Below are 144179 nucleotides of genomic sequence, written 5' to 3'. Positions count from 1 at the left end.
CATCCTACTTAAAAGAAGTAGTTTTGGAAGGAGTAAGATAACATATTTACTCCGCAGAGTTATCCTCAGCAGTGTTATCCCCAGCAGGGTTACTCAGCGGTCACAGTGTTATCTTCAGTGGATCATCGAGATGTAGAAGCATCCTCGACAAAGTTTCGACCAAGTTTCACGAAGGTCGGACAACCCAGAACGGGTAAGGAAGAAAAGGAAAATTCATCCCCAGCAAAATAATCCCCAGCAAGTTTTGAGGATATGTTGGGTCCATCCGCCCTCGAATAGGATATGTCGGGTTCATCCGCCCTCGAATAGGATATGTCGGGTTCATCCGCCCTCGAATAGGATATGTCGGGTTCATCCGCCCTCGAATAGGATATGTCGGGTTCATCCGCCCTCGAATAGGATATGTCGGGTTCATCCGCCCTCAAATAGGATATGTCGGGTTCATCCGCCCTCGAATAGGATATGTCGGGTTCATCCGCCCTCGAATAGGATATGCCGGGTTCATCCGCCCTCAAATAGGATATGCCGGGTTCATCCGCCCTCGAATAGGATATGCCGGGTTCATCCGCCCTCGAATAGGATATGTAGGGTTCATCCGCCCTCGAATAGGATATGTAGGGTTCATCCGCCCTCGAATAGGATATGTCGGGTTTATCCGCCCTCGAATAGGATATGTAGGGTTCATCCGCCCTCGAATAGGATATGTCGGGTTCATCCGCCCTCGAATAGGATATGTCGGGTTCATCCGCCCTCGAATAGGATATGTCGGGTTCATCCGCCCTCGAATAGGATATGTCGGGTTCATCCGCCCTCGAATAGGATATGTCGGGTTCATCCGCCCTCGAATAGGATATGTCGGGTTCATCCGCCCTCGAATAGGATATGTCGGGTTCATCCGCCCTCGAATAGGATATGTCGGGTTCATCCGCCCTCGAATAGGATATGTCGGGTTCATCCGCCCTCGAATAGGATATGTCGGGTTCATCCGCCCTCGAATAGGATATGTCGGGTTCATCCGCCCTCGAATAGGATATGTCGGGTTCATCCGCCCTCGAATAGGATATGTCGGGTTCATCCGCCCTCGAATAGGATATGTCGGGTTCATCCGCCCTCCAATAGGATATGTCGGGTTCATCCGCCCTCAAATAGGATATGTCGGGTTCATCCGCCCTCAAATAGGATTTTATTTTCAAAGTTGTTGAAAACAGGCACCCACCTGTATAACGAGAGGAACACTTTTCTGTCTTTACATTTCTGTTCTAGGTCGCCCACCAGTATAATGCGGGAATACATTTTTGTGCTAGGTCGCCCACCAGAATAATATGGGAATACATTTCTGTCTTTTCATTTCTGTTCTAGGTCGCCCACCAGTATAATGCGGGAATACATTTCATGTTCTAGGTCGCCCACCAGTATAATGCGGGAATACATTTCATGTTCTAGGTCGCCCACCAGTATAATGCGGGAATACATTTCATGTTCTAGGTCGCCCACCAGTATAATGCGGGAATACATTTCATGTTCTAGGTCGCCCACCAGTATAATGCGGGAATACATTTCATGTTCTAGGTCGCCCACCAGTATAATGCGGGAATACATTTTTGTTCTAGGTCTCCCACAAGTATAATGCGGGAATACATTTTTGTTCTAGGTCGCCCACCAGTATAATGCGGGAATACATTTTTGTTCTCGGTCGCCCACCAGTATAATGCGGGAATACATTTCATGTTCTAGGTCGCCCACTAGTATAATGCGGAAATACATTTCTGTCTTTTCATTTCTATTCTAGGTCGCCCACCAGTATAATGCGGGAATACATTTCTGTTCTAGGTCGCCCACCAGTATAATACGGGAATACATTTCTGTTCTAGGTCGCCCACCAGTATAATGCGGGAATACATTTTTGTTCTAGGTCGCCCACCAGTATAATGCGGGAATACATTTCTGTCTTTTCATTTCTGTTCTAGGTCGCCCACCAGTATAATGCGGGAATACATTTCTGTTCTAGGTCGCCCACCAGTATAATGCGGGAATACATTTTTGTCCTAGGTCGCCCACCAGTATAATGCGGGAATACATTTTTGTTCTAGGTCGCCCACCAGTATAATGCGGGAATACATTTTTGTTCTAGGTCGCCCACCAGTATAATGCTGGAATACATTTTTGTTCTAGGTCGCCCACCAGTATAATGTTGGAATACATTTTTGTTCTAGGTCGCCCACCAGTATAATGCGGGAATACATTTCTGTTCTAGGTCGCCCACCAGTATAATGCGGGAATACATTTCTGTTCTAGGTCACCCACCAGTATAATGCGGGAATACATTTCTGTTCTAGGTCGCCCACCAGTATAATGCGGGAATACATTTCTGTTCTAGGTCGCCCACCAGTATAATGCGGGAATACATTTCTGTCTTTTCATTTCATGTTCTAGGTCGCCCACCAGTATAATGCGGGAATACATTTCTGTCTTTTCATTTCATGTTCTAGGTCGCCCACCAGTATAATGCGGGAATACATTTCTGTCTTTTCATTTCATGTTCTAGGTCGCCCACCAGTATAATGCGGGAATACATTTCTGTCTTTTCATTTCATGTTCTAGGTCGCCCACCAGTATAATGCGGGAATACATTTCTGTCTTTTCATTTCATGTTCTAGGTCGCCCACCAGTATAATGCGGGAATACATTTCTGTCTTTTCATTTCATGTTCTAGGTCGCCCACCAGTATAATGCGGGAATACATTTCTGTCTTTTCATTTCATGTTCTAGGTCGCCCACCAGTATAATGCGGGAATACATTTCTGTCTTTTCATTTCATGTTCTAGGTCGCCCACCAGTATAATGCGGGAATACATTTCTGTCTTTTCATTTCATGTTCTAGGTCGCCCACCAGTATAATGCGGGAATACATTTCTGTCTTTTCATTTCATGTTCTAGGTCGCCCACCAGTATAATGCGGGAATACATTTCTGTCTTTTCATTTCATGTTCTAGGTCGCCCACCAGTATAATGCGGGAATACATTTCTGTCTTTTCATTTCATGTTCTAGGTCGCCCACCAGTATAATGCGGGAATACATTTCTGTCTTTTCATTTCATGTTCTAGGTCGCCCACCAGTATAATGCGGGAATACATTTCTGTCTTTTCATTTCATGTTCTAGGTCGCCCACCAGTATAATGCGGGAATACATTTCTGTCTTTTCATTTCATGTTCTAGGTCGCCCACCAGTATAATGCGGGAATACATTTCTGTCTTTTCATTTCATGTTCTAGGTCGCCCACCAGTATAATGCGGGAATACATTTCTGTCTTTTCATTTCATGTTCTAGGTCGCCCACCAGTATAATGCGGGAATACATTTCTGTCTTTTCATTTCATGTTCTAGGTCGCCCACCAGTATAATGCGGGAATACATTTCTGTCTTTTCATTTCATGTTCTAGGTCGCCCACCAGTATAATGCGGGAATACATTTCTGTCTTTTCATTTCATGTTCTAGGTCGCCCACCAGTATAATGCGGGAATACATTTCTGTCTTTTCATTTCATGTTCTAGGTCGCCCACCAGTATAAAATGATTTTTCTTGGTGTGCAATTTTGTGGTATTTTTGTGTAATTATTTGTATGTTTATCTGTGCATGTTTATTTGTTAAATTATTAAAAATACAAAAATATGTCGCATTTTGCATGTAGGATTTAATTACACAATTGTTAGTAATTAAGTTTGTTTTACAAAAATTAAAAATTACAAAAATAAGCATCTTTTGCATTTTTAGCATTTAATGTCCAAATATACAATTTTATGCTTAATTATTACTTAATTGTGCGTTAATTGTTATTGGGAGTTAATTTGCGCTTTTATAACTTAATTTAGTTCTTAATAGTAAGTTAAGTATTTTTATAATTTAGTTTTAGAAAAATAAAAGAAGAAAAGAGAGCAAAAAATGAAGAAAGTCGGAATTGGGCCTCTTCTTCAAATTCAAGCCACAAGCCCAAAAAATACTCAATCTTCCAAAAACGACCCAGTCCATTTCGAACTGGGTCGACCCAGTCCATAACCCAACATCCTTTTATCTTACATTTTACAAAACAAAACAAAAAAAAATACCCTAAAAACTAATCCCATCCGCCCCCCTCCTCTCTCTCTCGTCTTCTCCCCAAACGACCCCCAACCTCAAGCAGCCATGGCTGCCCCCCCACACAGCCGGCCAGCTTCCAAGCAAACCCCACCCCACGTTCGAACCAAACAGCTTCCCCCTTCGCTGCGTTCCCTCCTCCACGACGCTACAACAGCCTCGTCGACCACTCGCTTCCATGGCCAAGCTGGTTCTGCGTCTGCCATTGCTGCATCGCCACTGCTTCGTCAACCAGCTTCACGTCGCCATGGACGCCGTTGTTTCTTCTTCATCGAAGCCAACTCTATCGCGCTACTGCTGCTCCGTTCCAGCTGCTTCTTCCACGTTCGACGCATCCAAACTAACTCCTCCGAGTTGCTGCTTCCCTTCCTCCTTCCAGCTGCGTCGACCAGCTGCTACTGATTCATGCTGCTTCTTCTTCCTTACTCGACGGACTGTTGCTGCTGCAGTTGCTTTTGCTTCACGTTGCTTCATCTTCTTCGTCTCGTCAAAGTTCGAAGGTCTTTCGTGAGTCGAGGCCCGGACAGATTTGTTTACAATCGAGTTCGTCGTTGATTCATCTCCGGTTAGTTGGTTTTGAGTTTATTTCGTTTTTATATTTTTCGAAGTAAAAATCGATAAATGTTCGATCCTTGTTTTGTTCATGTCTATCGTTTGAATTAATTTTTAGTTTGTTCATGTGTTTTGATTGAATTAATTTTCAGATTTCAAATGGAAAGTTAATTAGTGGTTTTTCATGTTTATTTCATGTTTGTTTTATTGTTTAGGTAAGAATTTGTTAGTTTAATGTTTGTTAGATTCAAATTGAAATTTAATTGATTATTTCTTCAATTTGTTTCATGTTGTTATGTATTTTCCAGAAATTATTAATGTTGTTTGAGTCATTTAATCCGTCATGTTTGTTGTGTTAAAATAGACTCATTCATGTTCATACTTTGTTTGATTGTTCTTGAATCCGAAATTTGTATAGTTTGATTTTCTTGTTTATTGTTTATCATTTATGATTATTTCTTGAATATGTCTCATAATCTTGTTTAAGTTTAATATAGGAATTGTTGGTTGTAATGTTGTTAGAGTTAATTTGAAGTTCAATATAAATGAATTTAGAAATCTAAATATACTTATTTGTTGTTGCTATTGTTGAATCTGAAAATAGGTTTGTTTGTTGCTAAAAATATTGTTCAATCAAATTTTAGTTGTTCTTTGTTGTTCAATTTGTGTTCATGTGATTTGTTGTTGAAATGTTGAAGAAATCATGTTCATGTGATTTGTTGTGTGAATTTGTGTAGAAATTGGTCATATTGGCTATATTTTGGTTGAGTGTGATTAATTGATTTGTTATAGCTGATTGGGGGTAGTTTGGTAATTTGCAGTACGTTCAGGGATAGTTTGGTAATTTCAGTAAGGTCGGAGGGGTAGTTTAGGAATTGTACATTTTGTAATTTTTTATGTTAAGCATGGATGACAAAAAATAATGGGGTGGGTTTTGATATTATTGTTTAATTGAATGGGGGACAAGACAAAATGTAGTGGAGGGGAATATGATAATTATTTATGTTAGGCATGGGGGACAAAATATGATGGGTTGGTTTGATATGTTAGTTTAATATAGTGGGGGATGAGTGGGAAGATAATGGGTTTGGTAGGAGAATATGGGTTGATTTGAATTGATTAAAGGATTCTGGGATGGATATATATAGAGGTCTTGAATCAGAATAAGAGGGGGGGAACGAATCTGAAATAAGAGAATAAAAAGAGACAGAACAGAAAACACAAAGGCAGAGAAAAAAAAAGCTGAATATTTAAGAGAGAGAAAAATTCCGAAAAATATTCAAACTTTCAAATAAAAAAAACTAAAAAATCTTCTGCTTTCTTTCATTGTTTGAAATCAGCATTAATTGTTGTTGTTTCATAAAAGTTGGAAGCATTTGTTTTGGGATTACTACTCCACCGGTCTGTTACTGGGTTGTTACTGTTGCTGGGCTGTTGTTGCTGTGTTGTACTGTTATTACTGCTGCTGATTCTCATCTTCATTTTCTTTTGCTTCCAATATCAGGTACACATCTGACACGCTGGTTATTGTAATCCGAAATATGAAGCATGAATACGAAAAATGAAGAGTTGAAATTCTAAATTTGCTTTAATTATATTCTGAATTTTATTTGTATGTACAAATTATTTAGCTTGCAAAAAATCAGAATCATGTAGCTATTTAATATATACAGTGGAACATCCGACGATAGCTTAACGGATGAACTATCTATATATTGCCTAATAAATAAATAAATGGTGTAGTAACTCCGCCTAGTCAAAAAAAAATCAAACGAATAGGCCATTTAGGAACTTGGTAGGAATATTGTTTAGTTAAATAATATTGGTTAATTTTAGCATGTAAATGGTCTAGGGTTAAAATTAGATTGCTAAGTTTTTTTTTTTTTTTTTAATTTGACAAACTGAGAACATACCTAGTATAATGTAACTAGGTAGTATCATGTAAATAAATTAAGACATTTTCTCTTTTATTTTGTAGAAACAAATTTAATAAGAGAAAAATATAGGCATTTTAGGACTGTCCTTAAAAAAATAAAATGAGATGAGCCTCGCCCAGTAAAATGCACCAATTGCGGGGCCCTTAATAAATGTTTAATTGAATATTTAGAATTCGGGATGGACTGTTTAGTGAATTCCACGGTCTTACCCAGAAATAATAATACGCTAATTGCTTCAGGCGCGCATTTTAATAAGCTTACCTTCTTAAACTCGGGTGTGCATTTCATGCGACCCAAATCCAAATCCCAAAACATTGAATAAAAATGTGTTTCGGATTGCGGGTGCATTACATGTGATGTAATCCAAAGACATGTTTTAAGCAATGTTCACATTCTTTTAAAATAATAATAATAAAGCGGTAAAAAGTTAAAATTGACACATAAGTTCATATTTGTATTAAAATCAGATAAATAAGCCGAATATGACAGTTGAGCGACCGTGCTAGAACCACGGAACTCGGGAATGCCTAACACCTTCTCCCGGGTTAACAGAATTCCTTATCCGGATTTCTGGTTCGCAGACTGTAATACAGAGTCATTCTTTTCCTCGATTCGGGATTAAAATTGGTGACTTGGGACACCCTAAATCTCCCAAGTGGCGACTCTGAAATAAATAAATAAATCCCGTTTCGATTGTCCTTTAATTGGAAAAACTCCTACGCCCCTCGCGGGGGCGGAAAAAGGAGGTGTGACATATATTTCATGTTACTTATTAAAAAATTTATGTAAGATAGTTTACCAACAATTAATTTTTTTTTATCTTTACTCATGTTACGGTACTGCTAAAGCTGTAACCTTATTCTATTGATAACTTAATAATCTATAGGAATCCGAACTCGATTATTATTAACAAGTTTTATATTATTTTTTTTTGCTCAATTATTATCTTATTTTACCTATAATTTTTTTCTAAAGTACTTTTACTCGCGACCAATTACATATATATGTTCTTTTTCTATTCCTATTTTTGTGTACAAAATATATATTGATCAACTTATTCTACCATTTAAAATAAGGTCACATTTAAAAACGATTATCATTTGATTATTTCTTAATATTTAGACAATAAAAATGGACAAAACTTGTAAGTATATTTCAAATTCTACGTCCTTATTGTTAAAAGAAAATAGAAATGTCACAATTGTTTTTTAAAGTCTAAATTCATACCACCTTAATATGAATTATCATTAATGATTTCATTTTTAAAAAATCAAAACTATGACTTAAATGCACTATTTCTTACGTGCCTTTTTAAATATTAGGCATAAAATTGATGGATCAATTATTTACTTTAATTTTATTTAAACCACATGCTATTTACTTTTTTTCACATAATATATATCCATCAAAATCTCCTTGGTCATGTTCTGCCTTTTATGTTAATAATGCGGCAGAAAAGGAACGAGGTATTCCTCGCTTAGTTATAAATTATAAACCATTAAATAAACATCTAAAATGGATTAGGTATCCTATCCCTAATAAAAGGGACTTGCTATCTAGGTTATATGACGCCAATATATTTTCAAAATTTGATTTAAAATCTGGTTATTGGCAAATTCAAATATTTAAAGAGCATACTTATAGAACTGCTTTCAATGTTCCATTTGGGCAATATGAATGGAATGTTATGCCATTTGGTTTAAAAAATGCCCCTTCTGAATTTCAAAAAATTATGAATGATATTTTTAACCCTTATTTAGATTTTGTCATCGTTTATATTGACGACATATTAGTATTTTCTAAAACTTTGGAAATGCATATTAAGCATCTTGATATTTTCAAAAAAATTGTTATACAAAACGGTTTAGTAATTTCTAAACCAAAGATGAGTCTATTCCAAACAAATGTTCGTTTTTTAGGTCATAATATTTGCCAGGGAAAAATTACCCCAATACAGAGATCAATAGATTTTGCCTCAAAATTTCCTGATGTTATTACTGACAGGACGCAATTACAAAGATTTTTGGGAAGTTTGAATTATATATCCCCTTTCTATTTACAAGAAAGTGCCTTACATAATTTTTTTTTTAAAAAATAGCCTATATATATATATGTGTGTGTGTGTGTATGTATATATATATATACATACACATATATATAAGGCACTATATATATCTCTAATACATATAAATTATATATATATCTAATACATATAAACTATATATATATATATACATACATACATACATATACATATATATATATATATATATATATATATATATATATAAGGCAATATATAATTATATATACACATAATACACCCTTATATATACATACTATACATACTATACATACTATATATACTATATATATTTATATAGCTATATATAAGCAATTTATACTAGTATATACATATATAGTTTACAAGAAAGTGCCTTACATAATTTTTTTTTTAAAAAATAGCCTATATATATATATGTGTGTGAAAAAATAGCCTATATATGTGTGTGTGTGTGTATATATATATATACACATATATATAAGGCACTATATATATCTCTAATACATATAAACTATATATATATATATATATAAGGCAATATATAATTATATATACACATAATACACCCTTATATATACATACTATATATACTAATATTTATATAGCTATATATAAGCAATTTATACTAGTATATATATATATATATATAGTTTACACATAATACCAGTATATACATATATAGTTTACAAGAAAGTGCCTTAGATAAAAATTTTTTTTAAAAAAAATAGCCCGAAACAGAAAAAGCCCGTTAGGCCCGATCCATTTAGCCCGGGACCATGTGGGTTTAGGAACGTCGTGGGTCGGTTTCACACATTGGGACCTTTTGGCCCGGGACCGCCTCAGCCAGCCCGCCTTAAGCCTAGGCTCGTTTAGCCCGGACCAGGACCACAATACAGCATTAAAGTAACGAGGAAGCCATTTTGCCTTAGTTTAATTAACCCAAGAAACACAAATATAAAATTAAGTCCCGATTTGTGAAAATTGGCAAACTCCGGTATATCCGACAGAAGCTCCATCATATCTTCGAGCGCCATTCCTCTTCGTGCCAAAGGTATGCTTTCTATTTTGAATATAAACACCTATTTATCCAGTCTGATAGTGGCCTACTTGTACGAGAATTGCTACAATAATGCAGTTTTAGATCGGAGAAAGAAATTAGGGCTTTCACTTCTCAATCTTCAACAATTTCCGCTAAACCTATTACAGGTGGAAACTTTAAAACTAAATTGTGATCCCAGCAATTTCCGGTAGCTAAAAATTGAATATTGCTTGTGGTGGAGCAGTTTTATGTACTTGATGGAATATGGTTCAGACGCTAAGTCAGTTAAGATGGTTTTGGTATTTTATCTGTTTCAAAAGAATTAATTTCCTAGTTTCTCTTGCTATATATGAGAGTAATTGTCGGTTTAGGTGAATGTGCCTATTATAGGTAGGCGGATCTAGGATTTAGAATCAGTGAATTTGAAGTGGTTGCTGTTTATTTTGTATATGTTTTCTTTAAGCATATAGATGTAATCTGTGCCAAAACAGTCGCACCCGCTGCAGAAGGCTTGTTAAAGCGCAATGGCAGAACGAGGAATTTTCAAAGAGATCCAAATATGTGACAATTGGGATTTAAATCTATATTTCTCTTATTTTTAGGGTTTCTCTATTAAAAATTCTAGATATGTATAGAAACTTTGTTTTTACCATATTTATACAATATAACTTTCGAGAGAAGGGGATTCAATTGAATCCCCCTTAATTACATGTGGCTCCACCATTGACTCAGGGCCAAGTTTAGAAAGCTAGATCAGGCTCTGCTTCTACACTTGATTTGTTATTGTCAAACCACTGAACCCTCTTTCATACATTTCTACAATTTATTAGTGCCTGCAGCAAGTTTCTACTCTTTGTAGTGACATTTGCACTTTCTTTTACCAGTGACAGCTATTCCAGCACTATGTGTATATCATTGCTAATTCAAAAGAGGGTTCAATGTACTAGCTGAAGGAAACTCGTTTCATGTTTCAAGTTAGTTCTAGTGACGCTTTGCAGGATGTTTGACTTATTTGAGATAATTAGCTTGAACACTTTCTTGAAGATAGGCAACTCTTTGAGCACATTACATCTTTTGTTGCTGGACATGTGGGGAAATGTATTTATCATGCTGATGAAATGTTAAAGCTGTGTGTATTCTGGCACGGTGCAGTGTTGGTTTCTTGTGTTCCATAAGAGCTTGATTTTGCTGCGAGACATGTTTTTGGAGTGTAGACCATAAGTTGTAACTAGACATACGTGAATGCATTGGCATATGAATTGTAATATTTTTTGAGTGCTCTGTTCTTGTGATCCAGTGTTTAAGCTCTGGTAATGGCACCTGAGGTAGATCCAGATCATGTTCTGATGATTGAAGATAATTTTGCGGATACCATGCTAATTGATCCAAAAAGAGATCGCTTTCCATGCTGCATCGTATGGTCACCACTTCCTGTCCTGTCATGGTTTATCCCCTTTATTGGGCATATAGGGATTTGTAGGGAGGATGGCATAATCTTGGACTTTGCAGGGCCAAACTTCGTTTCTGTAGACAATTTCACATTTGGGGCACCAACTCGCTATTTCCAAGTAAGCAGAGAACAGGTATGTTTGCTTGCTCTAATGTGCTCTGTCCTTCATGGATCTCCTTAATCTTATCAAGCTGTCACTGGGTTGTTGTGCCCTTGTTCTAGGTGCTACCTGCAGCTTTTCCATCCAAGCAGATCTATTAACTTTATGATGTGATTGAGTAGGATTCATTGATTTTTCTTTTTGGCGGGTTGGTTGCGACATATATTCACTTTCTTTTCGTCCCTTTTATGGCCTACAGTGCTGCTGCATATCTCCTTATTCAGCTGAACATACAAGTGAGTATGTCCAGAACGATGATGAATCTGCAAGCCATGTGGACACGTGGGATGCTGCCTTGAGGAAGAGCATTCAAGAATTCCAACACCTGTCTTACAGCATTTTCACTTGCAACTGCCACTCTTTTGTAGCTAATGGCTTAAACAGGCTGGGGTTTCAGGCTGGTGGATGGAATGTAGTCAACCTGGCCATTTTCATTTTCCTCAAGGGACGTTGGGTAAATAAAACATCTATAGTTAAAACCTATTTACCGCCTCTTGTTGTGCTTGGTTTAGGACTCATCTTTGGAGGAGGGACTTTCCTTGCTTACCTGGTAATTTTCATGTTTGTTCTTATTGGTTGGTTTCTCCTCGGCACATACTGTTTCAAGATGTTGATCCATGTGTAGTCAGTCACTTGGAATTATTTGATTCCTACAACCCGTATCGAATCTGTATGTTAGCCGACACTTGTAATTTTGGATATGATACAAGTAACTTCGTCAGTTGATATACTCTAATATCTTAGAGCTGGTAACTTCAAGTTCTGTATATGTCGAGATACTCAGTTGGGAAAGCTGGCTTCTGTTTCACCTGCAAGATTTTTGTAAGTGTAGCTGTTTCTTGTTCCACAGAGACGTGATGTAGGAGAGGCTTGAACTTATGGGATGTCCCAGCAGGGTCAAGAGGCTTGAATATTTGTCCAGGGAAATGAAAACGAAATGTCAAACTTGTATTTATTGGGGGATTTTAATCTAGAATTCTATTTTTTACTTATTCGTTATCATATTATCATATTGTTATAGTGGCATCAGAGTGAGCTTCCGAGAAGCATTCTCTATGAATTCACATGGAAATAGCTTGATAAGATATGAAGAGATTGTTTGAGCAATATTACTGCTTATGGTTCATCCAAATACTTGAACAGTCTTCATTTGGTATTTTGCGAAGAAACAAATCAAGCTAACACCTTTAGTTTCAAGGTGAAGAATGTGAGTGGAGTTAAAAAAAGAAAAAGAAAAAAGGGCTAAAGTTAAAAAGTCTAACTTGTGATCGTTTTAAACCGTAGCATTAAAGTGGCTATTTATGCAAATGGCACATGAAAATAAAGTGTTTTTCAATGGGGAAGTTTGGCAAATATCCAGGCGGGAGAAACTATTTACCAGCCCCTGCCCATGTGGTTTGCCCCCTACCCAATTTATTTTTAATACTCAGTCGAAGTCAATCAAATAAAGTCAAACTAAGATACTAAATCAAATCAAGCTAAGCAAAGTCAAACCAAGTTAAACTAAGCCTAATGAGTAATGAGTACCCAAATAGGGGTAATTAATTTTAATTGGGTAGGTATATATTGTAAATAATTTTTAAATAGGTAAAAAAGGATAATTATTTTCAGATGAATGGGTATTTTGTATAATTGTTTTTTTTTTTTCAATTGGGATCCTTTCTGATTAACAGATGAAAGGTTCGATTGACCAGTAGTGATTGGATAAGTATCACATAGAGCTACGTGCACAAATAGATATCTTCATCCTACTTGACACATTTGGTTACACATGCGGAAAATTTATATTCATAACGGAACTATAAATTAAAAAGAGTAGAGTATGATACCAAAACTTTATCATAAAATTTTTATCAATTTATATTTGATTTTCTAAATAATTAAAATTGTGTTAGAAAATATGTTATTTCTCAAAAATGTTGAGGTCAACGGGTACTATCAATTGTTAACAAAATGATTACTCTTTTCTCGGCGATTTTATGAGTTATTATCCCGTATATTTCGTAGAAAAACAAATTTTCACTAATTAGTATAATTGAAATAATTTACTACTTGTTATAAAATAAAGACTGTAAAGCAAAGACAAGCATAGAGAGAAATTGATATATTATTCGAATTCAAACTGATGTACATAATGAACTGAAATCTCTTCTATTTATAGAAGAAAGGAAGTTGTCGTGTAAGCTGCTACTAGGGGTGTCAATGGATATCCGAAAACTGACTAAACCGATCGAACCGTACTGCACCGAACCGATTTATAGGTTTCTTTTTAAGAAACCGTAGGTTTTTATATAAATATATAACCGCACCGATAATTAGGGTAGGTTTTTTATTTTATAAAAATAAACCGAAAAAATACCGAACCGTACCGAATAAATTTTACATGTAGAAAATATATTTATTTAGTAAGTTTAAAAATAATAATGCATTAAATTTTCTTTGAGCCTTGAAATTATGAAAACTATTACAGGCCAACAAGTAATTAAACTCAAAATACTAATTCCTAAAACCTATTATGCTACTTCTACTTAAACTAACTTATTTCAAGTATCTTTATTAGAAAGACACAAAGTGTTCTAGCGATTATGAGTAACAAACTACAATGTATTGAATATGTTTCCTTTCATATAATTTAGATTTATCTTTTTGAATATTTAATCTTCTATAGACTTTATTCTTGAGTCCCAGCTTGGTATATCTTTCAACTCGTGTGATTAATATTTTCTTTGCCTTTGTTTGATTTCTTTTACGCTGTTGTAGAATAGTTGATGGATCTATACTCTAGCCATTTTTTTAATTCATCACCCTTTTAAACAGTAAAAATGTCTAGAGAGTTTTACTAAGTCCTATAAAAGAACGTATGTTATTGCAATTCTACTTCTACTGGTGAATTTTACATGATATTAAAAAAAATACCGAAAATTAACCGAACCGTACCGATACCGAAGAGAAACCGACATGATTGAGACGTTTCAAAAAGTCTAATTTTGGTTATACATAATAGAATAACCGAAAAATTGATATGGTACAAATTTTATAAAATAACCGGCCGAACTGAGCCATTGACACCCCTAGCTGCTACTGCAAGCTCCTGTGTAAGCTGTTATTATACTAGATATGGATAATCTTCTACTGAGAGCAATGTTTATCCATAACGGAGTACTGAAAGGATAAGTGTATTATACCCGGTATGGATAATCTTCTATCGGGGGTAATGTTTATCCATAACCGGGTACTGAAATGATAAGCTTATTATACCCGGTATGAATAATCTTCTACTAGAGTTAATGTTTATCTATAACGGAGTATCGAAAGGATAAACTTCATATATCCGATATGGATAATCTTCTACCGGGAGTAATGTTTATCCATAACTGAGTACCGAAGCGATAAGCTTCTTCAGGAGGCTTATTTTCAATAGAGTACTTGTGACGACCCGACCCGTCGTCGCGTGAGTTACCGCCCCGTTTCCCCCATTTTATGCTTCTTCATGTTTCGTTATCGGTATTCGGTGTGTTAGAGTTAAATCGGATTGGTTTTGATAGGAAATGAGACACTTAGTCTCTTTTAAGGAGGTTTAACCGTTTAAGTTGGAAAAGTCAACCGAACATTGACTTATGTGTTAGAGGGCTCGGATTTGAATTCCGATGATTTGGTTAGCTTCGGGGGATGATTTGTGACTTAGGAGTGTGATCGGAAGTAATTTTGGAGGTCCGGTGTAGAATTAGGCTTGAATTGGCGAAGTTAGTATTTTGGCGATTTCTGGTTGATAGGTGATATTTTGATCCGAGAGTCGGAATGGAATTCCGAGAGTTGCTGTAGCTTCGTTATGTCATTTTGGACTTGTCTGAAAAATTTGAGGTCATTCGGACGTGGTTTGGTTGGGTTTTGATCAAAAATGGAATTTGGAAGTTCTTGAGATTCATAGGCTCGAATCCGATGATGATTTGATGTTTTGATGTTATTTTGGGTGTTCCAAAGGTTGGGACAAGTTTGAATGATATTGTGGGACATGTTGATATAATTGGTTAAGGTCCCGAGGGCCTCGGGTGGATTTCGGAAGGTTAACGGAATGGAATTCGGACCCAAAAAGAAAAGAAAAAGCTGCTGCAATTTCTGCTGCTAAGCTGTCTTTGGACAGCAAATGTGCAGTCGTGGAGCGTACTTCGGAAGCCTATATCTTTTGATCTACAAGGAATTTTGAGATAATTCAAAAACGAAAGTTATAGCCCTTCGCGTCTAGTTTCCAGAATGATAAAGAAATTGTAATTTGGACATATGTAGAGAAAGTTATGATCGATTGAAGATGACTGGTGGAGCAGTTTCTCCAGAATTTTCTGATTACGTGGAACCAACTTTAGAAGCTCATATCTCGGGATATATAAAGAGTTATATGGTGTACAACCTATCAAATTAAAGAAGTTCGAGTCTAGTTTCTAAATACTCAAACCGTTTGTAATTTGGATATTTATACAAGATGTTATGGGTGTTTAAACAGAAGGTGTCCGACAAGGAAAATTTTTAATAGGATGTACAACTTGTATAGCACAAGTGCAAGGTACAACTCGACGAAACACGGACAGATTCTTTAAACACGGATTTAGCTTATTTCTTTCATTTCTTTCATTTGGCTTGGATGATTTTGGAGAGAATTTCAAGGGGGATTTTATCAAGCATCAAAGGTGAGTTGTTTCTACTTATTTCCAAGTTAAATACAAGATTATATGTGAATTAGAACATGAAAATTAGTAGAAAAGTGGGGTTTTAGGGCTTGTGCTTTTGAGATTTTCTAGGGTCGATTTGAAGGGTCAAACGAGCTCCGATTTTTGTGTTCTTTATATGTACGGACTCGTGAGAGGACGAAGAACATTTTTGTATAAAAATTCCGAGTTTTGAGACGTGGTCCCGGGGCTCGGGTTTCACCAAATTCGTTAATTTTGATATTGTTTGAGTGTTTTCTATTAGGTATTGTCTCTTTAGCATAATGCGACATATTCGTTGTGATTTTGAGCAGATTCGTCGCACGAGGAGGCTAATTTGAGAGGCAAGGGTATAGCGAGCTAGAGCTTTGGCCGGTTTGAGGTGAGTAATTGATGTAAATGATGTCCTGAGAGTTTGAAACCCCGGAATTTCACATCGTAACGCTATATTGAGGTGACTTGCACGCCGGATAACGGGCGTGGGGTAGAGCACCATTGGGGATTGTGACTTGGTCCGTCCCGAGAGATGTTTTTACCGTGTTTTCTACTTGAACTAAATTGAGAATCATCCTTACTTGGATTTAACTGTTACATTTGGGCTTCTTGCCAATTATTTGAATCCTTCAGGGATTGACATCACTGTTTTCGCATACATGCATATCATTTTATCTCAGTACAGGGTTTTTAAATACTGTTTTGCAAACTCAGCCATCTTTCTAAGATTTGAAAACTTAAATGGTATTTTTAAATGATATTTCGGGCTGAGAACTACTGTTTTACAAATGCCCAAGGGGCTTATGATGGTTTCTGGACTGAGCATGGATCGGGCTGTGCGCCGCAGCAGTATTACATTGATATTGAGGCCGAGAGCTTGGTTGAGTTCATTGATATTGGGGCCGAGAGCCTGGTTGATTATACTGAGATTGATATGAGGCCGAGGGCCTAGATTTGATGCCACGAGATGGCTTGATATTGCGCTTGGGCTGTAGGAGCCCCTCCGGAGTCTGCACACACCCCCAGTGAGCACCGTCGACAATAAATCAATGGATGGCTCGGGCTGCACTCCGCAGTGGGTACTAGAGTGTACCATCATATGCATTGCATTGCACTCATGCATTTGTTTTTATCGGTTATACCTGTCTCAGTATTTGGTACTCTGATTTAATTGACTTGTTGCTTCACTATTTGTTGTTCTAAACTGCCAGTTATAGTTTACTTTGTATTTTTCCATGATTTCTTATTCTCAGCCTTTATTTATGTTTATTACTCACTGGGTCGGAGTACTCACATTACTCCCTGCACCTTGCGTGCAGATCCAGGTACACCACAGGCTGAGTGAGGATTTGTTTAGCTGAGCAGCAGTATTCGGGAGTATCGAGGTAGCTGCATGGCGTTCGCAGCCTTGATCTCTCCCATCTATCTCTATCTTTTATTCCGTGTTTTTCCTAGACAGACTTGTAATAGGTGGATATTCTGTATTAGAGGCTCATATTCATGACACCGGGTTCTGTTGGGCTATGGTGTGGTATTTTAGTTGAATTTCCGCAGATTTTATTATTAATTATACACTTGAAAGTGATGACTTAGTAAATTCTCTGTCATATTTATCTATAATCTGAATAAGAATTTGGGATAATGTTGTTGAATGGTCGGGCTTGCCTAGTAGTGTGTTGGGCACCATCACGACCGGGTTTGGGGTCGTGACAAGTTGGTATCAGTGCCTAGGTTAATTAGTCTCACGAGTTATGAGCCAGTTTAGTAAAGTCTCGCGGATCGATACGGAGACGTCTGTATTTATCCTCGAGAGGCTGCAGAACCTTTAGGAAAACTTTACATTCTTGAATTCTTATCGTGCGTCCTTGATTCATCTTGAAAAGAAACTTTTGAAATTCCTTCCACGCGTTCGTATGCGCGCATGAACGTTTAGTATCAGATGTGCCTCGATGGCTTGTGATTCCCCGATCAAGGGGCAATGTGTTATCTTTGTGAGTTTATGGTAGGCAAGTCTGGAGGACTTGAGGTTGGATCTTTGCCTATGGCTGGAGTGTCGAGGTGCTGATTATGTGAACAAGTGTTTTTGAACTTATATGTTCGGTAGTGTCCCTGTTAGTGGAAATGATGGTTGTGGCTATGTGATGAGTATGTTAGTACTGCGAGGCGTATCTATATGATTTGGAAGCGATGAGAAGGGTCTGCTGAATGATGGAAGAACTAATAGATGCTTGAAGTCCATTGTGATTCAAGTTATAGCCCGACTTATGGGCGTGTGAAGAATCTTTTCATGTCTCCTAGTTGGGAGTGAAGTAAATTTCATGTTGCGGTATGAGTATAGACTCAGGAATATCAAGTGACTGCGTAATACTTATGGCGGTGGAAAGTATACGAAAATGTTATATTGAGGCGAAGCAGGTGGGTTATCTCCCGTGAAGTGTGCTAAGGCGGTATGATCCTCATGTGAATGACAGAAGATCTCATGTGCAAATGAATTGTAAGTGTTGAAGTTTGAAATTTTTTGGTTCACTTAAGAGAGTAAGTTTAACTGTTGCGAGATTGCCAAAGAGTTGAAGTACTAGATGAAATGTGTTTTCACAAGCTTACAGAGGATTTGAGTTTAACCTCACTAAGGTATTGAGGCAACAATGGAGTATATGCGTTATGAGTATAGTGTGTTGTGATCTATGGCTTCGAGCCAAGTTGGGGAGCTTGCTATTGGTTAGCGGATTGTGCGGTTATGTACTATGTTAGTTCCGATTTGATGCATGCTGGTGAATCAGTTCTGGTTGTGGAAATTGGGCGGAGAATGACACGAGTGAAGGAAAATTTTGACAAGATGTCATGAGCTCGGATGAGCAAGAGATAAGTTTCGATATTTACGGTAAGTTGGTATTGTCTTCAGCGTCACCTAAGATCGGTGTTTTGTAAAAAGGGTTTTGCGTCCGGTTAATAATTCTTGATCGCTCTTTAGCGTTAGTGTGACCGGTGGTTTGGAGGTACGTTCCAGATATTGTTGTGGTAGGTTGTGGGAGTATGTCCCACAGGAAGATTATATAAGTGTGGCATGTGATCACTTGATTGATTAAAGGTGTAAACCAAGTATGAAGTTTGTGATGGTGTCGTTAAATTGAAGATTCATGCCTGGAGGGCACTTGGCTTATTGGGTTGTGAACTAGGGAGGATTACTCCGATTGTGATGGTTGTTCTTGTGTGTTATGAGAAAAATGGGAGTTATTATGGACATTTAAAAGGTTATCAGACTAGTTCAGTGTGATCAGAATCAGCTTGCAGTTGGTGGATAGATTTAATGTGAATAATGGCTCTATATTAGGCCAGATGTGTGCATTTTAGTAACGCGGTCCTCATGGAGGAGTAGTTAGGTTGATGTTTCATTGTTAGATATTTCGCGTAGTGATGCATTGTGCCGTGTGAGTTGTGAGACGACTTGAGAAATTGCTATGTTTTGAGAATCCGCGTAGGAATGACGTTATATGGGCATCTTGGCTCTTGAAATTCAGACTGTACATCGCACCTCAGTTGTGCTTGAGTTTTGTAGCTTATAATGCTATATGTCCCTCAGAGATATTATTATGCACTTAGCATGCTTACGACCGATACTCGGTATTTTGTTGTAATGAGCAAATTTGGCTCGATGTGCATCTCCTTATGTGAGATCTATGTGTGGATCGGGTGGCACGCCGCCATGGGTATGTTATCTGGATCGGGTTGCACGCCGCAACAGTGTGATGTTGAGTATAGTTTTCTATATGCTATTTTGTATGCCTTGTTTCTTGTTTTCTAAGGAATGTCCGTATTAGTGCTTGGGATTGGTAATTCCTTCTAGAGTTCTTTTTCTTTTTTTTTTTGTATCGCGTTCGAATTGGTAGCCTATTGGCAAATTATGGCATCATATGCGGCTTTTGATTATGTCTGGGGTGGCTTATTTCCTGAGCAGTTCGTAATGGGTGAGACGAGATCATTGAATTCGAGATCAGTGCAATCTGAGTATATGAAGTAAATTAAGGGGCTAAGACCATTGTTTGGTTCATAATGAGGTCATAGTTCTTGCCAGAAGTATAGACCCAATGAATTGTTGATTCGGCGGTGTTATGAATTTATACAGATCTCATCCGTCGTATCGGTATTGTAAGAATTTGAACAAGACCTATGTATGTCATGCAGAGCATGGGATGTGTAATGATTTTTCTTCTAGATGGGATCAATGGAAGTTCTGGACTAGTTGAGTACGTAAACGTTCATGGTTCGGAAAGGAGGTAAAGTCCTCATGTTACCTTAGGATGGTATGGTATATGCGATAAGTTGTAAGAAGGGTTGAGATTTGCGTGTGTAAGGTTACAATTCAGTTATGAATGAAAATTCATAACATTCTTAGGCGGTACGGGCAACTTTAGGTGATTAGAGAAATGAGCTTCAGATGATTAGGGTGAATGATCTTCAGATGATTAAGGAAATTGTATTTCTAATCATAGTGATTTGTAGAGGGTATATGTTTCAGAAAAAAAGGCCAATGTGATTAAGTTGATGACACTTCAATAGTATTGCGGTACTTTAAGGCTGGATCGACTCCTGATATTCGAGTTGCTTGTATGACACATGGAAATTTTAGAGTATTTATCGTGGAATGATTGGGTATCAAAGGTGTGCATGTATTCGCACGGTGGAAACTGGAATCAGGTATGATGATTTGTGTGCCATATGGAGTTGGAGACTGGGAGTTCTCATGTACAGGCTAGGTTGTGGTGGTGGATCGTGTGTATTCGGCACCGTTTAGCGGCAATCGGGATTTGGAGGCTCGAGTGGATCTTTGTTTGCTGGTATGTCAGATTTTTGATGTGATGTCGGAATTCAGACTGGTTGTCTTAGTGTTGAGTGATTCTGAACTATTGTGCTACGGGCAATACCGAAAATGCCACGGGTTGAGTGATGAAGTGCATTGGATTATGTTCTAGCAGAGTGGTTTATATTTCAAAGGACCAGCGGACGGTTGGGAAGGATTGCTTTCTTAATTGGGCATTCGTGATGGATGTCAGTGCAAAGGTTGCTATCATTAATTCAGTTCCGGTGTTGGGGGACTTTTCAGATGAGTTTCATATGGCTAGGCATGTCTCCAGGCGAGGTTGTTGATTTTGGTATTAATTTGGTGCCAGGCACCAGATCGTTTGGCTCCGATAAGAGTTGTAGTAGTGGAAGTCGAGTGGGATGAGTAATTGGGTGTTGCTCGGTGAATAACGTACCAGTTATGTTCTATCAGGTTTACGTGGTGTGTGTTATTTGTTTCACCATGGGTGTAATGATTTGCTTTGGCTCCAGACATCAATTGAGCATGGTTGTCGATTTCAAGCATAGTGACTTGAGGTGTTTCCTGTGGAGTAGTATTTGGATAGGAACGCGCGTTGCAGCAAAGCTGTGTGGAAACATGACATTGCGGGTCAAATTTGTGTGTCATGTTTCTATGATGTGAGACAGGGTCTCAGCCTTGTGTTGTGGCAGTACTGGTGAGTTTGAGGTACAGCTCTCTCAGTTGATTCATTTTCATGAATTGAGTATGTTCGGACCGTTTCTTATTGGTGCACGCATTATGCAAGTTATGGCTTAGGCATGTATTGATGTGTCATGTCACCAGAGTAGTGTGTTTGGTCAGAAGAGATCATTGAAATCATTAATGAATGTGAATGGTTTCGATTTCAGTATGTGTGATGGGTAAATATCGAGGTTCGGTTCAAAAATTTGTTATGGTAATTGCCAGAGGAGAAATGGCCTCATGAATGGTTGATCTGAGCAATAATTATGGTTTATTGCGTGTTTCAATTACCGTTGGCAGTATATGAAAGTGTTGGAATGAGACCTTGGCTAATAAGAGATTTTTATCGGTATTTGGTTGTTGTGGGCAATTTCTATGAATGGAAGTAATCGATGCATGTGTTTGAGTTATTGGTATATCATATAATTGCACCCGAGGTTGCAGGCATGGTCTATTACAGCTGGTTCAGACTTATTCTGAATATAGGTGTGAGGTTTTGATCTTGTGTATGATTCCGAAAAGTGAAATGTGGTTCTATGATTTATGAGCTAGACTGGATTGTGTGATTTTAGTTAAAACGTGTTATCGGACCCATGTGAGATAGGGTGATGTGGGATTATCCCCGGGTTTATGGTTGATAAGGTCATTCAGCTTTCGGTTGGCTTCTAGGACAACTCTGGGTACGCTCGAGGATGAGCATTTGTTTAAGTTGGGGAGAATGTGACGACCCGACCCGTCGTCGCATGAGTTACTGCCCCGTTTCCCCCATTTTATGCTTCTTCATGTTTCGTTATCGGTATTCGGTGTGTTAGAGTTAAATCGGATTGGTTTTGATAGGAAATGAGACACTTAGTCTCTTTTAAGGAGGTTTAAGTTGGAAAAGTCAACCAAACGTTGACTTATGTGTTAGAGGGCTCGAATTTGAATTCTGAAGATTTGGTTAGCTTCGGGGGATGATTTATGACTTAGGAGTATGATCGGAAGTAATTTTGGAGGTCCGGTGTAGAATTAGGCTTGAATTGGCGAAGTTAGTATTTTGGCGATTTCCGGTTGATAGGTGATATTTTGATCCGAGAGTCGAAATGGAATTCCGAGAGTTGCTGTAGCTTCTTTATGTCATTTTGGACTTGTCTGAAAAATTTGAGGTCATTCGGACGTGGTTTGGTTGGGTTTTTGATCAAAAATGGAATTTGGAAGTTCTTGAGATTCATAGGCTTGAATCCGATGATGATTTGATGTTTTGATGTTATTTTGGGTGTTCCGAAGGTTGGGACAAGTTTGAATGATATTGTGGGACATGTTGATATAATTGGCTAAGGTCCCGAGGGCCTCGAGGGGATTTCGGAAGGTGAACGGAATGGAATTCGGACCCAAAAACAAAAGAAAAAGCTGCTGCAATTTCTGCTGCTAAGCTGTCTTTGGACAGCAAATGTGCAGTCGTGGAGCGTACTTCGGAGGCCTATATCTTTTGATCTACAAGGAATTTTGAGATGATCCAAAAATGGAAGTTGTATCTCTTCACGTCTAGTTTCCAGAAAACTAAGGAAATCGTAATTTGGACATCTGTAAAGAAAGTTATGATCGATTGAAGATGACTGGTGGAGCAATTTCTCTAGAATTTTCTGATTTCGTGGAATCGACTTTAGAAGCTCACATCTCGGGATCTATAAAGAGTTATATGGTGTAAAACCTATCAAATTAAAGATCTTCGAATGTAGTTTCTATATCTTCAAACCGTTTGTAATTTGGATATTTATACAAGACGTTATGGGTGTTTAAATAGAAGGTGTCCGACAAGGGAAAATTTTAATAAGATGTACAACTTGTATAGAACAAGTGCATGGTACAACTCGACGAAGCACGGACAGATTCTTTAAACACGGATTTGGCTTATTTCTTTCATTTCTTTCATTTGGCTTGGATGATTTTGGAGAGAATTTCAAGGGGGATTTTATCAAGCATCAAAGGTGAGTTGTTTCTACTTATTTCCAAGTTAAATACAAGATTATATGTGAATTAGAACATGAAAATCAGTAGAAAAGTGGGGTTTTAGGGCTTGTGCTTTTGAGATTTTCTAGGGTCGATTTGAAGGGTCAAACGAGCTCCGATTTTTGTGTTCTTTATATGTACGGACTCGTGAGAGGCCGAAGAACATTTTTGTATAAAAATTTCTGAGTTTTGAGATGTGGGCCCAGGGCTCGGGTTTCGCCAAATTCGTTAATTTTGATATTTTTCGAGTGTTTTCGATTGGGTATTGTCCCTTTAGAATAATGCGACATATTCGTTGTGATTTTGAGCAGATTCGTCGCACGAGGAGGCTAATTTGAGAGGCAAGAGTATAGCGAGCTAGAGCTTTGGCCGGTTTGAGGTAAGTAATTGATGTAAATGATGTCCTGAGGGTTTGAAACCCCGGAATTTCACATCGTAACGCTATATTGAGGTGACTTGCACGCCGGATAATGGGCGTGGGGTAGATCACCATTGGGGATTGTGACTTGGTCCGTCCCGAGAGATGTTTTTACCGTGTTTTCTACTTGAACTAAATTGAGAATCATCCTTACTTGGATTTAACTGTTATATTTGGGCTTCTTGCCATTTATTTGAATCCTTCAGGGATTGACATCACTGTTTTCGCATACATGCATATCATTTGATCTCAGTCCAAGGTTTTAAAATACTGTTTTGCAAATTCAGTCATCTTTCTAAGATTTGAAAACTTAAATGGTATTTTTAAATGATATTTCGGGCTGAGAACTACTGTTTTACAAATGACCAAGGGGCTTATGATGGTTTCTGAACTGAGCATGGATCGGGCTGCGCGCCGCAGCAGTATTACATTGATATTGAGGCCGAGAGCCTGGTTGAGTACATTGATATTGAGGCCGAGAGCCTGGTTTATTATACTGAGATTGATATGAGGCCGATGCCCTAGATTTGATGCCACGAGATCGCTTGATATTGCGCTTGGGCTGTAGGAGCCCCTCCGGAGTCTGCACACACCCCCAGTGAGCGCCGTCGACGATAAATAAATGGATGGCTCGGGCTGCACGCAGTAGTGGGTACTAGAGTGTACCATAATATGCATTGCATTGCACTCATGCATTTATTTTTATTGGTTATACCTGTCTCAGTATTTGGTACTCTGATTTAATTGACTTGTTGCTTCACTATTTGTTGTTCTAAACTGCCAGTTATAGTTTACTTCGTATTTTTCCATGATTTCTTATTCTCAGACTTTATTTATGTTTATTACTCACTGGGTCGGAGTACTCACATTACTCCCTGCACCTTGCGTGCAGATCCAGGTACACCACAGGCTGAGTGAGGATTTGTTTAGCTGAGCAGCAGTATCCGGGAGTATCGAGGTAGCTGCATGGCGTTCGCAGCCTTGATCTCTCCCATCTATCTCTATCTTTTATTCCGTATTTTTCCTAGACAGACTTATAATAGGTGGATATTCTGTATTAGAGGCTCATATTCGTGACACCGGATTCTGTTGGGCTATGGTGTGGTATTTTAGTTGAATTTCCGTAGATTTTATTATTAATTATACACTTGAAAGTGATGACTTAGTAAATTCTCTGTGATATTTATCTATAATATGGATAAACTTATACTGGGGGTAATGTTTATCCATAACCGGGTACCGAAGTGATAAGCTTCTTCAGGAAGCTTATTTCCAATATAGTACTAAATAGATAAACATATTTACGGTGGAGTCCCATATGGATAAGCTTCTTCAGGAAGCTTATTTACAACGGAGTACTAAATGAACATCCATAATATAATATATTTATAACACTCCCCCTTGGATGTTCATTAAAAGATAATGTGCCTCATTAAAACCTTACTAGGAAAAACCACGTGGGAAAAAATCCTAGTGAAGGAAAAAGAGTACACATATTTAGTAATACGCATTGCTGGCTGCCTCATTAAAAACCTTATAAGGAAAATACCATGGGAAAAAACCTTAGTAAGGGAAAAAGAGTGCATCGTGTATTTTACTCCCCCTGATGAAAACCCTGTTTCAAATATTTGAGTCTCCACATTCCAATCTTGTATACCATCTTCTCAAAAGTTGAAGTTGCCAAAGATTTAGTGAATAAATCTGCTGGATTATCACTTGAACGGATTTGTTGCACATCAATGTCACCATTTTTCTGAAGGTCGTGTATGTAGAATAATTTTGGTGAAATGTGTTTCGTTCTATCTCCTTTTATAAATCCTCCCTTCAATTGAGCTATGCATGCAGCATTGTCTTCGTATAAACTTGTGAGTCTTTTCTCACATTCCAAACCACATTTTTCTCGAATAAAATGAATTATTGATCTCAACCATACGCATTCCCTACTTGCTTCATGAATAACTATTATCTCAGCATGATTTGAAGAAGTAGCAACAATAGATTGCTTTGTGGAGTGCCATAATATGACAGTACCTCCATATGTAAATACATACCCGGTTTGAGATCGAGCTTTATGGGGATCAGATAAATAACCTGCATCTACATAACCAACAATATCTACACTATCTTTGTTAGCATAAAACAAACTCATATCAAGAGTTCCCTTTAAATATCGCAATATATGCTTAATCTCGTTCCAATGTCTTCGTGTAGGAGAAGAACTATATCTTGCTAGTAAATTAACAGAAAATGCTATGTCAGGCCTTGTAGCATTAGCAAGATACATTAGTGCACCAATTGCACTGAGATAGGGTACTTCGGGACCAAGGAGTTCCTCGTCCTCTTCTGGAGGTCGGAACAAATCCTTATTCACTTCAAGTGATCGAACAACCATTGGTGTACTCAATGGGTGCGCTTTGTCCATGTAAAAGCGTTTTAAGACCCTTTCTGTATAGGCAGATTGATGGATAAAGATCCCGTCTGCTAAATGTTCAATTTGCAGACCAAGACAAAGTTTTGTCTTTCCAAGATCTTTCATCTCAAATTCTTTCTTAAGATATTCAATTGCCTTTTGGAGCTCTTCTGGAGTTCCAACAAGATTTATGTCATCAACATAAACAGCAAGTATAACAAATTCTGATGCCATTTTCTTTATAAAAATACATGGACAAATAACATCATTTATGTAACCTTCTTTCAGCAAATATTCACTAAGGCGATTATACCACATGCGCCCAGATTGCTTTAAACCGTACAAAGATCTTTGTAATCTGATTGAATACATTTCCTGAGATTTTGCTTCAGGCATTTTAAATCCTTCAGGGATTTTCATATAAATTTCATTATCAAGTGAACCGTACAGATAAGCTGTAACTACATCCATTAGATGTATTTCAAGCTTTTCATGTAGTGCTAAACTGATGAGATATCGAAAATGTTATGGCATCTATAACAAGTGAATATGTTTTATCAAAATCGACTCCAGGTCGTTGTGAGAATCCTTGTGCAACAAGGCGAGCTTTGTATCTTTCAACTTCATTTTTATCATTCCTTTTTTGCACAAAAACCCATTTATGACCAACTGGTTTTATACCAGCAGGTGTTTGGACTACTGATCCAAAGACCTCTCTTTTAGCAAGTGACTTTAATTCCGATTGAATTGCCTCTTGCCATTTTGGCCAATCAGATATTTGTCGACATTCTTCGACAAATCGAGGTTCAAGATCCTCATTATCTTGCATAATATTAAGTGCAACATTATATGCAAAAATATTATCCACCACTATTTCAGATCGATTTAAATTAATCCTATCATCGATCGAACTTATTTAAAGTTCTTCACTCACATGAGCTCCGGGTTCATTGATTTCTTCAGGAATCTCAGAACTAATCAGATCTTAGGTCTCTTCAAGAGATCCCTTCATAGTATCGTTTTGATCATTTGTCGATTTTCTTTTTCGAGGATTTCGATCCCTTCATAGGCCTACCACGCTTCAGGCGTGCTTTAGGTTCACTAGCTCTCATGCTAGCAGATGGTCCTACTGGGACATCAATTCGGGTAGGCACATTCTCTGCTGGGATATGTGACTTAGTTATCCTTTTAAAATCAGTAAATGCGTCTGGCATTTGATTTGCTATATTCTGTAAATGGATGATCTTCTGGATCTCCTGATTACATATAGGGGTACATGGATCAAAGTGAGATAATGATGAAACTTTTCATATAATTTCTCTTTTAATTTCCTTTTTCTCTCCCCCTAAATGTGGGAAATTTATTTCATCAAACCGACAATCTACAAATCGAGCAGTAAATAAATCTCCTGTCAATGGTTCAAGATAGCGAATAATAGAGGGTGATTCAAACCCAACATATATTCCTATTCTTCTCTTTGATCCCATCTTACTGCGCTGTAGTGATGCTACTGGCACATATACAACACATCCGAAAATTCAATAGATGGGCAATATTTGGTTCATGACCAAAAACTAATTGTGACGGAGAGTATTTATTATAATGTGTCGGTCTGAGACGGATAAGTGATGTTGCATGCAAGATAGCATGGTTCCAAGCAGTAGTGGGCAATTTTGTTTTCATAAGTAGTGGTCTTGCTATCAATTGCAGACGTTTAATAAATGACTCTACAAGGCCATTTTGAGTATGAACATAAGCTACAGGATGTTCAACTTTTATCCCAAGTGATAGACAATAATCATCAAAAGCTTGAGATGAAAATTCTCCAGCATTATCAAGGCGGATAGCCTTTATAGGATAATCTGAGAATTGTGCCCTTAATCGAATTATTTGGGCTAATAGCTTTGCAAATGCCAGGTTGTGAGATGATAGTAGGCACACATGAGACCATCTTGAATATGCATCTATTAGGACCATAATATCTAAACAAACCACTTGGTGGGTGAATAAGTCCACATATATCCCCATGTATACGCTCTAAAAAGGCAGGGGATTCAATGTCAACCTGCATTAGTGATGGTCTAGTGATCATTTTGCCTTGATAACAAGCATCACAACAAAATTCGTCATTTGTAAGAATCTTCAGGTTCTTTAATGGATGCCCACTCGAATTTTTAGTAGTTCGTCTCATCATTATTGATCCAGGATGGCCAAAACGGCCATGCCAAAGCACAAAAGTGTTTGAATCTGTAAACTTCTGGTTTACGATAGAGTGTGCTTCAATTGTACTAATTTTTGGCCAGAAATATTCTTTGTAATACAAAAATATTCCATGTTCATTTCATCTATTGTCTCAACATGATACCCATTTCGGCGGATATCTATAAAACTCAACAAGTTTCTTCGGGACTTGGAGGAGAACAATGCATTGTCTATAATAAGTTTTGTCCCCTTAGACAGAAATATAATGGCTCTTCCGGAGCCTTCAATCAAACTTATATTACCAGAAATTGTTGAAACATTTGCTTTTTCCTTATGCAAATAAGAAAAGTATTTCTGATCCTTGAATATGGCATGAGTTGTTCCACTATCAATAACACAAATATCTTCATGATTTGTCTTTGATCCAAACATAATTTGAGGATTATCCATATTCTTCAAAATGACATAAATAAAATATATTATAGTAAACATCATTATCAAAGCATAACTTTTATTTATGTACAATAATTACATAACTATACTATCTATTACAAACAACAAAAATTAAAATATTTATATTTCTACAGATTCACTACCGATTACATGACTTGTTTCTCCTTTTGGGAGTGCAAAGTAATCAGCTACATCCAAATGCAAGAAGTCTAAATTATCTTCAGAAATAAAATTTGTTTCAGCATTTTTCTCTGTCTTCTTCAGAGAGGCTTGATAAATGTCAACCGGGTGCTTTGGCATACGACAGGTACGTGACCAATATCCTTTTCCTCAACATCTGTAGCATGTATTTTCTGCATTTGGTGCTTGCATCGCTTCATGCTTTTGTTCCTTCCTTTTCCACTGCTGGTGGTGAGGAGGCTTCTTTGGTGCATTATTATTACCATGATTGGGGTTTCTTCCCCGACCACGGCCATGACCACGACTGGGGCCACGACCTCTTCCACGTTTAGCTTGGTGGAAGTTCGTCTCATTCACTTCAGGGAATGGACAAGAACCAATAGGTCGGCTTTCATGATTTTTCATTAATAGCCCATTATGTTGCTCTGCTATAAGAAGATGTGAGATAAGTTCAGAATACTTTTTAAATCCCATCTCTCGATATTGCTGCTGCAGGAGCATATTCGAGGCATGAAAAGTGGTGAAAGTTTTCTCCAACATATCATGATCAGTAATATTATCACCACATAATTTCAATTGGGAAATAATTCTGAACATAGCAGAATTATACTCACTGATAGATTTAAAATCTTGTAGCCTTAGATGAGTCCAATCATAACGTGCCTGTGGAAGAACGACCATCTTCAGGTGGTCATATCTATCTTTTAAATTATTCCACAGTATGACTGGACCTTTAATAGTAAGATATTCCATTTTTAGGCCCTCATCAAAGTGATGGTGTAGGAATATCATTGCTTTGGCATGGTCTTGGTTTAATGCATGTGAGCATGTGTTTTTTGCCGTATATGAGAATTACTCCCAAAATTCAAAATAAAATAGTTTTGTGTTGTTTGCAATTTTTGTGAATTTTGTGTTATTTTTCTTGTATTGTTTGCATTTGTCTGAGCATGTTTTATCCGTTAAATTAATAAAAAATACAAAAATATGTCACATTTGCATTTAGGATTTAATTTTACAATTAGAAGTAATCAAGTTTGTTTTACAAAAATAAACAAATCACAAAAAATAATTTACTTTGCATTTTTAGCATTTAATGTCAAATTGTGTAATTTTATCTTTAATTGATATTTAATTTTGTGTGATAATTATTATTAAAGGTTAATTAGAATTTTTAAGTTTATTTTGGTTTTACAATTTAATTTAGAATTTTTGGTAATTAGAAATAAAAAAAAAGGAAATAAAAGAAAAAAAATGAAAGAAAGAGAGGAGGAATCAAACTCAGGCCAAATTTCTTTAGGCCCAAACTAGTCCCTGTACCCGGTCCAGCCCAAACCCGCCCCAGCGTTTAAACAAAACGACCCCGTTTCGCTTGGGCTTGATCACAGCCGTTGGATTTTTTGTAATCCAATGGCTCACATTAATCCCTTCAATCTAATATATCAAAATATCACAGACCCCTTACCCCCTCTCATTTCCAAAACCCCCCCGTTCAGTCGTCTCTTTTAGAGAGACCAAACAACCAAAAACCCTAATAGTCGCCGCCATACTCCACCACCTGAAACCCGGCGGCCAGTGCTCTGTTCACCACCAAATTCACGCCCCAGCCTCCCCACGACCTCCTAAACCTAACCCCTCTAACCATTCCCCTCGAATCCTGATCAGGGCCTTCGAATCTTCAATCAAAGATCGACCAAAAAACCCTAACTAATCTAATCGATTCCAGGGTAACACCCAACGTCCACCTGACTTCCCTCGTCCCCAAACCACACATGGTTCCCCTCGAATCAAACCGGAGCTTGTCAAATCTCAATTCGAATGAACGAACGCTGAATTTTCAAATCAAGAGCCTGTATTGAAGATTAGAGGCTGAAATAGGTTTTATTCGTGTGTTCTCGTTTGAGAACTCGTGATTAAGACCTATTCTGACCAAAATCAAAAGATGTCGGACTTTGTTCAAGCCGAGCCAGTCGTTTATTTTAGGTATTTCCCATTTCCATTTGGAGTTTGTCATTTAGCTTTCGTTTTTCTCATTTTCTCTTTTTTTTTTGTTTCATCTCATTTTTTAGGCTTCATTCGATATGCGTCTTTTCGGATTAATTTCCTGTCACGTCAATTTATTTTGGTTTGGTAATTGGTGTTGACTCGTTAATTTTAGTCAATTGTTGAAGCTAGTCAGTTGGTCGATTTGTTAGAACATTTCCGATTTTGCAATCGATAAATTAAGTTTGTCCGTTTGCTAAAATTAAGGATTAGTTCATCACAATGTTTAAATCGCTTAGTCGGTCGTCACATTGTTTTGAATTGCTTGATCAGTTGAAATACTTTGAAAATACATGAACTGTTGTTTTGGTTGTCACCTGAACCTACTGTGTCATTCCCTGTAAGGGTGTTCTGAATCATTAAAATCCTTGGCCTTTATGTTGTTGCTATTTGATTCAACCTGGTTCAAGCTTAAGTTGTTGTTGAGTTTGATGAATTGAATTCTACTGTTTAGGGTCTGAAATGAATCTGACATTGGTGTGAATTCAGTGTTGATATGATAATTTTAATCAGATAGTAGTGAGTTATAAGGTTCCATTCAGAACTTAGGGAATTGGTTATAGCTGCAGTCACAGGGTCTTCAGGGGTATTTTGGGGGGTTTAAAAGTTTGGCAAATGGTCTTGCTAAGTGGGCTGTCAGTAAAGTACTTAATTAACCATTAATCTAATGTGTTAGTGGGGAACAAAACATAATGGTATGGGGAGGCTTAAAAGGATTTGATTAAAATATGTTGCCCATACCTGCTTAAACATTAAATAATGAAAAGACAAGGGTTAATGGTGAACAAAAACATACTCTAGTGGAGTTCTAAAGAATATCATGGGCAGAATTAGTTTCTTAATTCTGCCTGAGTGCCCTTACGAGCTGGCAGGGTGAGTGTTTGGGTATAAATGGAGGGACTTAGGACAGAGTTAGGAGATTTTTAGAGAAGGGAGATTAGTCTTTGATCATTTTTTAGAGAGTTAAAAGAGTTCAAAAGGTTCTGAATTTTGAGACCTTAGGAGTTTGAGAGAGGTTCTATTTTTGGTTCCTCTCTAATCAGTCTTAGAGAGCAGTTTTGAGGATCAGTTTTCAGAGGTTTAATTTAAAAGAATCTTTGAGGAGAGTTGAGGCCAATTTTTGAGAGTTTTAAACAATTAGTTTCTTTTAGAGAGTGCTGGAGAGTTTAAGAACAGAAAACCAAAAGAAAGATACTGTTTCATTACATCCGTAGGTGTAATTCGAATTCTGGACAGTGATTCTCATTCCTTTTAATTGCTTAAGTGGTTCAGTGGTCTACTGGTTCAGTTTTGGGTTTAATACAAGCTTGGTTGAGTCTGTTTGTTTTAGTATTTGCTGTTGCTGTTGGTTTACAACCTTTCTGGGTTTTTCTGGAGTATTGATTGAGTCGCTGCTGCTGGTGTATTGTTGCATTGACTGCTACTAGCCTATTGCTGACCTCCTTCTCTTCTCATTGTATTGCCATTTCCAGGTATCCCTTGAATCCATAGAAGATAAGATACAGAAATATGTAAAGTTGTAATTACATGAAGCTTGATGAATGAATGATCTTTGGCCTTCAGTCTTCAATAACAACTTGTTTGGAATCCAGTAGCATAATGTGAAAGTAGTTAGTTTAGTCTGTTTCATCCTAGTTCAAGTAGTGTATTCTGGGAACCATGTTGCTCTTTCTTTCTTATCTGAATATTTGTGGTATGTAAAGTTAATTGAATACTTGAGATACTATGTATATGGACTATTAACCTATGCATATTCCCTTCAATAGAATCGACTTTAGTGTGGTTCAATTTTAGTATAGTCCAAGTATGGCACCCTGTTCTATAAAGTATTAAAACTTGAATATGATGGAGCCTAAAAGGTTAGGAACAATGTCTATGTCCGTACCAGTAATTCCATGTATAATAGGTAGTAGAAATGGTTTATACTTCATTGTTTAGTGTCAATAACCCTAGCCTGGATATCATGTAGTCATAGTTCAGAAGTTGCATCTCTTCTAGCTTCGATATTGAGTTATTATGATTCGCCCACTAATTGCATATTGAAGGAAAGGATTGAGGCATTAGTGTAAGTTCGTTTGGTTAAAGTCTGAAATTTTTGGACCATGGAGATTGGGCTTGAATGCGTGGCAAACAAGCCCAAAGATTTCCAACCCATAGAAAGGTCTCCTAGGGGAGATTAAAAGAATGTTAGGCTCTAGAACTGATCCACGACTTTGAACCCAAACGCTGGTGGCTGAAATGCTGGGTTGCTGCAATCGTACACAAGCAAATTCATTATTTGGACTTGGCTGGAAGAATTCAATTCATAGTTCAACGTATTATAATTCAATACATAATTAACTAGGACTCTTTCTTTTATTTTAGAGACAAATAAAGTAGAGAATCATAGTTGCTCTTAGGTTTGCCATTTAAATAATGAACGAGATGAGCCTCGCCAAATAAAGCACCTAGATTGCGGGGCCCTCGATAATTGTATATATTAAAATACTTAGATTTCGGGACGGGCCGTTTAGCGAATTTCAGGCCCTTCCCCAAAATAATAACGCGTTAGTCTCTTTAGGCGCGTATTTTAATAACACTACCTCCCTAAACTCGGGTGCGCATTTATGTGACCCAAATCCAAATCCCAATGATGTTAAAGTATGTCCAAAAACCACGGATGCATTTATGTGACGTGGTTCAAGACTTGTTTTAATGACGTTGCAATTTTCTTTAAAAATGAATAACAGCGGTTAAGGTTAAAATTTGCACATAGGTTCATAATTGTTAAAATCAGATAATTTAAGCCAAATATAACAGTTGAGAAACCGTGCTAGAACCACAGAACTCGGGAATTCCTAACACCTTCTTTCGGGTTAACAAAATTCCTTACTCAGATTCTGGTTCGCGGACTGTAATACAGAGTCAATCTTTTCCTCGATTCGGGATTCAACCGGTGACTTGGGACACCATAAATCTCCCAAGTGGTGACTCTAAATCTTTAATAATAAATCCCGTTTCGATTATCCTTTAATTGGAAAAACTCCCTTATGCCCTTGCGGGTGTAGGTAAAAAGGAGGTGTGACAGCTCTGGCGACTCCGCTGGGGAACGAACCCAGAATCTCTGGTTCAGGGTTCAGAATTCGAGCTTAGGATAATTGTTATATTTTGGCTTTATTTATTATCTGGTCTTATTTACATGTTTGGGCCTAATGTGCTAAATATTGCTTTTTTACCGCTTTGATATTATCTGAACTGTATATATAAACTGCTATGAAACCCCTCTCTTCTCCCTCTTGAGGAGTGCACGCTGGTCGTGACTTCTTTCTGTTAGTGTCAAATCCCAAATAGAACGAGGTTCAGACAAGTTGCAAAGCCGGATGATCTTTTAGTTACCGGTACGCAGCCCACCCTCGGCTCGAGTTGTCCGCTCGGGTAAGCCAGGTCTAGAACAAATAAACCTAGGTTTTAAAAACTAGTATAATAGTACCTCATGTCGGATCCCTAGTAGGAACGTTTGTTTGCATCATGTGCATTTTGACTTTGGAGACTCAACACAGGGGTTGGGTCTGTCTAGGACAGGTGCACTCGAAATAAAAAGACCATCCTGATGCATCTTACTTGCTACTTGCGCATTTATTTGCTTCGGATTTGCATGTTGACCGGCTTTGGAATGAAAGGAGAGAATTTGGGAAAGAAATAGTAGTGTAGAGGGTTAAGAGAGTGAATCACATGTTTAAAGAAAAACCAGTGTCCAAATAGCGCTGAAACTTTGCCGAATTTTTGGAAAAAAAAAAAGAGAAAACGAATTAAAAATGAGAAAGGAGTTTTGTTTTCGAAAATAGTTCGTTTTATTTGAACTACGCCAGTTTGATTCTCACAGGGTGTGAGATACGTAGGCAACCCCCATCGGGTCCAACTTCCTTTTTGCAAAAATAATCCGAAAGAACAAAAAAATTTCTTTTTATTTGAAAATAGTTAGGGTGATTCCATTCTTGTCAGAAATAGCCGAATGGCCCTAAAAGGGCGCCAGAAGGCTGATTTTGCAAAAACAGCTGCCTGTAGTCATTTTTCAAGGTTTTCACCGATTAGCCAACACAGCCTTAAAATCTTCGTCTTCGAGGTGCTAAAAGGCCGTATTTGCAAAACCGAATTTTATTTTTTGGAAAAAAAAGGGAAAAGAAAAAGTGTGTCAATTTGTCTTCGAGTCAAATGAGTCTTGATTTTTGCTTAATCACCCTAATAAATGTCCAGAATGAGCACGAGTCCAAGTTTGCCGATAGCAGTTATGAACAAGATCCCTTTGGAGTTGCGTATGTGGTGGGAAGATCTGGGCAAGTCAGAGCAAGATATGGTCAATCTACATTTGGGAGGTCTCACCGGGTTATTAAAGATCAGACCTAGAGGAGACATCATAAAGGCTTTGGTTACGTTCTGGGACCCGGCCCATAACGTATTTTACTTCTCGGATTTTGAACTCACCCCGACCTTGGAAGAGATAGCAGGTTATATGAAAAGTACTGTAAGTTTGAGGCACAAGTATCTGATTGCTCCAAGGGCTGTCAACTCTCACAAATTCATGGATTTGCTAAAGATAAACAAGGGAATCCCATATTCCGAGTTGGAAGGGGTTTTTTCCACTCTACGTTTTATATACCAGAAGTACGGGCATGTAGGAGGGTTCAATGATCCAGAAAGCGGGGTTTGTAGTAAAGGGAACCGAACAAAATAGGACGAGCATAGGTGTTTCGCCTTCATGGTAGCATTCATAGGCTTTGTGGTGTTTCCCCGAAAAGACGGGAATATCGATTTACGGGTGGATGGAGTTGTCAAGGTCCTGGTTACCAATGCCAAGATCACTCTCGCCCCTGTGATAGTGTCTGAGATATACCGAGCTCTCACAGCTTGTAAAGTTGGGGCAGACTTCTTCGAGGGATGCAATTTGCTACTACAAATGTGGATGATCGAACACTTATGCCACCACCCTCAATATATGAGTTGTGGATCCGCAGAGAAAAGTTGCATTGAAGAATTCAACACAAGGGTTTCAGGGTTCAAGTTACCGGAGGGGTTTGGAGAATGGATAGCCTGTCTTCGCGCCATCACTACGGGACAAATAGAATGGACACTACGTTGGCTTCCTGTTGAAGAAATTGTGTATATACCCGCCACAGGTCCTTACTTCCTCCTAATGGGTCTTCGAGGTATTCATCCTTACGCTCCCTACCGAGTGATGAGACAATTAGGAAGGTGTCAAGTGATGCATCCAGATAAAGATCTCAGTATCCACGCGTTTGAGATTAGCTCTGACGGCCAATTTCACGAAGAAACAGTTCGTTCTATTTGGAACGAGTGCCAGTATTTGACGGCAAGCACCCGAGTGCGGAACCTATCTAAAGGCGAGGTCTCACCCACCTACCTTGCCTGGTATAGAAAGAAGAACACTGCAAGGGCCGAATCAGAAAGACCGGCCAAAAAACCGCACATTCAGGAATTCATCGAGGCATCGCGAGAACTGTAGGCTTGGTTGGCCAAAGAAAATGAGTACAGGGCCACACTAGGGAAGCTGGAAAAGCAAGTCAAAGATCTTCAATTAGAGAATGGCTTACAAGCAGCGGCAGATGGGGGTGAAAAGAAAAGGCTAGCCAAAGAAAATGAGGCCCTTCGAGCTCAAATTCAGAAACTGAAAGTAGCAGCAGAAAATCCAGTCCGAAGTAACAGAGATGAAAAGCTCGTAGCTAACCTAAGGGAAAAAGTGAGTAACTATAGTTTCTATTTGAACAAAGCAGAAAGTGAACTAGCCGGGGCTCAAAAACAATTGGCTAAAAATGCAGATGTACGGGTATGCCTGGTTAAGCAGTTGAGATAAAGGTACGACGATGAGGTCGCGAGGTTGAAGAAAAGGGTCATCGCCACGAGAAACAAAATGATCAAGCAGGCAAAAGACTTCAAGGTTGAAAGAGAACATTGTTACACGACATTGGCACAGTTAGAAATAGACTTGCAACAACTTCAGGAACAAAACTATGCAGCCAAGCAAACTTTGGAGGTCAGGTCCCAGCAGATTGGGCGTTTGTTACAAGAAAATGGCATCATAAGAGAGAGAATTAGAAACATCGCTGACTACATCGTTATGAAGTGCCACATTTGTGAGGATATGACTCGCACTACATTCTTGGCAGCGGTGATGACCTTTGTTAAACAAATAATGTACAGCTTGGGCCGACTTCAAAGGGATCTTGCACATAGGCCCGTTGCGAGACAAAATGATGTCCCACAGACAACAGGAGCATTGATGTACTCATGAGTTTCAGTTTGAGTCTGTATTTCCTTTTCTGTTAGAGTCTGTAAGGCATTTGGGTTTATATTTTCTCTCTGTTTTGAGTCTGTATTTCTTTAAAGTATAATAGCTTAATTTCAGAGTCTGTGCTTTTTCTTTACATCAGAGTCTGTTAGTCTTTTTTAAATTTGTTAGTATTGAGTTTTTGTGATCGAAGCATCTGTTTTTATAAAAGCTGAAAATCCCAAAAATATTTTATTTACTTTCACACTTATCGGACAGAACTACACACGGTCTAATTTATGCGGGGACATGATACGTAGGCAATCTCTATAGGATTCGACCACCACTAAAAAAGAAAAAGGGGAAATAAAGAAGGATAGAATAAAAGAAGCTTAAAAGAAGGGGCAATATTATGAGGGGCCGGAATGACGCACGCAACCGAAGCAAATGCATGATAGAAAATGGTTAATTGCCTAGGTGCATTGCATCCCAATGTGTAATTGCATATGTGTTAAACTCTAAGAACTAACAAGTTTGTTGATTTCCAGAGAATTCAAGCAGTTAGTTTATTTAGAGGATACTGGCACATTATCATTACCAAACTAGATCAAAGGGACCAATACCAGAAATCATGTCTATCCCGGATATCGACACTAGTGTTGAGGTAGAAGAGTTGGACGTCAATAAAATGAAAGAGGAGATGCTCAAGCTTAATAAACAAATGGCCGAAATGTACCAGGCCTGGTCCAAAGGGCAATCACCACCGCCTTACCCAGCCAACCCGGCTTATACCCCACCATTAGCTTAGTCTCAGGATCATCCCGCCACCAATCCAGGTTTTCCCATTTATCAACACTACCATGGCACTACTTCTCATATGACGCAAGCTCCACCACCAAAATCGATTCCATGCCCTCCTCCGCCAGTCACCCTTGTCTTTGTGGCATCTCCACCAGCTGCACTCCATAGATCCCTGAGTGAACTCGTGTTCCAAGCTCAGGACAACCAGTATTATCCCCGGAACCCACCTTCAAAGCTCCTGAAACCTATCCCTACGATCCACGTTCTGATCTCCCGAGAGAAGCTGAGAGACCAGCCAAAAATCCTAAACATGAGGAGATGTTCAGAAAAATGAAAAGCATAGAACAGTCCTTCAAGGATATGAGAGGGCTAGGAGGTCAGGTAAGCGTGGCTTACAAAGACCTGTGTTTATTCCCAAATGTACAACTACCGACAGGGTTCAAAATGCCCATATTCGACTTGTACAACGGACACGGTGATCCGGTGGCTCATTTGAGAGGTTTTTGCAGTAAGAGGGGAGCCGGAGGAAAGGATGAATTGCTAATGGCTTACTTCAGTCAGAGTTTGAGCGGAGCAGCATTGGAATGGTACACCCACCAAGATCACGGAAGATAGTACACCTAGGATGATCTGGCACAAGCATTCGCTTGTCACTTTCAGTATAATCTTGAGATCATTCCAGACCGACTATCTTTGACTAAACTAGAGAAGAAGAACAGTGAAAGCTTTAGAGAATATGGTTTCCGGTGGAGGGAGCAAGCAACAAGGGTAGATCCCCCAATGAAAGAGAGCGAGATGGTCGATTACTTTTTGCAGGCGTTGGAGCCAACTTACTTTGGTCATTTGGTGTCCACTATTGGCAAGTCTTTTAATGAGGTTGTAAAAATGGGAGGCATGGTCGAGGAGGAGCTTAAGTCCAATAAAATCATGAGTTATTCAGCGATCAAGGCAACCACTCAGGCCATTCAAAACGGCACTGGGGGCGTACTTAGGAAGAAGAAGAAAGAAGATGTCACGACTGTTGAGTCCGGAGCCTGGTTCGGATCTAGAGGCCCGCCACCCTACTATAGCCAACCATGACCCTACCACCAAAATTACCCTCACACTCCATATAGCCCTCCACAACATTACTACCCACCGCCAGATCCCCATTTTCCCATCCATCGTGCACAAACCTATACCCAAACTCCGGCACACACGCCATGGCGTGAGCCGGCTCCACAAAATCCATACCCAGCTCCACAAAACACATATCCACCCCAAGAGCCTACAGAAATCCCCCCGGAACGGGTTTCCAACCAAACCAAGCCTTCAAAAATGAGAGGTTATAGAAGCAAAAGACTTTCACTCCATTGGGGGATCATATACCAGTCTTTTCCACAGGTTGAGGCAGTTGGGCATGCTGAATCCAATTGAGCCTAAAATTCCAAATCCTCCTCCTAGAAATCTTGACCACTCGGTGAGCTGTGAGTACTGTTCAGGAGCCCCGGGGCATGATACAAAGAAGTGTTGGAAACTGAAAACAGCTGTGCAAGAGCTTATTGATACTCATCGGATCGAGGTTCAGGCCCCTGAAACACCAAATATCAATCAGAATCCACTGCCAGCTCACCATGAGACCCATATGATTGAGTTGATACACAAAGGAGGGGATCCCAAGAAGTCCTCGCAGACGGTAATGATGGTCCATTCCAGTGAAACCAGCTCAAAGGAAAAGGTAACTAGTGGGAAATCAATGGTCCAGTTGAAAGGGGTAGATAATAGGCCAGATGTGGTAGCCGAGAAAGGGTCGTCAAGCATTGTTGCAGTGAAACCCGAGAAAGCTAAAGTGGTAGTACCAGGGGTTGCAAGTAAACCTGTTGTAGTCGTGAAGGGGGTTCACACAGAGCCTGTTATTATAAAACCAGTAACTCAGCTTCTAGTGATCAACAACAAAGCTGTTCCTTGGAATTATGAACGGGTGACCGTGATTTACAAAGGGAAAGAAATCAAAGAAGAAGTTTGTGAAGCACAAGGTTTGACTCGCTCAGGAAGGTATTTTACTCCAGAGGAGTTAAGAAGAAATAAAGATGATCCAATGCCGGTGAAGAAAGTTGTAACTAAAAAAGAGGCAGAGGAATTTTTGAGAAAAATGAAAGTGCATGACTATTCTATTATAGAGCAGTTGAGGAAAATGCCAGCTCAGATCTCATTACTCTCATTGCTAATCCATTCAGATAAGCACCGCCGATCATTGATGAAAATCCTGAATGAGGCCTATGTTCCCCACAAGATCTCGGTGAACCATCTGGAAAAGATAGCCAGCAAGATTTTTGAAGTAAACAGTCACTTTTTCCGATGATGAATTGCCCATAGAGGGTACTGAGCACAACAAAGCCCTTTACCTGATAGTAAAATGCGAGGATTCCGTGGTTACCCGGGTATTGGTTGACAATGGTTCAAGTGCGAACATCTGTCCTCTCTCCACTCTAAGCAAGTTGAAAGTAGAAGATGAGAGGATCCATAAGAACAGTATTTGTGTGCGAGGATTTGATGGCGGAGGCAAAGACTCAGTCGAGGACATAATGTTGGAGCTGACTATAGGTCCAGTAGAATTCACAATGGAATTCCAAGTGTTGGATATAGCTGTTTCCTACAATTTTCTATTAGGACAACCATGGATCCACGTCGCTAAAGTAGTACCATCAACACTCCATCAGATGGTCAAGTTTGAATGGGACAGACAGGAAATAGTTGTGCACGGCGAAGATAATTTGTGCGCTCACAGCAACACCATTGTGCCATTCATTGAGGTGGAAGATGACAAGGGACCATGGGTCTACCAAGTTTCTGACACAATGCCAGTCGAGAAAGTTCCAGAGGGGAAGTATATCATACCTCCTTTTTACCTGCGCCCGCCGGGGCGTAGAGAGAGTTTTTCCAATTAAAGGACAATCGAAACATGATTTATTATTTAATTCAGAGTCGTCACTTGGGATATTTATGGTGTCCCAAGTCACCAATTTAATCCCGAATCGAGGAAAAGAATGACTCTGTATTACAGTCCGCGAACCAGAAATCTGGATAAGGAATTCTGTTAACCCGGGAGAAGGTGTTAGGCATTCCCGAGTTCCGTGGTTCTAGCACGGTCGCTCAACTGTCATATTCGGTGTTACAACCCATATCCACATGTGTTAGTTCATGCCATATATTAGTTAACATAAATCCAAGAAGGAATTATCTTTGAGATGATAAGAAGTCAATCCTATTGGTCTTAAGTGATACAAGAGTGTATAAGGGTGATTAACCAATATTAGAAGTTAAACGAATCAAGGATGTTGTAACTCGTATTTTCAGGTAATCTAGCGGTGCTTAATACACTCAAGAGGTCATTTATTAAGGTATTTTAATCATATAATATCCGTATCATAAGTCTTGAAGTCAAACGAGTTATGAAACAAAAGTCGACAAAAGTTGTCGCAACTTAGGTTCATAATTTTACTTAAACATTAGGTCAAATGTTTCTAATCTTTTCTCATAATTTACAAGGAATTACGGGGTTATATACCCACCAAATTAAAGATCTATGAGTCTAGTTTCCAACGCATTAAACCGTTCATCGATACGATCTCGGAGTAGAGAGATATTCGCGTTTTCGCGAGACTGCGCCAAGCACCTCTCTATGGGGCCCACTAAGTCGGTTTAAGATATTTGGACTTATATAGGATGACCACAACCCGTTTTTAGTCATTTCTTTTCACTATTTTCAGAACTTAGAACCCTAGGAACATCCTCTCAAGGTTCTCTCAAGATTCAAGACCCAAAAAAGGGCAAACAACACAAATCAAGTGTCGGGAATTCCGTGGCGCTAGTAAGTCTCTTGTTCTTCTTGTTGTTGCTCATTTTTGTGTCGTTCCAACTCGTGTGGGAGGTTGTTTTAAAGGGTATATGTTCTGTAAATACTCCCTAATGTTCTTAATATTAATCCTAGGTGATTTCAAGCCTTCTAAAGTGATTCTAGTGCCGAAAAACACTAATTGATCGCTAGTTTCATTTTTTTGTTGTTGTGGCAGCATTGGAGGGATATTTCTTGGAAATTTAAGGTCAAATTGGAGTTTTTCTTTCTGTATAAAGGTAAGGAACCTCTTACTCTATATGTATTTAAGATTATCCAAGTTGCGGCTAAGCCATTGAAGCTAGAACTTGTGAGATATATATCGAAAGGTTTGGTAGTAGTGTTATTGTTTTGTGGACTGTTTTGCGTTGTTGTTGGGCTGCGTATTTTACTACTATCTTGTGGAGTTTTGGAGGAGGAAGGGTGTGGAGAAACACCATATATATGTAGGTTTATGGGCTGATAGTTATTCGTAACATTTCCAGGTTGTTTGACACGACTACGGTGGTCGTCGTATGTATGGAGTGATTAGGCTGTGTGTGGACTATTTCGGGAGGCTCAATATGTTTATTATTGATGATGTTTGGGCTGTTTGGTGATTGTTTTGAATGGTGTGAGGTCATATATATAGGGGAGGTGCTGTCCGTTTCATCGTAAAATAGTTTGTGGTCGATACATAATAGTTATGACGCTTAAATGATAACGATAGTATCGTTTCTCTTATTGTAGACTAAGGAGTTTTGACAATTGCATAGCTTGAGATTGGGGCAGTATATATAAGGTATGTGAGGCTATCCCTTTCCTTCTTTTGCACGACTCCGATTGTACATAATGTAATGAACGAGCTTCCAAAGATACTCTACTCTTAGAAGCTAGCAGTACTTACATTGTTTTCCCTCTTATGGAACGATTGATGTTAATGTTGCTTCTCTTATTCTTATGTTATCAATGTTGTTCATACTTCCTGAATCTTATAAGGTTCATAGTGAAGACTTAGTCCTAATAACGTGTACAGAGGATACCGACCTTACGTCACTCCGAAAGGTTTAGAATGTGATTCCATGAGTCGAGCATGCATTATATATATGTATCTATTTTACTCTACCGAGCCACGCTATAGTTGGCCGGGTACGGCACCTATTGTGCAACCACTGATCAGTTGGGTTTTACCGAGCTCCACGTGGCCGGGTACGATTCTACCGAGCCTATTATGGCCGGGTACGATATGATGATGATGATGCCCACAGAGGCGAATGCTTTAAAGGTTTATGTATTTATACATATGTATCATGCATTTCATGTAAGTAGCCCTCAGAGGTACTAAGATGTTACAGGTTGTATATTCTCTATCCTTGCTTACATTACTGATCGTATTTATGGTTCCTTGCCTTACATACTCAGTACTTTATTCGTACTGACGTCCTTTTATTTGTGGACGCTGCATGTCGTGCTGCAGGTCCTGATAGACAGGCAGGTACAGCTCCCCCACCACAGTAGATCAGCGGTGATTGGCGAGATCCCTTCTCCGGACTTGCCTTGGTCTTGGTATGCAATTTTTGTTATAGACATTATGGGTATGTCGGGGCCCTGTTCCGGCTATGTTGCAACACTTATGTTCTTTTAGAGGCTCATAGACAGGTGTCGGCTCATGTATAGTTTGGTATGCCTTGTCGGCTAGTTTTTGTTGTATAGTCTTTCATAGTAGCGTGGTAGCTCATACCTTATATGTAGTTTCTTGATTGTCTGGTCATCCCCTGCTATGTATATGCATGCCATCATATTTTATTGCTGGTTGTCCATGATCTAGGTCTACCATTTATATTGATCTCGTCAGCCTTAAAAGATAATAATGAAGGTTAGATGAAATGTACGTTGGTGCTCGGCAAGTGTGGTCGGGTGCTAGTCATGGCCCTTCAGTTTGGGTCGTGACAAACTTGGTATCAGAGCAAGTCTGTCCTAGGGGTTGTCTATGAGCCGTGTCTAGTAGAGTCTTGATTATGGATGTGTAGCGCGCCACATTTATAATCAGGAGGCTACATGACATCTAGGGTTGTTACCTTCTTCCTGAATCTAGATCGTGCGTAGAGTTGAGTCGTAAGTGTTTGTCTCTAATATTCACCTTGTTTTTTTCAGTGATGCCTTCGACTAGGAAGCAAACGATTAGTAGGCGGCTTGATACAGCAGCGGGAGAGGGTACCAGTCAGGTGCCCCAAGTCAGAGCAGGACAAAGTGAGGCTCAAAGTGAGATGCCCTCTCATACCTCATCTACTCCATCTCCTCCAGAGGATATTAGAAGGCACCCAGCGCCTCCAGTTCCTTCGTCTGACACTCCAGACCAGGATATGCGGAGTGCTTTGCAGTTATTGACTAGCTTGGTAGCTGCTCAGGCTCAGAGGCAGAATACAGGTGCTGCTGAGAAACCAGTTAGTACAAGAGTTCGTGATTTTATTAATTTAGACCCTCCAGTGTTTACCGGATCAGACCCCAAGGAGGACCCACAGACGTTTATTGACCAGGTTCATCGTACACTTCGTGTTATGCATGTTAGTGATACAGAGACAGTAGAGTTGGCTTCTTATCGGCTACGGGATTTAGCGGTTCTCTGGTATGATAGTTGGGAGAGATCCAGGGGTCCGAACCCTCCTCCAGCTGTGTGGAAGGAATTTTCTGAGGCCTTTCTTCGTCACTACTTGCCAGTTGAGATACGACGAGCTAGAGCTGATAAGTTCTTGAACCTTAGACAAGGTAATATGAGTGTACGAGAGTACAGTATGCAGTTTGATTCTTTGGCAAGGTATGCTCCCCATATGGTGGCCGAGATGAGTGATAGGGTGCATATGTTCGTGAATGGGTTGGGACCACATCTGATAAATGAGTGTACGACAGCCTCCTTGGTGGAGGGCATGGATATTTCCCGTATTCAAGCTTATGCCCAGACCCTAGAGGATCGTAAGCGCCAGCAGAGGGCAGTTAGGGAGCAGGATAGAGGCCAGCATAAGAGGGCGAGATTTGCAGGGTATTCTGATGACTTCAGAGGCCGCATCAGGCCACAGTTTTCGAGGAGTTCGGCGCCACCTGTAGCTAGTGCTCCTCCACAGTTTCAGAGGCCTCGATATGATCGATCCTATTCTGGTCCAGGTCAGAGTTCGCGGGCATCTGGCTCGCAACATCACAGGGATACTAGTCAGATGAGACCCCCAACACCACATTGTGATCAGTGCGGCAAGGCCCACTTTGGACTGTGTCGTCGAGGTTCTGATGCATGCTATTCGTGCGGGCAGCCTGGCCATATGATGCGGGATTGTCCTAATAGAGGAGGTGATGGTATGGCTCAGCCGACTGGATCTGTGTCTGGTTCTTCCTCATCAGTTCGACCTCCAGCACGGGGTTTTCAGCAGTCGACAGGTCGTGGTAGGGGTAGAGGTGCAGTGCCGAGTTCGAGTGGTGCTCAAAATCGAACCTATGCTCTAGTAGGTCGACAGGATCTCGAGTCGTCTCCAGATGTTGTTACAGGTATTATATCTGTGTTTTCTTATGATGTATATGCGTTGATTGATCCGGGATCTACATTATCATATGTTACACCCTTTGTGGCTAATAAGTTTGGCATTGAACCTGAATTGATAAGTAAACCCCTCGCGGTATCTACTCCGATAGGAGATTCTGTGATTGCTAGAAGGGTATATAGAGGTTGCACTGTGATGATTTGTAGTCGTCAAACCTCGGCAAATTTATTTGAGTTAGAAATGGTTGATTTTGATGTGATAATGGGAATGGACTGGTTGGCCTCATGCTATGCAAATGTTGACTGTCGTACGAAGATGGTTAGGTTCCAATTTCCGGGTGAACCCGTCATTGAATGGAAAGGGAACATTGCTACACCGAAAGGTAGGTTTATTTCCTATCTTAAGGCAAGGAAAATGATCTCAAAAGGTTACATTTATCATCTCGTTCGCGTTAGGGATGTGGAGGCGAAACCGCCTACTTTACAATCAATCCCTGTGGTCAACGAATTCCCAGATGTTTTCCCAGATGAACTCCCAGGCCTTCCTCCTGAAAGGGAGATTGAGTTTAGCATTGATGTGTTACCTGACACTCAACCGATCTCTATTCCTCCATACAGAATGGCCCCGGCAGAGTTGCGAGAGTTGAAGGTGCAGTTGAAGGACTTGCTGGATAAGGGCTTTATTAGGCCTAGCACTTCACCTTGGGGTGCACCAGTCCTATTCGTGCGGAAGAAAGACGGGTCGTTACGGATGTGTATCGACTATCGACAGTTGAATAAGTCTACTATAAAGAACAAGTATCCACTTCCAAGAATTGATGACCTGTTTGACCAACTCCAGGGTGCCAAGTATTTCTCCAAGATTGATTTACGTTCAGGGTATCATCAGGTAAGGGTTAGGGAGAAAGATATTCCAAAGACGGCCTTCCGGACAAGATATGGGCACTTTGAGTTCTTGGTGATGTCGTTCGGGCTAACAAATGCCCCAGCAGCTTTTATGGATCTCATGAATACTATATTCAGGCCCTATCTTGATGTGTTCGTGATTGTATTCATTGATGACATTCTAGTGTATTCTCGTTCGGAGGCGGAACACGCGGGCCACTTGCGGATAGTATTACAGACGCTTCAGGATCGTAAGTTATATGCTAAGCTCTCCAAATGTGAATTCTGGCTGAACTCAGTAGCATTCCTTGGCCATGTGATATCTGATGAGGGTATTAGTGTCGACACTCAGAAGATCGATGCAGTAAAGAATTGGCCGAGACCTACAACACCATCAGAAGTCCGCAGCTTCCTAGGACTAGCAGGATATTATAGGCGGTTTGTAGAAGGATTTTCCTCTATATCATCACCATTGACTAAGTTAACACAAAAAGCTACCAAATTCCAGTGGTCTGACACTTGTGAACGTAGTTTTCAGGAGCTGAAGAATCGATTGACATCTGCACCAGTGCTCACTCTTCCTGAAGGAACAGAAGATTATGTGGTATATTGTGATGCCTCAGGTATAGGTTTGGGGTGCGTATTGATGCAGCGTGGGAATGTGATTGCTTATGCATCAAGACAATTGAAGAAGCATGAAAAGAATTATCCAACCCATGATTTGGAATTGGCTGCAGTAATATATGCTTTGAAGATATGGCGGCACTACTTATACGGCGTCCATGTTGACATCTACACAGATCACAAGAGTTTACAATACATCTTCAAGCAGAAAGAGTTGAATTTGAGGCAGCGTAGGTGGCTTGAATTATTGAAAGACTACGACGTCGAGATATTGTATCATCCCGGTAAAGCCAATGTTGTGGCAGATGCTCTCAGCCGTAAATCAATGGGAAGCTTAGTACATATTGAGGCGGGTAGATGGGGGTTGATTAAAGAGCTTCATCAGCTAGCCAATATGAGAATCAGATTGTTAGACTCTGATGACGGAGGTGTTACTGTACAGAATACATCAGAATCATCTTTGGTAGCCGAGGTAAAAGCACGACAATATGAAGATCCTATCTTAGTACGATTAAGAGAAAGCATTCAACAGTGTAAAAGTATGGCTTTTGGGATCGGAAAAGATGGGGCACTGAGATACCAGAGCCGATTGTGTGTGCCTAATGTGGCAGGGTTGCGAGAGAAGATTATGAATGAGATTCATCAATCCCGATATTCCATCCATCCCGGCTCGACAAAGATGTATCATGATGTCAAGGAGCAGTATTGGTGGGATAATATGAAGAAGTCTATTGCAGAATTTGTGGCCCAGTGTCCCAATTGTCAACAAGTAAAGATAGAACATCAGAAACCCGGTGGATTGCTTCAAAATATAGAGATTCCGACCTGGAAGTGGGAGGTGATTAATATGGACTTCATTATTGGATTACCTCGCTCTTATCATAAGTTTGACTCCATCTGGGTGATAATTGATCGACTTACAAAATGTGCCCATTTTCTGCCAGTGAAGACAACTTACACGGCTGAAGATTATGCGAAGTTGTATATCAAGGAGATTGTTAGGCTTCATGGTGTGCCCATATCTATTATATCAGACCGAGGAGCTCAATTTACGGCTAACTTTTGGAGGTCTTTCCAGAAGGGTTTAGGCACACAAGTAAATCTCAGCACTGCATTTCATCCGCAGACTGACGGACAGGCTGAACGTACCATTCAGACACTGGAAGATATGCTACGAGCATGTGTTCTAGATTTTAAGGGGAATTGGGATGATCATCTTCCACTCATAGAATTCGCCTATAACAATAGCTACCATTCCAGTATTAAAATGGCCCCATACGAGGCACTATACGGGAGGAGATGTAGATCACCAGTTGGATGGTTCGAAGTCGGTGAAACAGAATTATATGGGCCAGATTTGATTCACCAAGCTATTGAGAAGGTGAAAGTGATACAGGAGCGATTGAGGACGGCACAAAGCAGGCAAAAATCTTATTCTGATGTCCGACGTCGTGATCTAGAGTTTGAGGTTGGTGATTGGGTTTTCCTGAGGATCTCACCAATGAAGGGTATTATGCGTTTTGGGAAGAAAGGTAAGCTGAGTCCAAGGTATATCGGGCCGTATAAAATTCTTCGACGGATTGGACAGGTTGCTTATGAGTTAGAATTGCCATCCGAATTGGAATTTGTCCACCCGGTATTCCATGTATCTATGTTGAGAAAATGTATTGGAGACCCTTCTCGAGTCGTCCCTATCAAAGATGTACAAGTTACAGAGGACCTATCATATGAAGAAGTGCCAGTGGCGATATTAGATCGGCAAGTCCGCAAGCTGAGAACAAAAGATGTAGCTTCCGTCAAAGTATTGTGGAGGAACAAAAATATGGAAGAAATGACATGGGAAGTAGAAGAGGAGATGAAGTCTAAATACCCTTACTTATTCCAGAATGAAGATAACAAGGATGCTGGTGGAAGACAGGATACATTGGAAGAAGAAACGGCTTTATGAGGTAAGCAATAATTTGAGAATACTCCTCCTTAATACAAAATGGTGATATGTAGATAATGTAAATACGCATAATGCTTTGTGTAGCCTTGTGAAGCCATATGTTGGGCTTAATTACATGCAAGTTTTGCTAGTGACCATTTTATAGGGGAAAATTGATCGGAAATTTCCATTGGAATCCACGGTGATTTAAACTCCCCCTAAACCCTTACATTCGAGGACGAATGTTCCTAAGGGGGGGAGGGTGTTACAACCCATATCCACATGTGTTAGTTCATGCCATATATTAGTTAACATAAATCCAAGAAGGAATTATCTTTGAGATGATAAGAAGTCAATCCTATTGGTCTTAAGTGATACAAGAGTGTATAAGGGTGATTAACCAATATTAGAAGTTAAACGAATCAAGGATGTTGTAACTCGTATTTTCAGGTAATCTAGCGGTGCTTAATACACTCAAGAGGTCATTTATTAAGGTATTTTAATCATATAATATCCGTATCATAAGTCTTGAAGTCAAACGAGTTATGAAACAAAAGTCGACAAAAGTTGTCGCAACTTAGGTTCATAATTTTACTTAAACATTAGGTCAAATGTTTCTAATCTTTTCTCATAATTTACAAGGAATTACGGGGTTATCTACCCACCAAATTAAAGATCTATGAGTCTAGTTTCCAACGCATTAAACCGTTCATCGATACGATCTCGGAGTAGAGAGATATTCGCGTTTTCGCGAGACTGCGCCAAGCACCTCTCTATGGGGCCCACTAAGTCGGTTTAAGATATTTGGACTTATATAGGATGACCACAACCCGTTTTTAGTCATTTCTTTTCACTATTTTCAGACCTTAGAACCCTAGGAACATCCTCTCAAGGTTCTCTCAAGATTCAAGACCCAAAAAAGGGCAAACAACACAAATCAAGTGTCGGGAATTCCGTGGCGCTAGTAAGTCTCTTGTTCTTCTTGTTGTTGCTCATTTTTGTGTCGTTCCAACTCGTGTGGGAGGTTGTTTTAAAGGGTATATGTTCTGTAAATACTCCCTAATGTTCTTAATATTAATCCTAGGTGATTTCAAGCCTTCTAAAGTGATTCTAGTGCCGAAAAACACTAATTGATCGCTAGTTTCATTTTTTTGTTGTTGTGGCAGCATTGGAGGGATATTTCTTGGAAATTTAAGGTCAAATTGGAGTTGTTCTTTCTGTATAAAGGTAAGGAACCTCTTACTCTATATGTATTTAAGATTATCCAAGTTGCGGCTAAGCCATTGAAGCTAGAACTTGTGAGATATATATCGAAAGGTTTGGTAGTAGTGTTATTGTTTTGTGGACTGTTTTGCGTTGTTGTTGGGCTGCGTATTTTACTACTATCTTGTGGAGTTTTGGAGGAGGAAGGGTGTGGAGAAACACCATATATATGTAGGTTTATGGGCTGATAGTTATTCGTAACATTTCCAGGTTGTTTGACACGACTACGGTGGTCGTCGTATGTATGGAGTGATTAGGCTGTGTGTGGACTATTTCGGGAGGCTCAATATGTTTATTATTGATGATGTTTGGGCTGTTTGGTGATTGTTTTGAATGGTGTGAGGTCATATATATAGGGGAGGTGCTGTCCGTTTCATCGTAAAATAGTTTGTGGTCGATACATAATAGTTATGACGCTTAAATGATAACGATAGTATCGTTTCTCTTATTGTAGACTAAGGAGTTTTGACAATTGCATAGCTTGAGATTGGGGCAGTATATACAAGGTATGTGAGGCTATCCCTTTCCTTCTTTTGCACGACTCCGATTGTACATAATGTAATGAACGAGCTTCCAAAGATACTCTACTCTTAGAAGCTAGCAGTACTTACATTGTTTTCCCTCTTATGGAACGATTGATGTTAATGTTGCTTCTCTTATTCTTATGTTATCAATGTTGTTCATACTTCCTGAATCTTATAAGGTTCATAGTGAAGACTTAGTCCTAATAACGTGTACAGAGGATACCGACCTTACGTCACTCCGAAAGGTTTAGAATGTGATTCCATGAGTCGAGCATGCATTATATATATGTATCTATTTTACTCTACCGAGCCACGCTATAGTTGGCCGGGTACGGCACCTATTGTGCAACCACTGATCAGTTGGGTTTTACCGAGCTCCACGTGGCCGGGTACGATTCTACCGAGCCTATTATGGCCGGGTACGATATGATGATGATGATGCCCACAGAGGCGAATGCTTTAAAGGTTTATGTATTTATACATATGTATCATGCATTTCATGTAAGTAGCCCTCAGAGGTACTAAGATGTTACAGGTTGTATATTCTCTATCCTTGCTTACATTACTGATCGTATTTATGGTTCCTTGCCTTACATACTCAGTACTTTATTCGTACTGACGTCCTTTTATTTGTGGACGCTGCATGTCGTGCTGCAGGTCCTGATAGACAGGCAGGTACAGCTCCCCCACCACAGTAGATCAGCGGTGATTGGCGAGATCCCTTCTCCGGACTTGCCTTGGTCTTGGTATGCAATTTTTGTTATAGACATTATGGGTATGTCGGGGCCCTGTTCCGGCTATGTTGCAACACTTATGTTCTTTTAGAGGCTCATAGACAGGTGTCGGCTCATGTATAGTTTGGTATGCCTTGTCGGCTAGTTTTTGTTGTATAGTCTTTCATAGTAGCGTGGTAGCTCATACCTTATATGTAGTTTCTTGATTGTCTGGTCATCCCCTGCTATGTATATGCATGCCATCATATTTTATTGCTGGTTGTCCATGATCTAGGTCTACCATTTATATTGATCTCGTCAGCCTTAAAAGATAATAATGAAGGTTAGATGAAATGTACGTTGGTGCTCGGCAAGTGTGGTCGGGTGCTAGTCATGGCCCTTCAGTTTGGGTCGTGACATTCGGCTTATTTATCTGATTTTTTTTATATACATGTTGAACCTATGTGCAAATTTTAACTTTTTACCGCTTTTATTATTATTATTTTTAACGAGAATTGCAACGTCGTGAAAATACATCTCGAACCACGTCACATCAATGCACCCGTGGTTATCGATACATTTCGACTCCGTTGAGATTTGGATTTGGGTCACATAAATGTGCACCCGAGTTTAAGAAAGTAAATTATTAAAAGCGTGTCTAAAACAATCTAGCGTTTTATTAACTTTGAGGGAAGCCACGAAATTCGCTAAAGGGCGTGTCCCGAGGTCTAACATTTTTAAAGAAGTAGTTAAAGAGGGCCACGCAATTTGTGATTTTATTTGGCGCGGCACGCCTCGTTTATTTTAAGGACATCCTAAAGCAAGCTATTATTTTCTTTTGAATTTGTATCTGAAGCCTAACTAATTAACTAGCATATATGAAAGGCCCAAGAAACTTATGAATTAGTTTCAAACCAATTAAGCCCAATAAATTGTTCATAAAAGCCCAGATTTCATTTATAAAGGGCTGGACAGTTTGGGCTTATGACGAGCCCAAAAATACGACGCTGGTTTTAATTTCGAGGCCTGCCAATGCCTTAGACCCAGACATCTCCTTAATTCAAATCGAGCAATGATTCTCAGCCAATAGATCAGTCAGACCATTCAATTCATTTAAAATGTTTTTACATGGATAGTTACTTGAGTAACCTTAATGACTAGTTAATTCCACCTAAAACTCCTCAAACAAGTTTAATTGTGGCTGGAAGTGAGACAGTTTTTCATCAGGCAAAGACTGTCTATTACTTGTGAGTTCAAAGTAGAGCAATGTGTTTTAATACCCCTAGTAAGACTAAACGAACATCACTAACCCAAAAACGTGTTCTGATCGTTAAGGTCCTAAGAGATCAAATCTATGTCATCAATAGTGTACATATACGGTCGTACGAACCCAGCAGTCCAAGTTAAATTCAATCCTACTATGAAACCAACAAATCTGAATTGATTCACACTAATGCTGGCATTTCTTAGCTGCTCACAGCTGTTGAATATTGAATTGCTAACTACAAGTTAAGATCTAAAGTCAACTTTTATATTTATGTTGTTGCTAATATCGACAGTTAAACTAATCATACCATGCAATCATGCTAAGCTACTGAATATTAACGTTCCAATACAAATTAATAGTCCAAACAGTCCAGTCTTACTTCATTACAACGAATCATACAGAAATAAAAATCAAAAAGAGTCAATTCTATAATCGAACATGCTTCATTTTCGTTCCACTTCTCAACTTTCAATGTACATTATGATGAACGCGAAAGTGTACCTGGGCTTGCAGTGAAACAAAGGAGAAGAAAGAGGTCAGTAATTTCACAGCAGTAGCAACAGGAATCAGCAATAATTTTCAACGGGTATCAGCAGCCAGAACTCAAATAGCAACAACAAACCAGTCTCAACCCAGAAATGAACTCAGCACACTCAAATTTAAACCCGGAATGAATTGTAGAACAACAACAACAACAAATACCCAAACAGACCTGACTGTACCACACTACACTCGAAACTAAACCAGGAAAAACTTTCTGAGGCTTCGACAACACTAAACCAGACTGCCTAGGCCATTTTTTATCATTATCTAGACTGAAAATCTGAAGCTACTAGATAGAATTTGAGATTTACTCTAAGAGGCTTCCATGAAATAGTACTTTTTGGTTTTGTGCTATGTTTTTTTTTGGTTTTTTCTGAAGAATTTAGATCTAAAAGAGTTTTAGAATTCCAGATCTAGCTTTTGGATCTGAATTTCAAATTTGCAGCTTGTGGAGACTGTGGGAATTTTAGGGAAATTTTTCAGAGATTCCAAAAAAGAACCAAACCCCCTTTAAGATTGCTCTCCCTATTTTAAGTTCTGCTCAAAAGAAAAAGACTCAAAAAAGGACCCCCCCTAACTCTGTCCAGACCCCTCTTTTATACTGACCTTGCCCCCTCTCAAAAGTACTCAGGCAGAATCCTCCCACTAATTCTGCCCATGATCTTCTTTTAATTCCACTAGAGTATGTCTTTTCCTTATTTAATGTTCAAACAGTCATGGGCCACATATTTTAATCAATCCCTTTTAAGCCTTTCCCTACCATTATGTTTTGTTCACCATTAGCACTAAACAAATGCATTAGTTTAATGTTAATTAAGTGCTTTATTGACATCCCACTTAGCAGGACCATTTTGCCAACTTTTAAACCCCAAAACTACCCCTGAACTTACTGTGATTTACTGTCCTAGTCCAATCCCTTTTAATTTGTGCTTACATCTTTCAGCTATAACTAATCCTTAAAGAAGAACCTAATCACCGATTAACTAAAGCTGAATTTAAACACAACTTAAATTTCATCGGACTCCAAACTCAAACAGAACCACAGTTAGATTCAAACCACTAAACTCACACAACAAATGAACTCACATAAGAACGAACAGTATCGCAACCAAGATGAAGGGTTTAATGATTCAGGGAATAGACTAACGCAATTCTACACTGCACCTAAATACGAGCAGATGAAACTGTAAACACATTGAATGAACAACTGAATTCATATGCCAAATCACGTCACAGAGTAAGGGACCAAACATCACATAAAAATGAAACAATTCGGCGTAACAACAAACGATTTGACCAACTACTGAACTACAATTAACCCGAATTAGTCGACGAAACTATATAACCATATGCTGGCTAATAGAAGAAGACTAGACTAAGAAAAATCCGATGGAGAAGAAAGAAAGGGAAGTAATTGAAAGAGATAGAACTATAATGAAACTTAATCAGACAAGCCATGAAACAATCAAAAGAAAAGGTAAAGAAAAATATGTACCTTAGAATTTTAGTCCCAGTTCCCATTTATTTTAGTTGAAACTCCCACTTGTGTTTGAAGCCGAGACGGACCTTAATCGAGTGTTCTCGACTGAGAACACACGACTTAGGTCGACCACGACCCTAATTCTTTTCCTTTAGGGTTTGCTCTTTCGTTTTGAGATTCGACCAACTCCGCTCTGATTCGCGCAAAACCAGTAAGGGATTTGGGACGAGGGTGGTCCAGTGGACAAAAGGTGTGAGTTTGATGGTCATTGAACGGATTAGGGTTTGGTTCGATTCTTCGATCTATGATTCGAAACAGGCTGGGATGATTCGAGGTTAAAGGGGTATAGATTTGGACTGAGGGGGTCAAAGTGGTTTAGGGGTGTGCATTTCATGGTCACCGGCATTGTTGCCGCCGTCTTTTAGGCGAAAGGGTATGAGGGCGGCTAGGGTTTGGTTGGGTCGTTTGGTTCGTCTCTGAAAGAGACAAAGGGTGAAAATGAGGCGGGTGAAGGGGTTTGGGGTGTTTTGACATATTGAAACCTAGTTGATTAATCTGGGCCGTTGGATGATGGGAACCAATGGTCCAGATTAATTTTACTTAAGACAAACGGGGTCGTTTAGTAGTAATGGGGTCGGGGCGGGTATAGTAACGGGTATGGGGAATGGGTCAACACGGGTTATGGAGGGGTGATCTGGAGTTGATCTGGACCGTTGATCAGCTGAGATCAACGGCCCAGATTGAGTGTTACTAAACGACGTCGTTTGGTTTGTCTCTGAGACGGACTGGATTGGGGCGGGTATTGGGCTGATTTTATTGGGCAAGAACTGGGTTTTAGTCTTGGGCTTGGCCGAATTGGCCCAACTAGATTTCCTCTTCTTATTCTCTTTTCCTTTTCAATTTTGTTTTCCTTTTAAACTAATCTTCAAAATTAAAATCCTAAAAATCCTAATTTAAATTGTAAAACCAAATTTAACTTAAAAATGCTAATTAACTCTTAAAAACAAATATCACAAAATTAAATACAAAGATAATCACACAATTTGCCATTAAACCCTAAAAATGCAAAGTACATATTTTTGTGATTTTCATTCTCGTAAATCCAAATATTGTTTAATTAACTCCTAATTGTAAAATTAAATCCTAAATGGACACGCAACACATATTTTTGTATTTTTCTTAATTAAAGTAGAAATAAATATGCACAGAAAAGTACAAATAAATCATGAGCAACTTAAAGATATAACACCTCCATTCTCCAGGCGGGCTCCTGACTTCAACTACAACTTAAAAGATATAACACCTCTATTCTCCAGGCGGGCTCCTGACTTCAACAACTTCTTAAACTATAACACCTCCATTCTCCAGGTGGGCTCCTGACTTCAACAACTTCTTAAAATATAACACCTCCGTTCTCCAGGCAGGCTCCTGACTTCCAACAACTTCTTAAAATGTAACACCTCCGTTCTCCAGGCGGGCTCCTGACTTCCAACAACTTCTTAAAATGTAACACCTCTGTTCTCCAGGCGGGCTTGACTTTAATAAAATATAACACCTCCATTCTCCAGGCGGGCTCCTGACTTCAACTACAACTTAAAGATATAACACCTCCATTCTCCAGGCGGGCTCCTGACTTCAACTACAACTCAAAAGATATAACACCTCTATTCTCCAGGCGGGCTCCTGACTTCAATAACTTCTTAAACTATAACACCTCCATTCTCCAGGCGGGCTCCTGACTTCAACTAATATAACACTTCCATTCTCCAGGCGGGCTCCTAACTTCAACTACTACTTAAAATACGTTCTATTGTTGTTGTTCCTTCCTGCCTCCTGAACCATTTTCCTTCTAACTTGAATAATCTTCTTTCAGAACTGCTTCCCTCAAAACTGGTGTTTCATTCCTATGAAAACTGCTAGGGATAACACTGGTGTTTCATTCAAAAATATGTTATTCTCTTCCTTCAAAGACTATTTCCCTTAAAGCTGGTGTTTTCCTTCCTCTGAAACTACTTCCCTTAAGACTTGTGGTATCTTTCTCCTGAAACTGCTTTATTTAAAACTTGTATTTCCTTCTCCCGAGAACTGCTGGGGATACCGCTTTTCACCAAACTTGTGTTAGACTTCCAGAAAATTTTCGAAATGAAAGAAAATTTTCTGCCCCAGTTTGACAATCTTTCTTGTGGCACATCTTTCTGTCATCAATAACATTTCCTGTCCCTGCTTCAAATCAAAGAAAATTTGTTAGTTTAAAACGTGGGGGACGTTCCTGCTGGGGATGGTTTTCCCCTTTTCTTTTTCCTACGCTCTGCGTTGTTCGACCATCTTGAAACTTGGCCGCTAACTTTCGACTTTCTTGATGCTTCTGTTATTTGCCAACTTCTCAACCGTTGTTTTCCACTTTTATTCCATACTTTCCTCGACATCTTAGAGCAATCCGTCATTTGGTCTTACAATGACGTCTTTCTTGTCCCGTCACATTATCTTCGGCCTGTCTTATCCCCATTTACCTTGTCCCATGTAGGCGACTGGTAGTTGGCTTTGAAAATCCTTCTCAAAAACAAACTACTATAAAAATCTTTAACCAAAAGAAATGAAAGATGATGACTTCAAAAGATAAAAAGAAAAATCTTCCTAAAGAATTGTTTGAAGAGAAAAAGGAAAAGGACTTATCTGAATGGTATAACCGATCTCAATGATCATGTCGTGCATTTCGGCTTAATCAACCCAGTCTGTTTATATCCATCAATCTTTCTGATAACCTTACTTGGCATTTCAAAAGGTCCCGCCACCCAACTCTTTTGCCGAATCAACATCTTTGTTCTGCTCGATGCCTCGACGGATCATTTCTGTCAACCTTACCTCGTTTTCCCACTTTCAATTCCTTGTTGCCTTATAGTGCCCTTCAAGGGGTTTTCACTAATAAGACTCTCTCGTTTCTCTCAACTCTCGTCGCCTTACGGTGCCTGTGAAGGTTTTCACCGATAAGACTCTCTCATTTTATTTCTCTCAACTTCCGTCGCCTTATGGTGCCCGTGGAGGTTTTCACCAATAAGACTCTCTCATTTTATTTCTTTTTAGCTGGGGATTGGGGTGTTACTGATAAGATTGTCTCATTTCATTTCCTTTCTGTTGGGGATTCTCTCATTTCGTTTCTTTTCTGCTGGGGGCCAGAGTGTTATTCCAGACTTCCATTTGCCTGACTTGGCGCTTCTCGGATACTGATCGGGAGGTCTTTTGGACATCAATATGGGTTTCTAGTGTATGGCTAAAGAAAAATTTAAAATAATTTTGATGGGTAAAACATTACGACTCTTGGAATCAACTTTCTTTTCCCAAAATTATAAACACAACTTCTGCCCCAGTTTTTCTTGCTTGGGGATTTTTGATTCTTATTACACTATGACCGAGCCGTGAGGTGCCTACATATCCTTTTTTAAGGAATCAGGTCAAACGTAGTTCCCAATTCCTTTGTTTTTCTTGTGACTTTTCTTTTGTCTTTATTATCATTATTTTTCTTTTTCCATTTTCATTACTGATTCCAAAAGAGGGGTATGAAAGAATAAATAAGGCTCAAAAGGGGAAGCAAAGGTTGAAGTGTTTGGATGGAAGAACAAATTGCCTCCGTCATTTCATTCTCCGATATCATACCAAATGCAAACAAATAACAATTACAATTAAAAGAAATCATACATAATATCTCTTAATTGCATCAGAATTGATAGCCATGTCGATGCATTTTCCTTCGATATCTGTTAAGCATAAAGCACCATTGGACAACACTCTGGTCACAATGAATGGCCCTTGCCAATTCGGGGCAAACTTGCCTTTTGCCTCAGCCTGATGTGGAAGGATGCGTTTCAGCACTTGCTGGCCCACTTCAAACCTCCGGGGACGCACCTTTTTGTTGTATGCTCTTGCCATTATCTTTTGATATAACTGACCATGACACACAGCTGCCAATCTTTTTTCATCAATCAAGTTCAACTGCTCCAGACGAGTTTTGACCCACTCATCATCATCAATCTCGGCTTCAGCGATAATCCGAAGGGACGGGATTTCAACTTCCGCAGGTATTACAGCTTCAGTTCCATATACCAACAAATAAGGGTTGCCCCTACTAAAGTACGGACAGTAGTGCGATAACCCAGCAACGCAAATGGTAATTTTTTGTGCCATTGCCTCGAACCTTCTACCATTTTCCGAAATATCTTCTTTATGTTTTTTGTTGGCTGCCTCAACTGCTCCATTCGCCTTGGGACGATATGGGGTAGAATTGCGGTGTGTAATCTTAAACTGTTGGCATACCTCTTCCATCAATTTACTGTTAAGATTAGCACCGTTATCTGTGATGATCACCTTCGGGATTCCAAATCGACAGATGATATTTGAGTGAACAAAATCGACCACTACTTTCTTGGTCACAGATTTGAAAGTTTTGGCCTCAACCCATTTGGTGAAATAATCAATGGCTACCAGAATAAACCTATGCCCGTTGGACTGGCTCAATTGGTCCAATGATATCCATGCCCCAAGCGACGAAGGGCCATGGCGCTGACATTGTGTGTAATTCCGATGGCGGAGAATGAATCAAATCTCCGTGTATCTGGCACTGATGACATTTGCGCACAAAACTAATACAATCTCGCTCCATGGTGAGCCAATAATAACCTGCTCGGAGAATTTTCTTTGCCAACACATATCTGCTCATATGTGGTCCGCAGACTCCTGAATGTACTTCGAACATGACAGCCATAGCCTGTCTAGCATCTATGCGTCTTAACAATCCCACGTCTGGTGTTCTTTTATACAGAACTCCTCCACTTAAGAAAAATCCAATTACCAACCGTCGAATTGTTCTCTTTTGATCCCCCGTGGCTTGCACTGGTTATATCCCCATTCTGATGTATTCCTTGATATCGTGGAACCATGGTTCGCCATCCAGTTCTTCTTCAATCATGTTACAATAAACATGCTGATCTCGGACTTGAATATGCAAAGGATCGACATAAGCTTTGTCTGGATGGTGCAGCATTGATGCTAGGGTGGCCAAAGCATCGACGACCTCATTATGGACCCTTGGAATATGCCTGAACTCCACTGATCTAAACCGTTGACAAAGATCATGCAAGCATTGTCGGTATGGTATGAGCTTCAGATCTCGCATTTCCCATTCTCCTTGAATTTGATGTACCAGAAGGTCCGAGTCTCCCAAGACCAAGACTTCCTGGACATCCATGTCCGCAGCTGACCTTAAACCCAAAATGCACGCTTCGTACTCAGCCATATTATTGGTACAATAAAAATGAAGTCGAGCCGTAACAGGATAGTGATGCCCTGTTTCAGAAATAAGCACGGCTCCTATTCCGACTCCTTTCATGTTAGCAGCCCCATCAAAGAAAAGTTTCCAGCTTGGTTTTTCGGCCTGTTCTAGTTCATCAATATGCATCACCTCTTCATCAGGAAAATAAGTCCTCAGTGGCTCATACTCTTCATCGACCGGGTTCTCGGCCAAATGATCGGTCAATGCTTGGGCTTTCATCGCAGTCCGAGTCACATAGATTATGTCAAACTCTGTGAGCAAAATCTGCCATTTTGCAAGTCTTCCTGTCGGCATAGGCTTTTGAAAGATATACTTCAATGGATCCAAGCGTGAAATGAGGTAAGTAGTGTAGGATGACAAATAATGTTTCAACTTTTGTGCCACCCAAGTTAGGGCACAACATGTCCTTTCCAGGTGAGTGTACTTAACCTCATAAGCCGTGAACTTCTTGCTAAGATAATATATGGCTTGTTCCTTCATGCCGGTGACGTCATGCTGCCCCAGTACACAACCAAATGAATTTTCCAAGACTGTCAAGTAAAGAATCAAGGGTCTCTCTGGTTCTGGCAGAACCAACACAGGTGGGTTTGTCAAGTAACCTTTTATCTTGTCAAATGCTTCTTGACACTCATCAGTCCACTTGATCGCAGTGTCCTTCCTCAACAACTTGAAAATAGGCTCACAAGTTGTCGTGAGCTGAACAATAAACCTGCTGATGTAGTTCAGCCTTCCTAACAGACTCATCACTTCAGTCTTGTTCCTCGGAGGTGGAAACTCTTGTATGTCTTTGATCTTTGATGGGTCCAACTCGATGCCTCGCCGGCTGACTATGAATCCCAGCAGTTTTTCGGATGGGACACCAAATGCACACTTGGCGGGGTTAAGCTTGAGGTTGTACCTGCGAAGCCTCTAGAAGAATTTCCTCATATCCTCGGCGTAGTCAGCCTGATGCTTTGATTTTATGATCACATCATCTACATATACCTCAATCTCCTTGTGTATCATATCATGAAATATAGTAGTCATCGCTCTCATATAAGTTGCCCCAGCATTCTTCAACCCAAATGGCATTACTCGGTAGAAATAAGTTCCCCACGACGTGATGAAGGCCGTTTTTTTCTGTATCTTCTTCATCCATTAGAATCTGATGATACCCGGCATAGCAATCCACAAAAGATCCAATCTCGCACTTGGCACAATTGTCGATCAAAATGTGGATATTGGGTAGTGGGAAGTTATCCTTCGGACTTGCTTTGTTGAGATTGCGGTAATCGACGTATACTCTGATCTTGCCATCCTTCTTCGGCACAGGCACAACATTAGCCAACCAGACAGGATATCGAGTGACCCAAATAACCTTTGCATCCAACTGCTTGGTAACTTCTTCTTTAATCTTCACACTCATATCAGTTTTGAATTTCCTCAGCTTTTGCTTGACGGGGGGAAATGCCAGATCAGTGGGCAATCTGTAGACCACTAAATCAGTGCTTAAACCCGGCATGTCGTCATATGACCACGCAAAAACATCTTTGTACTCGATGAGTGCTTTGATTAACTCCTCTCGGATTTTTGGCTCGAGGTGGACACTTATTTTAGTCTCTCAGAAGTTGTCTGTGTCCCCTAAATTGATGGCTTCTGTGTCATTCAAATTGGGTTTGGGTTTTTCTTCGAAGTGAACTAACTCCTTACTAATTTCATCGAAGGCTTCATCCTCATCATCATATTCTGATTCGTAATCGCAATCTACTTCTTGAACTATCATTTCGGAATCAGATTGATTTTTAAGACTAGGCTGAGGATTCCTTATGCACGCCATGTTATTAAGACCAGTATAAAGAGAACTGTACAGAAAAGAAAAGAAGAAAACAAAATTAAACTAAATAAGGAATGAAGAAGAAACTTTTTTATTTTAATGAATTACGGGATAACAAGGTTTCACACTTTGATGAACACAACAAAAATAAAAGGAATCTGGACTACAACCCTGAAATAATCCAGAAAACAGGAAGGAAAATCAGAGTCAACTACCAAGACTCCCTCCGAATGGGAAAAGGAGTAGCCATCCAATTGTTAATTTTTGCCTTTGGCCCCACAAACTGCACATCCGCCTTGTTGGACACTTCCCCAACTTTTACCATGTTGATTTCGGTGAATAACCTTTCAAAGCCTTCATTTAAGTCTCCATCTGCACCAATCAATGGCCCCGTAACCTTGGATAGCAATTGCCTTTTGATGCTCGGCCTGACAAAAGATCTGGACAGGCGCAGGATGGGCTTGGGAAGGACCCAGACTCTTTTATTCAACTTGCGGGCTCGTCTCACATCCGCCGCTGTAGGCTTGAACCCCAGCCCAAAGGTATCCAAATTTTTGGGCAAAGAAACCGGTTGAACAATACCTTGAAGATCAGCCCCTAAACCTTTGCCTGGCACAAACCCATTTTACAACATCTCCGAGGCTACCATGACAGTTGCAGCTGCTATTTTGGGAAGTGGGATGCTTTCACCCTCGGGAACATTGTCCACTGAAACCGTATCGAAAACCTGGTAAACCCACGGCCCCTTGTCATCATCAGTCTCTATGAAGGGTACGATGGTATCACTTACGACGCTTTTATTGTCTTCCCCATGTACTACGATCTCTTGCCTATCCCACTCGAATTTGACCACCTGATGTAATGTAGAAGGCACTACTTTGGCGGCGTGGATCCAGGGTCGCCCCAACAGAAGATTATATGACACTGCCACGTCCAACACTTGAAACTCCATGGTGAACTCGACCGGACCAATCGTTAATTCAAGTACGATGTCACCCACTATGTCTGTACCACCTCCATCAAACCCTCGAACATAGATGTTGTTCTTATGAATTCTGTCACCATCGACCTTCAGTTTGTTCAACGTGGTCAAAGGGCAGATATTGGCACTTGACCCATTATCATTAAATACTCGAGTGACTACCGAGTCTTCACACTTCAAAGTCAAATAGAGGGCTCTATTATGTTCTGTACCCTCCACGGGCAACTCATCATCTGAAAAAGTGACCCTGTTGACCTCGAAAATCTTGTTTGCTATTTGCTCCAGATGGTTCACAGAGATATTATCCGGAACATGGGCTTCGTTCAGAATTTTCATCAATACTCGGCGGTGCTCATCTGAATGGATCAACAAGGATAACAATGAGATCTGTGTCGGGGTCTTCCTTAACTGCTCCACAATGGAGTAATCTTGCGCCTTCATTTTCTTTAAAAATTCTTTCGCCTCTTCCTTGGTAACTGGATTCTTTGTTGCTACTGGATTGGCCCTTCTTAACTCTGCGGGAGCAAAACACCTTCCCGAATGAGTTAGACCTTGGGCTTCACACACTTCTCCTTTGACTTCTTTCCCTTTGTAAATCACCGTCACCCGTTCATAATTCCAAGGAACAGCCTTGTTGTTGATCACTGGAAGCTGAGTTACCGGTTTTATAATAACATGCTCTGTGCGAGCACCCTTCACGACCACAACAGGTTTACTTGCAACCCCTGGCACTTCCACTTTAGCTTTCTCGGGTTTCACTGCAACAAGGCTCGACAACCCTCTCTCGGCTACCACAGCTGGCTCATCATCTACCCCTCTCAACTGGACCACTGATTTCCCACTAGTTACTTTTCCCTTTGAGCTGGTTTCGCTGGAACGGATCATCATTACCGTCTATGAGGGCTTCCTGGGCTCCCCCTCTTTGTGTATCAACTCAATCATGTGTGTCTCATGGTAAGCTGGCAGTGGATTCTGATTAATATTTGGTGCTTCTGGGGCTTGAACCTCGATCCGATGAGTATCGATAAGCTCTTGTACAGTTGTTTTTAGTTTCCAACACTTCTCTGTGTCATGCCCGGGGACCCCTGAACAGTACTCACAACTCACCGAGTGGTCACGATTTCTAGGGGGGAGGATTTGGCATTTTAGGCTCAATTGGATTCAACATGCCCAACTGCCTCAATCTGTGGAAAAAACTGGTATATGATTCCCCCAGTGGAGTGAAAGTCTTTTGCTTTTGTGACCTCTCATTCTTGAGGGCTGGGTTTGGTCGGAAACCTATCCCGGGGGATTTCTGTAGGCCCTTGGGGGTGGATATGTGTTTTGTGGAGCTGGGTATGGATTTTGTGGAGCCGACGCACGCCATGGCGCGTGTGCCGGAGTTTGGGTATAGGTTTGTGCATGATGGACAAAAAAATGGGGATCTGGCGGTGGGTAGTAATGTTGTGGAGGGCTATATGGAGTATGGGGTAATTTTGGTGGTAGGGTCGTGGTTGGCTAAAGTAGGGTGACGGGCCTCTGGATCCGAACCAGGTTCCGGACTCAATAGTCGTGACATCTTCTTTCTTCTTTTTCCCGAGCACACCCCCAGTGCCGCTTTGAATGGCCTGGGTGGTTGCCTTGATCACTGAATAACTCATGATCTTGTTGGACTTAAGACCCTCCTCGACCATGTCTCCCATTTTACAACCTCATTAAAAGATTTGCCAATTGCGGACACAAGATGACCAAAGTAGGTCGGCTCCAAAGCCTGCAAAAAGTAATCAACCATCTCGCTTTCTTTCATTGGGGGATCTACCCTTGCTGCTTGCTCCCTCCACCGGAAACCATATTCTCTAAAGCTTTCACTGTGCTTCTTCTCTAGTTTGGTCAAAGATAGTCGGTCTGGAATGATCTCAAGATTATACTGAAAGTGACAAGCGAATGCTTGTGCCAGATCATCCCATGTATACCATCTTCCGTGATCTTGCCGGGTGTACCACTCCAATGTTGCTCCGCTTAAACTCTAACTGAAGTAAGCCATTAGCAATTCATCTTTTCCTCCGGCTCCCCTCATCTTACTGCAAAAACCTCTCAAATGAGCCACCGGATCACTGTGTCCGTTGTACAAGTCGAATTTGGGCATTTTGAACCCTGCCGGTAGTTGTACATTTGGGAATAAACACGGATCTTTGTAAGCCACGCTTACCTGACCTCCCAGCCCTCTCATATCCCTGAAGGATTATTCTATGCTTTTCATTTTTCTGAACATCTCTTCCTGTTCAGGATTTCTGGCCGGTTTTTCTGCTTTCCCTGGTAGTTCAGAATAGGGATCATGTGGATAGGCTTTAGGCGCTTTGAAGGTAAGCTCCGGGGGATAATACTGGTTGTCCTGAGCTTGGAACACAGGTTCACTCGGGGATTTGTGGAGTGCAGTTGGTGGAGATGCCACAAAGACATGGGTGATTGGCGGAGGAGGGTATGGAATTGATTTTGGTGGTGTAGCTTGTGGCGTATGAGAAGTAGTGTCATGGTAGTGTTGATAAATGGGAAAACCTGGATCAGTGGCGGGATGATCCTGAGACTGAGCTAATGGTGGGGTAAAAGCCGGGTTGGCTGGGTAAGCTGGCGGTGATTTCCCTTTGGACCAGGCCTGGTACATTTTGGCCATCTGTTGCTTAAGCTTAAGCATCTCCTCTTTCATTTTATAGACGTCCAACTCCTCTACCTCAACACTAGTGTCGACATCTGGGCTAGACATGATTTTTGGTATTGGTCCCTTTGATCTGGTTTGGTAATGGTAATGTGCCAGTATCCTCTAAATAAACTAATTGCTTGAATTCTCTGGAAATCAACAAACTTGTTAGTTTTTAGAGTTTAACACATATGCAATTACACGTTAGGATGCAATGCACCTAGGCAAATAACCATTTCTATCATGCATTTGCTTCGGTTGCGTGCGTCATTCCGGCCTCTCATAATTGTGCCCCTTTTTTAAGCTTCCTTTATTCTATCCTTCTTTATTTATTTTTCATTTTCCCTTTTTTTCTTTTTTAGTGGTGGTCGAATCCTATAGAGATTGCCTACGTATCATGTCCTCGCATGAATCAGATCGTGCGTAGTTCTGCCCACAAGTGCGAAAAATAAATACACCATTTTTGAATTTTTCCATCTTCATTAGCAAACGTTCTTTTACAAAGCAAAACATTTTTGAAAGGAAACTGACAGACTTGATGCAGACTACAGACTTTATGCAAAAAAGGGAAATACAAACTCCAACGGATAGTAGACTCTGAAGACAAGGAAAATACAGACTCAAACTATGAATGTCTCAAAGTTTTGAATTTTGGCTCCCGCGGGGCGTCGTTCGGCCTCGCCGCGGGCTTTGGTGCAAGGCCCCTTTGGAGATCTTTCAAATCTTCCATGATCTGGTTGACATAAATCATTATTGAAGCAAAGAAGGTGGTACAGGACATATCCTCACAAGCTAGGCTCTTTATGGTGATGTAGTGCCCGATATCGTCGATTCTTCCCTTGATCTTGTCCCTTTCCATAAGCAACCACTCTATTTGTTGATTCCGCGTCCCCAACACTTGAGCGTTGTAAAAGAGCTGATCCTGAAACTCATTCATTTGTTTCTTCATTCGGGCCATCAGATCATAGTAGCGCTTCCTATCTGTTCTGGCATCTCGGGCTTGTCTGAAGATCCGCTCTTCGTAGTCCCTCTTCATTTGTTGCATGAACCGTACTTGCTCTTCTGTCTTTTTTATCCATTTCACCTGGATTCTCGCTAGATCAGCTTTAGATTTTTCCAGGTCTTCTTGATACTCGAGGACTTTCTTTTTAGACCGTTTATGAGCCTTTTCTCAGCTCGGCTTCTCTCCTGGCTTCTGGCAGCTATTTTCATTTCCTGAATTTGAGTTTTGAGGACCTTGTTTTCCTGAGCTAGTTTTCTCCTTTCTCCCTCATCTGCAGCGATATGCAAATCTTTCTCAAACTTCAAATCCATAACTTGCTTCTCCAACTTGCCTATTGTCACCCTGTACTCGTGTTCTTTAGCCAACCAATTCTACTGTTCTTGCGACGCCTTGACGAATTCCTGGAGATGGGGTCTTTTAGCCGGCCTTTCGTGCTCAAGTTCTCTCTTGTACCAAGCAAGGTATCCTGGTGCCACTTCGCCTTTGGCCCGATCCTGCACGTAAGTATCTGCTTTTAAATATTGGCATTCACTCCAGATCTGACGGACTCTTGCTTTAGGAAACTGTCCGTCATGGCTAATCTCAATTACTTGAGCACTAAGATGTTCCTCCTGTGGCACTGTTTGGCATCTCCCGAGTTGTCTCAAAACTCGATATGGCGTGTAGGGCTGAATGCTCTTGAGCCCCATCAATAGGAGGTGGGTCCTAGCTGCAGACATATATATGACCTCATCAACGGGCAACCATCCTAGCGTCCACTGTATTTGGCTGGCGGTGAGGGTCCGAAAGAATGATGTCCACGCCGTAACTCCCTCGGGTAGACTGACCCCCTTGATTCTTGTGTAGAACTCTTCTATGCAAGTTTTCTTCGAGGAACCATAACTCAAGAGCTGGGAACGGTGGCAGAGATGCTCAGTCATCCATATTTGTAGCAACAAGTTACACCCCTCGAAAAAGTTCCCTCTGGCTTTGCAGGCTGTGAGAGCTCGGAAGATATCAGATACTATCATAGGTGCAAGAGTGCTTTCATCTTGAGTGAGCAAGGTACTGACGACCCTCGCTATTTTCAAATCAATGTTTCCGTCTTTCCTTGGAAACACCAAAAGGCCCAAAAAGGTTATCATAAAAGCCACTCGTCTATGCTCATCCCATTTCTGACGGTTAATTTTGTTGCATAACTTGTTACCCGGATTATTGAATCCTCCAACATTACCGTATCTGTCGTATATGAAGCGTGGGTTACAAAAACCTGCGGCCAAATCTGGGTTATGGACCGTCTTGGGTATATTTAATGAATCTAAAAACCGATGCGCGGTGACAACTCTTGGAGCAACCAGGTATTTTTGCCTTATCGGGACTTCAGCATTTCCGATGTACCCGGCTATTTCCTCCAAAGTCGGGGTGAGTTCAAAATCGGGGAAATGGAAGACATTGTGTGTTGGGTCCCAGCATGTGACCAAAGCTCTTATGATATCCCCCCGAGGCTGGATTTCCAATAAACCCGTAAGACCTTTTAGATATTTCTTGACCTCATCTTGCCCCTTACCACCTGAATCATCCCACCATAGCCGCAACTCGAAAGGGATTTTAGTCATTATTGAAAAAGGTTATTTTGCATCGTGCTCATCCTGCACATTTATTAAGGTGATTAAGAAATAAAATTCATTTGACTCAACAAATTGACTATTTTTAATTTTTCACAGATTAAAAGGAAGATCCGGTTCCGGACACGGCTTTTCAGCACTTCGGGAACGAAGATTTTAAGGCTGGGTGAGTCAACCGGTCAAAAATCCAAAGATGACTAAAAGTGGCCGTTTATGCAAAGTCAGCCTTCCGGCGTCCCTTTCGGGAACATTCGACTATTTTTGCCAAAAACGGCATTACTCGATTTATTATTGACTTTTTTCTTTCTTTCTTTTTTTTTCAAATTGAAATAAAAGACCCGGTTGAAAACACGGCCTTTCAGCGCTTCCGGGAGGAAGATTTTAAGGTTGTGCCCGCAAACCATTTAAAAATGACTCAGGGTGGCTGTTCTTGCGAAAATAGCCTTCCGGTGCCCTTTTGGGGACATTCGGCTTATTTTAAGCAAGAATGGTGTCACCCGACTTATTGATGACAAAAATTTGACATTTTTGTAAAAGGGAGGTTGGACCCGATGAGGGTTGCCTACGTATCCCGCACCTTGTGAGAATCAAACCGGCGTAGTTCGGGACGATAAACAAACTTCTTTTTGAAAACAAGACTCTTTTCATTGGAAAATAAAACTATTTTTTCATAAACAAAGCCCTTTTTTCTTTTTTTTTTCATTTTCTCAAAAATTCGGCAGAGTTTCGACACTATTTGGACATTGGTTTTTTTCAAAACAGGTGATTAACTCTCTTTAATCCTCATCCTGCTATTTCTCTTTCCTCAAAACATTCAAAAGTCGGTCAACATGCAAGTCCGAAGCAAATAAATGCGCGGAAAACAAATAAGATGCATCAGGATGGTCTTTTTCATTTCAGGTTGCTAGTCCTAGACGGACCCAACCCCTGTGTTGAGTCCCCTAAGTCAAATGCAACATGATGCAAATAATCGTTCCTACTAGGGATCCGGCATGAAGTCACATTATTCTAGGTTCAAAGCCTAGGTATTTGTTATAGACTGTGTACCCGAGCTGACAACTCGAGTCGAGGAAGGGGCAACGTACCGGGGACCCGCGAGATCGTCCGGTTTTGTAACTTGTCCGGCCTCTTTCTTATTTCAGGGTATGACACTAACAGAATAGGGGGTCTCAACCAGTAAGCACATCCCCGGAGGTAAGAAGAGAAGGGTTTCGGCACAGTTTATATACAGTTCAGATAATATCAAAGCGGTAGAAGCATCATTTAGCACATTAGGCCCAAACTTGTAAAAAAAATCACATAAAACCAAAATATAACAATTTATCTAACCTCGAATTCTTGAACTCTGAACCAGAAATTCTTGGTTCGTCTCCCCAGCAGAGTCGCCAGAGCTGTCACACCTTCTTTTTACCTGCGCCCGCCGGGGCGTAGAGGGAGTTTTTCCAATTAAAGGACAATCAAAACGGGATTTATTATTTAATTCAGAGTCGCCACTTGGGAGATTTATGGTGTCCCAAGTCACCGGTTGAATCCCGAATCGAGGAAAAGATTGACTCTGTATTGCAGTCCGCGAACCAGAAATCCGGATAAGGAATTCTGTTAACCCGGGAGAAGGTGTTAGGCATTCCCGAGTTCCGTGGTTCTAGCACGGTCGCTCAACTGTCATATTCGACTTATTTATCTGATTTTTTTTATATACATGTTGAACCTATGTGCAAATTTTAACTTTTTACCGCTTTTATTATTATTATTTTTAACGAGAATTGCAACGTCGTGAAAATACATCTCGAACCATGTCACCTCAATGCACCCGTGGTTATCGATACATTTCGACTCCGTTGAGATTTGGATTTGGGTCACATAAATGTGCACCCGAGTTTAAGAAAGTAAATTATTAAAAGCGCGTCTAAAAAAACTAGCGTTTTATTAACTTTGAGGGAAGCCACGAAATTCGCTAAAGGGCGCGTCCCGAGGTCTAACATTTTTAAAGAAGTAGTTAAAGAGGGCCACGCAATTTGTGATTTTATTTGGCGCGGCACGCCTCATTTATTTTAAGGACATCCTAAAGCAAGCTATTATTTTCTTTTGAATTTGTCTCTGAAGCCTAACTAATTAACTAGCATATATGAAAGGCCCAAGATCCTTATGAATCAGTTTCAAACCAATTAAGCCCAATAACTTAGTAAGTGAAGGCAGAACATTTTCAGCAAATTGTTCATAACAGCCCAGATTTCATTTATAAAGGGCTGGACAGTTTGGGCTTATGAAGAGCCCAAAAATACGACGTTGGTTTTAATTTCGAGGCATGCCAATGCCTTAGACCCAGACATCTCCTTAATTCAAATCGACCAATGATTCTCAGCCAATAGATCAGTCAGACCATTCAATTCATTTAAAATGTTTTTACATGGATAGTTGCTTGAGTAACCTTAATGACTAGTTAATTCCACCTAAAACTCCTCAAACAAGTTTAACTGTGGCTGGAAGTGAGACAGTTTTTCATCAGGCAAAGACTGTCTATTACTTGTGAGTTCAAAGTAGAGCAATGTGTTTTAATACCCCTAGTAAGACTAAACGAACATCACTAACCCAAAAACATGTTCTGATCGTTAAGGTCCTAAGAGATAAAATCTATGTCATCAATAGTGTACATATACGGTCGTACGAACCCAGCAGTCCAAGTTAAATTCAATCCTACTATGAAACCAACAAATCTGAATTGATTCACACTAATGCTGGCATTTCTTAGCTGCTCACAGCTGTTTGAATATTGAATTGCTAACTACAAGTTAAGAACTAAAGTCAACTTTTATATTTATGTTGTTGCTAATATCGACAGTTAAACTAATTATCCCATGCAATCATGCTAAGCTACTGAATATTAACGTTCCAATACAAATTAATAGTCCAAACAGTCCAGCCTTACTTTATTACAATGAATCATACAGAAATAAAAATCAAAAGTAGTCAATTCTGTAATCGAACATGCTTCATTTTTGCTCCACTTCTCAACTTTCAATGTACATTATGATGAACGCAAAAGTGTACCTAGGCTTGCAGTGAAACAAAGGAGAAGAAAGAGGTCAGCAATTTCACAGCAGTAACAACAGGAATCAGCAATAATTTTCAACGGGTATCAGCAGCCAGAACTCCAATAGCAACAACAAACCAGTCTCAACCCAGAAATGAACTCAGCACAATCAAATTTAAACCCGGAATGAATTGTAGAACAACAACAACAGCAGATACCCAAACAGACCTGACTGTACCACACTACACTCGAAACTAAACCAGGAAAAACTTTCTGAGGCTTCGACAACACTAAACCAGACTGCCTAGGCCATTTTTTATCATTATCTAGACTGAAAATCTGAAGCTACTAGCTAGAATTTGAGTTTTACTCTAAGAGGCTTCCATGAAATAGTACTTTTTGGTTTTGTGCTATGTTTTTTTTTTGGTTTTTTCTAAAGAGTTTAGATCTAAAAGAGTTTTAGAATTCCAGATCTAGCTTTTGGATCTGAATTTCAAATTTGCAACTTGTGGAGACTGTGGGAATTTTAGGGAAATTTTTCAGAGATTCCAAAAAAGAACCAAACCCCCTTTCAGATTGCTCTCCCTCTTTTAAGTTCTGCTCAAAAGAAAATCCAGACAAGACTCAAAAAAGGATCCCCCCTAATTCTGTCCAGACCCCTCTTTTATACTGACCTTGCCCCCCTCTCAAAATTAGTCAAGCAGAATACTCCCACTAATTCTGCCCATGATCTTCTTTTAATTCCACTAGAGTATGTTTTTCCTTATTTAATGTTCAAACATGCATGGGTCACATATTTTAATCAATCCCTTTTAAGCCTTCCCCTACCATTATGTTTTGTTCCCCATTAGCACTAAACAAATGCATTAGTTTAATGTTAATTAAGTGCTTTACTGACAGCCCACTTGGCAGGACCATTTTGCCAACTTTTAAACCCCAAAACTACCCCTGAAATTACTGTGATTTACTATCCTAGTCCAATCCCTTTTAATTTGTGCTTACATCTTTCAGCTATAACCAATCCTTAAAGAAGAACCTAATCACTGATTAACTAAAGCTGAATTTAAACACAACTTAAATTCTATCGGACTCCAAACTCAAACAGAACCACAGTTAGATTCAAACCACTAAACTCACACAACAAATGAACTCACATCAGAACGAACAATATCGCAACCAATATGAAGGGTTTAATGATTCATGGAATAGACTAACGCAATTCTACACTGAACCTAAATACGAGCAGATGAAACTGTAAACACATTGAATGAACAACTGAATTCATATGCCAAATCACGTCACAGAGTAAGGGACCAAACATCACATAAAAATGAAATAATTCGGCGTAACAGCAAACGATTTGACCAACTACTGAACTACAATTAACCCGAATTAGTCGACGAAACTTTATAACCATATGTTGGCTAATAGAAGAAGACTGGACTAAGAAAAATCTGATGGAGAAGAAAGAAAGGGAAGTAATTGAAAGAGATAGAACTATAACGAAACTTAATCAGACAAGCCATGAAACAATCAAAAGAAAAAGTAAAGAAAAATAAGTACCTTAGAATTTCAGTCCCAGTTCCCATTTGTTTTAGTTAAAACTCCCACTTGTGTTTGAAGCCGAGACGGACCTTAATCGAGTGTTCTCGACTGAGAACACACGACTAAGGTCGACCACGACCCCAATTCTTTTCCTTTAGGGTTTGCTCTTTCGTTTTGAGATTCGACCAACTCCGCTCTGATTCGCGCAAAACCAGTAAAGGATTTGGGACGAGGGTGGTCCAGTGGACAAAAGGTGTGAGTTTGGTGGTCATTGAATGGATTAGGGTTTGGTTCGATTCTTCGATCTAAGATTCGAAACAGGCTGGGATGATTCGAGGTTAAAGGGGTATAGATTTGGACTGAGGGGGTCAAAGTGGTTTAGGGGTGTGCATTTCATGGTCACCAGCATCGTTGCCGCCGGCTTTCAGGCGAAGGGGTATGAGGGCGGCTAGGGTTTGGTTGGGTCGTTTGGTTCGTCTCTTTGAAAATGAGGCGGGTGAAGGGGTTTGGGGTGTCTTGACATATTGAAACCTAGTTGATTAATCTGGGTCATTGGATGATGGGAACCAACGGTCCAGATTAATTTACTTAAGACAAACGGGGTCGTTTAGTAGTAATGGGGTCGGGGCGGGTATAGGAACGGGTATGGGGAATGGGTCAACACGGGTTATGGGAGGGGTGATCTGGAGTTGATCTGGAGATCAACGGTCCAGATTGAGCGTTACTAAACGACGTCGTTTGGTTTGTCTCTAAGACGGACAGGATTGGGGCGGGTATTGGCTGATTTTCTTGAGCAAGAACTGGGCTTTGGTCTTGGGCTTGGCCGAATTGGCCCAACCAGATTTCCTCTTCTTATTCTTTTTTCCTTTTCAATTTTCTTTTCCTTTTAAACTAATCTTCAAAATTAAAATCCTAAAAATCCTAATTTAAATTGTAAAACCAAATTTAACTTAAAATGCTAATTAACTCTTAAAAACAAATGTCACACAAAATTAAATACAAAGATAATCACGCAATTTGCCATTAAACCCTAAAAATGCAAAGTACATATTTTTGTGATTTTCATTCTCGCAAATCCAAATATTATTTAATTAACTCCTAATTGTAAAATTAAATCCTAAATGCACATGCAACACATATTTTTGTATTTTTCTTAATTAAAGTAGAAATAAATATGCACAGAAAAGTACAAATAAGTCATAAGCAACATAAAACTATTTTATTTTGAATTTTTGGGAGTAGTTCTTGTAGGGCAAAAAATCACGTGCTCACAAAGTGTATCGCAAATCCGAAGATAACCGCCGCATCAGTCATGGTAGCGTACGAAATGTTGAAGAATGGTTTTATACCAGGAAAGGGTTTGGGGTCAGATCTGTAAGGCATCATACAGCCCGTGTCTCTTCCTGAAAACTTGGGAACATTTGGTCTTGGATTCAAGCCCACAGCCGCGGACATAAAAAGAGCCAGGGAATTGAAACAGAGGATATGGGTCCTTCCAAAGCCGGTCCCACATCTTTCCAGACATTTGTCAAGTCCGGTACAAGGAGTCGCCCAGTGACAGCAATTCCCAGTTCTGTGATTGATCCGGACAAGGAGTTAATCGAAAGATTTGAGAAGTTGTTCGACAGTGTGAACATGGTGGAAATTGGAGAAGGTTCTAGCAACGCGGAAGTGCAATTTGTCGGGCCAACAACAAATCTTAATAATTGGAAGGCTACTCCTCTCCCTACTCGGAAGGAGTCTTGGTAGTTTGCTTTGATTTTCCTTTAAGTTTGTACGGATTATTCCAGGGTTGTAATCCGGATTTCATTTTTCAGTCTGTTTGAGTGTGCAAACCTTGTTATCTTTTATCATTCAATAAAATACAATTTCCCTTTTCTTCATCATTCCTGATGGTTTTCCTTTTTGTTTTGTTTTCTTTTATATACAGTTCTTTTTACGTTGGTTCTAATGACGTGGTATGCATCAGAAATCCTCAGTCCAGTCTTAAAAATCAATCCGATTTCGAAATATTAGTTCAAGAAGTAGATTGTGACTACAAATCAGAATACGATGATGAGGATGAAGCCTTCGAAGAAATTAGTAAGGAGTTAATTCACTTCGAAGAAAAACCCAAACCCAACCTGAATGACTCAGAAGCCGTCAATTTAGGGGACACAAACAATGTCCGAGAGACTAAAATAAGTGTCTACCTCGAGCCAAAAATCCGGGAGAAGTTAATCAAAACACTCATCGAGTACAAAGATGTTTTTACGTGGTCATATGACGGCATGCCGGGTTTAAGCACTGATTTAGTGGTCCACATATTGCCCACTGATCCAGCATTCCCTCCCATCAAGCAAAAGTTGAGGAAATTCAAAACTGATATGAGTGTGAAGATTAAAGAAGAAATTACCAAGCAGTTGGATGCAAAGGTTATTCGGGTCACTCGATATCCTGTTTGGTTGGCTAATGTCGTGCCTGTACCGAAGAAGGATGGCAAGATCAGAGTATGTGTCGATTACCGCAATCTCAACAAAGCAAGTCCGAAGGATAACTTCCCACTACCCAATATTCACATTTTGATCGATAATTGTGCCAAGCGTGAGATTGGATCTTTTGTAGATTGTTACGCCGGGTACCATCAGATTCTAATGGATGAAGGAGATGGAAAAAAGACGGCATTCATCACGCTATGGGGAACTTATTACTACCGGGTAATGCCATTTGGTTTGAAGAATGCTGGGGCAACTTATATGAGGGCAATGACTACTGTATTTCATGATATGATACACAAGGAGATTAAGGTATATGTAGATAATGTGATCATAAAATCAAAACATCAGGCCGACCACATCGGAGATTTGAGGAAATTCTTCCAGAGGCTTTGCAGGTACAACCTCAAGCTTAACCCCGCCAAGTGTGCATTCGGTGTTCCATCCGGAAAACTGTTGGGATTCATAGTCAGTCGGTGAGGCATCGAGTTAGACCCATCGAAGATCAAAGTCATACAAGAATTGCCACCTCCGAGGAACAAGACTGAAGTGATGAGTCTGTTAGGAAGGTTGAACTACATCAGCAGGTTTATTGCTCAACTCACGACAACTTGTGAGCCTATTTTCAAGTTATTGAAGAAGGACGTTGCGATCAAGTGGACTGATGAATGCCAAGAAGCATTCGACGAGATAAAGGGATACTTGTCTAACCCGCCTGTGCTGGTACCACCAGAACCAGGGAGATCATTGATTCTTTACTTGACTGTCCTGGAAAATTTATTTAGATGTGTACTGGGGCAGCATGATGTCACTGGCAGGAAAGAACAAGCCATCTACTATCTTAGCAAGAAGTTCACAGCTTATGAGGTTAAGTATACTCACCTGGAAAGGACATGTTGCGCCCTAACTTGGGTGGCACAGAAATTGAAACATTATTTGTCATCCTACACTACTTACCTCATTTCACGCTTGGATCCATTGAAGTATATCTTTCAAAATCCTATGCCAACAGGAAGACTGGCGAAGTGGCAGATTTTGCTCATAGAGTTTGACATAACCTATGTGACTCAGACTGTAATGAAAGCCCAAGCATTGGCTGATCATTTGGCCGAAAACCCGGTCGATGAAGAGTATGAGCCATTGAGGACTTATTTTCCTGATGAAGTGGTAATGCATATTGACGAGCTAGAACAGGCCGAAAAACCAGGTTGGAAACTTTTCTTCGATGGGGCTGCTAACATGAAAGGAGTGGGGATAGGAGCCGTGCTTATTTCTGAAACAGGGCGTCACTATCCTGTTACAACTCAACTTTGTTTCTATTGTACCAACAATATGGCTGAGTACAAAGCATGCATTTTGGGTTTAAGGCTAGCTACAGACATGGATGTCCAGGAAGTCTTGGTCTTGGGAGACTCGGATCTTCTGGTACACCAAATTCAAAGAGAATGGGAAACACGAGATTTGAAGCTCATACCATACCGACAATGTTTGCATGATCTTTGTCAACGGTTTCGATCAGTGGAGTTTAGGCATATTCCCAGGGTCCATAATGAGGTCTCCAATGCATTGGCTACCCTAGCGTCAATGCTGCACCATCCGGACAAAGCCTATGTCGATCCTTTGCATATTCAAGTACGAGATCAGCATGCTTACTGCAACATGATTGAAGAAGAACTTGATGGCGAACCATGGTTCCATGATATCCAGGAGTACATTAGAATGGGGATATATCCAGTGCAAGCCACGGGGGATCAGAAGAGAATAATTCGACGGTTGGCAAGTGGATTCTTCTTAAGTGGAGGAGTTTTGTATAAAATAACACCAGACCTTGGATTGTTAAGATGCATAGATACTAGACAAGCTATGGCTGTCATGTCCGAAGTACATTCAGGAGTTTGCGGACCACATATGAGCGGGTATGTGCTGGAAAAGAAAATTCTCCAAGCAGGTTATTAGTGGCTCACCATGGAGCGAGATTGTATCAATTTTGTGCGCAAATGTCATCAATGCCAGATACATGGAGATTTGATTCATTCTCCACCATCGGAATTGCACACGATGTCGGCACCATGGCCCTTCGTTGCTTGAGGCATGGATATCATTGGACCAATTGAGCCAACAGCATCCAACGGGCATAGATTCATTCTAGTAGCCATTGATTATTTCACCAAGTGGGTTGAGGCCAAAACTTTCAAATCGGTGACCAAGAAAGCAGTGGTCAATTTCGTTCACTCAAAAATCATCTGTCGATTCGGAATCCCAAAGGTGATCATCACGGATAATGGTGCTAATCTTAACAGTAAATTGATGGAAGAGGTATGCCAACAGTTTAAGATTACGCATCGCAATCCTACCCCATATCGTCCCAAGGCGAATGGAGCAGTTGAGGCAGCCAACAAAAACATAAAGAAGATACTTCGGAAAATGGTAGAAAGTTCTAGGCAATGGCATGAAAAATTACCGTTTGTATTGCTAGGTTATCGCACTACTGTCCATACTTCAGTAGGTGCAACTCCTTATTTGTTGGTATATGGAACTGAAGCAGTCGGAAGTTGAGATCTCATTCCTTCGGATTGTCGCTGAGGCTGAAATTGATGATAATAAGTGGGTCAAGACCCATTTGGAGCAGTTGAATTTGATTGATGAAAAAGATTAGCAGCAGTGTGTCATGGCCAGTTATATCAAAAGAGAATGACAAGAGCATACAACAAAAAAGTACGTCCCCGGAAGTTTGAAGTGGGCCAGCAGGTGCTGAAACGTATCCTTCCACACCAGGCTGAAGCGAAAGGCAAGTTCGCCCCAAATTGGCAAGGGCCATTCATTGTGACCAGAGTATTCTCCAATGGTGCTTTGTGTTTAACAGATATCGAAGGAAAATGCATAGACACGGCTATTAATTCCGATGCAATAAAAAGATATTATGTATGATTTCTTTGTTATAACTGTTACTTGTTTGTATTTGACATTATTTCGAAGATTGGAATAACGAAGGCAATTTGTTCTACTATCTAAACACTTCACCCTTTGTTCCCCCTTTTGAGCCTTATGTACTCCTTTCATACCCCTCTTTTGGAATCAATAACGAAAAAGAGAGAAAAAGAAAAAAAGAAAAAGAGAAAAGAAAAGAAGTGAAAAGTATAACAACAAGGAAATTCACGTGTGAACTACGTTTGACCTGATTCATGTTAAGGATACGTAGGCAGCTTCCCGGCTCGGTTATAGTATAATAAAATATCAAAAGATCCCCAAGCAAGAATACAGGGCAGAAGTTGTACTTGTAATAAGAAATGTGATTCCAATAGTTGTAATTTTAAACCCGTGTCAAAATTGCTTTGAGCCTTTGATACCCTTTCTTTCTAAACCCATCTAAAAGCCCACATTACGGTCCAAAGAAAGACCTTCCGATCAGTCTTCGATAGATGCCAGGTCGAGCAATGTACAGAGAATTCATATCAGGGGCAACACTCCAGTTTAAGTAAGAAAAATTGAAAAATGAGAGAGTCTTATTGGTGAAAACCCTCATAGGCACCATGAGGCGACGAAAGCTAAGAGAAAATAAAAATGAGAGAGTCTTACTGATGAAAACCTTCACGGGCACCATCAGGTGACAAGTAATTGAGGAATCAACAAATGAGAGAGGTTTGTCGGTAAAAACCCTTCAGGGCACTACAAGTCGAACGAGGCCCGTAAGTTGGCGGAAAGTAAAATTGGGTTGTAGAAATCTTGGAGAACAAAGTAAAACAATTGGAAAGGAGATTGGTTAAATAGACTGGGTTGATTAATCCAAATGCATACCATGATCATTGGTGCCGGTGATTTCGCTCAGATAAGTCCCTTTTCCTGTCTCCAACAGTCATCCAAATTTGGATTCTTTTCTTTATTCTTAAAATCCTTGCATTTTATTGCTGTTAATTTTACTTCTCTAAAGCTCTACCAAGTTTAGCCTTGTAAGAAGGAATTTCAAAGCTTACTACCAGTTTCGGAATTGCACAAAGCAAAATGTAGCTGGAACATGCAAAAAATAATATGATGAAAAATGGGACCTATGGTGTAAGCAAAAGTTAAAACTGTGGAATGGTTCAGTAATGTCGCGGGAGATGTACAGTTTCAGGCAGAAAGGTCAGGAGGGTAGAATAGCAGTTGGGGATCTTGCAGTTAAGGATCAGTCAGGAGGTCAAAACGATCTTTTCGATCAGTCCAAAACAGTTGGACGAAGCAAAGAATGGTAAAGAGAAAACCACCTCCAGCATGAATGCCACGATGAACCACCACGTTTTAAACTGACGAAATTTTCTTTGATTTGAAATAGGGGTAAAAATGGCATTTATTTCGGGAAATCATTCGTAGGAAGAGTAAGTACTAGGCAGAATTGATCGCAGAAATACTCAGGACCCTCTTGGAAAATAGGACTTAGTTTAAAATTCAAAATAATCATGAGTAGCGGAATTTGGCATGAGTGCACCCTAGAAGATTATAAGTGGAACTTTGAAGTTTGTATGTTTGAGATACACTTTGGACATTACCCCATGAGAACAAAGATTCTGACTTCTCTTCTTTCCCAGAATAATGATTATGATTTTCTGTTTCCTCAACATTTTCCCCAAGTAGAAACGCCATCTTTTTCCGCCTTTTGTAAAATTAGTCAGAAATTTTCAGGACCCTCCTGTAAAATGGGACATAGTTTAAAAATCAAAACAATCATAAGTAGCATAAATATACCCCAAGGAATATAAGTTGGTTTCAAAGTTTGCATGTTTAAGATAGGATGTAATTAGGAGTTTTCAGGACCCTCCTGGATAATGGAATGTAGCTTTAAGACCCTCTTAGATAACAAGATTTAGCGGAAGTCACACCTTTAGAAGATATAACTTAGATTTAAAATTGTCGTTTAGGTAAGAATTGTCAGGACCCCCTGGATAATGGGACCTAGCTTTCGAATTCTTAGTAATATTTGGTAATATGATTCAGTTTAACACTCACATATGTGCCCAACCTCCAAACTGGGGCAGAAAGTTTTCTTTGTTTTATCTGTTTCATCGAAGTTAGGAGCCCGCCTGGAGAGTAGGGAATACTTTCAAACGCAGCAGTAAGGAGCCCGCCTGGAGAGCAGGGAATACATTTCAAGTTAGCAGTCAGGAGCCCGCCTGGAGAGCAGGGAATACATTCAAGTTCAGCAGTCAGGAGCCCGCCTGAAGAGCAAGGAATACATTTCAAGTTAGCATTCAGGAGCCCGCCTGGAGAGCAGAGAATACATTTCAAGTCTAGCAATCAGTTTGAAGTCAGTAAAGCGGAGGGTTACAACAAAAATCCCCAGCAGAAATCAGAAGGAAGACCACAAGTCGATCCAGAAGTAAAGAAACAGCGGAGGAAACACAAATCAACAAGACAGCAAGGCAAGAGATGCAAGATCAAGCTGAAGATATAGGAGTTTGCAATTCATAGTTTAGTCTAGCTTCTTGTTTTCTTATAGCATGGTGTAATAAGGAGGTCGGTAAGCAGTAGCAGCAGCATGCAACAGTAGTAACCGCAAAATCACAATCCCATGATAGTCCCAGCTACCAAAACTTCCCGAACTATATTGACCCGATTCCCTTTTAGCTAGGGATATGTAGGAAACCTTCGAAGCAGAGGTTCGGTCAAATTTTTCAAAAAATGCCTCACACAGAGTACTCAAATGGGCAAAAATCGCTCGTATCCGCTCACTTTATCTTTGCACGAAAACTCTTCGTGTTTTCAGACAAAGAGGGGCAGCTGTGAGCACGTGATTTTTGCCCTATATGAGAATTACTCCCAAAATTCAAAATAAAATAGTTTTGTGTTGTTTGCAATTTTTGTGATCTTTGTGTTATTTTTCTTGTATTGTTTGCATTTGTCTGAGCATGTTTTATCCGTTAAATTAATAAAAAATACAAAAATATATCGCATTTGCATTTAGGATTTAATTTTACAATTAGAAGTAATCAAGTTTGTTTTACAAAAATGAAAAAATCACAAAAAATCATTTACTTTGCATTTTTAGCATTTAATGTCAAATTGTGTGATTTTATTTTTAATTGATATTTAATTTTGTGTGATAATTATTATTAAGGGTTAATTAGTATTTTTAAGTTTATTTTGGTTTTACAATTTAATTTAGAATTTTTGGTAATTAGGAATTAAAAAAAAGGAAATAAAAGAAAAAATAAATGAAAGAAAGAGAGGAGGAATCAGAACCAGGCCAAATTTCTTTAGGCCCAAACCAGTCCCTGTACCCAGTCCAGCCCAAACCTGCCCCAGCGTCTAAACAAAACGACCCCGTTTCGCTTGGGCTTGATCACAGCCGTTGAATTTTTTGTAATCCAATGGCTCATATTAATCCCTTCAATCTAATATATCAAAATATCACAGACCCCTTACCCCCTCTCATTTCCAAACACCCCCCCCCCCCCGTTGAGTCGTCTCTTTCAGAGAGACCAAACAACCAAAAACCCTAATAGCTGCCGCCATACTCCACCGCCGGAAACCCGGCGGCCAGTGCTCCGTTCACCACCAAATTCACGCCCCAGCCTCCCCACGACCTCTTAAACCTAACCCCTCTAACCATTCCCCTCGAATCCTGATCAGGGCCTTCGGATCTTCAATCAAAGATCTACCAAAAATACCTAACTAATCCAATCGATTCCAGGCTAACACCCAACGTCCACCTGACTTCCCTCGTCCCTAAACCACACCTGGTTCCCCTCAAATCAAATCGGAGCTTGTCGAATCTCAATTCGAATGAACCAACGCTGAGTTTTCAAATCAAGAGCCTGTATTGAAGATTTGAGGCCGAAATAGGTTTTATTCGTGTGTTCTCATTTGAGAACTCGTGATTAAGACCTATTCCGACCAAAATCAAAAGATGTCGGATTTTGTTCAAGCCGAGCTGGTCGTTCATTTCAGGTATTTCCCATTTCCATTTGGAGTTTGTCATTTAGCTTTCATTTTTCTCACTTTCTCTTTTTTTTGTTTCATCTCATTTTTTAGGCTTCATTCGATATGTGTCTTTTCGGATTAATTTCCTGCCACGTCAATTTGTTTTGGTTTTGTAATTGGTGTTGACTCGTTAATTTTAGTCAATTGTTGAAGCTGGTCAGTTGGTAGATTTGTTAGAACATTTCTGATTTTGCAATCGATAAATTAAGTTTGTCTGTTTGCTAAAATTAAGGATTAGTTCATCACAATGTTTGAATCGCTTAGTCGGTCGTCACATTGTTTTGAATTGCTTGGTCAGTTGAAATACTTTGAAAATACATGAACTGTTGTTTAGGTTGTCACCTGAACCTACTGTGTCATTCCCTGTAAGGGTGTTCTGAACCATTAAAATCCTTGGACTTTATGTTGTTGCTATTTGATTCAACCTGGTTCAAGCTTAAGCTGTTGTTGAGTTTGATGAATTGAATCCTACTGTTTAGGGTCTGAAATGAATCTGACATTGGTGTGAATTCAGTGTTGATATGATAATTTTAGTCAGATAGTAGTGAGTTATAAGGTTGCATTCAGAACTTAGGGAATTGGTTATAGCTGCAGTCACAAGGTCTTCAGGGGTATTTTAGGGGGTTTAAAAGTTTGGCAAATGGTCTTACTAAGTGGGCTGTCAGTAAAGTACTTAATTAACCATTTATCTAATGTGTTAGTGGGGAACAAAACATAATGGTATGGGGAGGCTTAAAAGGATTTGATTAAAATATGTTGCCCATACCTGCTTAAACTTTAAATAATGAAAAGACAAGGGTTAATGGGGAACAAAAACATACTCTAGTGGAGTTCTAAAGAATATCATGGGCAGAATTAGTTTCTTAATTCTGCCTGAGTGCCCTTACGAGCAGGGTCAGTATTTGGGTATAAATGGAGGGACTTAGGACAGAGTTAAGAGATTTTTAGAGAAGGGAGATCAGTCTTTGATCAGTTTTTTAGAGAGTTAAAAGAGTTCAAAAGGTTCTGAATTTTGAGACCTTAGGAGTTTGAGAGAGGTTCTATTTTTGGTTCCTCTCTAATTAGTATTAGAGAGCAGTATTGAGGATCAGTTTTCAGAGGTTAAATTTAAAAGAATCTTTGAGGAGAGTTGAGGCCAATTTTTGAGAGTTTTAAACAATCAGTTTCTTCTAGAGAGTGCTGGAGAGTTTAAGAATAGAAACCCAAAAGAAAGATATTGTTTCATTGCATCCGTAGGTGTAATTCGAATTCTTGACAGTGATTCTCATTCCTTTTGATTGCTTAAGTGGTTCAGTGGTCTACTGGTTCAGTTTTGGGTTTAATACAAGCTTGGTTGAGTCTGTTTGTTTTGGTATTTGTTGTTGCCGTTGGTTTACAAACTTTCTGGGTTTTTCTGGAGTATTGATTGAGTCGCTGCTGCTGGTGTATTGCTGTTGTATTGACTGATACTAGCCTGTTGCTGACCTCCTTCTCTTCTCATTGTATTGCCATTTCCAGGTATCCCTTGAATCCATAGAAGATGAGATACAGAAATATATAAAGTTGTAATTACATGAAGCTTGATGAATGAATGATCTTTGGCCTTCAGTCTTCAATAACAACTTGTTTGGAATCCAGTAGCATAATGTGAAAGTAGTTAGTTTAGTCTGTTTCATCCTAGTCCAAGTAGTGTATTCTGGGAACCATGTTGCTCTTTCTTTCTTATCTGAATATTTGTGGTATGTAAAGTTAATTGAATACTTGAGATACTATGTATATGGACTATTAACCTATTCATATTCTCTTCAATAGAATCGACTTTAGTGTGGTTCAATTTTAGTATAGTCCAAGTATGGCACCCTGTTCTATAAAGTATTAAAACTGGAATATGATGGAACCTAAAAGGTTAGGAAGAATGTATATATTTGTACCTGTAATTCCATGTATAATAGATAGTAGAAATGGTTTATACTTCATTGTTTAGTGTCAATAACCCTAGCCTGGATATCATGTAGTCATAGTTCAGAAGTTGCATCTCTTATAGCTTCGATATTGAGTTATTATGATTCGTCCACTAATTGCATATTGAAGGAAAGGATTGAGGCATTAGTGTAAGTTCGTTTGGTTAAAGTCTGAAAGTTTCGGACCATGGATATTGGGCTTGAATGCGTGGCAAACAAGCCCAAAGATTTCCAACCCACAGAAAGGTCTCCTAGGGGAGATTAAAAGAACGTTGGGCTCTAGAACTGATCCACGACTTTGAGCCCAAACGCTGGTGGCTGAAATGTCGGGTTGCTGCAATCGTGCACAAGCAAATTCATTATTTGGACTTGGCTGGAAGAATTCAATTCATAGTTCAACGTATTATAATTCAATACATAATGAATTAGGACTCTTTCTTTTATTTTAGAGACAAATAAAGTAGAGAATCATAGTTGCTCTTAGGTTTGCCCTTTAAATAATGAACGAGATGAGCCTCGCCAAATAAAGCACCTAGATTGTGGGGCCCTCGATAATTGTATATATTAAAATACTTAGATTTCGGGACGGGCCGTTTAGCGAATTTCACGGCCTTCCCCAAAATAATAACGTGTTAGTCTTTAGGCGCGTATTTTAATAACACTACCTCCCTAAACTCGGGTGCGCATTTATGTGACCCAAATCCAAATCCCAACGATGTTAAAGTATGTCCAAAAACCACGGGTGCATTTATGTGACGTGGTTCAAGACTTGTTTAATGACGTTGCAATTTTCTTTAAAAATGAATAAAAGCGGTTAAGGTTAAAATTTGCACATAGGTTCATAATTGTTAAAATCAGATAATTTAAGCCAAATATAACAGTTGAGCGACCGTGCTAGAACCACGGAACTCGGGAATGCCTAACACCTTCTCCCGGGTTAACAGAATTCCTTACTCAGATTTCTGGTTCGCGGACTGTAATACAGAGTCAATCTTTTCCTCGATTCGGGATTCAACTGGTGACTTGGGACGCCATAAATCTCCCAAGTGGTGACTCTAAATCTTTAATAATAAATTCCGTTTCGATTGTCCTTTAATTGGAAAAACTCCCTTATGCCTTTGCGGGTGTAGGTAAAAAGGAGGTGTGACAATGCCACATTTTTGTCTTTGATGGTGTCTGTCAGACCCATCGCATCAAGATGAATTTAAGCATCAAGCACCCAAGACATGTAGCTTTTGCCCGATATATCCATGGCTACAAATTTAAGTTTAGAAAGATTTGACATTATTTAGGAAAAGAAAATTCGTACCTCAGATACTTTCAAAGTACTTGCTCGAGATGGCAGAGTCCCGTACTGATAACGTGTTCTAAAATAAAAACTGTAAAGTAAAGACAAGTATAGAGAGAAACTGATATATTATTCGAATTCAAACTGATGTACATAATGAACTGAAATCTCTTCTATTTATAGAAGAAAGCTACTGCAATGTACTGTGTAAGCTGCTATTATACCAGATATGGATAATCTTCTACTGAGAGCAATGTTTATCCATAACGGAGTACTAAAAGGATAAGCTTATTATATCCGATATGGATAATCTTCTACCGGGGTAATGTTTATCCATAACCGGGTACTGAAAGGATAAGCTTATTATACCCAGTATGGATAATCTTCTACCGGGGTAATGTTTATCCATAACGCAGTATCAAAAGGATAAACGTATTATATCTGGTATGGATAATCTTCTACCGGAAGTAATGTTTATCCATAACCGGTACCGAAGTGATAAGTTTCTTCTGGAGGCTTATTTCCAATAGAGTACTAAATAGATAAACATATTTACGGCGGAGTCCCATATGCATAAGCTTCTTCAGGAAGCTTATTTACAATAGAGTACTAAATAAACCTCCATAATATAATATATGTTATAAAATAATAAAAGAAGAAGAAGAGTATTTCAGAGCAAAGTAGAGAGAGGAAATTCTTATTGATATGGGATGATTTACATCGAAATAGAACCCTCTATTTATAGAGAGAGAGTGACTTAGCCACCAAGTAATAAACTCTAGAATCTCTCTAAATATAGACATTCACCATAAATAAAATTCTATTTATAACACTCCCTCTAAATGTCTATTCAACAGATAATGTGCCTCGTTAAAACCTTAACTAAAATAAAACCTAGTGGGAAAAAATTCTAGTAAAGGAAAAAGAGTACACATATCTAATAATACGCCTTTTGGATGCCTCGTTAAAAATCTTGCAAGGAAAATCCAGGGGGACAAAACCTTGTAAGGGAAAAAGAGTGCAACGAGCATTAACTCCCCCTGATGAAAGCATCAATTCACATCTTTAATCATTTGCATTCCAATCTTGTGCACCATCTTCAAAACGATCTTTGGTAGAGACTTGATAAACAAATCAACCATATTAACTTGAATGAATATATTGCATCTTGAAATCATCATTCTTGATAGAGATGTAATGTCTTCATAAACTTCCGTAGAATGGCCTTTTCAATATCTCCATAGAGGTATTTTCGCTATCAAATTATCATGCTTATAGTTATAGCAAGATACATTTGTGCACAAATTACACTGAGGAAGTGGTACTTCAAGATCAAGAATTGTATATGCTTCAAGCAACTTAAATCCTTCATGGATTGTCATAAAAGTTAAGTCATATAAGCCATATAAATGGACTTTAGATGCATATCAAGTTTTTATGTATGCTAGACATATAAGATATCGGAAACTGATTGCACATACCATTGACTTTATACTTTCAAGTATTTGAACTACATGTCTTTCATATTAAACTAATTCTATTTTAATTGTGTATCGTCTATTTGGCCAATATTTTTGTGTCTGTCTCGACAACCTTAAGATCCTCATCTATACTTAGCGCTATGATAGATGTCGTCGACGAACATTATATATCGATTCCAACATTTTTTCGTAAAGACATAACATAGAGATCTCTTCATTCATATAATCAAGTACCTGAATCTCTCATGAGATTTTATGAAGTGTTATGTCATGTGATCTTCTAGATCACTTGCCTCCTTATTTTGCTCATCTTCATTATCAAGAAGTTTATTTGAAATCGATTTGTCTATACATTTTAAGCGTACCATAGACTTTGTCCTTCTAGGACTTAATATGAGTATTTCCAATGAGAATATAGTTACTTTCTTTGGGTCAGCAAATGCGTATGGCATGCTTTGCAATATATTGCAAACGAATTATCTTTTTATGAATTTCAAGTTCATATTATCATATTTGAGGTAGATATACAAATGATAATCAATTCCAAGTAACTTTTTCTCAACTGTTTATCATGTCTCCCCCTCATGTTAGAAAAACTAACTTGCTTCCTCAATTTTGGGAACCCATCTTTGTGCGTTATGGTCTTAATCAATATATACACCACACATCAATAATAACAAGATGAAATTATTTGGTTCCTGACCCTGAACCACTTGTGAGGGGAGAATGTAATATACAAACTGATATAGATAATTTTGTTCTCATAAGAAATAGTTTAGCTATTAAGTGGAGGTACTACATAAATTATTTTTCTAAATCAACTGTGATATAAACCAACTTATCAAGATAAACTTTCTTGAGTAAAAGATCTGGAAATTATGCTCTAAATCAAATCACTGAGCAAGTTACCTCGCAAACACCATCTTGCGGGTTAATAATAATCGCGCATATAACCATCTCATAGATGCATCTTATGTGGTATACATGGCAGGTGAATGAGCCCATATTCACCTTTGATATTTCCAGCATTCATAGGATTCAATCCCAATTTTAGTTGGTCAATTAATTAATGAGAACAAGTAACATTAGAGAATTCGTAAAGAACTTTCTAGTTCTTTAATATTTACCCATGTGAATTCTCTTTTATTTTTGTACATCATACTTAAATTGATATGACTAAACCAGCTATGCCAACTGGATATCAATAAACTCTAAGTTTATTATGATATGAGTTTTATATCAATAAAGTTCTACTTTATTGTCGCATTCTTTTATTTGTGTGGTACAAACTGGAGAATAAAGCGGGTAACTTTTCACATAAATATTAACACGCTACAAGTTGTAGTAATAGAAGATATTAAATCTTTCCTAGTCTCAATATAACCAAGCGGCTTTCGCGAATACTTTAGAAACTGAATAAGTTTCTTTGAAACTTACTACAACATAATACCTTATTGGTAATCAATTGTGTTTCTCCGAAATAATATAATTGGCTCTTGCAGAGTTCTCAATTAGTTTTGTACTACCACATATTCATCAACATCCATATGGTCATATATTTCTTTCACGGAGAAAGTTATACCATTATGGTCATGGTCATAATTATATGCAAGATATGTTTCTTGCATTATTGTTGTCCTTTAATAATCACATTGCCAAAATATTTTGGCGTACAATAGGTACGTGACTAATGACCATTCATGCCATAATAATGACATTATTTTCTTATATCATCTCAAACCTCATTCTAGAGGTGAGTGTGGTATATTCACTACCACTAGCACATTCATATTCTTCTAAGCATTAATATATATTCATAACTCAGATGTTGTCACATTCTCATCATGAATGGACCATAATCATCTATATGTGTTTTACAAAATCTCATGTCAAATCGATGACAAATATTACTTTCACAAAGTGAAGGATTATTTTGAGAATCCTTATTATTCTCATTATCACAATGATGAGGATTATAATTTCATCTATTACCACGTCCACATCAATTGATACTTTCACGGTAATAATTTTGTCTTCTTTCAGACTTATCACATATTGCTATCATATTCTCTTAAGGGAATGAGAATGAAGCAAATTCAATGGGACGAGTTTTCACTTCTTGTGCTCACGATCATACATGATTATAATTTCTAACTAACTCCATTAGAGTTATAATTAAAATTTATTGTCTTTGCTTGTATTTAAAATCAAATTATAAAATTTCAAGAATTTAAAAGAGAAAAATAAAGTAAAATACTTACCTTAAATCCAGAATTTAATCATGAAGGAAGTTCATGAAACAATTGACAATCATTATGCTCAATCCCAAAGCTTCTACTCAATTGGTTAAAGTCTTGTGACGATAACATGTTATAAAATAATAAAAGAAAGAAAAGTATTGCAGAGCAAAGTAGAGAGAGGAAATTCTTATTGATATAGAATGATTTACATCAGAATAGAACCCTCTATTTATCGAGAGACTTAGCCACCAAGTAATAAACCCTAGAATCTCTCTAAATATAGATATTCACCATAAATAAAATTCTATTTATAACAATATATTTATAACATTACTATCAATGTTTAAAGTATTTTAAAAGTGAATAGTTGTAAAAGGTAGCCGGAAAAAGAAAAAAGAAATAGTAGTTGTCAAGGTAGAAGTCCCCGGTTACAGAGCAAAGCATCAGCGGTTGAAAACGCAAGGCCAGTTTGCTGAAATGGAGGACTGGAGAGCGACCTACCGTTTACTTGCACACTGCAAACACATTTTTCATGGCCGATCAAGCCCTAATTTTCACAATTCAAAACGTTTTTGCAGCTCAGGTACGGAATCTTATTGCTGTTTTTCATCTAAGTTAATCGTATAATTCAGGCAATCCTACTAATTCCATGAATAGTCAAACAAGGATAAAGGGCGAAATTGAACTGTATTTAGTGGAATGGGCGAAGAAGATCCCTATAGAGTGTGTTTGGTATGATGAGAGTCATTCTTCGTGAAAATATTTTTCTGGAAAATGCTTTCCATGGAAGATATATTTCTGGAAAATGTTTTCTGGTGTTTGGTTGGTGAGTGGAAAATATTTTCCGGAGCAAATATATTTTGAAGATCAATAATATTAGCAAACAGGAGATTGACAAATTTTTTAGTAACATGATGAGTGAGGATTCATGTAGCCGACCCCAATTGTTCTCATAATGTCTAAGTTTTAGTTGCAATAAGTAATATGTAGTTGTCAGGAAAATGAATTTCACCTATAAGTGAAGGAAGTCCCTTTTTGATGGAAAATGTTTTTCTCAGGAAATTCCTTCTGTCACACTAAACAGCAGAAATGACTTCCTTATGGAAAACATTTTCTTAGGAAATGCTTCCTAATAGAAAACATTTTCAAGAGATGACTTCCCTTATACCAAACACGTTGATAGTTGACCTCAATTGATTGGGGACTTAGACGTAGTTATTTGATAATTCCATGTGGAGCTGTCCTGATTCAGAGACTGCAATCATTCAGCTGTAATCGTTCTTGTGCTCAAGGTTGCTTGATGGAACTGTCCTCAATTTTCGTGATTTCTGACAGCAAAATAAACATAGTAACATGTTTTTATGGGTTAGTGATTGAAGAAAAGATCGTTGAAATAGAACTTTTGGATGTTATCTAGCGAGTTTCCTCAGTTCTATGAATAAAGTGGTGTTACATTAAGGTTTAGCTGAAAATCAATCCAAGTGGAACTAAATGTTACGTGTATTTGAAGATTCTCTGATGAAGCTAACTGAGAACTTTCATTTTTATGGTTTGCAGGTCATAGGTATCATTTTAACCAACCTTCTGAGCCGATAAATCCTTATATTGGTAATTACCAACAAGAATTTCAAACATATAAACAACCCTCACTATCTCTGGGTATTAATCAGCGGTACAGATGCAGAAGCCATTATAGATGTTTTGCTTCTCAGGCCACCATTATTCAGAGAAGACCAGATTTTTCAACAATTAGCTCAGAAGACGTGAGCTATTTCAAGAAGATATTAGGGGAAAGAGGGGTAGTTCAGGATGAGGAGACACTGGATGCTGTGAACACGGATTGGATGAGGAAATACAAGGGCACCAGTAAGCTCATGCTCCAACCTCGGTCAGCAGAGGAGGTTGGAATCTCACTTTCTCTTCCAGAAGCTTTAGCTCCTTATTGATAATATAATAGATACTAATATATATACCTTTTGGTTTTCCATTTGGGTTTCTTTGATTTTGGTTCTACAGGTCTCTCAGATTCTTAAATATTGCAATTCCAGATGCCTAGCTGTTGTTCCTCAAGGGGGGAATACAGGTCTTGTGGGAGGAAGTGTGCCTGCTTTTGATGAGGTAAGAAAATCTTAGGTATTAGAAATGGTAAGGATAGTAGTAATCGGCGTCTATCAAACATTGTCCACATTTCCTGAACTTTATTTCATTTTAAACATCAGTGTCGTTGCTACTAGATTTGTTTTTCTTTTATTTTGGGAATAAGTAGAGTGAAGCGGATATAGATGAGCCATATAGCCGATCCCAATTGCTTCATGATTGGGAAGTAGTTGATAGACCGATTGCGATAACTAGTGTTGCTGCTGCTGGATAAGCTCTTCACTATGAATGTTTTGAAAGTTTTCTGACTTAAATATGTTGTCTTATCTTATCTGATTACTGATTTATTCTTTCTTTATTTTGAAAATGTCCAGGTGATAGTTAATACCAGTCATATGAATAAAATCATTTCTTTCGACAAGGTAAGATAATTTATTTTGAAAATGTCGAGGTGATTGTCAATATCAGTTACATGAATCAAATCATTGATATTGACAAGATAAAAGTAACTCTGCTGATCTTCTTTAATTTTTATTCTTGTCAGTGTTACATTTCATGAAAGAAAGAGTTCTTGAGAACTACAGAAAGTTTAAGCAGATAGAATAAGTTCTCTTTACATCTTTTTGCAGGTTAGCGGCATACTGGTTTGTGAGGCAGGATGCATTTTGGAAACTCTCATTGCTTTTCTTGATAACCAAGGGTGATTTTTCTTTCTTACACTTTCTAGAGTTACAATATGAATCATGTCAAAGATATTTTTACTTCTGGATAGTCCTCCTTGTACAATTTTTTAAGTTTTAATCTGGAAAAACGCCTTCAGATACTTAATTGTCATGTAATATGTGCAAATTCTGACCAAAATATTTCTTTCTCCATTTAATTTACATATGAACTCTCTGAAATATTATCTAATATCTATCACATTGACCTATTCTAAGCATTCTTACCATGTCATGGTGAGGTTTTACAGTTTTGTATTTACCATCTAACCAATTTGTTGACTGATCTTCTCCAAACTTGCTTAGCATCTTATTTTATTAGATGGCAATAGAATGAAACGCGGAGTGAAGGATTATGCCTTGTTTCTTACGTCAATTTTCTGTCTAGTTCATTTCTTTTTATAAACTTATTCTGGGTATTTATTTACTGGCTCTTCTGATGCTAATGAATAAGCTCCTTCCTACTCTGCTTCCATATGAAATAAAATGTCAATCACATTCTCTCTTAGGTTTGTTATGCCACTAGATTTAGGTGCTAAAGGAAGCTGTCAAATTGGAGGAAATGTCTCAACCAATGCTGGTGGTTTGCGGCTTCTCCGCTATGGTTCACTGCATGGCAGCGTCCTTGGTAAGATCTGACTGTGCTATGTTATGAAATTTCAAGTTGAAGTTGTTACCCTAAATCAATCTAAGAGTGGGTTAATAGGGCTGATGAAAGATTTAACCAACTAGGAAAATCATGTTCTATCTCTTCGTAGAGCTCCTGTATCCCTGTTAGATAATCTTGGGATCCATTTTGTGACATTCTTTTGAGAAGAAGGCTATGTATGAGCCTTTCAAGATCTTTCCGTCCTTGAAAACCATAATAGTGAAGTCTATTCTCCTGCATTTGTTCTCAAATGTACTTTCATCTCTTCAGGTCTTGAAGTGGTTTTAGCAAATGGAACGGTGCTTGATATGCTCGGCACACTGCGAAAAGATAACACTGGATATGACTTAAAACATTTATTTATAGGTGAACAGACTAAATTTGCTTATTCTGTGTCAGCTGAAGTTGGTTTACATTGTGATAAAGCATTGTATTTTTCTTCATGGCATAGGAAGTGAAGGATCCTTGGGTATTGTAACGAAGGTTTCCATACTAACTCCTCCAAAGCTGTCCTCTGTAAATGTGTGCTTTCTTGCTTGTTCCGATTATGCAAGCTGCCTGGTAATAATGGTTCTACCCTCTCAAGTATGATGCAGCTATTAAGTTCCTTGAAATGATAGCTTTACTTAATGAATTATGCGCTTTGCCTTCAGAAACTTTTGTTAGACGCGAAGAGGAAACTTGGGGAAATTCTTTCTGCATTTGAATTTCTTGATCATGATGCAATGGATCTGGTGAGCTTTATGTATTCTTTTTATCCATCAAGTCTCACCTGTCCATATCACCCAGAAATGTCAAGTTCTTTTCCTATTCAATATTAGTAGCCTTGTGGAAGCTATTAACTTAATGAACTGCAGTGTTACTTCTCTGTTATTCAAAATTGCATGGTAAACTTGCAGGTGCTGCATAGTTGGCAGTGTTTCTGGTGCAGAGCTTTTCATTCCTTACCTGTCAACTTTGTGCTTAGGCTGTTTTTTAAGTTTGAGATTGAGGCCATTTGACGACTATTTTGAAGGTTTTAGGTCTCTTTCATGGCAGTAGATTAATGCAGCATTATCTATTATGTCATGTGGAGCAGGTCCTGAAGCATTTAGAAGGTGTCCGTAATCCATTTCCTTCCTCAATGCATAACTTTTATGTTCTGATTGAGACAACTGGCAGTAGTGAATCTTATGACAGGTAATGTCCTTGTTGCTTAATATGCTCGACTTGTTTAAAATACTTCCTCAAAGTTCGATTGCTCAAATTTATTTTATACCTTTTATTTGAAAGAACTTTAGTTTATGTTATGCATTTTTTATTCTGAAAAAGGTGGAGGAACAAAATCCCTTTTCCACAAAACTTAATCCTCTTAAGGGTGCATGTTTTTTCCCGTGCCTCTCAGGGTATTGAGGCGAGCCAATGGATGTCATTGTGTGCTTCTGTTTTCTGACTTCAAATGTACCCTGAAATGTCTAGACCGGAGGACTGAACATCATCTTAGAATGTCTTTTCATTGTTTCTACCCATATGCTGATTTGTAAACCATTTGTGTCTTGTTTACCATTTTGTAAACTCAATCTCGAGTCTGGGAAAACTCGGGCACATTTTATCCCTTATCTCTTATTAATTAATAAAGTAAAATTAGTTTGAGCCATTCCAATTTTCACTCGTCAATGTGCTTATTAACTCTGGATTTTTCTTGTTAATTGTTTCGTACAATTTCACCTAATGCGTATACGCCCTGGTTATGGGGTGGTAGTAGGTCGTGCTAAAATATATAACCTAAAATATAATTAACTAGGATAGACTTCTTAGAATTGAGAATCAAGAATCCTTGATCAAAAGATTGCTATATTTGTAGGTTATAGAATTTGAAATGCTTAAATAGTAAAATTACCAAGAGAAATTTATTTGATTCTTAAGTTGAGTTGAATTTAATTAAAAAAGTTGTTTCCAGTCTTAATTGTAAAGCAAACGATGACAAATTTTACTTCTAAATTTAGCATTTCACAATTTCTTGGAGATTAGTCAAGTTTTTACTATGGGTTTGCTAGGTACTTTATTATGTTTCACCATCACATAAAAGGTCTACAAAGTAAAGCTATCAATGTGTCATTTTAAAGAATCTATTATCTTTCAGAGTTGATATCTATTATGTTTAGTTGCTTTATGAAGCTGATTGGATGTTTGTAGCGCTCTCAGTTCCTCTGGACTTTGCTGATTTCCTGCTTATTCATTATGCAACTTTGATCACATTGATGAGTTGAATTCGTCCTTTCTTGGATTTTGCTGCTTCGTGTTGACATATGCAGAGAGAAACTGGATGCTTTCTTGCTTCACTCAATGGAAAATGGCTTGATAAGTGATGGAGTTGTTGCACAAGATATAACTCAGGCATCTTCTTGCTGGCATATTCGTGAGGTTATTACTTTATACTTGACAAGTGAATCTTATTCATAAGCTTGTATCGGTAACTTGTGATAATCTACCTATTAGTTTTGGTAAGTAAATGTTTCATTGCCACTAAAGTGAAAACCTCCGTATTTAAGAGGTTTTACGGAATATTATAAGGAACCTTTAAGATCCCAATACTAATTTATAGGCTTTACACAAATTTCATCCAGTCACCTATGCAAGTGGGAACATACTGTGATCTCTACAATAAATAAAAACAGTTCCATCTTTAATTTGGGTAAAGGATTTTCGTGTCCATTCGGAAGCTGTTTAGTTCTTTACCTCCATATGGTCCACATCAACATGAAAGGGGCTACCTTCACTAATAAATTAACTGATTAAAACTTTACCCTATTAATTACTATTATGTATTAAAACCATGGATTTGACGCGTTTCTTCAAGCTTAAAAAGGCCACCCACCATTCAAACATCCAGCTGCCAGATAGCAAATTTGGATTTTCATTTTAAAGTTGCATGAATCCAATGGATGAAAATTTGGACATTCGAAAAATTTCGAATTTCTTAAGCTATCATAGATGTGAAGATGCTTCTCATAGAATGGAGACAAAAGTACATGAGATTTTGACTTCTCGGGAAGGTGGATAGGCAGCAGCATAGAGAGAGAGAGAGAGAGAGAGTGGATCGGTGTGTTTATTACATTGTGGGGCTAATGACAGCATCTTTTTGTCACTTAAAACACTGAAACCAGTTCTAATTGGTTCTCAAAATGCTGTGAGGGAGGCAGAAGTGAATATTGATCAGCTAATGACAGTGATTGGTGCAGCCTCTATCATTTTATCTGGGATAAATAGGGAGAGTTGATGAGAGGGAGACCGGTGAATAAGGTGATTCAAAAATAATGCTCTCAGATGAAACCTTTGAGTATGTTGTCCAACAGTCTCCATCATGTGAAGTTACTTGAGCAAATGATTCCTTTATATCAGTGCTAAATTCAAATTAACAGCTAACTGCACTGAACAATGTTTATGTGTGTATTCGGTATTGCAATTAGCAATACAAAAAGATAGACTGTGAAATGAAACTCACACTGACGACACATAACCAAGAACTTTGTTAATAGCCGATTGCTATAAGAAAAGTGAAACTTTCATGTGGTAAGCATCTGCTCATGTTTTGATGAATAAAAGGTGAAATTCTTTATGTTGCAGGGCATTCCTGAAGCTTTGATGAAGGAAGGAGGTGTATATAAATATGATTTGTCAATACCGGTTGAAACAATGTATGATCTTGTTGAGGAAATGCGAGTCCGACTTGGTAAGGTTGTCAAAATTCTTGCTTCGCTGAAAGCATGTTCCATTTTCATTCTTATTCATGTATCTGGATTATTTATGGGATCTATTCTTCATAGTACTTCCTTTATTAAGACTCGGTATTCCTGCAGAAAAAGTAAATGCACATAGTTTATTTTAAATGTCTTGTTCAGAGATGCAATATCATATTAGATGGTTTCATTTTTATCCATCTCTCCTTTTTATGTTGAATCAACAATTTTAGGGGCATGCCGCTGTTAACAGTAACTATCAATCTCAAAGAATTTGATGCTGCCTTAATTGTAAATTTACAGATGCTTCAGCAAAAGTAGTTGCTTATGGTCACCTTGGGGATGGCAACTTACATCTTAATATCTCAACTCCTCAGTATGATGATAATGTACTATCCTTGGGCCTGCCTGTTTCTCACTTAATTTTATTAGTTGATTATCACATTAATTGGAAATGTTGGCTCCAGATTTTATCACAGATCGAGCCTTTCGTTTATGAATGGACTTCTAAGCACAAAGGGAGTATTAGCGCCGAACATGGCCTTGGACTGATGAAAGCCAATAAAATCCATTACAGCAAGTCACCTGAAACTGTAAGACCAGTACTTTTATTTACCATTTAAATAGACATGACATCAGTTTTAGTGAGTTATCTTTCAGGAGATAGTGTTTGGAAGCACCAATTGTCGGCACATGCTGCACATCTCAATATACAAGTTTCTCTTTTCTTTCAGAGAACAAAAGAAGTATCAAATGAACTAGTTAGGGATTAATGAAACTAACATGTAGATAGATATTATTTTTGCATGATGACCCAGAGAATTTACTCCAAAATGCAGAAAATCCTCAGTGTTTTCCTACTGGACATTCTGGAATAATGTGATTTAAGTTCAAGAGACAGGAAGAATAGCAGTTCTTTTCATAGGTTAAGACTGGATTGGGATAAACGATCATCTATGATGGCGTACTGTTATTTCGTACAAACATTGAGCCCTGGTCTTCCTCTAAAGCATCATGTATAGTGGAGATAACATGAGCTTGCTAAAGCATCGCTGCAGCTACATGCCCATCTTGCCAGTGTGGTTAATATACCGACATCTAGTAGACCGGCTCCTAAGCAATGTTTGATGGGTTCTAGACCAAAATAGTATGATAAAAAGATTGTGGAATGTGGATGTTGGTATAGGGTGTCAATATGTCTAATTTAGTCTGCATAGCTAACTTAAAATTGAGCTAAAAGGTGAATGAAAAGATAAAAGATGCTACCTGTACCGTTTCCTTTATTCTATTCTTTGTCCTACCCTCAACGAATAGGTACATCCTTCTTCATAAATTACTGAGACAATGTATTTCTTTTCCCAGGTGCAACTAATGGCTTCTATTAAGAAGCTACTGGACCCTAATGGAATTCTGAACCCATATAAAGTTCTCCCGCCTTCCCTTTTCTCAAAAGCTGAGGTAACTAGCTCAGGTGTCTATACTGATGTGAATAATCAGTGCTTGTATCAGTGAATAACACAGTAACTCGATATCTTATATTGCTTCAGATTTATACAGAATGAACCTCACCTCAGCTTTTCTGTTGCACGGGATGATGATTAGTTTGCTGTTTCTAAATGCAAGTGTTATACCATTCTGGCTGTGCAGATGAGTTGAAGGAGTACAGAATATTAAGGGAGTGAGACAGAGAAAGGTTGTACAGGAAGTGTAACAGTTTGGGTCCAGCTATATTTGTATATTTGCAGAGTCGGATCCAGGATTTAGATTTTGTGGGTTCAACTTTTAAGGTTTAGCATTGAACCCATTGTATTTTTAAAGTTATGTTCAGACTTACCATTTGTTGTATTTTTAATGAATTTTTACGCATAAATTTATGCTCTGTGTAGAAAGTAGTGGGTTTAGATGAACCCGACAGTCAAACTCTTCCTCCGCCCCTGTATATTTGTATAGTGGTAGTAAGATATGGCTCTTTTGTGATAAATACATGATGTCGAGGCTTATGATATAATCCTTCTAAGGGGTCATGACACATAAATTTATGAATTAGACCACAACTTGGCAAATAATTGAAGAATTTCCATTGAAACGTTGAAGCAAGCATATCAGCTCATTGGATTGAGTAGATCGAAGGTAGTGTAGCTGAATGGGTTTCCCTTGAACGATAAACAATGCCCTCTCTTTGTAAATTAAGTCAGAATGGAATTCATAGGAGGACATTATTGCTTTTACGCGGCCTCTAGTTTGAAAGAGCTATTAGTATTTCAAAGTTAAATAAAGAGACGAAGACTTTAGCAGCATCTAATAAGATAAATTAAGGCGATTCCATTTCGTATATCATAGATAGAAACAGAGAAGCTAGGACATGTCACATGATTACTGTTGTCGAAGTCGTTTACCCTTTGATGTCAATATTAGAAATTCGAGATTAAAATTGCTCAACTTTTGCATTCTTGAACATTAATTTCCTTGTAAGATGATATCTTAAGGATCAAATTTCTTTGAGTGAGATACTTAGGGGACTAGTCAGGCAAAAAAAAAATCCAGGAATATTCAGTCTTATTAAACCCATTATTCTGATTACCACACTCTGAAAATGACAGACCAAAATATTCGTCAAACAACAAAAGATGGTCTACCAGGATAGCTACAAGCTGTAACATCCTCAAGAACAAATGCAATAACAAAGCTAGAAGAATGTTGAAAGAAACTAGAAAACAGAAAATAATAATAATAGAGCCACATATTAGTATAAGTTTTCTCGTGCTGCCACGTAAGTTGTGCGTTTTAGGAGTTGATCTTCCTGCAGTTCTTCCTGATTTCTCCCCTGGAACCCGTCAAAGGTGAAATATTTCCCATCTTAACCATTGACTTAGCGAATTGCTCAAAGAAAAGCCCATTGTTTTCTGCATATTGTTTCACTAAGTTTAATGATTCTTGATTCTTAGTAACAAGAACTTGGTCCGAGTTCAGTAGACCTTTTGAAGCCAACAAGTTTTTGAAGTAGCTGTTGTCAAATTTTGTGGGGGATACAAAGTCCAAGAAGAATAAGTTTTGGTCACCACCAGATCTTGGGCACTTAGTGCGCAACTGGGCGGCATATGACTGTTCCAATGTAAAGTCTGGTTTACTGTTTCCTGACTGATTGTAGAGTCTCTGCTTGAAGCTGGTGCATCTTGCATTTCCAATTGTGTGGCTCCCTGTAGAACAAACTTTTGGCATTAATTAAGTGATAATTTATTTAGCCTACAGTTTAACTTCTCTAGAATTCACTATAAAAAAATCTATCAGGTCATCTAAAAATAAGACAGCTTACCTGCTATAACAGTTTAAGATACACTGATAATGTAAGATCTCTTTACATATCATTGTAAATAAGTTAAACACTATGGTTTCATGTGTGATAAGTAGTTTAGCTAAACATTTAAAATGTAATTTAACATGTTATAGCAGGGTTGCCTGCTTTATTTTTCCAGGTAAATGTACTTTCACTTATTATAGAAAGTTACCTACAGTTACTTTTTAGGTGGTTTGATTGTGTAAAAATATGCTCTTTTATACTGTTACTGTTTATAAGTTAAATTGTTTATCTAGGAAAGAGAGAAATTTTTACCAGATAAAGCTACAAGGTCAACAATATCAAGCCCCTTTAACTTGAATTTAGTGAGAATGGTATTAAATGTGTTGTTTGGAGCAGGAATGTTATTGTTGGAGCCACTTATACTGGCACCTCTGGAGTCTCTCCTTCCCAATGGGACCTCCCAATTTGGTCCACCGACCTGTATAAACCAAAAATATGAAAATGTCATGAGTTTTAAATAGTCTCTTAAAAATGTTCTTTTGATCAACTCTTATTCCTATGCATGCTAGCTATTTAACTTACTAAAACTGTTGAATCCCTTGCAGCTAATGCCAAGATGTCTGCACAAGAGACTGTTTGAGGGCACTCCTTTTCTAATGCCTTCTTAATCTCATCAATGACTTCAAATCCACGAGCCGAATTCCTGTTGGGATTTGATCTTTTCTCACTAATTATGCTTCCACTGCTGTCAAGAAGCAGAGATGCATCACACCCCTACATGACAGACACAATGAAAATAATAGTCAGTCCGAGCTACGTGGTCTGAAGGGGTTCAACTGAATTTCCTTCATCGATAGGATGGAAATAATCTTTTTTTTTTTTTTGTATATATCATTGTATGTATCATTGCTCTAACAAATATAAATACTGCATAAAATAAGGCGTGACATGCATATAATAACATGAGAGCTTTACCTTGACAAAGCAGTCGTGAAAATGCAACCTCAATAATGAAGCAGCCATTCGAGCTTCTTTGGCTACAGCCTTGGCAACAATAAACTTAACAATTTCTTTTGCTTGGGGACATGATTGGTCATAAAATTGTGGGAATAAGTAACCACCATAAGTCTTAGTAGAGAAACAAATTGGTGCAAAAGCAAGGAGAACAATAACCATGAAGAAGCTCAAGGATTGAACCATACTTAAAGAGTATTAATAAGGTAACTTGGTATATAAGAGACTAGTTTGAGAATGTAAGTAGGCTATATGGCTTGCTTTGATGAAATTGAAGGCAAGTTACGAGTGCTATATATAGTGTTTAATGAATGGAGTGTTGTTACAAAGGGGAGACATATTGATGGAGTTGGTAGCTTATTAGTTATGATTAGTACTCCGTTTTTTTCATTAGTTATTACCTATATAGTGTAGCAGTGTCATGTGCTTTACAAGTACAATGATGATTGATTTGGTCTGTGATAAGGAAATGACATTCAGCTACGTAAAAGTTTTCAAAGCTCAACTCATTCTTAATGCAATACAGATGTTTGGTAACTACTTCTTACCTTACTAGTAGCTTAATTAGCTATTTTAAACCTTTACAAACTTGATCAAGAATACAAAGTTGATCAAGGTTAATAATATAATAAAACAAAAGGATGTGGACTTGGTATGGAAATTATTGGGGTATTATCACTTTTAGCCCGCAATAGAAACTATTTACATTTGGTAGCCGAAAAAGTATATAAAACTTGTATAATTTTTGTATATAACATACAGAATGTATATATATATATAAAAAAAATACAAATTTTATATATTTTTTCTGCTATTATTTTTATAACGGCTATATAATGTCCTTTTTTCAAAATTGAATTGTTCATGGGTTAAAAAAGCCAAATTAAAGGTCTTCTATAATTAAATGTGCATAAATTAGCCAAGTCGTAACCTAACCAAAATCCAAACATATTGTAGCTATCATGCTATATCTAGGGAAATCTTTAACCAAAAGCTATATATAATTTATGGGAGAATGACATGCTTTGGTCAACCACACATCCATTGCTTTAGGGTGAAGGGATGTCTATATGACATACATGCATGAAATATAAAAGTATTCAAAATCTAAAAATTGAGAAAAGTGGGAGCAGAAACACCTGCTCTGTTGACCAAAAAGGACCTCAAGATTTCTTTAATATGACGAAAGATTACTTAATCTCTCAAACATTATACAAGCCTTCCATGTATTATATATACTATATATTAAAGAGTTAATTTATTAGTAATATTTGAAAATTTCAAAGTAAATTAATTGCTTGTTGACTAGCAAAAAAGTATATGGATCAATTTAATTGTTTTGGACAGTGCTTATCCAATATACCTTAAGCTTGTAGTTTATAAGTTTAAGAATCAAATATTAATTCATGTAAGTAGTTGAGTTGTCCTTAAATTAGTAACAGTAACAGTATTTAACTATGCGCTCATGCATTACAGAAGCAAAGAAATATTATGACCTACAAATTGATAAGATTAGCGAATATTAGGTGAATCTGATTGGTCCAAAGTCCAAGGAATGACAAAAAATATAAAGGAAAAAGAATAATTTAGGAGAGCTGCTCCTCTGATTTGTCAAAGATGAACAAATCATCCTTATATTCCGAAACTGTTTTTTACGGAGTTGTTTGGTTGAGAAACAAGTTATTTCATGATAAATTATTCTGGAATTAATTATTCCGGATTAGTTATTCCATCCTCCTATGGGGATAAAAAAACACTACAATCCCGGAATTAGTTATACCACGATTTTATCCCAACCAAACGTTGCATAAACTCATCTCAAATTTAATCTCGGGATTAATTATCTCTTATCCCTTGGTTGAAGACAACTTTCTCATGTGAAAGTGTCGAATGTGATACGTCTAACGTTTACCAGGAGTTCTCTAAAATTACAGTGTGTAAATTAAAGGAAATTGGTGCAGCTTGCTAATGTGTCTGTTTTGGATACAAAATGTCACCAGTTCAATTGTGTCATTCCTACTTATTATTGCTCCTTTGAGCAATAACAATATCCTTGTACGGGTTCACAGTGACTCAAAATGTTTATTTTTGAGTTTATTTCTAGCATAGATTTTTATTACGACCATGTCCATATTAAACCTGTATGCTGAACAGTTCTTTTGTCAACTTTTTAAATTTTCATACTCCACTTCAGAGGAGAGCAGTAGGACCCACTCAAATTAGAGGAGCAGCTCTCCTAATCCTTTTTCTCCTGTATTTTTACCTCTCATTCTTGAGACGGTTAACATCTTCATTGTACCTTGAGCCGAAGGTCTATCAGAAACAGACTCTCTATCTCTATGAGGTAGGGGTAAGGTCTGCGTACACATTACCCTCCCCAAACGCCATTTATGAGATCAAACTGGGTTTGTTGTTGTTGTTGTTGTTTCTTGAGACGGTTTACAAGAATGTCATACAAGAAGCCTGCAGATGGTTCAGAGTTCAGACTGGCAAACAGTTTACTAGTACAAATTTAGGTAACCTTCAAAATTCTTTTACTAGTACAGATAGGATGTATATTGAAGTTGGCAGCTATACTTAATTCATTTATTTCCAGCTCTAGATATATAAAGTATAGATGAAAGTCCTTTGAAATATATATCTGTAGTCTGTACTAAGTTCGAACCATTGTCACAGATAAGTAGTATATAGAGGTCTAATCTGTACACACTAACTAATCTATGTAAGTAAACCAAGAAAATGTAAACACAATATTTGCACAGATTTTTCCAACCAAACTAAGCACTTTCATCCTCTCATTTGGAATACTCAACCAGTCCAAAACTAAGCACAGATTTTCCAGCCTAGTTTTAACATGGTAGCAACCTCCATACTCCAGCGCTCTACATAACAACAGTTTAGGCCGGAAACATGAAAGAACTTAGGACTTGTATCAAGATTCCATTATCAAGTAGTCCATCAGCTATCCAAACAGAGTACCTGAATATGCTCACAGTTGTATTCGTAAAATCTTTTGAGCCTCGTTAAAGTATTGAGGAACCTTGGTTCGATGTTACAATTTGCAAGAATCAAGTGAAAGGCTTTGTAACAATATCAAAACAGAATGGAGCCTAATGAACCATGAATCGCTCTTTGCTAAAAGCTGTTCAAACAACGGCAAACTGCAGATGATTAAAATGAACAGAAAATATATGACAGGGTCAGAAGATATCAATTGACAGAAGAATTGGCAGTGTTTCAAATCATCAAACAACTGATCTTCTAAAAAACTGGGAAACTAGTGTTTGCAAAGATTGATTTTGTTTTCCTTCATATCTGAACTGATAGTTATCCATCATAATTATGTTATCAACACAACTAAAGCACCGAATTACCAAAAGCCTCAAATTTGTCAATCACGTAAGAGTTTTGAGAGCTTGTTTCAATGTCAATGTTGTTTTGTTTGAGCTTTCCTCGAATCATCATTTGTTTTGTAGACTGTAGACATTATTGCTGATAATGCCATTAATCCCGTAACATAATATATACATAAAAAAAGAAGAAGAAAGAAAGTCTCTACCCAAAAGCTAAGGCCTTGATATCCACAGAGTTAAAAGGTTGTGAAAGCCATCGCAGTTGCCCTTAAAGCTTCAGACTTCAGAGCATGGTGAAAGCTCCAAAAAATCTTTGGTTCAATAATCAGACACCACGCTATAAGGTTTATGATGACTTTGGCCGGGAAATATCACTTCCTGGCATTATCTGCTTCGTATTTGGCCAGGAAGTATGGGTTCCTGGCTTTGTCTGCATTGTATTTGGTTTTGTAAACCAGGTAGTATACAGAAATTGTTTCTGGGGCCCAACATGATTGCATATAAGCTTAAGCTTCTGTCTTTCCCTCATCCATCTTAATACTATCTTCATGTGCCTTTTGCTTGTCAACCCTCTCAACCCAACATCCTGGAGTTTTGCAGGGTAAAAACAGTTAAGAAAGAGCAGCCTAGAGTTCTCAAAGTTAAGAACAGTAGGTTCATGAGAATCAGAAAAATGGTAACAATTTCACATAATTTTATACTCTGTGCTAAGAAGTACAGCGGCGGGAAAACAAAGACTTAACCATCAACATTCCACCACAACTAGAAAGGCAATAGAACAGCTGTTAATTGTTAGTAAAGCAACTAATTGTCCTTGATATGGTAAATTAGACGCTAGGAATATTCCGTAAACTTAGCGCTCATCTACCAAAAAGCCTAGTGTCAAGCCTTCAAAAAGAAACATTCGCAGGATATTAACTGAACTATTATACAGAACGTAATTTGTCTCTTTAATTTCATTCTAACCGGAGGAAATCTAGCATATACACAGTTGGTGTACGTGCACCAACTGTGTCTATATAGAAAAGTATAAAATCTTATTAGAGTGATGTATAAATATAAAGTGGAGCATCCGCTGCTTCTCTCTATGATTCAAATAATTGAAGGAGAAATGTAACATACGTGTGTTATCTTTTAGGTTAGAGCAGTTAATATGGCGTTTGGGTGAGTTAATGGAGTTTTTGCAAAAACTGTACTTTCACGAACTCCCAAAAGCTCGCCCAAACGCCACCTGAACATCCAGACAGATCCATAAGAAGTAAGGCAATCCTCATGAATTTTTTCTTCTGCAATTTGAGTTTGAAGGGCTACTCTAAGCCCTGAAGAAACTTAAAAAAGAAAAGGACAACTTTTCTTTTTAGTTCATTCAACTATGTCCCAACGTTCATTTCTTTTTCACCACCACTTCCTGAAACTAACATTATCTAACATTACCACTTAGGCAGTCAATCAATCAATTAACTACATGAAAATCCAAACCTAATTGGGCTCTGCTATATGAATCAAATTGACTCTGCTCTATTCGTCCCATCTCATTCAAAGCTCAGTAATGATTCACAAGAACAGATGTAAAACTTCAGAAAATGAATCAAAATTGTAAAAGACAATCAAGTTTCCATACAATAGTTAATTCAAATTAGAGAATTTGCAAAAGCTCATATTATGAATTACCTTGACACGTTCCCAGGTGTCAGCAATGGTGAGAGGGCCATGTTCTTTCAAAATGTCGAAAATAACCCTGGTGATAGTTTGTGTTTGCTCAGGTGGGGTTTTAAGCTCAATGGGTTTCATTTTGGGCTTTGGTTTCCTCCCTATGTACCTTATCGCTGTCGCAAACATTGTTCCTTCCCTATTGGCTATGGCGTATTTTGCTGTTTCAGAGCGGAATTTGACTGTTATAAGCCCTAAGCTGCTGCTGTGCAAAGCAAGATGTACTTTACGAATTGAATTAGGTACTCGAAATTTAATGACAATTTTAGCCTCTTTCCTGTTATCTAATTCCCCGATTTAACCTTGACAGTCCCGACGAAAATTCTAAAAAAGAAACTTCATATCCAGCTCTTTGTTTCCAACTAGATATGGAGATTAATTTTATGACTCAATATAAATTTTCATAAGCATGACAATACTAACACATCAAATCCGTAAATTTTGGCATGCTTACCAAAATTGATGTACGCATTTTGATTATAGCTTGTTTAGCGTAAAAATCAACTTATTTTGAAAAGTGTTTATTTTTTTAAAAAGTTTTTTTTTTCAAAAGAAAGCAGTTTATAATTGATTAATTAATTTGAAAGATATTACTATTTTTTAATCCTTGATTAGCAGTTATTCAATTCAGTACGACTGCTTAAGAAGCAGTTTAATTTTCTGTATGGTATTGGTTCCATGAGAAAGGAAGGTTTTGGGACAGCTTCGTCTACCTTTACTGTTATACTGCTTTATTAAAGGCTTTTGGCAAGGTACTCGAGTTGACTTCATAGGTAGGCAAATTCATGGGCATGCAGAAAATATAGATCGGTGGTAACTTCTATCTACACCTTTTTTGTACACAATGATTATTGACATGTACATCTTATATGCTTGCAGCTGGACGTAATATAATTAATCAAATAACATTAAAGATAATTGATGGGGTATATAAATAATTTATTTCCAAAACCGCATTATATTAGGCATAGGCAAACATAACACACAACATTAATTATAGATACAAACGCAATTGCCATATATCCAAGACAGGAATCAGGGCATGTCCTAGCTAAGCTTGTTGTATATACAGAAAAGTGGGAACACCATGCTTTATGACTAGCTATATATGTATCACTCGACTTGAACAACACACTCGTAATGAACGAACACTCACACTCAACGCATAGAAAAGAAGGACTTCATAGACGACTCGAATCGTTCATCTCCAAGATGATGATATGATTGAGACTTCAATGCATCCCAGGGATCTTCTCCTTGATTTTCTCCATCATTCCCTTCTTCTCTCCTCCTTCAGTTTGATCAGCAGCAGCAGTAGTAGTTTGTGCAGTCTGTTGATGATCACCTATCTCCTTCTTATCATTAGTAGCGCCTCCAGTTAATGTCTCCTTTATCTTCTCCTTTATTCCCTTATTCTTCTTCCTCCTCCCTCCTTCCCCATCATCCTCCGACGACTGCATCGTCACAATATTATTCAAGTCAATTAATGGGGTAAAAGAAATGATATAATTACATTCTTGTTTTACTTAATAGGACTTTGTTTCCTTTTTAATTAGTTTATTCCAAAAAGAATTACACGTTTTTATTTTTAATTATTCTTTGACTTTAATCATAGAAATGGCATTGCATATTTAAAACAAAAGTTCTAAAGATAATTAATACTCCCTTTGATATGTGTCTGAGTTTTTATTTCTTTCACAACTTTTGTGTTATATAAAATGAAACGAACGGAATATATAGAGACCTTTCGATTATTACAGAGAACTTACAGAGCTAGAACTAGAGCTACCGGAACGACGAAGCTGTTGCTGCCCTTTATGGTGATGTTCATGCTCTTTGTTCATGGCATCAGTACCTGTAGCAGCAGGGGCGAACCCCATAGCAGTTCCTTGAGCACCAGTGCCCCCCATTTCATGAACACGGTTGCCATGTTCATCAACTAGCTGCATTTGGTTTTGGCTTGTACCGTGTTGTGCCATTTCTTTACCTTATCAAGATGCTAAGATTAAGAAAAACCACAGTACTATATCTTCGTTAATTAATAGACTTGAATAAGCTTGATCTTTTGTGATGGTGGAATTTATTAACAAGAGTGTAGCCACTTATATAGGAAAAAAGAACTCCAGAAGTATTACAAGTGTCGACTGAAAAATGGAGCTGAGAATTTTAGGGTAAGAAGAGTGAGCAAGGAAGCATAGAGTATTAGACAAGTGTTAATGGTCGGCAGGAGATAAAGATAAATGGAAAACGACTTACTATAACTTACAAAAATTCTGAAAGAAGGCGACCGCGCTACACCGACCTCACTATAAATGATTTTAGAATGGTGTAGTACTCATAATTTTGGACTCTCATATGAATTAGAGAAGCAGATTTAATTAGCCTTAATCGTGGCATGATTTTAGCTATATTATAGCCAAGAGTACAGTACAATATGAGATAATACTATAGAAATATAAAATATTATCCATGAAACATGGTAAGAGAGGGAATAAGGTATGAGTCATCTTACTAATAATGGAAATTAAGGATAAGCTTTCGGCTGTTTTTGACAAGATTCATCGAACGCTTTGACTTTTTATGTGCTTCCAAGTACAAGAGACTTTAAGCTAAAACTACCGCAACATGTGGATAAATCACAGGCCCCGACTATTACCAAACAAAAAATTGAAAGATAAAAAAAATAATATTTTACCTGAAGATTTTTTCTGCGATATATAATTTCTCCCTTTTCTCCTTTATATATATATCCTTTTAATTGAGTGTTTCCAATTTGCTATAACAGAGTGTTACTGGATGTTAATAAAAAGTGAAACTATCTAGACTTGCTTTTATCGCATCAAATCTTGGTAAAGAATAAGTTTTTCACGCTGGATGGACACGGGAGGACTACCATTTACATTTTGACCCTAACAAAAGAAATCTTAGCATTTTTAGACACCGTCCGGATTTTCTCCTTCTTTTCTTTTCCTTCTCCTACTTCCTCCTCCATCTTCTTCTCCTTTCCCCTTTTCCTTCATCTTCTTCCAACAAATTATGAGCACATAACTAAACATTAAAAAAAAAATTATAGGTTCTCCAAAAAAATATGTGGTCGTAATTATATTCCATTTAGGTTATATTATCTAGCCTCAATGATCTGAATTGGTTTGGTTGGAGAACTTAAAAAAAACATCATTGTTGAATTTTATTGGAATACAAAAATAAATATTGTAGAAGACAAAGTGAGTATTGATTTTGAGGTTTAGGATGAATCTAACTATTGAAGATTGTCTGGATTTGTATTAGAAAATTGTGTTTCAAAATTAAAGTCATTTGGAGTTAATTTAGATCAATTGAATATTTACCCAGCATGTTATAGTAATGATTAGAATTTTGATAAGAAATTTTAACGATATATTAGGATTTTGAGCCACAAATGCTGAAAAATTCTGGCGATCCATTAGGATTTATGGAAAAATCATGATAATCACCATATTTGTACACATCATATTATGAAATATCGTGATCACCATGATTTGGCCAATAATATTCATGACAATCACCATAACTTGTTAAACTTCTGACAACCGCCAGGAGCTTGCTTCTAAATTCTAGCGCGGGGGTTAATTTTCCCAACAAAAAAAAGCACGGGACTAAAATTTAAATGGTGGTACTAAATGATCCTATTTGTGCAAATCACCCGGTAAAGATCAAGTGGCTTGAAGAATCAACTCCGATCCCTTTTTCATATTTCTAATTCTAATAGAAGAATTACTATATTTGTTGGCCCGTGTAGGCCTCTAGCCCAATAGATTCTAGAAGAAAGAAAACAAGCATTGACACTGTATTTGATGACTCTTACAGGCATAACCTGTACAATTTTTACTCCCTCCGTTCTAATTTATGTGAACCTGTTTGATTAGGCACGGAGTTTAAGAAAAAAAATAAAGACTTTTGGAATTTGTGGTCCTAAACAAGTCCAAATGGGGCCCAGAGTATTTATGTGGTTATAAAAGCTTCTCATTAAGGATAAAGTTGTAACTTTAAGCTAAATTGTTACCAAATTTAGAAATGGCTCATTCTTTTTAGAACGAACCAAAAAAGAAATAGGTTAACACAAACCGAAACAGAGGGAGTATTTTGTTTAATAAAGTCCATTCGATTTTAGAAGCTGGGTGGTTCCCAAAGATTAAAAAAAAAAAAAAAAAAAAAAAAAAAAGAGGCAAGGAAGAGGAGTTAACATAAATTCGACCAATCAATAATCTGGGAGTGGATAAAGCTATATATGGCTTGTGGATAGTCTTTGATGAGCTAACTTTTCAAGTATAATGCAACTAAATTCACCTTTCCATAAAGCAAATTAATTGTTTTGGCCTTTGGCCTCTTGTAAAAGGCAGAATAAAATCCATTGATTTGTTCTTTTTTTTTTTGGTAACAAAGGGAAATATTCATATATATTAAGTCATGGACAATGGATGTCTCATTACAGTTGCTTTGAGTAGATAGTACACATAGGTTTCCAAAACTAGCAAACTTAGTAGACATAGATATGAGGATTCTTCTAGTGGACAACACGCCTTTTTTGTCTGATTGTAAGGTTGAAAATACAGACGTCGACGGATAGTTTAAAATATATATATTATCACTTGATTGCTTCTTATACCCTTCATTTGCCAAAGCATGCGCTGCTTTGTTTCTCTCCCTGAAACTATGTCGGATGACTGGATTCCCCAACCTCTTCAAGTGAGACATGTAAGAGTTAATTAAATTGTTAAAAATAGGGATTGTTTCATTTAATAGTTCAATTACCTCGATAGAGTCTGTCTCAATTTCCACCGGAGTTAGTTGGTGGTCTATTACTAGATGTAACCCATGCTATAAGGCACTCAACTCGACATGAGTGTGGTTGAGTGCACAAACCTTTTTAGAGAATCCTATGACCCATTCCCCATTTGCATTTCTTATAACCCCTCCAATACCACCAGTCTTGTCTTTAGCATAGAAGGAGCCATCCGTGTTAAGCTTAAAGGATCCTGGAGGTGGAGGGAACCACCTGACATGGATGTCTTTTGTAGGGATGGAAGATGTGGAAGTCCCTGTACAGAACATGTACTCCATAGCCCGCATGCACATAGTTTTAATATCAACCAACATGTTAGTTTCATTAAAGACATTATGGTTCCTGTTTGTCCAAATGTGCCACAGGGCAAAAGGAAAGAAAAAGTCCCAGGATAGAGGATAGTTAAGGATGGAAATATGCATGTCCTTAATTAAGTGAAGCCAGTGAGTATAGTGGTAGAGGAGGGCAGTGATATTTAATCCAAGGTCCAACCAGAATTTTCGTGCAGTAAGGCACTCAAGAAAAATATGGTGGATGGATTCTGAGGGATGCTTGCAAATGGTACTATTAGAGGTTACATTGACACCTATATGATGTAGATAGCTATTTGTTGGCAGCTTATTATGGGGGCAAAGCCATAGAAAGAATTGGATCTTTGGCAATCTATTTAGAGTCCATATCCAGTTAAAACCATACTTATGGTCAGGCGATGGATGAATTAGGTTATTAACTGACTTTGTGGAAAAAATGCCATTTGTATTTAACGACCAGTAGGGGGGTATCAACCTTATCCCGTCTCAAGTAAATTGTCTTAGTTTGATTGAGAAACTCTTGTGGGATTTCCATAGAAATTCTTGAGCAATCCTACTGGAGGTCATCCCAAATGTTGTGTAAATTAAGTCTTTGGTCCTTTTGGGTTAAGGGACCTTGAATAATTGAATTGAGAGGTGGTGAATGAGGAATCCATCTAGAGTTCCATAAATCGATGTTAGTTCCTGACCCTGGATCCCATGCTACAGCTTTAGAGCATATAGTACCACCCTTTACAATATTTTTCCAAACAAAGGAATAGGAAGAGGAAGTGCTTTTTGGACAGTGTTTTTTAATTAGGGTTTGTGTCCAAAGGGAGATAGGTTGAGAGAAGAGTCTTCAAGCCAGACTTGTTAGTAAAGTCATGTTTTTATCATGGGCTTTTTGAATGCCTAAACCACCTTGGTCCTTTGATAGGGTGACATTGTCCCAGTTGATATAGTGAATCTTCTTCTTTTGAGGGGTAGTGCCCCATAGGAAGTTCCTATGGATTTTATCAATATTGTGACAAGTTTTTTTAGGAAGAAGGAAGTATTGCATGACATATGTTGGGATGGTGTTGAGAGTGGATTTGATGAGAGTGAGTCGCCCTGCTGGAGTTAGGAAATTAAGTTTCCAGTTAGCGAGCTTGCTTTTCATATTATCAATAATGTATTGGAAATTATGGGGTTTAGGTTTATTATTCAGGATGGAAAACCAAGATATTTACCAAAAGTATAGGTAGATTTTATTTTTAAAAGACTTTGAATTAATTCACGAGGAGTTTCTTGGCATCCCTTTGAAAAAATAACCCTAGATTTGGTAGGGTTAATTTTTTGCCCTGATAAGGTGCAAAAAAGACTTAGGCTTTTGTGGATTGATTGAATTAATTTTTTGTTAGCTTTAGCCATAAGGGTAAGATCATCTGCAAAGAACAGATGTGAGAGTTGAGGTCCATTTTTGTTAAGGGTGATGGGATCCCAGAGCTAAAGGTCAACTTGATGGTTAATACAGGTGGATAGAAGCTTCATGCATAGAATAAAAATGTACGGAGATATGGGATTGCCTTGACGTATAACCCGGGAGGGAGAAAAATAGTTGGTTTTGATACCATTGACCAGGATAGCAATGTTGCTTGTAGTAATGCAGTTTAAAATGAGCTTGGAGATTTTTGGGGGGAATTTAAAAAACTGAAGAGTGCGGTAGACAAAAGACCATTCAATACGGTTAAAAGCTTTTTCAAGGTCTATTTTAATAATACACTTGCCCTCAGTCCCTCTTGTTTTATTAATATGGTTCATGACTTCCTGGACGAGGATAGCGTTATCACAATCCCTACATCCTTTGAGGAAGCTAGTTTGGCATGGTCCAATAAGGTCAGACAAGTAAAACTTGATGCTGTTTGCAATAATTTTTGTAATTATCTTATAGACGGTATTGCAAAGGCCAATTGGTCGAAAATTCTTGAGGTCGTTTGCATTGTGGAATTTAGGGATAAGACAAAGATATGTATTGTTTATAGAGGTAGGCAATTCTGGGTATTAAAGACATGTCTACAAAGATTTATTATGGAATTCCCGACTATATTCCAGTATTTCTGAAAAAAGAAAGGGTGCAGACTATTGGGTCCCGGAGCTTTAAATGGTTTAAAAGAGAATAGAGCTTGGGTGACCTCATTGTCTATTAAGGGTTTATCCAAATGGGAGAGGTCGATATTATAGAAACTCGAAGGAGTTATTTTCATATTACTCCAGTCAGTACTTGAGTGACTAGTAGTGTAGAGGTTTTTTAAATAATTACTAGTATGATTAACAAGGCTGTCATGGTCAGTACTCCAATTAACATGGTCATCCTTAAAAAAAGAGACTTCATTCCTTCTCCTACGATTGACAACGGACAAGTGGTAGAACCTAGTGTTAGCATCACCATTGTTCAACCAATTAATTCTAGACTTAATTTTTCAGAAATCCTCTTCCAATCGAAGAATGTTATTGTATTCAGCGGTAAGGGTTTTTTCAAGGGATTGGAGAAAAGTACTAGTGGTGTAAGCTTGTGAATGTTGAATACCATTTAATCTAGCCAAAATTTTGTTTTTCCTATAGAAGATGTTACCAAGTGTTTCTCTATTCCAGGAGGTAATGTTATGTGTAAAGAATTCAGTTGCCTCAACAAATTCCCTATGTTGCCAACTCTTTTTAACTATATTCTCAAATTCAGGGTGGGAGCACAGTAAGTTTCTAAACGGAAAGGCTTTGTAATGGTATTAGGAGATTGTCTAAAGACATTATTAGTATTAATAAGAAGGGGATTATGGTCAGAATAGGTTTTTGGTAGATGAGTGATTGACACATTAGGATAGTTGACAAGCCATTCTTCATTGGCAAAACAACGGTTTAATCTTTCAAGAATTAAACCGTTATTATTCCTACAATGGTTAGACCAAGTATAACGACTTCCTTTAAAACCTAAATTGATTAACTTACAAAAATTAACGCAAGACCAAAATCTAGTGGAACGTGACCTATTGATCCTTCTGCCTCCAAACTTTTCTACTTGTCTAAGGATATCATTAAAATCCCCCGCGACCATCCAAGGGCCATTATAGCTAGTCGATATATTTTCCAGATTTTCCTAAAGTTTTCTACGATTTACAGCTTTTGTAATAGCATATATGGTACTAAATAGCCAAGGGGGTGATTTGGGTATACCTGAATCATGGCATGAAGTTTTTGAGTAGACTGTCTAAGCCAAGTAACAGTCACCATGCTGGTGACCCAAAGGAGAACAATTCCTCCTGCTCTTCCTTGAGCAGGGACCTCCATCATGTCATCAAAGTGGAAATCGTCTCTAAGGGTTGCATGATCTTCCATCTTTGTTTCCAACAGGGCGACCATGCATGGGGTGTGGATATAGATGAGGTCCCTAAAATTCCTCCTGAAAGTCTCATTGTTTTCCCCCCTTGTGTTCCAAACAATAAAGCTCGTAGGTTTATTCATGAGGATCGTTTGATTGTGGGGATTCATTGAGACTTGGTTCTCTTGCATTGAGAATTGGATTCCCCTCAAAGTTGGGGTTAGCAATACCGCATATTTTGCGGCAACTCTGTTCACTGGTGGTCGTATATCGAACGAGCACTTCATGAGTGCCACTGGGCAATTGTAGATGAATTTTTTGTCCCCTCTCTCCGGGAATAGCATAAAGGTTGCTTCTTTGAGGTTTGATATTTCAGTGAACGAGCTTGTGGGCAGTGGAAGGTCCATGATCGCTTCCTCCATCTCTATTTTTTCTTGTTCTTGGGGTGGTGGGATATCCATTTGGTTCTGATTGAGGGGTAGTACTGGGCTTGCTGGGGTTGCCAAGGAAAGATTAGTGGATTGCCAATAATCATCTCTAGTGGGGAGAAGAATGGGAGATTCTGTGGAATGTTCATGTTGAGAGGGGAATTGAAGTGTGGGGGGAGGTTCCAATGGTGGTGCATGTTGTGATAAAGTGCAGGTGCTAGGGCTGAGGCTAGGGGATCTAGCACGTTGGCCATCCACATGTGGTTTAAGTAGTTTTCTAGGGACAACCTCATGCCTTCCGATATCATATGGGCCAGAAAGGTTGGATTCTAGCACTATCAGTACCTCCACGTCCTCTATATTCATGGTGAAGAAGACTGCTTGACCCTGCAGTCCTTGTTCGATCCATGACCGTGGATGTTGTGCAGGGTTGGGAGGATGTGCTACATACACTAGTTGGTGATGAGCTATGTGAGGGGGCATGGGAGGAAGGTTGTCCATTGGATTCGTTGAAGGCTTGAAGTGGTAGAGAGTTGGATTTCTTGTTAATATAGGAAGGATGGGAATTGTCATGTTGGGATATTGGAGAGGGCATTAATGGAGCCTCATGAATAGGGTGAGGATAGGAGAGTGATGATTGAAAATTTCTGTCGTGAGATTTATTAGAGAATGGATTGGTTGATTCTTGTGTGGAGTAGTGTTTATTAGGGGCTAGTGTATCAATCTGCATGGCCATTTGTCCATCCGTCATAGCCGCGTATATTGGTGAGGATTTCTGAGGATTTTGATTAGGTTATTTTTTTGCAACTTGGGGCCTACCTAATAGGTTATTAGAAGGTTCTGAGGGACTTAAAAGAAATTCGTTTTCATTAGGTGTAATAGGTTTACGCACGTTTGTGACACGTGTCCCATTTGATTGAGAAGTCTGCCTTGTTTGTATCGAAGAAGATGGAGAGTGCAGAAAGGTTGCGTTAAACAATTGATTTGGCTCTTCATCTTCTTCATCAGGAGAGTGGAGTGTATTAAATTTGTTGGCAAGAGTGATCTTCTCTTTAAAGGAGCTTTCTTGCATTATGCTCATGTTGTCAACGATACCTTTTTTGATGCAGTTATTAGGAGGGGTTTTATTCAAGGTGTCTTGGTAGTTTATGTCTATTTTCCCAGGTTGCTGTGTAATTGATTGGGATGAGTTGGTATGAGAATCATTATTTTTAACCTTGAAGGAAAGCTTTTGAGAGGAGAGGTACTTATCTGAGTCTGCTGCATAAATCTTAACGTTTATACCTAGGACTTGGATATTCTTGGTGGGTAGCAGTCATGGCTTGTTCCATTTTTGCCTTTACCCTATTGTTGTGCCTCTTTTTCCTTCCAAAGAGTATCGTCTGCCACTTTTCCTCTTGTACATGATTTATGATATGCTGGTTGTTGGTCCCATCCTTTGTCAATTTGTTTTGATCATGGCCTTTGATTTCCTGATACGGGCATATTGATCTTCTATGGCCCAAACTTCCATATAGTTTGCATAAAAAACCCTCCCCTTCATATATTATTTGCAGCAAATGTGAGCCAATAAGGATTTGTGTAGTGACTGGTTCCTCTAATGGAACTTGGATGCACAACCTAGCATACCATCCTCTAAGAGTGGCACCCGTACAACCATCAATTTTTAGCAGTGATCCGATAGAATTCCCAATTTTCCTCAGTAAGGATTCATCATAGAACTCCGTGGGGAGTTGTGGCAATCGTACCCAAACCGCAGAGACAGTTTGCTGGGCATCTGCAGCCACAAAATTTGGTTCTCAACGCTTAATCGACAGGAAGTGTCCATTAACGAACCATGGCCTATTTGTAGTACATTCCGCATGTTTTTTTCTTGTGTGAAGTTAACAATGTAATAATCATAGCCCAGATCTATTAGAGGGAATTGTTCCGTAGGTTTCCACAACTCTTGTATTTTTGCTTTTAAGTAATGGTGAACTATTCTTTTTCCAAAGAGTTTAATAATCAAGTAGAATTTCCATGGATAGTGAAGTCTTTCTTTTTCTTGGTCTGTGAGTGTAATTGCTTTGATTCCACCAACGTATGAAGATGACTTCTCCTGTGGTTGGGTAGTAGTTGCAGTACTTGAATCTTGCATTTGTCCATCGTCAATGGGATCCATTTCCAAATCAATTTGTTCTTCATTTGCAAGCAACTTTTCCTTGAAGTTGAGTGGGGGACTGTTTTGCAGTGTGTGTGAATATTTTTGGTGAGATGTCTGGTGGTTCTGGGGGAATTTGCGTTGTTGTTTCTAGGCACTGAGTATTCGTGTTTGTATAGAGCATTTTTTTCAATTTAGCCAAATCCATTGATTTATTCGACTTGTGCAAAAAGGCTTAATCAGGTATTTGGAATAAAATTATGTAAAACAACAAGTTTACATTAGCTACACAATAGTAGTACTAATTGTTTATATTCAATTGTGGAACATAGAGATGGACGGAATGTTGCATGACTTTAGATGGTAAATTTCATAAATGATAGTGTAAATATGATTTTTTCCCCACTTAAGTCATAACTATATTTTCTCACGTAAAAATTATAACTTCCACTAAGTCACATAAAAATTATAGTGACTGGAAAATATAACTTGCTGTAGTATTTCTTATCCATACTCCAATTATTTTTATTTTCAGTCTAATAAATAATAACCAGATTAAAATAGGAATAACTCAACCAAATACTCATATAATTAAAAAATAATAATAAAATTGAATCATTCCCTCAAAATATAGTATACTTTTATTTTTATTCTTCAGATTTTCATTATATCCAAGAGCTCTCAGATTATTCATACCTTTTATTTCTTTTTTTTTTAATCAGAATCACATGCGAAATACTCCAAAGAAAGAAATTACTTGGAAAAGCCATACATACATACATATACACACACACCACATATTGTCTATCTGACATAATTAAAGTATAGTTTGGTCCATGTACTATGAGAAAATATTTAAATATATCATTTGTTATACTTTGAGTCTAAATATACCACTGCTATAATATTATTGGTTCAAATATACCCTTCTCCTGTTAAGTTTGTCCAAGGTTGACATCCAATCCTATGTGGCATTGATATTTGATGAGCTGGATGTCACATGGCATGCCACCTCAGTGCCCCTAATCCATATATAAAAGACTAAAATTTAAAATACAATATTTTTTACGGCAAAGGGCTAAATATACCCCTCTACTTTCAAATATTGTTTACTTGTACCCTTCGTTATACTATTGGGTTATCCATACCCCTACCGTCATACTTTGGAACAAAAATACCCCTATTGTCATACTTTGAAACAAAAATACCCCTATTTTGGATAGAGTGCCACGTGGCAACACCAGATTATAACGACCAATTTCTCTTTTTTACTCGATCCGTTTTTAAAAAAACCCCACAACCCGACCTCTATTTTCATTTTTTCCAGTTTTTTTTTATTTAAAATTTCAGTTTTTAAAAAACGAAAATATTTTGTTAAAAACAAATTTTTTTTCCTGTTTTTACAAATTTGTTTTTCCAATTTTTCCAAAACAAAATTCTTTTAAAAAACTGAAAAAATAAAAAATAAAAATTCAAAAACGAAAACATTTTGTTGAAATAATGTTTTCAATTTTTAGAAAATGAAATATTTTGTTAAAAAATGAAGATATTTTTTTTTCTATTTTTACAAAAAACAAAATCAGTTTATACAAAAAAAATTTGAAAAATGTTTGTTTTTCATTTTTTTCATTTTTTTAAAGATTTTATTTTTGTAAAAACTGAAAAACAAATTTGTATAAACTAGATTTTTTTTTTTGTAAAAACAGAAAAAAACATTTTCGTTTGTAACAAAATATTTTGTTTTTTAAAAACTGAAAACATTATTTTCAATAAAATATTTTCGTTTTTGAGTAATATTTTTTTTTCATTTTTTCAGTTTTTTAAAAGAATTTTGTTTTGTAAAAACTGGAAAAACAAATTTGTAAAAATAGAAAAAAAAAAAATTTTACAAAATATTTTTGTTTTTTAAAAACTGAATTTTTTTAAAAAAAACTGGAAAAAAAATGAAAATAGGGGTTGTGTTGTGGGTTTTTTTAAAAACGGATCGAATAAAAAAATGTGTCGTTTTGATATGGTGTTGCCACGTGGCACTCCATCCAAAATAGGAGTATTTTTCTTTCAAAGTATGACAATAGGGGTAATTTTGTTCCAAAGTATGACGGTAGGGGTATGGATAGCCCAATAGTATAACGGAGGGTATAGGTAAACAATATTTGAAAGTAGATGGATATATTTAGCCCTTTGCCGTATTTTTTATGGTGGCAATAGTGATGGAGAGGAAGAAAATTTAAGTGGTGGAAAAAAATACAAGGGAGAGCTAAAATGGATTAGAAATGCTGAGGTGGCAAGCCATGTGGCATTCATCTCATCAAATGTCAGTGTGAGGTAGGATTGGATGTCCACTTTGAACAAATTTAACAGAAAATGGGTATATTTAAACCAATAGTATAACGATAGAGGTATGTATATAGACTCAAAATATAACAAAGGGTACATTTAAACCTTTTTTGATAGGACGAAGAATATTTGGCTCTTTGGAGTTTTTTCCATGAGATTCTGAAAAAAAAAATGTATGGATAATGAGAGAGCTCCCGAAACAATAATGCAATTAATTTGAATGAAATTCTTTAAAAGGAAAACAAAAAAAAAAATACAAGTTTCGTGTATTTTTGGGGGAATGATTCACTTTTAGTATTATTGTAATTTATGTATATACGTATTGGTTTGGTTTAGTTTGGGTCGGACCGAGTCGAATCATACCTATTTTAATTGAATTATTATTTATTAAACTGAAAATAAATTTTAAAAAAAAAACGTAGAATAACAAAAAACTATCGGAAAGTTGTTTTTTCGGTCATTATGATTTTTGTGTGAGTTAGTAAAAAATTTATGATTTTTATATAAAAAAGCATCAATATATGACTTTGGTAAAATCATAGTTATATGACCATTTATGAAATTTACGCTCTAACTTTAGCAGGTTAGCAATTTACCCACTTTTCAGTTTCCTTAACCGAACAGAGTACCTATATACTTATCAAAGTTTTTCTCTCTCTTTCTCTCTCTCTATATATATATTTATTTATTTTTTTAATTTTTTTTCGTGTCTGCTTTTGCCTCCCGGCCCTTCATGGGTGAGAAGTAATCTCCTTTAATTAATATTAAGTTGAATACTGGATTGACTAGTAGTATCATAAAGAGTTGAATCTGGACTGGTTAATTAATCGATCTCAAGTAATAAATTATAAACTAAACTATGTCAAATGGATCGGAAAGGGACAATAAGAATTCTGCATACCACTGTGGTTCTAGTGGATGACATAATAATAATAATAATAATAATAATAATAATAATAATAATAATAATAATAATAATAATAATAATACTCGTTCTAAGTGATATCATCTACTCCAATAAATTTCTTAAGCATACACCCTCCCTTATGAGGAACTAAAAGACAAAACGAGTGCACAACATTAAAAATTGCTCCTCTTTTTAGTTGCCAATTTCTTGTCACTATTATATAGCAGTAAGCTGGAAGGGGCAAAGCAGTAATATTAAAAAACCATTTTTTGCCAATAATTCAAGCCTGATATTTCAATTTATGCACGCCCAACAGCCTTCGAGACCTTTATTAGCTGAATTAAATAAACTTTCACCGCCAAATTTCCACTAACTAAATATTTAACAATTGTACATAACGATTACATTTTCTATTTGTCAAAGGCCACTGTAGTGAAGGATTGTGTAAACTAAACCAAGTAGGGAAATAAAAGCTGTGAATTATTTAGCAAAATAAATTAATAAATTCAGAATAATCTTGAACACCCAATAAAAAGTCTAATGAAGATAAAATAGACCGACATCCCAAAAGAGTCATTAACTTACTCGATAAGAGAATTGCAGTGATTTAATTTACTCACATAATAATGGAACTTGTATTATCTTAATAGTAATAACTAGAGGTGGACCCAGGATTTGAGCACGACGGGGGCACCGTTAAAAAGGGGGTCTATGATAAAAAGGGTGTTCAAACTTCAAAAATTATAAAAAAAACTTACTAAACAAATCAAAATTAAGAGTGTGCTAATAGTTAAAAAAAACTGAAGAAAAACCTCAAATTCTTAATTAGTTGTCATTGCTGAGTCAGAGTTGACAAATATCCGCTACTTTATCAAAGTGATTGTTGAAGAAAGTTGTGGAAGAAAGATTTGCATTTTCTACTTCTGGAGCACGATAAATTGGATTTGAGGTTTTTAATTTTAAGGGAGTGATTTGAAAAAGATTAAACTTAAGTAAGTTGACTATTATATATTAAAACTAAACTACTTCTGAAGCGCGATAAATTGCAATTTGAAGCTTTTAATTTTAAGGGTGGGATTTGAAAAACAATAAAATTAAGTTGACTATTATATATTAAAACTAAACTATAATTGAATTCAAACAAAGATAAAAGTAAAAAGTAAAGCAGGAGAAAGTGGTGAAAATGGGTTTAGAACCCACGACTACTTAAGCGTCCCCACAAAACCACCCTTTCCCGTCGCCTCTTTTTGTTTAGGGGCACACGAAAAATATTTAAGGGGTCTCAGTTGTATGCAAAGATATATATATGATATAATATAGAGGTCTTGCCGAGGCTAACGAGGTCCCATGACCCCTCAACCATCAATGTAGGTTCGCCCCGGTAATAACAAAAGACAACCAATTATCAACTCTCATTTTTCTTTTTTTCTTGAAATCCATTTATCATTCTAAATGTTTTTATAACGACCAAATGATCTGTTCATCATTAGAAGCCATGGTAAGCTGATTAACATGGAGCAAATTCAAGGAATCATCTCCACCATTAATATCAATATTATTCATGTTTTCTCCATAATAGTTCCATAAATCCTCAGTTTCTTTAGTTGTCGTTGCAGCATTTGCTGAAGTCTTGTAGTCAATGATCTCCTTTAGAGACTGCAGCCTATGGCTTAGCTCAGCCATTTGAGCTTTGAGAACAGAATTCTCTGCTTTCACATTCAAGTAAAGCTGATCCACCATGTTTATGTTAGTCACAATTTGGTTGTTTTCCTCCTTGAGTTGACTCATTTCAGCCATTAGGTCATCCAAATACTTCTGTTTCCTCATTCTTGATCTTCTAGCTGATTCCCTGTTGGATATCAACCTTTTGCGTTTCCTTTGATTTATTACTTGTTGGAGATGATCATCATTTTTGGAACCATAGTTCCTCAATTGGATTACTGACCTTGAAGATGTTCCACTAGAAGAAGCCATAACTCCTTACCAATGGTCTTGCAATTACAATATCATAGTACCCAAATTAGAGTTTAATTTGTATAAAAAGAATTTTTACCCCATTATTATATCTTTTTAAAAGACAACTATAAGTAATTGTTCGTGAAATTAGTTACCTGGAAAATAAGGTAGGCAACCCTGCTACAAAAGGCAAATAACAACTGAAATGTAGTCAAGGGGCTGGGATCTTGAATGAAGTTTAATGAGTAAGAAGAAGGAAACTGAGGTTTTCTGTTTCATGAAAACACGTAGAACCAGTAGAGGAAGACGACTGAGAAGGATTGAACTAAGTGAGTACGACGATGAAGAGTTGAGTTAATGGTAAAACCAGACAGAAGAACTTCACTGATTACTGGAGACATAATCCCGAACATCAAGAATCAAAGCACCACATCTATGCATCAGCAGAGAGACTAAGGCTAATTAGAGATTTCATTCATAACAAATTTTATAAGAAGAGAGTTTCGGCAGGAATATAAAGATATGAAAGAAGTGGAGAAAAGGAAAATAAGAAGGAGAGCAGAGTTGGATGATAGCACTGGACATCCATTTATAGAGATATTAATGCTCAATATGAATGGAATAAAGCAAATATTAAATTCCAAAAAAATTAAAGCAGATTACGTAGAGCTTTAGAAAAGATTATGGTATGACATGAAAGCTTCAAAGAGGGATAATGCGCTTATGCTAAATAGTTTTACAATTTGGAAGGTTCTGTTATACGGTGAATATTTCTGATGTACATATTTTCCGGAGCCTCTTGTGAAAAATGGAATGAATCCATACCTCTTTGCAATACACTTCATTTTTTTGAAAGAATAAGAAGCAACAGATAGAAATGTTAAACCACTACAACTGACAATGGCACCACTCATTCAATCTTTGGTACATTTCTAGCCTGTTTGGCCAAGCTTTTCAAGGGGAAAAAAATATTTTTTTTCCCAAAAGCATTTTTTTTTCCTAATTTGAGGTGTTTGGCCAAGCTTATTTGGGAAAAAAAAGTGCTTTTGGGAAGAAGCAGAAGCAATTTCAGAAAAGCAGAAAAAAGTAACTTCTTTCCAAAAGCAGAAGCAGTTTTGACTTTTCTTCTTACCTAAAATACCCTTAACAAAATATAGTATATACCAAAATAACCCTTAAACCTAATACTTAGGATATTAATTTATAAATATTTCTTCTTATTTTTAGGAAAACTTTCTAATATATAGTGACTTTAGGGGTGAATGCTTTTATATTTGTTGAAGAAATTTTAATATATTTAACTTATCTTAAAAGAATTAAGTACTTTTAAATTTTATTTTCATATTTTACTTAAATAAAATGATTTTTTTTAATTATTGCATGTAATAACAAAATTTTGATATTATTTATTTACTTATAATATTAATTATTAAGTAAATCTATTCATGTCCTTATTCGTAATTTGACACTTAAAAGCACTTTCTAAAAAGCTTGGCCAAACACAAATTATTTCTCAAAAGTGTTTTTCAAACTGATTAGCCAAACACAAACTGCTTCTCTCCAAAAGTACTTTTTTCAAAAGCACTTTTGAAAAAAACACTTCTCAAAATAAGCTGATTTCTCCAGCTTGGCCAAACAGGTTCATCTCAAGAAAAGCAAAGACTTTGTAGTAGATACTCCGAGGCATCCCAAGGATTAAAAAAAATAAAAAATAAAACAAAATAAACCAGCAACAAAAAAAGCTGATGAATAGTCATTTGATTCAAAACTGGTGACCACTAATCACTCATCAGTCTGAATCAGAATCTGGATTGATTGACGATCTCACTGTCCTATTTCTTTCACCATATGAATCATCATCTTCTTCTTCCTTGTTCTCTTTGATGATTCCTGCACCAAAGATGGTTTAGTGACTGCATTAAGCTATGGATAGGAATCATCAATTAAAAAGCATTACCTTTCTTTAACAGAAGACCCTCCAGAGTCCGCGTGCTGAAATCATCTTTTCCTACCAAGTCTTGAAAACCAACCAGCCTATCTGAAGCTACTCCATTCCTGAAAAGCAAAATTCTTTTAGGTGTAGAACAAAAGGAAATGACAACTGTAACCCTTCCCTTTATCCACTGTTTTGATGAGGCCACAAGTTCGTAACTTCAAACTATGTTTGTGAAGATCACGATAGCTCCCTCATCTAATTTACAATAAAATAGGGCACCTCCCTTGCCTAATCAAATCCAAGACCTGAAACAATTAAGACAGTTAAGCCCGCTACTCAAATGTTAACTGCTAGCCAGCCTGCCCTAAACAGTTAATTCCACATGACAGACTGATATTTTACTTCCCTCCGTGCATTCGGCCTGTTTTGACAGATCATTTGATCTACATTTTGAGACCAATAAGATAGGAGAATTCAGGTGCATTCCTCTTGCTTGAAGGAAAGTGCTATTTTTAAGTTCTTAATTATGCCTTGAAAACAACTGTAGAACCACCCAAACATGGATAAATATATGAGAAAGAACAGAGCAGTGCAAATCAGAGTACCACCCTAAAGGCTAAATAGGCCAGGAGGCACTAACCTGAAGAAGATGACACATGGTAGAGTTTTAATTCCCAGCTTTGTAACGAAAAAAGGAGCATTCTGCATTAAGTTATATGAGACACAATGAGAAATAGCACGAAAATGAGATCCAATGAACAGTCCTCAAAAGGTTATAGAGCCAGTCTTTCTTTCCTTCCTTCACTGATAATTGAAATTTCTTTTTTCGGTTTTACTTGTGTTATCTTCCACGCGTAGGTGGGTGCAGATATTTCACAAAATTTCAGGACTCTTCCTACTGTACATAATCTGAGGAAGAATACAAAAACTCAAGATATATAAACCTCAGCATCCAACTTTAGGAACTTTGTATCAATGTGTCTTGGTGCAAGAGACTTCAAATGCTTATCCATGATCCTGAAAGAGCAATGAATACCATTATGTTTGTGTATGCCTGCATGTGGATATATACAAAGCTAGATTCCTACTCGTTTTCCCTTTCACAAGTATGTATAGCTAGATTATTCTACTCTGAGCATCGATGCATTGAAGTAGGAAGAGAAGCAAGAGAATAGTCACAATCTGGCTAATAAAATTTTGGATGACCAGTTAACCTTGTTTAAGCTGTGGGCTGTCACAAACAGAACCTTCAAGATGCAAATTCAGGCAACACTTTTATGGAAGTCAAGCTTGTTGCATCAGATTACAGACTAAAGTTCTTGCACTACTGACTTTAAAAAAAACTCGAACTACAAATCTATAGTATGAGATATACCAGAATTATTCTAACTTCGGGAATTACTCCCCACCTTCCTCTCTATCTCAAACACAAGAGGCAGCATACAATAACAGAAACAGGTATCCAGGTTCCAGAAAGAACCCTCCTCTTATGTCTTTTTCTTTTATGTGGGGAGGGCAGTAAATTGTGAAACATGAAGTAAGTCCTTACTTGCAGCGATAGAACTCCCGATGGTAGAAGTGACAAATCACTTTCTCACTACCAGTAACTTCACCCAAAAAATCTCCTTCACTAATCTCTCTATATTCTCCATGCCCTTGCCTTTTTAAAGCTTGTCGCTTCTCTGCTTCTTTCTGTAGAAGAGAGTCCAGACAAAACAATTGTTTAACGATCAGGCACTCCAGATATAACTAACTGTGTTGACCTGCAGGCAAGACAAAACAACAGACCTTGAGAGCCGCAATCCTATCTGCGTGCAATTTTTCCAGCTCAGGGTCCTGTTAAAAGCACAGTGAGCAAATAAACAAGACATACAAATTATATTATGTGCCTAGAAGGAGAAACAGTGATGGATAGCAAACTTACATCCATCAGTTCATCAAGATCTATGTCTTGATTAACAGAAGATGATGCTTGTGCCTTCTCTTGAGCCAGCACTTCCTAAAGGGTGAAGTTGGATTCAAATGATAAGTAGTTAATACCTGCTAACTAAAACTGCTGGATGTTTTGAGGTATATTACAATGATCTAACTAAAAATCTCAAATATTAAGTTCATCCAAAGGAACAGCAAGTAATATCAAAGATCAAACTCCCTTGAAATGTTGAAAACCCCCGTAACTGACTGGTCTTTTCTTAAGCTACTGGAGTATAACTAAATTTTCATCCAACATTACTCATCATATCTATACATGATTCACAAACCATCTTAGCTTCTTAACAAAATAGTGGTCTTAAATGGTTAGTAATTGGAGTGTAGATATTGAAATAAACAGATAAACATAGTAAATAATTCTCAGTATTTCCCATAGAGGTACATCTTTATCCTGAGACCGGAGGAGGCAGCATTAATCTAGCCACACAATAGAGACACAGCTTACAGCTCTGAGTTGCTTGGCTACTGATGTAAATACTGTTTTTGCGCTTTCTAAGTGTCATTTTAATATAATTAATACATTAGATAAGCTTGAGGGACCAGAAAAGTATACTTCGCATTAACATGCCACAATTACCAAGAGTTTCATACCAATCCTTACTAGTTGTAGGAAAAAGTATGTAAACTCTACTGATTTTGAAAAGACAGTAGGTGAACCCTCTATAATTTTCTTTCTTGATAAATGCACCCTCTTTGATTAATTTGTTGAAAAGCAATTATCCAAGTCTCAAGGAGAAATGGTGCATGCAGATTGTGGCTTCGTGGTCATTAAAACTATTTAAAGCTCCATTACAAACATTTGGATAGAATTCTAGTATAGAATTTTAAGAATTCATTTTATCTATATACATAGAGTTACACCTGTCTTATATGAATACATAAAAATCCAAATTTTACAACAAGAAAAACCACACCTCAATCCCAAACCAGTAGAGATTTGCTATATGAACCTTAATAACACTTCCGCTCAATTTGGACACAGATATCCAAACTTTACTTTATTTCTGCATATAAAAACGCAAACTTTACTCTAATCAAGTTCATTTAATTGACCAAATTAATAAAATAAGAGAGATTAAAATCAGAAGAAAAAAAAGTATAAATACCTTCTGGTAATCACGAGCAGCAGCAGCCATTACATTTCCAAATGCTAAATTAGAGAGAGTTGATTTCACTGAATCCGGATCCATCTCCTCTCCTTTTTTTCACTTTTAGTAAGATAAATTTACTGTAACCTAAATCCAAAGAATACAATCAAAGAAGATTAAAATGCGAATTTAAAACAGAGAATCTGTGGATCGAACCATCGGAAATAGCTCAATTATACCCTCCGTTTGCTTTTGGTGCTAAAAATATCCTTGCCGTAACTTTTTGGGACCATAAATGCCTCAGAACTAACAGATGGCACAAGAAAACATACCCTGAGCAACATGGAAAAACAGAGTGGCTAGAAGACCCACACATAAATATCATCCAAGAAGCTTCAGAATAATCATCCCAAATACAACACAGAACCTTAAAAAAATTCACAGAATCGTGACTGATCCCTATGCTCGAAAATGACACCTTAAACAAAAAAACAGTAGTATTTTTCATCCAAATAACAGTACATTACTATTACGTAAAATAAAAATTTGAAATTACCCCAAAATCGTAAACCCTAGTCACAAATAACCCATGACCTAAACCAGCTAATAATCGTTGAAAAGCTTAACTAAGATGAAGGCTTACCTAATAGCTTCAGATAATGGTAAATAATCTTCAATTTATCTTGTTATTCCTCTGAAATCGCCTCTCTAAGACACCTTTACAAGGGTAAGTGAGAAAGGAGGCGTAAAATCATTTTACCCCTTTAATTAGAAGATCGGGTCGCGGGTTACCATTTAGGTTAATGGGTAAATTATATGGGTTAGTGAGTTGTCAAGTATTTTATTACACGTAGGATATACATGTGGCCATCTGTTAGTTTTGAGGCAATTATGGTCCCAAAAAGTAACGACAAGGATATTTTTAGCACCAAAAACAAACAGAGGATATAACTGAGTTATTTTTAATAGTTCGACGATATTTTTCGTTTAAATTTTAACACATCTTTTTAATTGATAAAGAGAAAAAAGGACAAAATATGGTGCCTTATCTTTGGGGTTAGGTTCCAATGGTCCTTAAATATATTCCAGGCTAGGGATGTTCATAAAAACCCGAAAAACCAAACCAAACTAAGCCGACCAAAAAAACTGATATTTTTTGGTTTGGTTTGGTTTTGGTTTTGAAATTTAAAAACCGATCAAATTTGGTTTGGTTTTGGTTTTAATAAAAAAAAAACGAACCAAACCGAATATAGGAGTAGCTATTTTAAATTTAGAATTACACCTATATATATATGTATACTTTTATACAAAGTTTCAAAAATTTTATAGTAAATATTAATCGTTTGCATTTTTAGTAAAGTTCTTTACCTTTACATTCTAGTTTGATTGGTAGTTTTCTTTTGTTAAGTGTAAGAATCTATTTCATGTTAAAAATAATATATTTTTAATTGAGTCCTTAAATTATTCATCACTATTTGATTCAATTATCATCAATATATCTTGGTAAATAATAGATTTCTCAAAGGGCAATTGATTTGATAGTGTTACGTTAAAAATGTGGTCGCCGAAATATGTGTTTGGTAGTGTATGTCTTATATTTAAGAAAAAAACCGATAAATAACCGAAAAAACCAAAAAATTGACATAAACCGAATCGAGAAAAAACCGACTTAATTGACTTGGTTTGGTTCTAATATTTGGAAAACCGACTTACTTGGTTTGGTTTTTTTTAGAGAAAAACCGATCCAAACCGAACCATGAACACCCCTATTGCTGGCCAATTTTGGTCCATATATTTGTTAAAAACGAGCATTTTTTGGTAGGGGTGTGTGTGAGCACGTGATTTTTGCTTCACGGAAACTACTCCAAAAGAAATCAAAAAAATAAAAATAAAACAAATGTCCTTTAGGTACAATTTTAAGAATTTGCGTGGCATCTTTGGATAATTGTTTGTATTTTTGTCTGTGAATGTTTATCTTGTTTTAATTAATTAAAAATACAAAAATATATGTTGCATGCACATTTAGGATTTAATTGTGCACTTAGGAATTAACTGAACCATGTTTTGTTTTTAAAAGAAAGAAAATCACAAAATATGTATTTGTTGCATTTTTGTCGTTTTATTGTCCAATTGTGTGATTTTGTTTTTTAATTAATATTTAATCTTGTGTGTCAATTATTATTTAGGTTTAATTAATATTTTTAATTTAATTTTGGTTTTACAACTTATTTTAGAATTTTTGGTAATTAGGAATTAAAAGGAAAATAATAGAAAAGAAAAACAAGTGAAATAAGAAACACATTCGGAACTGGGCCATTTTTTTTGGGACCCAAAATCAGGCCTAAAATACCCCATTTACCCGGTCCAATATGCCTGATCTCTCAGATGACTCAAACGACGCCGTTTAGGCGTCTCAAATCTAAATCGTTGATCAAACAGATCAAACGGTCCAGTTCAGCCCCAACATTGGTTCAAACGACACCGTTTCAGGTGATTAAATCTGAACCATCCGTGCCTTTTGATCTAACGGTCCCAGGATTCCCCCATAACTCGGTCCATTTCACCCCGGGTCGACCCAGTCTCGTAGCATGGCCAAACGATGTCGTTTTCTATTAGTAAAATGATCCAGGCCGTTGACCGTGATTGATCCAACGACCAAGATCAAACGTCCTCTCCCGTATATAACCCTAATCCCTTACCCCACGCCCCCAAACCAAACCCCCTCACCCCATCGTCTCTCTCTCAAGCTCAGAGACGAACCAAACCAAACCCTAGCCGCCATTGTTACACCTTCGCTTGAAACTCGTCGGCAACAATACCGCCGGTCACCAAATTAACACCCCTAAGCCATCTGACCACCCTCGTGCCCAAAATACCTTTGGCCTGGTTCGAATCTTGCTAGAACCATTCGAACCCCAAATGGAACCAAGACCCCTATAAAGACCAAACCTGGGTTTTGTCTGAAATTAAAGGAATTTGGGCGTCTAATCGACCTTAGTCGAAGTGTTCTCCGTTGAGAACACTCGATTAAGGTCCGTTCGACCTCAAAAAGTTCGAGTCAAGAGTTCGACCTGGGTTCGTCTAGTTTCTGTTTTGTTAAGGTATTTTTTTCTCCTTTCTTTCTTGTTCTATTTTTGTTACGGTTAATTGTGTTTAGTTTAGTTATAATCCAGTTTTTGTTCATTGATTCTTCTTCTTCTCCAATCAGACCTTTTTATTTGGTCGAGTCTGCTTCTGTTCATGGTCGAATATATGTTATTAGCCATGTAATTTGTTAGTTTATAAGTTCCCTGTTTTTGTCAATACCACTCGAATCACTTGTTGGTCTGTTTATTCTGATTGTTTGTTGTTAACTGCTAAATGTTATAGCATGTGTAATCAATTGAATAGGCGTCGTTGTAAGCACGTGATTTTTTCCCTATGAAAGAATTACTCCCAAAAAAATTCAAAATAAAACAATTTTCCTTTGTGTGCAATTTTTGTTATTTTTGTGGTATTTTTGTATAATTATTTGTATTTTTATGAGTGCATGTTTATTTGTTTTAATTAATAAAAATATAAAATATATCACATTTTCATTTAGTATTTAATTAAGTTTGTTTTACAAAAAAATGAAAGTCACAAAAATAGGAATATTTTTGCATTGTTAGCATTTAATGTCAAATTATGCAATTTTGTTTTAATTGGTGTTTAATTGTGTATGATAATTTTTGTTAGGAGTTTAATTAGTATTTTTGGAGTCAATTTAGTTTGTAGCTCAATTTAGAATTTTAGTTTTATCAAAAATAAAAAATAAAATAAAAAAAAGAAAGAAAAGAGGGCTACAAGACGTTAATATTTGAATTGAGTCTAATATAGCTATTTTGACTATTTTATCTTATTTCGCCGCAAAAGAAGACTACAAAAATATATATATAAATTTTAGTTTGTGTATTTCTCATAAACTTGAAAAAATACAAAAATTGTACCTTACTTTTGTACTTTATATAATTTTGAAAATTACCAAAAAAAATATATATAGTTCTATTAATGTTTTGTAGTCATTTTAATTTTGAAAAAATACAAAAATATTATTTTATATTTTATCTTTATATAAAAACGAAAATTACAAAAATAGTTTTATTAATATTTTGTAGCTATTTTAATCTTGAAAAAATATTTAAAAAGATATAGTTTTGTCTTAAATATTAGTCTTTTGGTAGTTATTTTGCTTACATAATTAGTTGAGCAACGTCGTGTTCTTATTTCTCGGGTCCGGGCAAAAGAATAATATTCGGGTTCAAACTACCCGTTTTTAGGCCTAATTTTCGGGCCTAGCCCATAATAATCCGAGTCCACCACGCGTGGGGAACACGGACGGAACACGACACACGGGGAACCCCACCACGCGTGGGGGACACAAGTCTTGAACCCCACCACGCATGGGGGTCCATTTTTCTTTGCAAAAGGGTACAAATGCACGGGCAAAGCGGTTGGACTGGAGGAGTTGAAAAATTTTGGGGGCACTGTTCATCGTCTTCTTCCTCAAGAGAAGAAGAACAAAAAACCCTAGCAGCCCTACCCCACGACCACTCCTCCTCCTAGCTCCATCAAACCATTTTTCGGCGATCCTCCATTAAACCCGACGAACACTGCTGTTGTTGCGTCACGTTCTTCTCCTCCAAACCAACCATACCCTAAACCCTCGTCACCCTTCCAAAACCAGTCCGTCACTATCCCCCGACCCTAATCCCTCACGTCCAGACAACACCACCACCAAACAGACCCTTCCACCACCCATAACTGCCCATCGTCCACTGCCCAAACGACCCCTCGCATCCCCGGAAGTGAACCAGTAACGCCACCACCAAACAGGCCCGTCAGCAGCCCCCTCTCGTCGACCTTACTGCTGTCGTCGTTGTTTCATATTTCGCGAGCAGCTGTTGGTTGTTGCGATTCTGCCTTGCCGAGTTTTGTTGCTGCTGCTACTCCTCGACGCCATGACACCCTCGTCCCTCCATGCTAATCCGCCGTAGTCCAAACGTCCAACTGCTGCTTCGTCCTTTTTCAACGTCCACAAAACAGTCCGTTCAACCTCCAATAGTTCAACTCCGAGCTCGACTTGGGTTCGTTCAAGTTTTAGGATTTCTTTCAAGATTATTTAGTTCATTTTTATTTATTTTCTGTTATGGTTTTGGTTTTAAATGTTGTTCCTAATCTTGTTTTTTTTTATTATTCTATTTTTCGGATTATTGATTCTTTGTTTAAAGTGTTATTTTGTAATCTTGTTTTGTTCATTAGTTCTCCTTCTTCTTCAAGACCTTTTTATTTGGTCAAGATTTTTCTTCTGTTTGTTTGAGTGTGCGTTATAAGCTACATTCGATTTGAACAACTTCGTCGAATAGTTAGTTTATGACTGCTTTGTTTGGACGAATACAACATGAATCACTTCGTTGGTATGTTTTGATGCTTGAATCATTTTGTGTGAATTTGACTTAAGGATTGGTTGTAGCTGTGTAGTGATTTGGTGTAGTTGTAAATCAGAGAGGTTTAAATACATATTGCTAAGAGTGAGGGCAATGCAATAATAATAGGGGATTTTTCAGGGGTATTTTTGGGTGTTAAAAGATTTAAAATGATTAGTGTTAGTAGCCTGCCAGTTAATATTCAGTGTATAATTAATGAATTATTTAATGAAAAGGGAATTAGTAGTGCAGAATACACCCTGTCTGGTATCTTTAAGGGTGGAAAATCAGAAAATAAGCATGAGATTAATGATAAAAGTGTATAGATGCACATGAGAGGGAATATACAGGCTGAAAGTGAAAAGCTTTGAATAAATAATGTTTAGTTCTAGCCTATAAATAAGGGGAGTTGATATAGAGAAGGGGACTGGAAAAAAAAAGGATGGAGACTGGAAGTTGAGAGAATAGAAATTTTCAGAACTTAAAAGTGAGAGATAGGCTAATTTTTCAGAACTAAAAATCAGTCTTTGAGAGCTAAAAAACTGAAAGTGAGGTTCTTTTTTTTACTGCTGAAATCAGAACTTTGTTACTGCCATCTGTTGGATTGCGTTTAGTACTACTGATTTTCAGTCAAGCTTTCTGGGGTTTTCAGTTTGGTTCTGACCATTGTTACATTGGTTATTGCTTGTTTTGTTGCTGTTATTTGCTGTGGGATTCTGTTGCTGTGCTACTGCTGTACATTGTTGCTCCTGACCTCTTTTCTCTATTTGTAGTTCGAATTCCAGGTACACATTCGAATCTTGTAGTGATAAAGCTTTGAAGTTGAAATGCAGCAATAAAATCGAACCGCTTCAATAAAGCAGATAGTAGACAATCTGGTCTATTTAGTTTTTTTATGAACTGTTTTTTTTTTTGTATAATTGGATTGAAAAGAGAAGGAATCATATAAATGGTCATGCGCTAATATAACATGAACCTTTCAATTTTATTAGATTAATGGGGTAAATCATGATAAGTAGCATATCTCTAGTTAGTTGTTTGTATGCATATATTCAAGTAGTCCATAAATGAGATAGAGTACTTAGTCAAAACCCAATTAGTATTTCGTTTAGATGGTTAAAACTAATTTCCATTAGTCCTCTTAAGTGATTATACTCTCATCAGTATTGGCATTAATTCATGTTACAAATAATCTCACATAGATAGATTGTGGACTTGATAAAAATGTAAAAATAAGGTGGTTGGGTAGTGTCAACATTATAGCTCCAATAATAATAATAAAAGTAAATAAATAAATAAATAAATAAAGGTCGTAGTCGATAATTTTATGTATTAATAATTAAGTATACTTACACTAATGTAGAGTAGTTTCAATAAAGTATAGTTAAATTGCGAATCCATTAGGGTTAATGAATTAGTCTATAGCTTTGATCATTTAGTTAACCTCACCACAGTTAAAAATGGCTAATTGTAGTAACGTTAGTCAATCTTGTACGTTTTTTTATATACATAATTCCATTTTTAGTAATATTAGCTTATGGAATAAGGCGCGAAACAATTTTTCATTTTTACAAGTTCAAGTATAATTTTCGTTAGCATCTGTTGTAATCTATTAATTAAATAAGTTACGGTTTTTTTAGCATGTAATTAACTAGGATTTTTCTTTATTTAGAGACAAATAAAAATAGAAATGTAGTTACTTTCCTCTTAAAAATAAATAAATAAATAAGTGAGGCGAGCTTCGTCAAATAAAAAAAATAATAATAAAAAATTTGCGGGGCCCTCAGTAAATATTTGTTTTAAAATTGCTTAGACTTCGGGATGGACCGTTTAGCAAAATTCCACGACCTCCCGAAATAATGATACGCTAGTCATTTTAGGTGCGTATTTAATAACGTTATCTCCTTAAACTCGGGTGCACATTTATGTGACCCAAATCCAAATCTCAGCGGAGTTGAAATGTGTCTCTAATCACGGGCACATTGATTGTGACGTGGTTCGAGATGCGTGTCCACGACGTTGCCAGTTCCTTTTTAAAAAAAAATAAGAATGAGATGAGATGAGCCAAATAAAAATACAAAATTGCGGGGCCCTCAATAAATATTTGCCTTAAAATTGTTTAGACTTCGGGATGGACCGTTTAGTAAAATTCCACAGCCCTACCCAAAGTAAATGATACGCTAGTCGCTTTAGGCGCGCCTTTAATAATTTAATTTCCTTAAACTCGGGTGCACATTGATGTGACCCAAATCCAAATCTCAACGGAGTCAAAGTGTGTCGACGACCACAGGTACATTGATTGTAACGCGGTTCGAGATACATTTTCACAACGTTGCAATTCCTTGTAAAAAATAATAATAATAATTATGAAAGCGGTCAAAAGTTAAAATTTGCACATAAGTTCATATATGTATAAAATCAGATAATCAAGCCGAATATAACAGTTGAGCGACCGTGCTAGAACCACGGAATTCGGGAATGCCTAACACCTTCTCCCGGGTTAACAGAATTCCTTATCCGGATTTCTGGCGCGCAGACTGTAATATGGAGTCATTCTTTTCCTCGATTCGGGATTAAAATTGGTGACTTGGGACACCCTAAATCTCCCAAGTGGCGACTCTGAAATAAATAAACAAATCCCATTTCGATTGTCCTTTAATTGGAAAAACTCCCTTGTACCCTCGCGGGTGCGGAAAAAGGAGGTGTGACAGCTCTGGCGACTCTGCTGGGGAGGAAAGACCCAGAACCACTGGTTCAGGGTTAGAAATTCGAGCTTGGAATAATTGTTCTATTTGGCTTTATTTATTATCTGATATCCTTATATGTGATTCATGTGCAAAATGATGTGTGTTACCGCTTTGATATTATTTGACTGTATATATAAACTGCGCCGAAACCCTTCTCTTCTTACCTCCGGGGAGAAGCTCGCTGGTCGAGACTCCCTATTCTGTTAGTGTCATACCCAAGTAGAAAGAGGCTCGGAATAAGTTACAAAGCCGGACGACCCCGCGGGTCCCCGGTACGTAGCCCCCTCCTCAACTCGAGTTGTCCGCTCGTGTAAGCCAGGTCTAGAACAAAGCCCAGTTTGAAGCTTAGTAAAACATAACTTCATGCCGGATCCCTAGTAGGAAAGCGCTTATTTGCATCACGTTGCATTTGACTTAGGGGGCTCAACACAGGGGTTGGGCCCGTCTAGGAATAGCAACCTGGAACAAAAAAAGACCATCATGTGGCATTTTATCTGTTATCGCATTAATTTGCTTCAAATTTGCATGTTGACCAGCAGGTGGTAACGGGAATTTTGAAAAATAAATAAATAAATAATAATAAAAAAAAGATGAAAAAAGGAATTTCAAAATTTCTCGCTTAAAAGGCAGTGTCCAAATATTTTTGAAAAACCGTGATAAATTTCTTACCCGAACTACGTCGGTTTGATTCCCACCGGTTGTGGGATACGTAGGCAACCCTTATCGGGTCCAACTCCCCGATTTTGTTTTACCAATAATTATATATATATATACCCATGTATGTATATACACATATTATTTCTTTCAAAAAATAATGTTTGGAGTCAAAATAAAAAAATAAAAAAAATTTCCTTGTCTAAAATCACCTTAATAAATGTGCAGAATGAGCACAAGTAGGAGTTCATCTGAGGCCATTATAAACAAAGTTCCTCTGGGCTTACGCATGTGGTGGAACGACTTGGGAGGATCAGGGCAAGATACAGTCAAAATATACTTGGGAAATTTGGTTGGATTGCTGGACATCGATCCACGAGGGGACGTTATCAGGGATCTAATTTCATTTTGGGACTCGACTCACAACGTATTTCACTTCTCAGATTTCGAACTCACCCCGACACTAGAGGAGTTGGCAGGGTACATTGGATGTCCTAACATCCCTATGAAAGAGCAGTATCTCATTGCACCAAGGACCGTAACCATACACAAATTCCTGGACATCATAAAGATCCGCAGAACGGTACATAACCCAGAGTTATCAAAAGGGTTTTGTAGTGTTGCATTTCTGTATGACAGGTACGGTCATTTGGGAGGGTTCAACAATCCTGAGAATAAGATTTGCAGTGGAGAAAGCCGTTTGAAATGGGAATGGCATAGATGTATTGCTTTCATGATAGCCTTTCTAGGTTTTCTGGTGTTCCCTAGAAAGGATGGGAAAATTAACATACAAATCGCTGGGGTCGTCAGCACTTTGCTCAAGCAAGAAAATAGCACTCTAGCACCAATGATAATAGCAGATATTTTCCTCGCACTCACTATTTGCAAAATCGGAGGGGTTTTCTTTGAAGGATGTAACATACTACTGCAAATGTGGATGATAGAGCATCTATGTCATCGCCCTCAATTGCTGAAATATGGGTCATCACAAAAGACTTGTATAGAAGAGTTTCCCACCAGGATCGACGGTTTCAGATTGCCGGAAGGGGTCGCCGAATGGGTCACGCTACTGCGCTCTATTTCAGCAAACCAGATAGAGTGGGCATTCGAATGGCTACCCATAGAGGAAGTCATACACATGTCAGCCACCAAATCTTATTTACTGTTGATGGGTCTCCAAAGTATCCAGCCCTACGCACCATGCAGAGTATTGAGACAGTTGGGACGATACCAAATAATCCCAAAAGAAGAGGATCTCAGTAGTCAGGTGATCGAAATCGGGCCTGGTGGGCAGTTCCCTGAGGCGGTCGTTTGGCGAATCTGGAATGAATGTCAAACCCTGAAGGTAGATACTTGTGTACGAGACAGGGCCAAGGGCGAAGTGTCGCCAAAATACCTCACGTGGTACCGAAGAGAGCTTGAGCACCAGAGACCAACTAAGAGAGCTCACATCCAAGACTTTGAGGAATCATCACATGCACAATGGGGCTGGTTAAAAAGAGAGGAAGGTTACCAGGCTGAAATCGGGAAGCTAAAACAACAAGTTGAAAAGCTTGTATTTGAGAACAACGTGCAAATCGCCTCTGAGCGGGTTGAGAAGAACAAGTTAGCCCAAGAAAACCAGACACTAAAGGCCCGCATTCGCCAAGCCAGTAAGAGTAACATCGACTGACAGAAGCGTCGCTCCGACGAAAGATTGATAGCAAGTTTGAGAAATTAGGTCATCCAAAGCCAAGGAAAATTAGAACAATCAGAAGCTTGCGTAGCAAGGATGAAGGTCAGATGGGCAAAATGCACAATGGCCCGGAGGCAGCGTCTGCAACAGGTCATAAGGGATTATGAAATGAGCATTGGGATATTAAGGAAAACGAACTCCACTCTTCATGATCGGATCATCAAACAAGCACGAGATGCCCAGGCCGACAGAAGACATTGTTACGATGCAATGGCCTGCATGGAAAGACAAATGGAGTTGTTCCAGGATCGATTGCCGACAATGCTCAGGCACTGGGATTGAAGAACCGACGAATCAGGCAATTGTTCGTTGAAAGGGACAACATTCGAGGAAGGATCGACGAAATTGGGCATTACATCTACATGAAATGCCTATCATGTGAGCAAATACCTCGGAAGACCCTCCTTATTTCCGTCATGGGCTGCGTCCACCGGATTATGAACGAGTTGAAAAGCTTGCAGAGAGACCTCACACCAAGGGCCGCGGAAAGGCCGAATGATGCCTCGCGGGCCCCTAAGTTGGAAAATTAATCTTTGGTCGAGTCCTGTTTATTTGACTTTGTTGCTTTCCCATATGTTGTTTTCTTTTCTTTTAGTCAAATCGAGTTAAGAACTGTGGAGTCTGTACCATTGCTGTTCCTTGTTTGAAGTAATTTATAATAGCAAAATTTTGAGAATGAATTTAATGATTCCAAAAGAATTTTGTGTTTCTTTACTTTATGGCAGAACTACGCCTGGTCTGATTCGCGCGAGGATGTGATACGTAGGCAATCCCCATAAGATTCGACCACCTTTAATAAGGAAAGAAAAAGAAAAATAATAAATACAAGAATAAAATAAAATACAGGGTTTCCCAAAGTGCTTTAAAAGGACAAATGAGCAAGCCGGGATGACGCATGTTGTTTGAAGCAAAGCATGTTAGAAACGGTTAACTGCCTAGGAGCATTGCATCCTCGATGTGTTGTTATCAAATCTGTTAAGCTCTAACGCTAACAAAGTTTGTTGTTGTCTGCATCCAGATAGTTAGTTGTTAAAGAATTCTGGCAACACACCCTTACCAAACCAGATCCAAAGGACCAGTAGCAACAAGCATGACTACTTCAGAGAATAGTACCGAGGGAGAAAGACCGATGAGCCAATTGTTAAAAGAAGCGATGGAAAAGATTGAAAGGATGGGACTATAGATGAATGCAATGCATCTAGCTTTAGCCAAAGCACAAAAGAACCCTGAGCCACTGGGGCACATGCCGGAATACCATCACTCCGGCCCTTCAACAAGCCTCACAAATCCCCGTTATCATCAAGAAAGAAGCCCCCCACGATTCCCAAGCTCCACCACCACATCAACCTCTCCCAACACCAAATGTTCCCACTTTTGCAGGACCCACATCAGCCACCCTACAGAGAACGGCCAGCGAGCCATTGTTTCAGGCTCCCGATACGCAATACTATCCCCCTGAGCCTACATTCCATGCCCCCAAAACACATGCCTACAATCCGCATTTGGAGGTACCGGCAGAAATTGAAAAGCCGGTTAAAGCCCCAGAACAAGATGAGGTATTGAGGAAATTCAAAAGCCTGGAGCAGTCCTTTAGGAACCTGCACGGATTGGGAAACCAGGTCAGCGTGGCCTACAAAGATCTATGCCCTTTCCCGGATGTCCAACTCCTGGCTGGGTTCAAGATGCCTAAGTTTGATTTATATGAAGGGCACGGTGATCCCATGGCGCATTTGCGAGGATTCTATAGCAAAATGAGAGGGGTAGGTGGCAAAGATGAGCTGCTGATAGCTTATTTCGGCCAAAGTCTGAGCGAATCGGCACTAAAATGGTATACCAGGCAGGATTCCAGCAGATGGTACACTTGGGATGATCTGGCGCAGGCTTTCGCAGGTCATTTCCAATACAATCTTGAGATAGTCCCTGACCGTCTCACATTATTGAGGACCGGGAAGAAGCCCGGGGAAAGTTTTCGCGAGTACGGGTTCCGTTGGAGAGAACAAGCAGCTAGAGTGGATCCTCCCATGAGAGAGGGAGAAATGGTGGACTACTTCTTGCAAACACTGGATCCAACCTACTTTGGTCACTTGGTGACGACGGTTGGAAAATCCTTCAACGAGGTAGTAAAGATAGGGGTCATGATAGAGGAGGGTCTGAGGTCTGACAAAATCCTGAATTACTCGGCACTCAAGGCCACAACCCAGGCTATTCAGAGCGGCACGGGAGGTGCGCTGGGAAGAAGGAAGAAAGAAGAAATTGCCACGATTGAGGCAAGCAGTTGGCCCAGGTCTGGCAAACACCACTACAACCAACCCAGGCCCCACAGGCCAAACTACCCATACAGCCCAACACAACACTATTACCCACCTCGAGAACCACATTTCTCCATACACCAAGCCCAGACATACACTCAGCCTCCGGTTCGCACGCAATGGCGCGCGCCGGCTCCCCAGAACACATATGCACCACCACAAAACACCTATCCTCCACCGAGGGCATATAGAAACTCTCCAGGGGCAGGCTTTCGGGGAAATCCGGATGCTAGGAATGACAGGCTGCGGAAACACAGAACTTTCACCGAGTTGGGAGAAACCTACACCGCTTTGTTCCATAAATTGAGGCAATTAGGTTTGGTTAGTCCTGTCCAGACTCGAGAACCAAATCCCCCACCCCAGAATTTGGACTGATCAGTAAGCTGTGAGTACTGCTCAGGGATGCTGGGGCATGATACCGAAAAGTGTTGGAAGTTGAGGCATTCCATACAGGATCTTATTGATACCAATAAGATCGAGGTCCAAACACCGAAGGCTCCTAACATCAACCAGAACCCATTGCCAGCGCACCACGAGACTCACATGATTGAGTTGGTGTATGAGGGAGGAGAGTTGAGAAAACCCTCACAAACAGTGATGATGATCCAGGCCGCTCCGAAAGAAGGACCGACCAGTGGAGAAACGGGGGTACAGTCCCAGGGAGAAGGCATCAAGACGGTAGTGATATTGGGAAAGAGCCCGTCCGCCAAGCAAACCCGAGCCAAACAAGTTGGCAATATCAGGGGCTCCGCCCACACCTGCGGTTGTGTTGAAAGGGGTATACAGGGAACTGGTCACCATAAAGCCTGTAGTTCAGCTGCCGATGATTGATAGCAAGGCTGTGCCTTGGAAATACGAGAAGGCAGTGGTGATGTACAAAGGAAAACAAGTGGAGGAAGTTAGTTGTGAAGCGCAAGGGCTGACTCGATCAGGTCGGTGTTTTGCTCCGGTGGAGCTGAGAAGAACCAACCCCGCTACAACCAAGAAACCTGTGTCCGAAGAAGAGGCTGAGGAGTTCTTGAGGAAGATGAAAGTACAGGTCTACTCCGTGGTCGAACAGCTGAGGAAAACACCGGCCCAGATCTCGCTGCTGTCATTACTAATCCATTCTGAGGAGCATCGTCGGGCCCTGATGAAAATATTAAACGAAGCTCATGTACCCAACGAGATTTCTGTAAACCACCTGGAAACTATTGCCAACAAGATTTTTGAGGTGAACAGGGTAACATTCTCAGATGATGATCTGCCAGTGGAAGGTACGGAGCACAATAAAGCTCTCTACCTAACTGTCAAATGCGAAAACTCGGTAGTTGCTCGGGTATTGGTGGATAACGGTTCGAGTTCCAATATTTGTCCATTATCCACTCTGAACCAGTTAAAGATCGACCACAGAAGAATCCACAAGAATAGCATCTATGTCCGGGGATTTGACGGAAATGGAACAGCCACTGTGGGGGATGTTGTGCTTGAATTGATCATCGGTCCGGTCCAGTTTACCATGGAATTTCAGGTATTAGAAGCCACAGTATCTTATAACATGCTGCTAGGACGACCATGGATCCACGCAGCCAAAGCAGTGCCTTCCACCCTACATCAGATGGTCAAGTTCGAGTGGGATAGACAAGAGGTCGTACTACACGGCGAGGACACGTCATGCACCATGGGTGGCGCCATTGTGCCATTCATAGAGACCGATGATGACAAAGGTCCTTGGGTCTACCAGATTTTCAATACAATGTTGGCAAACAAGATTTCTGAGGGTAAGATCCTTCAGTACCCTAGGGTAGCTTCCGCAACAATCATGATGGTCTCGGAAATGCTGGGCAACGGGTTCGTACCGGGAAAAGGCCTGGGAGTTGAGCTTCAGGGGATTGTCCAACCTGTCTCCCTGCCCAAAAACTTGGAAAACTTCGGTTTGGGGTTCAAAACAACCGCGACAGATAGGAAGTAAGCGCGAAAAATGAAGAAGAGAGTTTGGTTTCTGCCCAAGCCGCTGCCACGTCTCTCAAGGTCTTTTGTCAGAGCAAGCGCCAAGGGGCCGCCAATCCCAAATATTCTAGGACCATTGATTGGTATGGATGGGGACCTGAATCAGAGTTTCGAGAGGCTATTCGCTGATGTCAGTATGGTAGAAGCTGGAGAGAGTTCCAGCAGAGCGGAGATACAATTTGTGGGGCCTGAGGCCAAGACCAACAATTGGACGGTTACTCCTCTTCCTGTCCGAGGGGAGTCTTGGTAGTAGGCTTTGATTTATGTTTTTTGTTTGTTTTGTTTTGTTCGGATTATTCCAGGGTGTAATCCAAATTTTACTTTTGTTTTGTAAAAGTGTGAACCCTTTTATCCCGCAAGTTTAATAAAGTTCTCTTCTTTTGTCTCATTTTAATTTTGTCTTGTTCTTTTTCTTTCTGAACAGTTCTCTTTTTACTGGTTCTAATGACATGGCATGCACAGCGGATCTTCGACCTAGTCTAATAAATCAATCTGCATCCGACTTAATGATACAAGAGGTCGTTTATGACGATGAATCTGAATATGACGAAGATAAAGCCTTCGAAGAGGTAAACCGAGAACTGTGCCAATTTGAAGAAAAACCCAAACCTAACCTAAATGACACTCAGGCTGTGAATCTAGGAGACGCTGATAATGTCTGAGAAACCAAGATCAGCATCCATATTGAGCCGAATGTCAGGGAAGAATTGATCAAAACCCTCGTGGAATTCAAAGATGTTTTTGCATGGTCATATGATGATATGCCGGGATTAAGCACCAATTTAGTGGTTCACAAATTGCCCACTGACCCGGCATACCCTCCGGTCAAGCAAAAGCTAAGGAAATTTAAAACAGAAATGAGTGTAAAGATCAAAGAAGAGGTGATTAAGCAGTTGCAGGCGAAGGTCATTCGGGTCACTCGATATCCCGAGTGGTTGGCCAATGTGGTACCAGTTCCAAAGAAGGACGGGAAAATCAGGGTGTGCGTCGACTACCGCAACCTCAACAAAGCAAGTCCCAAGGACAATTTTCCATTGCCCAACATCCATATCTTGATCGATAATTGCGTTGGGCGCGAGATCGGATCCTTTGTGGATTGCTATGCGGGTTATCATCAGATCCTAATGGACGAGGAAGATGCGGAAAAGACAGCATTTATCACGCCATGGGGAACTTACTGCTATCGGGTAATGCCGTTCGGACTGAAGAATGTCGGGGCAACGTACATGCAAGCAATGACTGCTGTGTTTCACGACATGATACACAAAGAAATTGAGGTGTACGTAGATGATGTGATCATAAAGTCTTGGCGTCAGGAAGACCATGTAGCAGACCTAAGGAGATTCTTCCAAAGACTCCGAAGGTATGATATCAAGCTTAACCCGGCCAAATGCGCATTCGGGGTTCCATCAGGAAAGCTGTTAGGATTCATCGTCAGTCGACGGGGTATTGAGCTGGACCCATCTAAGATCGAATCCATCCGAGATTTGCCACCGCCAAAGAACAAAACAGAGGTAATGAGTCTGTTGGGTAGACTCAATTACATCAGCAGGTTCATCGCTCAACTCACAACAACTTGTGAGCCCATATTTCGGCTGCTGAAAAAGGATGCTGCGGTAAGTTGGACGGCAGAGTGTCAAGAGGCTTTCGACCAAATCAAAGGGTATCTGTCTAATCCACCCATGTTGGTCCTGCCTAAGCCAGGGAAGACCTTAATTCTTTATCTGACGGTCCTGGAAAATTCATTTGGTTGTGTACTGGGGCAACACGATGACACAGGAAGGAAGGAGCAGGCCATTTACTATCTTAGCAAGAAATTCACAGTATATGAGGTCAAGTACACTCAACTCGAGAAAACATGCTGCGCCCTAACTTGGGTAGCTCAGAAGTTGAAACACTACCTGTCCTCGTATACTACTTATCTCATATCCCGTTTGGACCCATTGAAGTATATCTTTCAGAAACCTATGCCCACAGGGAGGTTGGCAAAATGGCAAATTCTGCTCACAGAGTTCGATATCGTCTATGTGACGAGGACAACCATGAAAGCCCAAGCGCTGGCCGACCATTTGGCAGAGAATCCCGTTGATGAAAAATATGAGCCTTTTTAAGAACGTATTTTCCCGACGAAGAGGTAATGCATACAAATGAGCTGGAGTTACCCGAGGAACCGGGTTGGAAGCTTTTCTTCGATGGAGCTGCAAACGCGA

The 144179-nt window shown here is 38.4% G+C and overlaps 8 protein-coding genes across 17 annotated transcripts; 2 read left to right on the top strand and 6 right to left on the bottom strand.

Annotated features, from left to right (window-relative positions):
• Positions 1–9574: 9574 nt before the first annotated feature.
• Positions 9575–12443, top strand: LOC104238744 (protein RTE1-HOMOLOG). Of its 3 annotated transcripts, none has more exons than XM_009793203.2 (3): positions 9575–9738; positions 11024–11309; positions 11536–12443. In XM_009793203.2, exons 2-3 carry the CDS (start codon positions 11040–11042, stop codon positions 11959–11961), a joined length of 696 nt encoding a protein of 231 aa, XP_009791505.1. In that variant the 5' UTR covers positions 9575–9738; positions 11024–11039; the 3' UTR covers positions 11962–12443. The 3 variants fall into 3 exon arrangements, with proteins under 3 accessions (XP_009791505.1, XP_009791506.1, XP_009791507.1); XM_009793204.2 differs by having other exon boundaries at positions 9638–9738; positions 10611–11309; XM_009793205.2 differs by lacking the exon at positions 9575–9738 and adding an exon at positions 9788–9893.
• Positions 12444–74392: 61949 nt separating this feature from the next.
• On the top strand, positions 74393–98388 carry LOC104240537 (D-2-hydroxyglutarate dehydrogenase, mitochondrial). The gene is made up of 17 exons (XM_070166777.1): positions 74393–74561; positions 89652–89867; positions 90842–91185; positions 91301–91402; positions 91756–91803; positions 92011–92081; positions 92610–92728; positions 93020–93115; positions 93201–93310; positions 93403–93483; positions 93828–93928; positions 95044–95152; positions 96356–96461; positions 96772–96857; positions 96936–97061; positions 97831–97926; positions 98016–98388. The coding sequence occupies exons 1-17, from the start codon at positions 74393–74395 to the stop codon at positions 98028–98030; spliced, it is 1995 nt and encodes a 664-aa protein (XP_070022878.1). The 3' UTR covers positions 98031–98388.
• A 619-nt stretch (positions 98389–99007) lies between these two features.
• LOC104240536 (peroxidase 72-like) lies at positions 99008–101052 on the bottom strand. The gene is made up of 4 exons (XM_009795391.2): positions 100742–101052; positions 100349–100540; positions 100079–100244; positions 99008–99665 (listed from the first exon to the last, which is right to left on the bottom strand). The coding sequence occupies exons 1-4, from the start codon at positions 100964–100966 to the stop codon at positions 99253–99255; spliced, it is 996 nt and encodes a 331-aa protein (XP_009793693.2). The 5' UTR covers positions 100967–101052; the 3' UTR covers positions 99008–99252.
• Positions 101053–104479: 3427 nt separating this feature from the next.
• On the bottom strand, positions 104480–105972 carry LOC104240535 (uncharacterized). The gene is made up of 2 exons (XM_009795390.2): positions 105805–105972; positions 104480–104719 (listed from the first exon to the last, which is right to left on the bottom strand). Exons 1-2 carry the CDS (start codon positions 105970–105972, stop codon positions 104480–104482), a joined length of 408 nt encoding a protein of 135 aa, XP_009793692.1.
• Positions 105973–106765: 793 nt separating this feature from the next.
• Positions 106766–107930, bottom strand: LOC104240534 (abscisic acid and environmental stress-inducible protein TAS14-like). The gene is made up of 2 exons (XM_009795389.2): positions 107613–107930; positions 106766–107297 (listed from the first exon to the last, which is right to left on the bottom strand). The coding sequence occupies exons 1-2, from the start codon at positions 107820–107822 to the stop codon at positions 107076–107078; spliced, it is 432 nt and encodes a 143-aa protein (XP_009793691.1). The 5' UTR covers positions 107823–107930; the 3' UTR covers positions 106766–107075.
• An 8076-nt stretch (positions 107931–116006) lies between these two features.
• Positions 116007–116896, bottom strand: LOC138885797 (uncharacterized). Its single transcript, XM_070166776.1, has 2 exons — positions 116572–116896; positions 116007–116512 (listed from the first exon to the last, which is right to left on the bottom strand). The coding sequence occupies exons 1-2, from the start codon at positions 116894–116896 to the stop codon at positions 116007–116009; spliced, it is 831 nt and encodes a 276-aa protein (XP_070022877.1).
• A 4401-nt stretch (positions 116897–121297) lies between these two features.
• Positions 121298–122774, bottom strand: LOC104240531 (bZIP transcription factor 11-like). Its single transcript, XM_009795387.2, has 2 exons — positions 122231–122774; positions 121298–122110 (listed from the first exon to the last, which is right to left on the bottom strand). Exon 2 carries the CDS (start codon positions 122091–122093, stop codon positions 121578–121580), a length of 516 nt encoding a protein of 171 aa, XP_009793689.1. The 5' UTR covers positions 122094–122110; positions 122231–122774; the 3' UTR covers positions 121298–121577.
• A 792-nt stretch (positions 122775–123566) lies between these two features.
• On the bottom strand, positions 123567–127880 carry LOC104236334 (thioredoxin domain-containing protein PLP3B-like). Of its 8 annotated transcripts, none has more exons than XM_009790241.2 (10): positions 127735–127840; positions 127331–127424; positions 127110–127238; positions 125936–126010; positions 125800–125847; positions 125561–125703; positions 124956–125028; positions 124652–124713; positions 124033–124130; positions 123567–123965 (listed from the first exon to the last, which is right to left on the bottom strand). In XM_009790241.2, the coding sequence occupies exons 3-10, from the start codon at positions 127191–127193 to the stop codon at positions 123865–123867; spliced, it is 684 nt and encodes a 227-aa protein (XP_009788543.1). In that variant the 5' UTR covers positions 127194–127238; positions 127331–127424; positions 127735–127840; the 3' UTR covers positions 123567–123864. The 8 variants fall into 8 exon arrangements, 6 of the variants coding, with proteins under 6 accessions (XP_009788543.1, XP_009788547.1, XP_009788544.1 ...); XM_009790245.2 differs by having other exon boundaries at positions 127331–127397; positions 127735–127824; XM_009790242.2 differs by having other exon boundaries at positions 127331–127569; positions 127735–127811.
• Positions 127881–144179: the final 16299 nt, after the last annotated feature.

Source organism: Nicotiana sylvestris, chromosome 2 (genome assembly GCF_000393655.2).
Source record: "Nicotiana sylvestris chromosome 2, ASM39365v2, whole genome shotgun sequence".
Classification (NCBI taxonomy): Eukaryota; Viridiplantae; Streptophyta; class Magnoliopsida; order Solanales; family Solanaceae; genus Nicotiana; species Nicotiana sylvestris.
Note: the sequence above shows the minus strand (reverse complement) of the source record. Positions and strands in the feature narration are given on the sequence as shown.

Coding starts and splice junctions, on each gene's coding strand:
- LOC104238744 (XM_009793203.2), top strand. CDS start 11,040: ATGGCACCTGAGGTAGATCCAGATCATGTTCTGATGATTGAAGATAAT. Junction 11,310..11,535: donor TCCAAGTAAGCAGAGAACAG/GTATGTTTGCTT, acceptor TATGGCCTACAG/TGCTGCTGCATATCTCCTTA.
- LOC104240537 (XM_070166777.1), top strand. CDS start 74,393: ATGGGTCCTTCCAAAGCCGGTCCCACATCTTTCCAGACATTTGTCAAG. Junction 93,116..93,200: donor CTTAAAACATTTATTTATAG/GTGAACAGACTA, acceptor TTCATGGCATAG/GAAGTGAAGGATCCTTGGGT. Junction 97,062..97,830: donor ACAGCAAGTCACCTGAAACT/GTAAGACCAGTA, acceptor TTCTTTTCCCAG/GTGCAACTAATGGCTTCTAT.
- LOC104240536 (XM_009795391.2), bottom strand. CDS start 100,966: ATGGTTCAATCCTTGAGCTTCTTCATGGTTATTGTTCTCCTTGCTTTT. Junction 100,541..100,741: donor TTCACGACTGCTTTGTCAAG/GTAAAGCTCTCA, acceptor TCTGTCATGTAG/GGGTGTGATGCATCTCTGCT. Junction 100,245..100,348: donor CAAGGGATTCAACAGTTTTA/GTAAGTTAAATA, acceptor TGGTTTATACAG/GTCGGTGGACCAAATTGGGA.
- LOC104240535 (XM_009795390.2), bottom strand. CDS start 105,972: ATGTTTGCGACAGCGATAAGGTACATAGGGAGGAAACCAAAGCCCAAA. Junction 104,720..105,804: donor ACACCTGGGAACGTGTCAAG/GTAATTCATAAT, acceptor GCAAAACTCCAG/GATGTTGGGTTGAGAGGGTT.
- LOC104240534 (XM_009795389.2), bottom strand. CDS start 107,822: ATGGCACAACACGGTACAAGCCAAAACCAAATGCAGCTAGTTGATGAA. Junction 107,298..107,612: donor GTAGCTCTAGTTCTAGCTCT/GTAAGTTCTCTG, acceptor GTGACGATGCAG/TCGTCGGAGGATGATGGGGA.
- LOC138885797 (XM_070166776.1), bottom strand. CDS start 116,896: ATGGATCCCATTGACGATGGACAAATGCAAGATTCAAGTACTGCAACT. Junction 116,513..116,571: donor TGTACTACAAATAGGCCATG/GTTCGTTAATGG, acceptor TTGTGGCTGCAG/ATGCCCAGCAAACTGTCTCT.
- LOC104240531 (XM_009795387.2), bottom strand. CDS start 122,093: ATGGCTTCTTCTAGTGGAACATCTTCAAGGTCAGTAATCCAATTGAGG.
- LOC104236334 (XM_009790244.2), bottom strand. CDS start 127,193: ATGGATCCGGATTCAGTGAAATCAACTCTCTCTAATTTAGCATTTGGA. Junction 124,714..124,955: donor TCCTAAAGTTGGATGCTGAG/GTTTATATATCT, acceptor AACTTAATGCAG/AATGCTCCTTTTTTCGTTAC. Junction 124,131..124,651: donor CCATGTGTCATCTTCTTCAG/GTTAGTGCCTCC, acceptor TTTGCTTTTCAG/GAATGGAGTAGCTTCAGATA.